General features: G+C 39.1%; 1 protein-coding gene and 3 pseudogenes across 4 annotated transcripts in view; all 4 read left to right on the forward strand.

Moving 5' to 3' along the window:
- LOC149145989 (uncharacterized) overlaps nt 1-3113 on the forward strand; it is a 3600-nt gene extending 487 nt beyond the window's left edge. The window contains exons 1-2 of the mRNA XM_089452622.1: nt 1-802; nt 1370-3113. The exon at nt 1-802 is cut by the window's left edge and continues 487 nt beyond it. Of these exons, the coding sequence (XP_089308748.1) occupies nt 1-802; nt 1370-3113 (2546 nt within the window). The remainder of the gene's footprint in view (nt 803-1369) is intronic.
- A 22700-nt stretch (nt 3114-25813) lies between these two features.
- Nucleotides 25814-75465, forward strand: LOC149145990 (pentatricopeptide repeat-containing protein ELI1, chloroplastic pseudogene; annotated as a pseudogene). 3 transcript variants are annotated; one of them, XR_016264581.1, is made up of 3 exons: nt 25814-28678; nt 74697-74747; nt 74860-75465. The product of XR_016264581.1 is annotated as a pentatricopeptide repeat-containing protein ELI1, chloroplastic pseudogene, transcript variant X3 (transcript). The 3 variants fall into 3 exon arrangements; XR_016264580.1 differs by having other exon boundaries at nt 75147-75464; XR_016264579.1 differs by having other exon boundaries at nt 74697-75465.
- Nucleotides 66809-67769, forward strand: LOC149145991 (small ribosomal subunit protein bS6c alpha-like; annotated as a pseudogene).
- A 19933-nt stretch (nt 75466-95398) lies between the features above and the next one.
- LOC149145992 (uncharacterized) lies at nt 95399-109637 on the forward strand (annotated as a pseudogene).
- The last annotated feature ends 34542 nt before the right edge of the window (nt 109638-144179 follow it).

Here is a 144179-nt window from a genome sequence, read left to right on the forward strand (position 1 = left end):
TAACATACCTTTCCACTTTCTCAACAGGCTACTCAAATATCCTCAATGTGTCGGCCTCTGATCACTATCCGATAACTCTAACTCTCCAAAGCCACTGCCCGCTAGGGCCCATACCCTTCAAATATAGCTCAATATGGAACCGGATACCAGCTGCAAAAGAAGTGGTGCAAGCGACATGGCTCCATCATGTAGAGGGGTCTCCAAGTTATATCTGGGAGACAAAGCTTAAACGAGTTAGGCAGGCTTTAAAGAGCTGGGCAAGGAGCAATTATCAAGAGCCCGAACTAAATAAACAGAAAATCAAACAAGAGTTAGAGGAGATACAACAGAGCATCGAAAGGCAGGGGCTATCTCAGCAGAATAAAGAACAGGAAGGTAAATTATATTCACAGCTGAGCCAAATCCTCAGGGACGAAGAAATAAAGTGGAGATTGAAATCAAGGCAACTTTGGTTGCAGGAAGGGGATAAAAACACAGCTTATTTTCATAAGCAAGCCACTGTGCGAAAACTTAGAAACACAGTGAGCACAATAACGGACAATGAGGGAAACCGATATAGTACTCAGGATTCTATAAAGGAAGCAGCCACCAGGCATTTTTGTCAACTTCTGACTGAAGACAAAGGTTCAGAAGATTACTCAGATATGCTCCAGTATTTGCCCAAAGGGGTCACTCAAGAAATGAACAATAATCTTACGAAAGAAGTGGAAGAAGAGGAAATTAAAGCAGCTATTTGGAGTTTGCATCCGGACAAGGCACCAGGACCGGATGGATTCCCCATCAGCTTCTATAGGGAATACTGGTCAATAATCAAAAAAGATCTCTTAAAGATGATTCGATGGGTGATGAGAAAAGGTAAAATGGGGGGATTCACCAACTCCACTTACCTTGCTTTAATACCAAAAGAAAATCGCCCTTCCTCCTTCTCGAGATTCCGGCCAATCTCATTATGCAACTCAGCTTACAAAATAATTTCGAAAATATTGGCAACCAGACTCAAACCTCTCCTTCCCTCCTTGATCTCTGAAAATCAAGGGGGTTTTCTCCCCAACAGGCACATTACTGATTCTATACTCCTTGTTCAAGAGGCCATCCACTCAAGCTTAACCAGGAAGGAAAGAGGATTTGTTCTAAAGCTGGATCTTGCAAATGCCTTCGATAGGGTAAGGCACTCCTATCTGTATGTTGTTCTTCATAAAATTGGGTTCGATTCTTCCTTCATCACTATGATTGCAACATGTATAACTGGACCTTGGATCTCCCCCTTAATAAATGGGAGACCATGTGCAGCCTTCCAATCATCCTGTGGTCTCAGACAAGGTTGCCCGCTTTCTCCCTATCTGTTCATCCTTATGGCTGAATCATTCAGTCAAGCCTTGGACTATAACATGAGAGTAGGATTAATCACTGGCATCAAGATCGAACATGGAGCAAAGAACATCAACCATTCTCAGTTTGCAGATGACACTCTGCTGATCGGAGGAGCATTCACTACAATAGCAAGGCGATTTAAAAAGCTCTTGGACCAATTCATGGATTACTCAGGAGGGAAAGTCGACCAGATAAAAAGTTGCATCTATGGATGGAATTCTGCAAATCATACCATCCACAGCATAGCAAGTATATTTGGATTCCCTTGCAGTCTAATCTGGAATCACTTCTCCTATTTAGGAATGCCAGTAAGTTTGGGACCTTTGAAAGCGGACACCTGGAATGAGATACTGGATAAAATAAAGAGGAAAGTGCAGCAATGGGGCACAATGTGGTTGAACCCAGCAGGAAGGCTAATTCTTCTAAAATCAGGTATTGCATCTCTCCCCATTTATCGTTTTTCTTTATATCATGCTCCAGCTGCTTTCCATCAGAAAATGGAAAAAGTACTCAGGCACTTTCTTTGGCAAGGAGGGAAAATGGATAAAAGCAAATTCAATCTAGTAAGCTGGAAGAACATAATCCAATCTCAGGAGAAAGGAGGATTGGCCATCAGGTCCCCAAAACTTCTCAATTTGGCCCTCGGAGCAAAAATTGTATGGAGACTGATCACAGGGCCTACAGTGTGGTGGAAGAAGGTTCTGGAGGTTAAATACCTAAACTGTACAAGGCAGCAGCTTCTGGAGTCTAATATTCCTAACAGAGATTGTACGAAAATCTGGCATCTTTGTAAGAAGGCAATTCCATTCATGTGTCAAAATATCTCTAAGGTTCCAGGCGGGGGAAACAGTATCAATTTCTCTATAGACAAAATCCTTGGGCAGCAGCCTATCGGTTCCAAAGCAGAGGCAATCCCAATCATAAACTGGCTCAATGATAAAGGACTCTTCCACCTGTCCCAAATATCAAAATGGGATACCCATACTCATGCCTGGATAGGCTGGAACTTTCCGGACCCACCCAATGTGTTGGATAACAGTCTCATCGCCCTAAAAGCGCTCCTCCACAGCAAAGCTCCGGTTCAAGAAGGTGCACTGGATGGGTATCGATGGGATCCATCTGGAACACAATACACAGTTAAAGCGGGACATCAATATCTTTGTGACAACACCTATCAACAGGAACCCTGGAACCACTGGAAAATAGTATGGAGAGCTGAGGCACCCCCCAAGGTTAAGTTCTTCATTTGGCTTCTTCTGAAAGGGAAAACATTAACAGCGGAAAATCTTAGAAAGAGAGGCATAATGGGCCCATCCAGGTGCCCAAACTGCTGCAGATCAGAGGAAACAATGCAGCACTTATTTATTGATTGCCCGGTTGCCGGAGAATGCTGGAAGGAAATGGCCTCAATTGGAGAATCACCATGGGAACCCCAGAACACAATTGCAGAAACGATCTATAAATGGAGGAAGAACTGCCCTTGGAAGGAGAAAAGAAGCCAACTGGCTCAAAGAGTATGGAACACCATACCACTCACACTTCTATGGCGCATTTGGCTAGCGCGAAATGGCAAGGTCTTCCAAGAAAAAGGATTCAGCACCAGGAAAATTTGCCATAAGGCCAAAATGTTGGCTCTCGAATCAATAACAAATCACACCAATGGAAAAATTAACGCAACAAGCTACAGTACAGAGGAGAGAACTTTTCTCAGCTACGTTCTGGAGAATATATCCAGTGCTTAGGAAACCAGCAGGAGAGGGACAAGGGTGAAGGAAGTAAACAACGCATGGAAACTGAGATTGAAGGAAGAGGAACTTTCTAACTGGATGAGTAACTGTAATAGATTCTGCCTATTCTTTGATGGAGCATCAAAGTCAAATCCGGGTTTGGCAGGTGCAGGGGGCCTTATTTGTAACGCAAATGGAGACTGCATCCTTCAATATGAATGGGGGCTAGGGGAGAACTCCAACAATAGGGCCGAAGGACTAGCCCTGTTTCAGGGACTCACCCAATTAATTAAACTTGGGATAAAGAAGGCAGCGGTGTTCGGGGATTCCTCAATAATCATTCGACTTATGGCTCACCGGCAGAGCACTCCAAACATACTCCTCCAGCAGATAAATCAGCGAAACCAAATCCTTCATGAAACAATGGAAGAGGTAAGTTATCACCACATCCTTCGCAGTTTGAACAAGGAAGCGGATAAGCATGCCAACAGTGCATGCGAAAGGCCCATTGGTAGTCTGTGCTGTAACTCCAGCGTGACATTCCAACCATTACCATGACCGTTTCATATCAAGTCAACAGCACGCGGTTCCCAGCTGACAGAACTAGTGGGATTGATCAGGTAATCCGTGCCGGCGATAGAATAGGACATGTGGGCAGGATTTTGCCCAGATATGCAATCAGGAACTCGTCTAAAAACGCGAGATGGCACAGGCTCTCAGGCGAGGATCGTCCTTTCAGATCGAACCTCCATGCTATGCAAGATTTGCACCTGACCGCTCTGCGGATCAGCAATAATCCCAAGACACCCAATTCGACACCTTCCCGCCTTCGAAGCAAGCAGTCTGATTCTATATATACAACAGAGAATAGAGCTCATCAACGCATTAAGCAAAGTGGTCCGGGTGAGCATTGGCACAGCAGTATTTGGCATAGTGCTCCATCCATCAAGCCTGCTCGAATCACAGTAGCTGCCTCGCCCAGCTACAATCGTGCTTCAGAGACTCGAGTTTCAGTGGCTGATATATCAAACAGGAAGTCGCCTGAGACAAGTATGAATCGATCAGAAGACTGTCTCCATTGTGCAGACCTTCAAGCAGAATTTGAGGAGTTAAGAGCGCAGCAGCGCATCATGGAGGACCAGGTCAAGAGTTTGGAGACAAGAATGGAGGACCAGTATAGGATTCTTAATGAGAAATACAGGGCAAAAATTAATCTTTTTCTGCACAGAGTGTCCTCTCTCTATGAACAGTTTAGAAACTTGGCAAATCGCTGTAGTCATGCAGAAGAGTCGATTGCAATCCTACAGTACATGATGGATAAAAAGAACAAGGCTGCCCCCAGCTCCTCCAGTGCAAAACAGGTGGATCCAGACCCAAATCCGGAAGAGTCCACGGCTAGGCAGATCAGTCATATTGAAATAGATTAATTATGATGTGTAGCTGTAAATTTTGGTCTTTGCAATATGTTAGGATTTATAGTAGTTTAGGAAGTTTCAGAGGCAGAACTACTAGAACAAGGATCAAGGAAGGGAACCTTTTTGTAATTCCTCTGATCCATGATATCCAGAAAGTATTGTATGTATGGAGAACTGACTCCTTTTTTCAGCTCATAATATAGCAACCGATATTTGTCTTAAAAAAAAAGAATATCATAGGAACTAAATGGATATTCAAAAACAAGCTGAACGAAAATGGAGAAGTTATTAGAAACAAGGCCAGACTTGTTTGTAAAAGATATGCTCAACAAGAAGGTATACATTTTGACGAAACTTTTGCACCTGTTGCTAGACTTGAAGGCATAAGGATGTTTCTTGCTCTTTCTATTTTTCAGAAATTCAAAGTATACCAAATGGATGTAAAATCTGCCTTCCTTAATGGCGACTTAGAATAAGAAGTCTATATTGAACAACCAGAAGGATTCATTCTTGGAAATGATGCAAAACTTGTATGCAGACTCAGAAATGCTCTTTATGGTCTAAAACAGGCTCTAAGGGCCTAGTATTACCGTCTTAACAAATATCTCCACCAACAGGGTTTTTCAAAGCGGTCAGCAGATAGCAATCTATATACAAAGATTGACACTGGTAAATTGCTAATAATTGTTGTTTATGTTGATGATATCATCTTTGGTAGCAATGAAGAATCCATGAGTCATAATTTTGCTTCAGTAATGCAGCAAGAATTTGAAATGTCCTTGCTTGGTGAGCTTACCTATTTTCTTGGTCTACAGGTTCAACAAAATAAAGATGGTATTTTTCTTTCACAAACCAAATATCTCAAACAGATCTTGAAAAAGTACGACATGGAAGATTCTAAACCAGTATGTACCCCAATGGTAACAGGATGCAGTCTTATCTCAAATGATGAATCAGCAGCAGTACGTCAACCAAATTACAGATCCATGATTGGCAGTTTGCTTTATCTAACAGGTACCTAACCTGACATCATGCATGCAGTAGGAATAATTGGAAGATTCCAAGAAAATCCAAAGGAATCACACCTTCAAGCAGTCAAAAGGATTTTCAAATATCTTCAAGGAACACAGAACTTTGGTTTATGGTATCCTAGAGATACAGATCTTACTCTTCATGCATATACAGATGCAGATTGGGCAGGAAGTGTTGATGACAGAAAAAGCACTAGTGGTGGTGCATTCTATATGGATTCCAGGTTAGTGTCTTGGTTCAACAAGAAAGAAAGTTCAATTGCATTATCTACAGTTGAAGTAGAATATGTGGCTGTTGCATCTTGCTGCACACAACTACTTTGGATGATGCAAACCTTGCAAGACATTCAGATCACATGTACTCCACCCATCTCCATCCTATGTGATAATACAAATGTTATCAGTATTTCAAAGAATCCAGTCATGCACTCTAAGACCAAGTACATACCCATCAAATATCATTTTCTAAGTGAACAAGTGCTTGAACAAAAGGTCAAATTCGAGTATGTTCCCTCCAAAGAACAGGTTGCTGATATATTCACTAAACCACTGCCCAAAGAGACATTTGAATATCTCAGACAAAAGCTAGGATTAGTTGCTGCATCATCCTGCTGTTAAAACCTATTTTTCAGAGAAAGGTTGTTATACGCGAGTTTCTATGGGCACAGTCGCGTATATGTGGGTTTGAGGAAAAGCAGTGGGCCAGACTCAAAAAAAAGGGGTCTGCTATGGTTCTGCCAATTATCTGCTCTGTTTGATGATGGTTACAATCTGCTGATAACATGTGGAAATATATTGGTCCTCATAAAGTTGTTGATAACTTGATGTATATCTGATTGATGATGATGTTTTGATATCTCTTTCTGACATATGCAATGATCAGATCTGACAGTGAACAGGTGGAACAGGTTCAGGGGGAGAACATGCTATGCTTCTAATAAAGCATTGTTGGCATTATGTTTAGAAGTCTTTGGTACCTAATCAATGATGATGAGTTCTTACTTTATGATGATAGGATGATACTCACATATGTTGATTATCATGGTTGATGATGTGGGATGTTCCCTAGTGATGATATAATGAAGGTTCTTGTGGAAAGATCATGCAGTTCTTGATAATGATGTCTATGGTGTTTTCACATACATATGATATGATGTGAATGATTTTGTGCTACCGCTTGGAGATATGACATATGCTTAGTTGATTCATGGAAGGTTATGATAAGGGAACGAAGCAAGTTGATCTTGATGAGATCAAGAGGATGAGTTGATATATGCCGACATACTTTGACACAGGTTGATGATATTTTGGGAACTAATGATGGACATATACAGGTTGCTGGTCTGGATGCTGTTGACAGATGCTGCTGATGGTGCAGATCATATGATAGTTGTTGATGACTATCATGGTCTTGTCTTAGATATTTGGTCTCTGTTATATATGTCATGCATATCATTTAATGTAAAGGTCATGAAACGACCTAATTTGTAACCCCACTATGTATGGGATGGATGATGTAATGTTTCTTGTTTTTGTCATGTATAAACAATTGGTATATCCCCACTTGGTTGGGTGGATGAGTCAAATTTGGTATATCCCCACTTGGTTGGGAGATGGATGTATGTATGAGTCATTGGTGACAGGAAGGTCTGTATAGAGTCATGTTATTCTTTAGAAAATCTTTTTGCAAACTTTGCTTGTGCTCAGGGGGAGCACGGACTCGATCATTGGAGCTCAATCAATACACTTCAGCATATCAGATAATTCAGCATGTACTCAGGGGGATCATGACCCTTTTCCCTTGATGTCAAAGGGGGAGAGTGACTTGGTGTTGTTGTTGCCATCAAGTCCAAAGGGGGAGATTGTTGGCATTATGATAAAGGTGTTGTCCTTGATGGCAACTCACTCAGATGAAAGATCACAATACAACAGGTTAACAACAAAGAATTGCAGATCAGACTACACAGAATGAAGAAAGAGAGGTATACACAGGTTCACCTTGACCAAGCTACATATACACGTAGGTTCACTGTATACAAGTCGTGTATACGTACACACGCACTTTCACAGAAGCAAAAGCACGTATATGTTGGAAAACTAAGCTTTTGGTCCGTGGTATTTGGTCCAAGGTATTTTGACCCATGGTTTTGGTCCAAGGTATTTGGTTCGAGGTATTGACCCTAGGTATTTGGTCCAAGGTATTGGTCCTAAGTGGTTTTGGTCCATGGTATTGAGAAAGGCCTAAAACTATAAAAGGAGGAGAAGATCATTAGGCCAAGGTGTGCAAGTATCGAATATTTGATGAAGTGTGAGATCTAGTATGCAAGTTATTGGGTTATGGTGCATTGTTGGATCTGAACCAAGGATGAACCTTAGCGGATGATGAGGGATTAGATCTAATGATGGATCGGGATCTTAAGGTGTAAAATGAACTATCATTATGTGTTTTTGCTCATGTATATTCTAGATCTGAATACTGACGCATATATTATTTTGTAAATGGTATGATCTGGGTATAATTGAAGTTTGGTATAGCTGTAAAATTATGAATTAACATTTACAGATGTATACGCTGGTTGGCTTTGACAAAAGCGCGTACACACGCTGGTTAGACACAGGGAAGTAGCGTATACCTTGTGAAGAATGTTTCAGTTGTTTTGTTTGTTGTTACAGAGATCTGGGTTCTATTCTGGTGACTGTATTTTGGTGACAGTATTCTGAATGATCAGATTCAGGAGTTTCAGTGATTGGTTTATGTACTTGATGATTGTATTGCAGCTATGATGTTGTTGATGGGTCCAGTATGAAAATTGGATGAAACATGGCCTTCAGATTATGGTGTTGTGTTCCAGGAGTATCCAGTCTGAAAATTTATGAAACATGGTCCCTGGTAGAAGAGTGGAGTTTCTTGTAGGGTGGCACCTACGTACTAGTAAACATATTGGCTAGTACAAGAGCTAGGGGGTTGTAGCTCCCTTCTAGTAGTAGTTGGAAAATGAGAGAAGGTTGCAGCCATCTGCAGGTAGAAGCCTGCATACTAGTATAAGTCTGCACCAGTACAAAATTGTAAACAGATTTTTCTTATTACTAAAAGAAGACAGAGACAACAACAGCATGTGGTTTTTACCAACAATGGGTTTCCACCTTATATCTTGGTGTTCATGTGTGATGCTTATGTGTAATGCTTTATTATGCTTTTACTACACTATCTAATTAATATCTGACATACTGGTTAAAGTTTAATGCATGATAAATTGGGTAAATCAAAAGTTATCTACATATACGTTGGTTGCTTTAATAACAGTCGCGTGTACACGCTGGTTCACTTAGCTAAAGTAGTGTATACAAATATGCTTATGGAAATGAAATTTTACTGATTTACAAAAATTGATTCACCCCCTCTCTCAGTATTATTTCCAACAATCTCCAACCACTCTGAAAGAGCTCCGCAGCTTTCTAGGCCTTGCCAACTTCTACCGCAGGTTCGTGTTGGGATTTTCTCATATCACTTGGCCCTTGTGTCAAGTCACCAAGGGAGGAGTGAAAGCAAAATTATTTTGTTCTGAATCTCAACAGAAGGCATTCACAGAGTTGAAAGATCGCCTCTGCTCGGCACCAATGCTCGCATTACTAGACTTGCAACAACCATTCGAGGTCGAGACAGATGCCTCTCACTATGCTATTGGGGTAGTCCTTACTCAACATGGGAATCCAGTGGCATATCATAGTGAGACACTTTCAGACACAGTCCGGAAGTATCCCACTTATGACAAAGAGATGTATTCCATTGTGCAAGCCTGCCGACAATGGAAGAATTTCATTTTGGGGAAGGAAACTGTCATCCACACAGACCACCGACCCCTTCAGTTCATACACACCCAAGGGAAATTGCAAAATGATCGCCATTAGAAGTGGTCCACATACCTGCAACAGTTCCATTTGAATATCAAGTATAAGAAGGGCAACACCAATAATGTTGCAGATTGCCTCAGTCGACCACCAATCATGGCGTTAACCACCATGCTCAACTCTTATGGGCAAGAGACTTTTGATTGGCCACTGCTCTACAAAAGCAACCCAAAATTCGGCCACACATACTAGACACTCTTGGAGGGTCAACATGTTCCAGATTTTCACCTCCAGGATGCCCTGTTATGCCACTTGGGTCACCTTTGTGTTCCTTCAAGAGAGTGTGCCAAGATGATTTGGGAAGCACACTACAGTCAGGCTGCTGGGCATTTTGGGGTCGAGAAAATGGTGGCAGTACTGCATAAGTATTTCTATTGGCTGAATCTTTGACGGGATGTTGGGAAGTACATCAGATCATGCACTGCTTACGCCATTTCCTAACCGACCATCAAGAAGAAAGGCCTCTATACCCCGCTGCCTACCCCTAGTTGACCTTGGGAATCCATCTCCATGGATTACATGTCAGCCTTCCTTCCACTAAGCATGGAAATGACTGTGTTTTTGTGGTCGTCGACAGGTTCTCGAAGATGGCCATTATGGCGGCCTGCAAGAAGAATATCATAGCCGAATCCACTGCTAAACTCTTCTTTGAACGAGTGTGGGTACACTTTGGGATCCCACAGTCTATCATCTCAAATCGAGACAGCAGGTTCCTCAGTACATTTTGGTCCAGTCTCTAGTCGATGCTGGACACCAAACTCACTAAGTCCACAGCCTTCCATCCTCAAACTAATGGCCAGATAGAGGTTGTCAACAGGATGATTGTACACTTCTGCGCATGTACAACTCAAAGCATCCACACACTTGGGACGAGAGCCTCCCCTATGTTCAGCACAGCTACAACCGGGCTCTCCATAGCTCGATTGGCCACAACCCTTTTCAGGTGGGCTTGGGATTCTAGCCACTATGTCCCATTGATGTGGTCATGCCATTTGCAGCTACTCACGCAAATTCGACTCATGTCTAGTCCGAAACAGATAAGGTAAACAACTTCATTGAGCACATCCAACATATTCGCCAACAGGTCCATGACATTCTGGAGAAATCAAATACCAAGTACAAGCAGCGACATGATCAACATCGGGTGCCACGCAAGTTTTAGGTGGGCGACAAAGTCTGGTTGCATTTGCAAAAGGAACACCTTATCGGAGCCTATCGGAAACTCAAACCACTCCGATATGGTCATCACACCATTACCAAGGCTGTGGGAGACAGTGCATTTGAGCTTAGCATTCCCCCATTCCTTGGCCTGCACTCAATGTTCAATGTGAACCGCCTTCAGCCATACTTTCCACCATTACTAGACACATCTGACATTGCCGAACAACTCACACCCACAGAGTTAAATCCAGATTTCATGGAACACGCTGCAACTGATCAAATCATGGACACACAGATCAAGCACACTCGCCAGTAGAATATCCAACTGTATCGAGTTGTCAAAGCAGGCCAACTCCTTCACCAGGGCAAGTGGCTCACCAGGAACCAAGTTCAGCAGAAGTTTCCTCATCTCATGGAGGAACTCAATGCAATGGGGACCATTGCTTCCTAAGTGGGGAGGAATGATCTAGGTGGATATTGGTGGCCACCTGCCAATTCCACTTGGACCCCCACCATTGCTTCTTTCAATTTTTCAGTTTCCTTAATTGTAGCACAGTTTACTATTTTTAGCAGTTTTTTGGGTCCTAAACTTTCGGAGCCGTTTTGAGGCCCTAAACGACGTTTTTTTGGAAATCTACCACTAATGATTTTTTGTTTAAAATTGTCTTTTTTGTCGTAGTCCTCGGAGAGATCTTTCCAATGGGCTATCATGCGCGTCAAACGGAGATAATATGACCAAGTCACGACCCCGGGAAGTTGGTTGTCCAACTCACCCCAACGGGGCCCATAAACTCTTGGTGTTACATCTCCTCGGGTTAGGGTTTTGGTTGTTTAGGGTTTTCTCTTATTGTTCAATAATAAAAAGGCCCTTGAGCCTCATTGTAGTTTAGTTCAGAGGCATGTAGCCGCCACATCTCTTCTCAGAGATAAGCTACCATCGCCCTAGCTGGTGTATTTCCATTTCTGTTTGTAAGCATATTTCAGTATTTTACATTAATGAAATGAAGTATTATTTCCGCTGCATATCTGTGTTTATGGTTATCTCTGTAATTTGTTGCGTTCTTGTTTAAAGCTGGATCACTCACTCCTTGCTACAAGGAAGCCCCCAAATACTTCATACCATCTCTTTTCATATCCCTTCGGATTTAGCAACTTCAGGAATCAAATAGAGCATATGAACTAGAGCCAAGGAAGAAAATCCCAAAGAGATGGGTTTGAATAAAACCCAAGAATACAAGATTGAATAAAGCCAATGAAGCATAGGTTTAACAAAGCTAAACCCCATAGACCAAGACAGAGAAACCATTCTCATGGAAAACCCTCATAAGTTTGTATGTTTCCAGTCAAGGATAACAAGGTTTGGGAAATGTACAAGAAAATCGAGGACAACTTCTGGACAGGTAATTAATTTTTATTTTTACATTACTTCTCGTGTTTGTGGCATCAATACAAATTTATATTTTAGGTGCTTTTATATTTGTAATTTCCCCCCCCAATGGGATGTGTTGAGTACGTCTTGTATCAAATTAGTTTATTTGAGTTCTGAGTCAATATTTCAGTAAGCAATAGGCCCTTTCTATATAATAACTGGGGAACAAGGAGGAATTTTTTTATCTATTCAATCTAGATTTTTTTTTAGTGGAGAAAGTTGACCTTCGACAAACTTATATCAATGAGTAAATGTCACCAAGAATGAAACGAGATTGCTCATTCTCTCCAAGCCGAGAGTACAAGTTGTTGGGATTTGAATATAATCTCCTTGTAGTTGGCAGGCTTCAAACCCATATGTGGCCAAAGCCAACAATAATTACAACAATGTGAAGAATTACTTCAACAAAAAAAGTATAGTAGAAACCCTCAAGTTTGGGATAGCCAACTGACCACCGTGATTAATCAAAGTTTGGTCATCTCACTTTTGTCATTTTCGGTACTCAAATTACATATATGAAAATGGAACTGGACATAACATATATAAAACTAGATCTTCACAACATCCTCTATATCAAACAAACACAAGGCTGAATGCTTAAACAATGTGAGTCAAGGCGTCTTGAACTTACAAGTGGGAAAATGAAGTCTCATTTGTTGAGAAAAAATGAAGTCTCCTTTGTTGAGAAAGAACAAACAGATAATGTACTTGGCCATGTTTTGAGAAAACCTGAGATTCATACATTGAGCTTGGTATAACCTGTAACTTGTAACTACCTCTTTCTATGTTCATACAACGACCCTACTTTTGCAACATGTAATTGATAACATCATGTTGCTTACCTATTAATCCAATTACATTGAATTTGAAAAACCTCTGGAACTGGTTGCCTATAAACGCAACAACAAGTTCTGATTCCAAGTTAACCAATAATAATAATGTTGTTCGTCTAATCCAACAACAAAATACCCACTAGCGGTGTTCATGCATGAAAAATATAGGAAACATGTCCTTTTACCAAATTACATTTAAAAACCCACCTTACATTTTTAGACACTTTAAATACTACAATTCGTTGATATACTTACTCCTTGGACTGCAATTAATGAGAAAAATAAACAAAAGTTGTGAATGGGTAGCACAATTTCATACTTGAGTGACAACCAGCTTTACCTTCCAATATGTGCAAAATCGGCCTCATGGTCTCAAATGATGCCTGCTCTGCTACCACAATATTGAACTTCACCTTCACCTTAACTTCGCAAATTTTCTAAAAGAAATGCACAAGTCGACACAAAACTACAAACAAAACCTCTCAATTTTCCACATTGACTCTTTTCGAATCACACTGCTCTATGTTTAACAAATCTATTCTTTCACAGAAAAATATGATGATGGAGAAGGCAGACAACTCCAAAACATATTCTATACTCCAAATGTATTCAAACCAACGATTACAAAGCTTCACACTGCAAATCTTGAGAATCTTGAGAAAAAAATCATCAACCATAGTTTGGTGTATTTGGGTGAGAAATGTGTAAAATCCATCGGGCCATCTTATTACCACATGTTTCAAAATGTAATAACCTGATATCTAGTTGGAGATGCCTGAGGTGACACACTATACCATAAAATTGACATTTTTCATTACATGTGAATTAGTTGAGACTTCAAACTTTGGAGCTTGACATTGAAACATGAAATGTGGGAAAATATATTTTTACCACTGTCTGACAAATATGACACATTATGATTTTATTTATGCATTTAGGTCAAGTTTACATATCAATTTTGATGTCATGATTAATGTTTTTAAAATTATGAAAAACAACAAATTTTGAAATTTAAGTTAAATAATCTTTGAAAGTTAGATAAAAAGGTGCAAACCAATTGCACAAAAAGTATATGCAACCTTAAGTACAAAATACAACACTACAAAATAATTGATGAAGTCATTGATATGTATTCGACTGGCGACCAATATCTCTGTCAAGTTTGTATTAAATAGAATGAACAAATAATTTTGATTATGTCAAGTTCTTAATTTTCCCCACCTAGTTAATCGATAATTTCTAAATATTTTAAACATAGATTGATTAATGTGGTTGTTATCAAGGTTGTACTCTCTGCCAAATTGAAGTAGAGGCAACTAACAATAAAAATAAAGGATCCAACGTATCATTTATACAAAGAAATGTGAAGCCCAAATTCGAATCTAAAAGATATTCCTAGGAGACTAGATGGTCAACACCATAACAATGACGAAAAATAAACTCTAATCTCACTATTCATAGCACAATGATCCAATGACTTTTAAATTACCTAGTTACAAGCTAAAATGTAAAGACTAGAAACTTTAAACCCATATAAACATATAATATGTTTGCACGTAGTTACAAGCTAAAACGTAAAGACGAGAAACTTTAAACCCATATAAACATATAATATGTTTATTGAAATCTTAGTTTAAAGAAGGCTAACAATATGTCTCTATAATTGTTAAAGTCAAGCATAAATAAATCCCTTCACATAAAATAATGTCTTATGCATTTGTAATGACATTTCCTCCTAAGGAGAAAAAAACCATTAAGGTTTGATATTAGAAACTCTTTATGAGAATATCTATGAAGTTTACAAATCACATAAAGGGTGTGCAAGCTTTTGAAACTAATCAAATCATCCATTTAACTTTTAGATTTAATTGGCATCTAATTATGAAATTTTTATTATATATTGAACAATAAAAATAAATGAATTGAATTACATATTGAATAGATTTATACTAATTTTATATTAACTAAATTGCCTATAAAATTATTTCCACATTTCAAATAATGTCATTCCTCATCATCAAATTCTAACTTTGCCCATAGAGAAACAAATTGCCTCAATTAAGGTAATTCCCTTACCCATGATGAAGGAGAATTGAATTAAATGTTTATCTCAACATGTAATGTTTGAATTACATCTTTGTCACATGCTTATTGCTAATTCTAACTTTGCCCATAGAGAAACAAATTGCCTCAATTAAGGTAATTCCCTTACCCATGATGAAGGAGAATTGAATTAAATGTTTATCTCAACATGTAATGTTTGAATTACATCTTTGTCACATGCTTATTGCTAATTAAGGTTGGGTAGTGGGTTTAATGGGGCATATGGGAAAAACTTAACAATTAGATATAGTCTTAATCTAAAATCTAAATAGACAATCTAATTCATAATAAGCTTACGATAATATGTTTGATAATTAACATTAATTTAATTTTGAATTCAATAAAGTAACATTAATTTAATTTTTATGGGGTGGTCCCAAACAGCAGCGGAAATGGCCGCTGGTATCATGGAAGAAGGTAAGTATGCGGAAAGAGGAAGGGGGTCTGGGTGTGCGAGACCCGGAAATTATCAATAACATCCTTGGCGCAAAACTCTGGTGGCGGTGGGTTCAAGGTGGAGACGATGTTTGGAAACGAATATGGCAATATAAGTATCGAATGCCTCAGCACCCTATGGAACGATTGCATGTACAGGACCACCCTAGGGGTTCACAGATTTGGGATTTTGCCAATCGAAATAAGGCTATAGTGCAGGACTATGCTTTTTGGGAAATCCGTGATGGAAACTCTGCCCGCTTTTGGGAGGATAGTTGGCAACAATGGAGCATTTTGAATAGATTACCATGTTTGCAAGATATACAAGATATAGCGCAAAGAAGAGGGATGTATTACGTTAAAGATTATTGGAAACATACGTACCAATCAGATCTATGGCGAGAATGGAGGCGACCGGATGAATGGATGGATACTCTTGGACAAGAGGCACGTCAATCTTTTGATCGGATAATAGAAATGAGGAAAATTAAAATTCGAGAAGGCACTGATATCCTGCGATGGGGTAAGGCAATGGTTGGAATGTTTACGGTTAAGGAAGCATATTATTTGGATACGAAGGAGGATAGACCGGCGGAACAGGTTGACTGGAAACAACTTTGGGGCTGTAAATGGTGGCCCAAGGTTACTTGCTTTGCTTGGTTGGTGTGTCGAGGGAGGATCCTCACCTGGGATCAAATGCAAAAAAGAGGTATGATAGGTCCATCCCACTGTCATCTCTGTAATGCAGCTTTCGAAACCCAGGAACATTTGCTGAATCACTGTATGTATACTTTAAGTCTTTGGGAGGAGATCCGAGTACTTTTCGGCAGGACAAGGAGGGATCCTGGTAGTATACGAAATACACTCTTTCATTGGGGCAAAGGGAATTTCCAAAGCCCTGTTGTTAGACGACTTTGGAACCTTGCTCCTGGTTTTCTCATTTGGGCAACCTGGAAAGAAAGGAATAGACGAATTTTTCGGGATACTTCTTGGCCGCCACAACAGCTTTGGGAGCAAATATGCTGCTCTTTGAAAGAAACGGTTTTGGCAGCAGCTTGGGATGAAGAGGACTGGCGTTTGACTCCGGAGGAACAGCGGATTATATTCCAACTCAATTTGGATTTCCAAATGCTTTATCCCAGGCCTGACCGCCAATTGAAGCGAGAAGTACTAAGTCCCAACCATTACCGAATGCCTGGTGAAAGAAGATTGAAGCTTAATTTCGATGGCGCGTCTAAGGGTAACCCGGGGCAAGCAGGCTTTGGGGGTCTGTTCAGGGATCATAATGGTCATACAAGATGGCTTTTTGCTGAAGATGGCGGAGAGATGACAAACAATGAAGCGGAACTCTGGGCGGTTTTTCATGGTCTCCGAATAGCAGTTCGACAGGGTTACATGGGTTTAGAGATAGAGGGCGATTCACTTATTACTGTTGATATGTTAAAGAAGTTACGAAATGGTAAGAGCTGGGCCTCTGTGTCAAAGAGTTGGCGGACAGCTGCGATTTTGCAGGATATTGAACTCCTCCTACGTCGGGTTGAATATCTTTTGATTACTCATGTGCTACGGGATGGCAACCGCGCAGCCGACCTATTGGCTAATTGGGGGGGTGGAGGGCCAAATAGACGAATGGATTGCAGCTGGGCATCGGTACAAAATGACCCCAGCTGGCATGACTTACATAACATCCTGCATCAAGATCATGCTGATGCGGTTGCCTGGCAGAGGCGCTCAACGCAATGATTTCACTCTCCATCGAATATGATGTTACAACGACCTCCCACAGGTGCCATCACACATACGGGCAGGTTAATTTGTAGACGGAAGGACAGAGCATTCAAGACAAGATCATATTATCCAGCCTTTCGATTTAATATGGTTAATGACAGTACTAAGGAGAGCATGCCACCAAGAGGGAGATTGTGATTCCCAAGCGGCCATTGGGTTAGGGTACCAAGACGACGTGCATATTATGACGGCGAAGTATCCCCATTATCCTTGTTTGATGGTGGTGTTTTAGGCAGAGCAATTAATGATTTAGATCGATCGTGGTGGGCTTGTTTAGCAAGGTGGCAGGATCTCGGGTCCTCTACCATTGCATGCAGTCTCTTTAACTTTCCTCTGCATTGTATAACTGATAGCCATTTCATAGTTCAATTCTATCAGCCCGGCGTCTTTAAGGTGATGGAGTATCAGGGGCGCGGAGGTAGGCTTACGCGTAGTCAAACGACCAACTTCATGGAGAAGGGCAAAAGCCCTGTGGGGGATACCATGAAGAAGGCGTTTATTGATATTCAGGGGGATTCGAATGAGGAATTGGAGAAGCCGAGGGTTTCTGCAGAGGCTGCTCCTCGCGGCGGAGGGAAAGGGAAAGTGGGTATTCGGAGGCCACCGATGTGTACTGTGGAGAATAGTGAGGATGACAGTCAAGAGTGGAGTGATGTTGAACGAGGGTGTCGTGGGGTAATGCGAGGAAGAGGGTCACAGCGAGGGAGAGGTCGCCCAGCAGGTCGTGGTGGTGGGGGACGTAGAAGCGCAACTCAGTTGGATGATCTTGGCGAGGGGGCTGCCACTGAGGGCCGACGATATAAACGGGGCAAGAAGGATATCAGGCATCGACTGCAGGAGGCAGAAGCTGCGTATGTCACAGATACTCATCCGGATATCCGCACGATGATTGAACAAATGGAAGATGAAGCTTTGCAGGGTTATTCAGAGCCTGAGATGGGCGATTGGGAACAATACTTACCTGATCCTGGGCATACCCGTGGCAGACGGTCACTTTACAAACAGTCGTTGCACGTGTACTGGGGGATGAAGAGGTTACTAGCTAAAGCCATGGAACAGGTGGCTCTTGAGATGGCGGAGTTGATTCAGGGCATTCCCACCATGAAGAAAGAGTTGAAAAATATTCAGATTATTCTTATGATGCAAGAAAAGAAAATGGATGACATTGTGGCGCTGTTACAGACGGGCGGTTTGGGGGTTAAGCTGGAGAAGGAGAGGTTGCCGACGAAGGAGCAAGAGGTTCCGTTGCAGTAGACCCAGTATTAACAGCCATGTTTGCAGTAGTGCAACAATTTTTTAATCTGGTTGGTTCTTTCCTGTTTTGTTTATATATATGCTGAAAGACAAGGACTCTGACTTAGTAGTAAGCTTAGCTGTTTATATCGCATGGATAGAAAGACTGATTATCTTTTGTTTTTGGATGGCTTTCAAACATTTCAGATGGTTAGCCTGGTTTCCCTTAAGGGCGGGCGATGACCTGTCCATATTATGTATTTGTCCAATGTTTTTATAGTAATGGAAATCGAGTACCGCACTAGCTTACAAAAAAAAAAAAACATTAATTTAATTTTGAATTCAATAAATTTTAATATTTTAAGTATTAAAAAAATAAAAGTATTATAATTATGTAGATACATAATTTTATTTGGAATAGAATTTTTAGAATTATAATCTAACTTATGTAGAAAAGTATGTTTAATTTAGAAGAGAGTTTTTATAATTTTAATTTAATTATCAATAATTATTAAGTGGATAGATTATGGTAGAGATTTAACCTTCATAGAAATTCTAGAATATTTATAGTAGTATGCACAAATCAAAAGTTAAACTTTATCTTCAAATAGTTATACTTTTTTTGCTCTTCTAATTAAATTGATTAATTAAACTAGTTTAGCCATATAAATTAAATGACTAGTACACTCTCATATGTATCAATTCATAATAAGTATCAAAGCACTTACTACAATACATCTCGTGTGGCTAATATATAAAAATAAGTTAAATAATAAAAATAATTAATACGTAAGGTAAATCTATATACATTTGAAAAAACATGGAACAATATTCTTAACTATGACGATTTATCCCCACTTTACCATCGATATTCTCAACTTGTAAATAAACATTTTTACAATACTCTGGGCAAATGCCATCATTTTTCAATACCACATGCCCATAAAACCATAACACACTTCATATGACACTTGTTCATATGACATTTTTTCAATTAATAAATTTAACTAAAAGAGAAAAAAGAGCATAACTACTTTGAATATAAATCTCAACCTTAGATTTGTGTATACTACTATAAATATTTTAGAATATTCCATGGAGGTTAAATCTCTACCATCCACCTAATAATTATTGATAATTAAATTACAATTCTAGAAGATTTATTCAAAAATAGACACACTTATGCTTAAAAAAATGTTATATGAACCAGTGTCATATGAAGTGAGTTATGTTTTTTTGGGCATGTGGTATTGATAAGCCATGGTATTGTAACAAATCCTATTTAAAAATTAAAAATCTTCGTAGTAGAATAAGGGTAAATCTCCATGGTTAAGAATCTTGCTCCATATTTTTTTAAATATGTTTAACTTATATATTAATTCTTTTTATAATTAATAATTTAAAATAAAATTATAATTTAGTTTTTTTTTTTATGTTTTTTTTTTAGCAATGTTGAATGTATAATGAAATAAGTGTTTCGATGTTTGTTATGTATTGATTTTTATCTCAGTTTTTAATCTATATAGTTGCGCTATTTTTTCACCATAATTAACTTTCTATTAAAGCTTAAACCATTAATCACAACCATTTCTAATTGACTATTCTATCAAAATCACCTCAACTTATACCTAACACCAATTTTTTGTTCATAGAAAAATAAACCTTAACAATGAGTTTAACGTGCCATTACCTTTTCACTCACTTTTCACTAACATGTCCATCGATTCAATTTTTTTAAGAACATAAACTTTATATTTAATATTAATATTCAAAGGTTAAATCAAACTATACAAAATTAACTTAAAATAGATATCAGTCTAGATCTACCAAGTGCCTTTAAGTATGAAATCTCCCGAGGTGCATATCTCTTTTAGAGTGAAAAAGATTTGATCCCTTTAGATGCTTGGTAGATCTGGAGTTAAAATGGATCTAGGCTAGTCTAATTATTAGTCTTTAAATATGCTACATTAGAGAAGAATACCATGGGAAAACCCCATTTAATTTAACTGCATCAAGAGGTGCGCTACAACCCAATATGGGGTAGATGTGTAGGTGTTATATGTTAGATGTGTAGGCATTAGATGTGAGATGTGTAGGAGTTAAATATTTGAATACATTTTAAATGTCGGGGTCATAAGTATACATATGTTATGTTAGTGCGTCGAGAGACGCTCTATAGCCTAGTATGCGGTAGATGTCAAGTGTAAATGTTTAGCATTTAACATTTAACAAATTTAATCTAATGTCAATGTGAGCTCAGTATTGGGTTAGATGTGTAGGTGTAAATGTTTAACATTTAACATAAAAATAAATATTTAACATTTATATGTAGGCTCAATTAAAAATAAATAAAACATTAAAAGTAATAAACAAAAAGTTAAAAGTAATAAATAAAAAGTTAGAAGTAATATAAATCCGGATTCTTAAAGTAAATAAAGTAACATTTTATAACAATATGACACGATTCTTAACCATGGATATTAACCCCCACTTTATTGTGGATATTATTAACATGTAATAGGCTTTCTTACAATACCGTGGCTTATCAATACCACATGCCCAAAAAACATTACTTATTTCACAATCAAAATATTTTATAAATATTGTATTTTAATTTAATTTTATAACATTTTTTGAAATTAAATATAATATAAAATAGTCCCCGATGGGGGTGATCATTTAGGGGGCTAGTTGGCGGTGCCTTGGATTGTGGAGCCAGAGGGGCCTCCACGTGCCACTCGTACGCAATGAATAGCCTTTGGAACCCGTACCCCGTTCCCCGTTCCTCGTGAGCTATGTTTAATACTGCACTGGGGCATGCAGGAGGTCATTCACAGGCGTTGGGCAATGAGGAGAGAGTGCCGAGAGAGAACAAGGTGTGGTTTGTTTGTGTCTTGGCTTAGGCTATGGCTTGGGGCAGCAGAACAGGACGAGATCGTCAAATGTGGTTGGGAGGGGAATTGGCACCTGCATCAAGTATGGCCATGGGATCCAGGGGAAAATTTCTTTGTTCGGCATGATGAATTGTTTGGTTTCGGGCCTGGGTTGCATGGGTCAGGAGAAAACACAATTTTTTCCGTAGTTCGGCTCTATATTTGGTTCGAGGAAGCTTCACTGGATCGTCATTTTGATGGCGAGATCGACTTCAAGTGCCATCTCTGGGGCTATATGAGTTCTACGGACCCTGGGACTTGTGGCGTGCCTTCCTACTTCTTTGTTTCCCATGGTTATGGTGCTGGTGCTCGGGACTTCAAGCTCTTTCCTAATTGGATAATGTTGTCCAACGACTTTGGTATAGTAAGTGGAGTTTTATTTCAGTATTGTCAATTCAGTATTTCGTGGTGTGTTTCTCTGGTCAGGCAGTACGCTTCCCATGGCAGTACGACCGATGGTGTTGGTGTTGGTTGTATGCCTCAATAGCGAGGGTGTGCCCGTAGGGGGAGTGTCAACCCACGTATGGATGAACGCCAATAAACATGGAGAGCCTAGCTCAGACTCTGAGTCGACAGAGAGCCGCCACTCTGCTGCGGATATGGCCCTGTTTCCAGCCCGCTCCTCGGGCCACATAGAAGCTCCGGTCACCTTGGAGTCCATCGCAACCCAACTAAATAACATACAACTCAACATTGATACACTGAGGGAGTAGAGGTACGAGGACAGGAACGAATTGGTTGCTTATATCAATGACCTCCAACATATGCAAAATGAGACCCTGGACTCTATGGAAGGTCTCTGATGTCAACACCGACGCACAAATGACCATCTCCGCGCCCTGGAGATTCGGGCGGAACACATTGATTACCATATGCATGAACGTGTTACTCTCTTTGCTGTGCCTCCCGCGTCTCCTCCCAATCCCCCTCCTTAATGTGTAATTCTGAGACATGTAATTTTTCTCTTTTTGTGTCGACAATAACCAAAGAAACCGATTGTCTTGGCTTCTCTTCAGGCTTCTTACTGTTTAGAGCAAGGCTTGTGCCAACTCTTAAGCCTATGACGCTGTATTTTGTTGCAGTGGTGATGTATTTTGTTGACACTTATGCTATGATAATATAATGTGTGTTTTTGACCGAAAAAAATATATGAAACAACTTATAATTACTTTTGAGATATATCTAAACCCTTTATCCTCATGACTATTACAAAGATTCCCATAGAAATTAAATCAAGGTTTTAATAAAATAAAGAATGAGAATACTTTTATATATAAAGGTGTGAAATAGCCCTAATGGGTAGCTCAGTTGGTCAAGTTCTCGTTGCTAAGTACCTCGCATATCATGGGGTCAAATCTCCTGAATGCTCTTGGGGTTAGGCCTTACTAGTTTGGTTGGCGGATAGTTCCCTTCGGGTTGATATACCTGGATTTTCTTGTGGATGTAGCGGTCACTCAGTGTCTATGAACCACATTAAAAAAAATGTGAAATTTATATAATATAAATAATATTATTAAGAATCAACATAGATCCATCTTAACTAAGGATCCAAGCGATGAGATCAAGCATATTGGCTAACAATAATAGAGGAAAGATAGTGCATGATTGTTTTATGTTTTTCATTATTGTATTTTCTTTGACATGATTGATCCAAAATATAGGTTTAATATTTTACAACCAATTGAGTTTTTTTAATTTATATACTTTCTTAAACACAATATAATGAGATCAAATTTAAGAAAGAGAGGGGGGGTAGGGGAGGGAGGGAGATAGTGACAAAGCTAGAGGGCGGAGAGAGAGAGAGAGAGAGATGGGGGTGGGAGAGACCGAGGGAGGTGGGAGAGAATGATAGAGAGAGAGAGAGGGAGGGAAGAAGAAAGACATATAGGGAGAAAGGTGGAGAGAGAGAGAGGGAGTGACAGTGGAGAGATGGAGAGAGAGTGAGGTAGATAGGAGAGTAAGAGGGAAGAGAGAGAGGGATAGAAGATCAAGAGAGAGAGAGAAGGGGAAGAAAGAGGGGGAGAGGAAGAGGGAGGGAGAGAGATAGATAGATATGGAGAGTGTGTGTGTATGTTTGGGGGGGTTAGATAGAGAGAGGGAATAAGAAAGGGACACATAAATACAAATATAAATATTATATAGTATTATATAACCAACATAGATCCATCTTAACCCCACATCTATCAAGCACTGGGAGGGATCAAATCTCCCAAGGTGCAAAACTCTTTTTTTAGTGCAAAACTTGAGGAAAGGTTTGCGCCTCAAGAGATTTGATCCCTCTTTACGCTTGATAGATCTGGGGTTAAGATGAATCTAGGCTAATATTATGTTATGTAACATTTTTACTTCGTCAAATTACATAAAATAAATAAAAAATAAAATTAATAATTAAAATAAAATTTAGATAAAATAGTAAATTCACCTGAAGTTTTTGGGCTCTAGGTTTTTTCAACCCATATTTTTTCACAAGGTATTCTTCTCTAATGGTCAAATTATATAAAAAAAAAATAAAAAAATTTTAATAATTAATAATTTTAATAAAATTGAGATAAAATAGTAAATTTATGGATGGAGGTTTTTGGGCTCCAGGTTTTTACAACCCATGGTTTTACTCATGGTATTCTTCTCTAATGGTCAAATTACATTTAAAAAATAAAATTTAACTAAATGAAAATAAAATAAAATAAAAAATTAATAGTTAATAATTAAAATAAAATTGAGATAAAATAGTAAATTTATAGATGGAGGTTTTTGGGCTCCAGGTTTTATCAACCCATGGTTTTTCCCGTGGTATTCTTCTCTAATGTAACCTATTTAAAGGTATTCTTCGCTAATGTGAGACATTCATTGCAATACAAGTTTTTAACTAGATCGAAATAAATCTTAATTTCTACAACAAATATCATAACCCTGAGCAATTATCATATTCAATTAGTTAAAGTAAACCACTCAATAAAGGCACATTACAAGATGACTTTATAGCTCTGTGGATGCATCTCTTCCAGGTAAAACATAGGAAAAACAACCTTTCTCACTTTGTTATATAGCCTTCAAAGGTTAGATTTTTCTAGGTTGTTTTGTATGTTATTCATTTTATTTTATATGTTTGAGATTTTACTCTTGAGCGTGAAGAGAAAAACGAGCACGAAAAAAATAAAATACGGTACATGCAGTTCTACATTTTGTTTATATTTTTTGGTTTGCATTAAAATTTATTGGAGTTGTTCAGTTTAGACTGTGTCATCCATTAGTTTTAACCTCCGCATGAAAATTCACTGAAATATGTCTCTCAAATATTCATAACAACTTAGTTTGGATACAATTGTTATTGAGTTTTATTTAGGAGATCTATTGATATCATCAAAAATAAATTAAACGAAGGATAGTTAATAACCTCGACTCCTGCAAAGACAGAGGTATATATTCTTATTAGGTTTTACAGTATAACAGAGGAGCTTATTAGGTTTTACAGTTTAACAACAATGCTTCAAGTAGATTGTCTTAATTACTAACCTAGATCCATCTTAACTCCAGATCTATTAAGCATCGAGAAGGACCAAATCTCTCGAGGTGCAAACATTTCCTCAAGTTTTGCACTCAAAACAGAGGTTTGCACCACGAGAGATTTGTTCCTTCTAGGTGCTTAATAGATCTTGAATTAAGACGATTTAATTTAATTTTGTTTTATATTGACCTAGTCAAAATGTTAAACATTACAACATCTCTACGACACTGGGTAGGAGAGCACCTCTTGGCGCATTCATACTAACTTTTCAAACTTAAAAAACAATGATCTTGATAAATTGTCTTAAGATTAAATATATTCCTATACTACACCATATACCATGTTCCGAGATTCTTTGAACTTGGTAGACTTTACACAAAAAAAAGGGTATATTTTCTTCAACATCTAACTTAAAGGCTATCAAAAAAAGCTACAATAATAACAAATTAACACATAAATAGGAAGTCGACAATGAAACATTGCATTAAAATACTAGCCTAGATCCATCTTAATTTTAGATCTACCAAGTGCCAAGAGAGATCAAATCTCTTTTTACTCTAAAAAAAGTTTCCATGTCAAAAGATTTGATCCCTCTCCACACTTGATAGATCTAGAATTAAGATGGATCTAGACTAATTTAATTCCCCTTTAAATAAACTATATTCCACATGAGTGATACTATAAATCATTTTTATTTTTATTATTATTTTATTTTTCTAAAATTATTTTTATTCTTAGGTAGGTGGCTCAAATATTTACATTACATTATATTACATCTCTATTATAATATTGAGAAAAACATTAAATAACCTCCCTAACTTTATTTTTATATAAACATTAAATAACCTCTATGTATTTATTTATTTATTTTAAATTAAATGTTGTTCAGCGTTCTATTTGAACATAACCGCCTTGTTAAAGTTAGCACAAGCATCAACATGATATGACGTTTTATACAAATCCAACTGACTCTCTGTAGCAGAGACAACTAAAAACCTCAAATAACAACTTACTAGAAAATCAGTAACAACTCAGTAGAAAATTTCCCTTGGATCGAGTTCCCAATCTGACTGTGAAGCAACTTAATGCCAATCCCACCTCAAAGCGTTTGACTTAAGCTAAATAACAGTCTACAGACTACAAGCATTGTCATGTCTGTAAAAAAACAATATTGCATAACCTATATAGCTTCTCTCCACAATATAGCATATCAACAAAAGCCAACTAAACCCATCCTTCTACTTACAGTGAAAAAAAACCCTTTCCTCAAACTAATTTGTCAAATTTTGAAATGATGATCATTTTTTCTGGAGCGGGGTGGCTTTTTGATCTAGAAGCCAATAATATCTTTCGGCAATTTTAATGTCTGTCTTAATTAAATAATTCAGCAAAAGATTTATTGTTTAATGTAAAGATCACAATGATCAAGCGCTTGCATATTCAACACTGTTGTAAAATCAGTACTATTGCTGTTAATCCACAGCACAGACGAAAACCGAATTCCCATCGCTATAAATTTGACATTGTAAACGTGGGATCTTGCAATGCAATGATTACAAAACACTCAAAGAATGGTAAAATTCAGGATGCACGCCAAGTGTTTGACAAGATGTCTGAACGAGACGTAGTGTCGTGGACTGCCATGGTTTCAGGATATGTTCAGAATGGTAGAATAGAGGATGCGCGTCAACTGTTTGACCAAATGCCCGAACGAAATGTGGTCTCATGGACTGCGATGTTGTCTGGGTATGTTCGCGGCGGACAAATTGAAGAAGCGCGCTGTTTGTTCGAGAAAATGCCGGAACGGAATATCATTTCGTGGAATATAATGTTGTCTGCGTATTTGCAGAAAGGGAGATTGGAGGATGCACATCGATTGTTTGACATAATGCCTGAACGAAATGTGGTCTCGTGGAATGCAATCGTTGCAGCGTATGCTCGGAAAGGGAGGATGGAGACCGCCTGTGCATTGTTTGATGAAATGTCTGAGCGAGATGTGTACTCGTGGACATCTATGGTTGCGGGGTATTGCCAGAGTGGGAGGCTTGAGGATGCGCGCCAGATGTTCGACAAAATGCCTGAGAGAAACGTGGTATCGTGGAATGCTATGCTTGCTGGTTATACGCAGAACTCCAGAATAGAAGATGCTCGACATCTGTTTGACAAAATGCCTGAACGGGATGTTGCATCATGGAATTCTATTATAACAGGCTATGCACAATGTGGGAGAGTAGAGGAAGCTCGGCAGTTGTTTGATATAATGCCAAGCCGAAACGTTGTTTCTTGGACTTCAATGATTACAGCATATGCACAGACTGAGCAGGGCGAGGATGCGTTGAAATTCTTCTCGCAAATGCTTCGGGACAGAGTCAAGCCAGATCCTACAACCTTCACGAGTCTTTTGAGGGCATGCACCGGCTTAGCTGCTCTGGAAGAGGGAAAGCAGTTACATGAGTATATGATAAAATTGGGGATACAGTTAGATAGCTTTGTGGGAAGTGCTCTTATTAGTATGTATGCTAAATGTGGATTGATAGAGGATGCTCGGTTGATGTTTGACATAATTTTGAACAGAGATGTGGTTTCTTGGAATGCCATGATTGCAGGATATGCTCAGCATGGATTTGGTAACGAGGCTCTTAAAATGTTTGAGGAATTGCAACGAACAGGTGTGAAACCTAATGAGGTGACCTTCATCGGGATCCTTTCTGCGTGCAGCCATGCTGGCCTAGTGGATGAAGGATTACGCTACTTTAATTGCATGTATGAAGATTACTGCATTGCACCAAGAGCAGAGCACTATGCTTGCATAATTGATCTTCTTGGTCGTGCTGGGCGCCTGGAAGAGGCCAAGGAGTTTGTCAACAAAGCAACTTGTGAACCAAATTCTAGTATGTGGGGAGCATTACTTGGTGCTTGTAGAATTCATGGAAACAGAGAGCTAGGTAAACTTGCAGCAGAGCAGCTTTTTAAGTTGGAACCAGAAAATTCTGGGAGATATACGCTTTTGTCAAATATTTATGCTGCGGAAGGCAGGTGGGAAGATGTAGCGAAAGTGAGATTGATGATGAAAGATAGGGGACTCAAAAAGTTGCCAGGTTGTAGCTGGACTGTAGTGAAAAGCAGGGTTCACGTTTTCCTTGTAGGGGACAGATCACATGCAGAATCCGAGAATATATATTCAGTATTAGAGAATTTAGAAGCACAGATGAAATGGGTGGGATACAAGCCTAACACTAACTTTGTGCTGCATGATGTAGAGGAGGAGCTAAAGCAACACATTCTCAGCCAACACAGTGAGAAGCTAGCAATTGCATTTGGTCTTATCAGTACTCCTTGTGGGGCAACTATAAGGATCTTCAAAAACCTCCGAGTATGTGATGATTGCCACACAGCCACAAAATTCATTTCAAAGATTGTTAAGCGGGAGATCATTGTGAGAGATGGCAGCCGCTTCCATCATTTTAAGGATGGGTTGTGTTCTTGTGGAGATTATTGGTGATATTAAGTGAAAAAATTACCAACAACTATAAGCCATCTGATTGTTGTGAGGGCTTTGTCTAGTGTCCATCTGCAGCAGAAAAGGCTGAGAGATGGGCAGAGGATGCAAGTGGAATATATCTCGACACAATATTTTCTCGGTTTAAGGCTAGTGCCTGCTGTGTACTCAAGTGTAATGGCTCCTCGGAGCTAGTCAACGATGCCTTGCAGAAGAAAGAGTCAGAGGAACCAAACCTGGTCGAGCCCATCCTCCAGTAACTGGCGATTTTTGTTAGAAGATAAATTGGAGAACCTCATATCACAGGTATTTCAGCCAAATATTTTATCACTTTATGTTCTTAAAGTTTCCTTTCCTGAGTTTGTTTTGTTGGTGTTTTTCCTTTTTGCTATTTCCTCATGAAGTAGTAGGAGAAACTTTCACAGCCTGCCACACTATGTAAGGTCTTCTGTTGCAAAGTAGATGAATTGTCAATGGTTAATAGAATTAAATAGATGGGGTAAATTTTAAGGGTGAAATTTTTCCAATGGTGAAAGTTCTCTAACTCGTCTTCATGCCTGCTTTTTATTTTCAATGGGGATTTTGTATCTCTATTTTTATTTTGTTTTATTGCCATTGCCTAGCTCTTAGTTCTTTTTTGCTTTTTGTTAGTTAGTGATAGGAACTGCTTTTGTACTCCTGCTATGTATTTGCCACTAGTTGAACTTCTGAGTCCCATTGACCTACTATTCTGGTCATTTGTTGGACATTAAAAGAATTATCTTATCTAAGGTACAAATATTGAGCAGGCAAAATTTCAATAAGTAAACCCTTCTTTACGCTTTAGCACAAAATAGTTCCTGTTGACCATTCAGTGTCAACTACCTTGTACCAGAGTACATATTTTCAGACATTTTTCATGGTTAGAGCAGTCAAACATCCCAAGTTCTTTATCATCATTCAACAAATTATGAGAATAGTGTAATCCAAATTCTGCAGCCCTGTGGGCCATTATGTAAAAATAATTCTAGTATGTTTATGAAGCCATTATGTAAGATTTTTTGCTAAAGAGTTTCACTCTAGGGAATTCTTTTTTCCTCAGCTAATTATTTGTGTTTTTTAACTATAGATAATTGGTTGAGTTTTTCTCCCAAACATACCCCAAAGCTAGAGTTGTGGTTCGATGGCGAAGTCTTAAGTGAGTCCTAGTGTATAGAGTTGATGTAAATTATCATACTAGATCATGTCTTGAGTCACGCAAAATTTGGTTGTGTCTAGGGGTCGGTTTTTAATTGTCAAATTTCCCTTTCTAAACGAGTTTTTTTATGTAATATTTGATGTAAAAGATGTAAAATGTGTTGTCTATAGAAGTTATAGGTGGTATGAGTAATCATAATTAGACCTCATCACCTAAAATTTCTATTTAGACACACTTTGAGGGTGGAAAATGTGTTTAAACTCTTCTAGAGTCATTATTTTTATTTTTCGGCAAAAAATGGCAAAATAATTAGCTGGAAATTGGTCAAAAAATAAAAATGAGAGAAAAATAAAATTCTCTCCAAGTGAAAAATATAAAAAACGGTTGTGCACTTTCCCGAGGAAGGAAAGGAAAAAGCTCAAGGAATCTCCCATAAAAAAATTCGATTTGGTCCAATAGGCATTTATTCCCAAGAAAAATCGATTTTTTTGAGAAAAATCGAATTTGTGGACCAAGTTGGTTAAGTGAATGGGGGATTTTTGATGAGAAAAATTCGAAAGAAATATTTTTTTGGACCGGAATCAAAGCCATCATCAAGAAATTCAAATTTTTTCTTCTAGATCAAGGGGCGAGATTATTTTGGCATGGATCAAGCATTCAAATGATCATTTCTTTCTGGGATCAAGTCAACTTTGTGCAACTAGTTGTTTTCACTTGGAGAGAGATCTAGATCTCTCATTTTTTCTATTTAAGGAAGCTTATGCTCCTCATTGTAATATCTATCAATCTTTTGATGTTGTACTTTGGCTTTTGGCTCTAGAAGCTCTATATTTTGGAATAATAAAACGCAAGTCTTTGGGGTGAAATATTGTGGCTCTTCTTCCATGGATATGGTAAAACTGATTCATTGAGCTTAATTTTCTACTGGTGATTATATTTGTTATTTCCATTTGCTTACGTAGAATTATTAGTGTATAGCTATCTTGCACTGGTAATTGGATTTGGAAAAATATTTTAGGATTGGACGTGACTAGTAGGTTTTGGTTAAGTTACTAGAACTTCCTTCCATTGTGTTTTTCCTATCTCATCTGGATCTAACAAAATTTTGTGAGTTATGTAGAAACTTTTTTATTGAATCAAATCTCAAGCATGAGGGGACGCTATCGGTTAAGTTAACCAAATGAAGTGGGAGAATCCGCTCTATTTCGTTTGAAAGATTTATCTAACGAATTTGTTGCAAGGTTTCTTGACCTTAGCTGGAGGAAAATTATTTATCTTAGCTATTTCTCTAAATTATTGTGCTTTAGTGAATAGATCAACTAATATAGAGCTTGTATTCTCATAGATTTGTATATATTGTGAATATTTTGTAAATATTTGCTAAACCTTGTATAGATCTAACCCTTGCAAACATAATTTTCTTCACCTTGTATATATTTTGGGTTCTCTCTTATTGTTTTCTTGCAGATTAGAGGAGAGGGTGAGGGTTTGGTTTTAAATCTCGGTCTAAAAATTGTTCTATAGATGGATCAATTTTTTTTTTCTCGGTAAAACTATACTAATATATTATATACAGAAGCCAAAAATTTACATCAGATCAAAACAAAAACAACCAGGCACCTGAGGTGTCAACCTGGAACAACTGAGACTGCAAGGTCCAAAGGACTAGACCATTCAAAAAGAGCCAGCCCTCGCAGGGGCCCCAACAGAAAATCCGATTGATCCCGCGCAGGGGAGACTGACACAACCCAGACCATCAACAAAGTTGCTTGAACCCCATTGCGAACACAAACAAAATGCATACATAATGAAACTAAGCAAAGACAAACAACGATAGAAGCCAAAAGACCAGACAGAAGAGCCACTTAGACCTTGAGCGAGGGCATCTCTATTCTTCCAGTTTCTCCTCCACTACCCGGCACCACCCGTAATCCTCCTCCTCCGCAGCAGTGGGGGCAGTGTCCATATGGATGTCTTCTGTTTTGCTGGTCCTCGCCTTCTGATCCAGAAGGCTTTTCGAGACATTCTCCAGGTCTGCAGCAGGATCCTTTGCTTCTTTCTCCGGGCTATCAGCATGCATCTTCCCACGATTGTCCAGAGAGTCATTGTCTTCCTGGGAAGCTTCAATGAACAGAACCGATACATGGGCACTGATCCGGGGGTTGTTCAAAGAACTGCTGAAGTTAAAAATGGCAGAGCCGAAGGCGGGCAAGGAAGCAGAGTTCGGAGCACCAACATCCATGAACTGACTAGATTGAAGGGGGTTAGCTCCAGTGGAGCGAATGCCATGGCAATGACAGCAGTGGGTAGAAGTATCATCAACAAGATTGTGCGAAGTTCCTCCCCTGGAGGTGCCTCGACGGCTGAGCATGCGCTGTCGGGGCCTTACCATACTTGCAGGGACCGAAGGGATGAGACGCAGCTCCAGAGTGTGATACAAATCCTTCCCGGGAGAAATGCAGACAGACAGCGGAATGACCCAGACAGACAGCGTAATGACCCAGACGGAGAGGCAGTTGCTTGGAGCTGCGCAGAGCACCTGAGGTTGCATAAACCTTCCTGAAGGAAAAACCAGAAACATACCCTGACCCGGCGCAGTGACATAGTTTTTAATCACAACGACCTCACCTCGGAACCCGTCCGCCATAACTGCAACCTCCAAGCGAGCCGAATAGCCGTGCAGGGCATTAACTCTCCTCTGTTGAATGACCTTATACCTGCTTCCACTCATACAGATACATGCTTGAGCCCAAATGTCTGCCCCGTGATGGCACATGGCTGGCATGTGGGCAGCGTAAAACTCCCGTCCCATTTGCACTATCACCCGCATCTGGGGTAGATGGATCAATTTGGAGATAAGGGGCAAAATCAATTTTTGAAGGTTCAAAACCCCCCTACAAAATTTATTGAAACACTCCATTGACTGCGCTAGGGTTTCTAGCCTTTTTCTTTAGATTTCATTGGGGTTTTTATCAATTTTTTGGGAGTTTTGGTGGATTGATTTTTCTTGCAGGAGCCGCATTGGTTTTTACTGGCCTCTTTCCCCTAATTGCAGGCTTGAAAGGCCTTTCCTTTCTCTGCATATTGGAGGCTAGACATATAGCTCTTCAGTGGGATTTTCTTGAGCATAAACACATTAAAATTTTGAAGAGAAATCCATCGAATTTATGGAGAAGCATTTTTTTTTGCTGAAGCAAGAGTTGGTCCTTCTATTCACTTAAATGTATAAAATATATTACATAAAATACATCGAACCCAAAGGAGAAGAGGGCCAAAGAATTTAGCTATCACTTTGAGCTTTGGGAAAAGAGCCAACGGCTTGAGAACCGGACCTAGGGCCCAAAAAACTGCTCGAACCGTCATCCAAGATCTAATGGTCGAGGATCAAAACGGCACGAAAACACGTGAACCTGAAAAAACTAAAAGCAGACCCAAAGAGGAAATAGAGACCATAGTATAAAGATTTCAGGTCCGCTAGGGAAGCCAGGAAGATACCCCGGACCCACCAACATGCACATTGAACCTAGGCCGTTGATCTGCAACTACTTGATCCAACGGCTGTGAGGAATATCGGGTTGAAAAGAAGCAGGAGGAATACCTGCTCGATGAAGGCGGTATTCTCTCTCCTCCTTGAGCCACGTGTTGAACGTTTAGTGGCATCGGGTTAATTTCTAGAAAACCACTTCGGGTTTTGAGGATGCCCGAAAACCCGAAAACCGCCTTAACTGTAGCATAACTCAAATTACCGCGGATTCGTTGCACCCACTGCCAACCATTCGGCTGAGAGACACATTTGTGCCATTGCCACGCAGCTTTGATCAGAATGCCGCAATTTTTCCTTACTGCACGCTCGCAAACCCAGCTCCCGTTCTGGGCTGATATTTCGGATATTCTATTCATAAATATCCCTGGATTGCTGCTTCATGAAGACTGTACATCAACTAATCCCAGAACTCTGCAATTTACTAGAATCCCCTATTCTGATATAGCTCTCGTTCCACATCCGCCTGTCTGAGACACTTATCCCTCAATCTTCCTTGGGGGACCTCTTTCCATCTATATTTATTGCTGCTTTTAACACAGAGAGCTCCTTCATTAGCTAAAATGTCCGCCAATTTGTTGGCTGACCGTCGCACATGCGTGAAACTTAGGGTTCTCATGTTCTGAAGGTGGGATTGGATCCTTTGATAAACCTGAAGAAGCCTCCAATGTCTCGAAACTTTTTCCAGAGCCGAGCCATAGCAGATTTTCTTGACCGAATTGATAATCAACTTAGAGTCTGCTTCAATTATGATGTTATGAAGATTTTTGTCCCTCAGGATTTCTAAGCATTGCTCAAGGGCCATGAGCTCCGCCATATTGTTTGTGGCTTTCCCCAAATTACAATGAAAAATGAATTGTATGCAACCCTTTTCATCCCTTATCACTCCCCCATAGCCAGCCATGCCCGGGTTTCCTTTTGAGGCCCCATCTATGTTGCATTTCATAAATCCCTGAGGGGGAGGGTGCCAGAAGTCTTTATCAGCAACAATTTGATTTGTATTTTTGTTATTGCCTTGAGGAATAAGCCCCTGCATACCCAACTGTAGTAGTATCTGCACATCAGCATCTGAAGGGTGATTCTCAGGTGGTTTTTGCATAAGAGTTCCTACCGTCTCCTTGAGCTGTCTTAAAATTTGTTCCATGATGCTCTGGGAAGAACCCTTTTTATTTTTGAAAATTCTGTTGTTGCATTCTTTCCAGACATCCCAGATTAGGAAGCTTGGAGCTAAAGCCCAAGCTTTGTTGACTGTTTCATAATCAGAGAAGTTTTTCCTCCAATTCTTTAGGGTGCTGGTGATGCTGCCCATGTCCCTATCTGTTTGTCTGAAAATTGAAGCAATCCCATTCCACAATGTGGAAGTAAATGTACAGAGGTTGAGAAGGTGATTCATGGTTTCTTCTTGTGATTCACATAGCTGGGATTTGGATGGGCCAGAAACCCCTCTTTTTCGGAGGTTTTCCCAGGTAAGAATTTTCTTAAGCTGCACTAACCACATGAACAGTTTAATTTTCATCCATCCTTGGTGCTGCCATAGATTCTTCCAAACCCAATCCGGGTTTGTCGAGTTAAGCCCAAGGGCGATGCGTTTTGCCTCTTTAAGGTTAAAGGTGCCTTCATTGTTATTGCCCCATCTCAGCTGGTTTGAATCAGCTGATATCAGGATCTTCCTTTGTTCCAAGATGGTTGTTAGAGCTTCAGCTTGTGCCTTCAAGGGGGCATTATCCCTATAATCCAGTTCCTTCCATATCCTCCATTTTCCTCCGTTATTTGCCTGATCCCAAAATTCATTTACTCTGAGTAACCCTTTGATGTCAGTATCATTCTTGAGATTTGCAAAGTCTTCTCTCAACAATTTAGGTTCCTGTTGCCACTTATCCTCCCAAAACCATGCAAGGTTTCCATCTCTAATTTCCCAGAAACTGTTTTTCTGAACAATGGCTCTGTTCTCCCAAGCTTTGTTCCAGATGTGGGAGCCTTTGATGATTCCAGACATTCTAATGTGATCCCTGTCTTGCCAATTGTTTGCATATTTCTGTTTCCAAATTTGTGCCCAAGGGGCAGCTGAATCTTTTAGCCATCTCCACCATAGTTTTGCCCCAAAACTTTGTTTAGCACCTCGGGATCATCCAGTCCCAAACCTCCATGTGTTTTAGGTTTACAGATCTTTTCCTAGGCTACCAAGGCCCACTTTTTTTTTTCTTCCCCTTTACCCCAAAGAAAATCTCTTTGGATATTTTTGCATAGTTGCATGACTCCTTTTGGAGCTGGAAGGGCTGAGAACATGAAGATGGGAACATATTGTAGGACAGCTTTTGTAAGCACAAGCCTACCTGCTAAGTTCAAAGACCTACTTGTCCATTTCCGTGTCTTGTCCTGTAGCTTATTAATCACAGGCTCCCAGATTGTCTTGCTCAGAGGTTTGTCTGTTAGCGGTACTCCCAAATATTTGGATGGTAGCATATCTCTTTGAAAGCCTAGAATTCTGGAAATATTTCTCTGAATAGCAATGTTAGTGTTAAAAAAGAAAATCTTTGATTTGGAGAGGCTTACCTTTGTGCCCGCAGCCATTGCAAAGTCTTTCAGGATTTGTTTGTAGGCTAGAGCTTCCTTGACCGTAGGTATGCCCTGTAGCATAGTGTCATCCACAAATTGTTGATGGGTCAAAGCATTTCCGTTCCCGGTTAGTTTGAGACCCTGGATCTTACCTTCTTTGGCAGACTTGATAGCTAGGCCTAGTCCTTCCATCATGAGAATAAAGAGGAAGGGGGAGAGAGGATCTCCTTGTCTGAGACCTCTCGAAGGATTAAAGGGCTTTGATGGAGAACCATTTACCAGGATAGAAAAACTAGAGGTAGTTACAAGGGCCATTACCCATCTCACCCAGTTATGGTCAAATCCATAAGCTAGAAGAACTTTCCTTATGTAGGCCCAATTTAACTTATCATATGCCTTTTCTAGGTCAAGTTGCATAATCATTCCTGCCTGCCTATTGCTTATAAGAGAGTGAACCACCTCATGAGCTTGAATGATATTGTTGAGAATTTGTCTGCCTTCCACATAACCAGTTTGCTCCACAGAAACCAGAGTTGGTAGAAGGGGTTTGAGCCTGTTGGCAATTATTTTGGAAATTATTTTATACACCACATTGCATAAAGCTATAGGTCTGAATCTGTCTGGTGTCATAGCATTATCCTGTTTTGGAATTAAGGAAATGAAAGATGTATTGAGCGCCTTCAAAACAGTTCTATTTTTCCTGGAGTCCTCCACCACATCAAGGATATCCTGCTTGACAATACCCCAACATGCTTTAAAGAAGTCGACATTAAAACCATTTGGGCTTGGCACCTTCCCATTTTGCATATCTTTGATGACTTCGCTGACCTCCTCTTCATTCACAGGCCTATTTAGATTATAATTATCTTCTCTTGTCACAAGCTTAGGAATGTGCTTTGTGAAGTCATTGATGTATTGTGATCTGTCTAAGAGAGGTTCCTCTGCTATGCCTTGGAAATGTTGAACCAGCATAGCTTCTATATCTTTGTGGGTGTTGAGTTGGTTTCCTCGAGAATCCTTGATTATTGAGATCCTGTTGTGAGACCTGTGATCCATGGTAGATTTGTGGAAAAACCTTGTGTTCCTATCTCCTTCTTTTAGCCATTGTACTCTTGATTTCTGTCTCCAGAATATTTCCTCTTGTTTGCATAATTCTTCCCATTCCTGTTGATGATTGTTAGCTTGTTCGTTTCTTCCCTCGTTGAAGCCATCGGTGATAAGGGTCTGATTAATTTCATGTATCTTCCTTTCAACAACTTTTTTGGCTTCAAAAATGTTGCCAAACTCATTCTTATTCCAATCTTTGAGCCTGATTTTGATATGTTTCAATCTTTTATGCAAGAGAAACATTCTCGTACCCTGAATCTGCATATCCTCTTTCCACCATTTTTCAATATTGCTGATAAAGTTTGGATGGGTGAGCCAGATATTTTCAAACCTAAAAGGTCTGTTTCTTGGAGTTCCTATACAGGACGCCTCAAGTTGAACAGGCCAATGGTCCGAGCCACCAAAAGGGAGTATCATCGCTGACATGTCAAGGCCTGTGAGTATAAGGTCCTCTGAGATAATGAATCTGTCTAGCTTTGAGGCTACTTGAGACTCTCCTCCCCTTTTATTATTCCAGGTAAAGAGGCCATTACTTGTCTTTGTGTCTACTAACTTCATATTGTTTATAAAATTCTGAAAAGCTATGGAGTCTCTGCCTAGTGATCTAGTTCCACCTTTTTTTTCCGACAAGGATCTGATCATGTTAAAGTCCCCTCCCAAAATCCATGGTATTCCTGAATGTCTGTCTCTTAGATCCTCCAGTGAAGTAAGCAGTCTGAGTTTGTCCTCAGGCTTCTGTGGACCATAAACATTTGTGATTAAATAAACTTCCCTGTCCCCCAAAGGTTGAATAACCACTGATAAGTAGTTCCTAGATGCTTCAGCATCCAAGATACCTAGTTTCTGGGGGTTCCAAAGTGTGAGAATACCTCCTGCTGTTTTGTCTGCTTTGACTTCTAGAAATTCATATCTAGTTAGCCATTTGCTGTGTATTTCTCTTATTTTTTCGACTGAACATTTAGTTTCCTGGATGAAAATCATATCTGGTTTTTCTTCTTTTATTCTATTGCTAAGATTCCTTTGTTTCCTTTTACTCCCTAGACCCCTAATATTCCATGTTGTGAGCTTCATTAAGAAAGATTTGTAAAAGAGTAACTAGTTAGGTCTTTCATCTTACCTGAATCTATCATCAGTTTTCCACATTCTATTAGCAGCTCGTTCTGTTTTTTCCTACCCCTTTTCCTGCCTGGGTTCCTAGGAGCAAGTCTCGATGTTGTCTTCATAGTTTTCACCCCTTCGTTGTCCTGACTATCGAGGTTTCTTTTGACTCTCGACCCTTTTGCCTGAGTTCTCCACAGAAACAACTGCTGCACTCTATTGAACTCCTCTTGTGGTAGTGAATCCATTCCTTTTGTGGTTCCCTGCTCCAGGAATTTTTCCAGATCTAGATGCTCCCTATCGAGAATATCCTGCAGTTCATGATCCTCCGTTTCCACCTCACTTGGGGTCATCTCTTGGTCCTTATCAAGTTCCATGGTACTCAGCAGATCCTCCTTTTGTTGGTTGTTGTCATGTGTGTCCTCCATATTTTCTTCCTTTTCCTTCTCCCCTGGGCTGTCCTCCAGAGTCTGATTTGCCTTATCTAGCTCCTCTTCTTCTTCTAGTACCTTGTACCTATTTTGGCTTGTCTGCTTTTCCTCGTTGATTTTTTTTTTGAAACTTTCTCCCTCCTTTACCTTTATTTCCCACTTTGTGAAAGCTATCAGTTTCTTTCCCTGAGGTAGCTTTAGTTCTGCTCTCTATTTTGTTTAGAGGGCAATCCCTGAATAGATGCCCATGTTCATGGCATTTGCGGCATCTGAAAGGAACATGCTCATAGTCCACCGCTTGTACCCATTCTTCATCAAAAACTTCCAGAATCACTTCATCCAGTAGAGCTCTAGAGAGATCCATCTCCACGCATATACGGGCAAAGGATGTGTACTTTCCCCGCCTAGTGGCCTCAGATATTTTTACAAAATGCCCTAGTTTATTTCCTATTGCTGTTAATGATTCTGGCTGCCAATAATCTAGTGGTAAGGAGTAGAGTCTTACCCAAACCGGGACCGAAGTGAATGTCTCTCGCTCCGGGACAAAATTCATCACCCAAGGCCGCATATAGAGGCCTGCAGCAGCATAGAAGTAGGGCCCTCCTTCAAACACCCTGTCTTTATCCTCAATGTTAGTGAATACTACAGTGAAGAAACCCTTTGACCCAAGGTGTAGGTCTATATCCCCTTTAGGTTTCCAGTGATTCTTTATCCATGCCTGTAAAGCCTTCTCCGTTGGCCATAACCCCATGAATTTACAAATGACTGCGTAAGTCGCCATGTTCCCTATGCGCCTGTAGCGCTGGATCACTCAACACCACTCTGGGTGTGATAGTTGTCCTAGGCTTACACGGTCCATTTTGTTTTCTGGTGTCTGCATTCTGATTTTCTTCCTCTATTCTTTTCTCTCTTTTGACGTCTTCCCGCCTATTCTCCTGCTCCTGTGTGTCTCTGTTGTCCTGTTTTCCTCCTCCTAAAATACCTGTTTCAGCCTCCAGCGATTTCTTGCCGCGACTGGAGACTGCCTGACTGTAGGAGGGAGTGGAACTCCCCCCCTTACGCCCCTCCATGGTGCCCAACGCTTAATTTCTTCTGCAAACCCTAGCTCTCCTCCACCGATTACAGCTGCATTGTATCTCTCGAAGCGAATTTATGGAGAAAAATTGATATCACCCTTAAAAAAAATTAAATTAATTTCTTGAGGCCACATTTGTCATCAACGTGAGGGTTTATCCCTCTCTTCATTACAGCTTGGTTTTTTAAGCCTTCTTGTGATGGTTTTATCATTTTGAGGAGAAATCACACTTGAAAGCTCTTACACATACATTGTGTTGGAAATATTCAGATTTAATTTTTGTGAGCGAGACAAATTTTGAAGGCTAATTCTCCATAAGCCGCAAGCCTAGAAAGGATTTTTCTTGCTCCTGGTACGAATCTCATTGGACGTCCATCTGTTTGAATAAAACCCTTGCAAGGAAAGTGAAATTTTTGCAGGATCAATTTCTGAAGGAGCCGTCTTCATATTTTGAGCCCATACAAAAAGAAAATTCACGTCTTGCAGCTTGAACAAAGGACATTTTGTGAAGAGGGCCTAATAATTTGAAGCTTTGATTTGTGGAAGCCATCTTCAAATTTGGGCATATTCTCCTTAGCCGCAAGTAATTTCAAGAGCGAGAGTTTCTTGAATATGTAGGCGAAAAATCTTTGTGAAATATTTTGGTTGATGAAGCTTGGAATTCAATATTTAATTTTTCCTAACTGCATAGTTCATCCTTAAACCCTAGCCTGGATGCCAATTTTTTTAGCGGATTTCATTTTGGGATGGTCATTTCCCTTTGGGAGAAATTCCCTCATTTCAAATTTTGTAAAATTAGTATATGAATTTTCTCTCATTTCTATCTTGGGGAGGGACTTTAGAATTTCATTTGTAATCCGCTTTGAGAAGTTTAAAACCCTCACATTTGTATAAAGGGTTTATCTTTGTAACTTTAATTAATTTTTTTTTTTTTGAGGGGACCCCCTTGGTATCCCTATCTCCTCTCTTGGAGGAGCCTCTCTTGTTTTGCACTAACCATTTTTCTTTCTTGCAATAGTTAGAGTAGTTCACTAACCTTTTAGATTTAGTTTCATTGTTAATCTAATTTGCATTGCATTAAGCACTGCATTTGATTATCATTTATTGATCTAAATAGCTTTTGTTTATATTAAATAACATTTATTTGGCTAATAGATCTAAGTTCATTTCTATTGGAGTTGCTTTTTTTCCCCTTGGAAAAATTGTAATTTTCATTAGTGTAGGAAAATTACATATTGTAGATGCGTTTCGCATATGCTGTATGTAAGGCTGAGTGCCTATCAAGTAAGAGTGTATCAAAATAGCTCAGTGCACTCCACGCAGGGAGGCTCTGTCTTCAGTATTGTTCATAATAAAGATAATCAAAAATCTCCACACAGGGAGTAAATATGTCTGTCATTTATATACATCTGATAATTTAAAAACATAATACTATAAACATGTGAAAAAAAAACAGGCTCCTGCTGAGCCAGTTAATCTATATAGTCCATGTATGGACGGTGGTAATACTGATAATGGGCACCGTCCCTCTGCTCCTGTATCAGCCATGTGCCACGAGGCCGGATCGCAGCTTCCTTGGATAATTGGTCGGCAGATTGGTTGCGTTCCCTGTAGATATGACGACAAACAAAGAGATCAAAATGTGTAATGAGTCTGTGTGCCTCGTCCAGTATAGGTCTCAGAGAGTAAGCAGAACAATTTGATGTTTTGTTAATCCAGTTGCAGACAATTTTTGAGTCCCCAAATATTTGAATATTCCTGCAATGTTTTTCCAAAGCAAATTGAATGAGATATTTAAGAGTGATCAGCTCTGCAAAGTTGTTGGTGCCCCTTCCCAAGCCCATTTGGATTTTGTAGTGGTGGGAATCAGATAGGTATAGAATTGCTCCGCCCCCACACCCAGTGTCCTGTGCTGAGCCATCAAAAAAAGCCCAGGGATGTTCTCGGTTGATGTCTTCAGGTACAATGTGCCTTGGGGGGGGGGTTATCATCATCTTCAGGAATGGAGTCATAGTCTGCCAGAAGACGGGCAGTGATTGAGGGCCAATGAGGTATGATGTCCTGAAAAATGCATCGGTTACGGGCAATCCAGATCACCCAGCAAATGAGGAGAGGGAGATTTCTAGCCTTGGTCGGGGTCGCGGAGGTCCACCATGTGGTCCAAGCTTCCATTACTGTCAAGCCCTGCCATGTGCAATGGGGAATGATTGTCGAAAGGATAGAGTTCCAGAGGTCCTTTATGACCGGGCAGGTAAGAAAGAGATGATCTATTGATTCAGAGCTGTTCTTGCAAATGCAGCACCAAGTGGGTCCATGTTGAGCTCGTTTGATTAGGTTGTCTCCTGTGGGAGCCTTATTTCTTAGTACTGTCCACATGAATAATCTAGATCTGGGTGGCGCCTTTAACTTCCACAGGTTTCTCCACCAAGATTCAATAGCCTGTGGTTTATGAACAGAAGCTAAGCAGAGATATCCCTCCTTAGGGGAGTATACCCCATTTTTAGCATGCGCCCAGATAATCTCATCGTCCCCTTCCACAATTCTGATGTGTGATTCTGTCAGTGCTGCTATATAGTCCTCCCAAAGTTGATGCCAGATCAGAGGGATGTGCAGGCTACGAGCAGATTTCCAAGCCTGATAAAATATGGTGGTGTGCTCCAGGTCTGCAATGTGACTGATATGAGTGATACTCGAATTATTAAGGTGTAGCATGAGATCTTGAGGCAATTTGTGGGCGTTACCACATCCTATCCAAGGGTCTAATCCGATGTGGACTGATGTGCTAGATTGAATTTTCCATGTGAGCCCTCCACGGATAATAGGCATGGAGTTTAAAACAACTTTCCAGATGATTGAGATCCCTGTTTTATTCCAGTTTGGCTGTCGGATCCAATCCATTAGATTTAGGGGGGATATGTATTTTGTATAAGCCACCTTTGTCCATAGGCTATTTGTAGTGATCAATTGCCAGCCTAGCTTGGCCACCAGTGCAGATGAAAAGTCCTCCAGCCTTTTAATTCCCCATCCTCCCCATTTCTTTGGGAGAGCAAGCGATTCCCATTTGGCCCAGGCAAAGATTCTCCCTGACTGATTGCCTTTCCAGAGGAATCTGCAACAGAGGTTTTGTATTCTGGAGAGGATACCATGGGGGATCCATGCCAATGACATCCAATATACAGGGGTGGCTTCAAGAACAACTTTGATGAGTACTAGTCTCCCTGCTCTGGAGAGGTACTTATGATACCAGATGTTGAGCCTTCTTTCTAGCTTGGAGATTAACCATGTCCAGTCTGCTATCTTGTAACCATGGGGTTTCAGTCTGTACCCCAGGTATCTAAGGCCATCCTCCATCTGCAGAAGAGTGAATGGAAATCTATGGAGAGCATACTGTATCTCATGAGGGGTGCATCCTGTGGTTGTAATGGTGGATTTAGTATTGTTGATGACCATGCCTGTAGTAGTTTGAAATAATGCTATGGTGTTCTGTAAGTTAGTCAGATCCCCAATACCACCATTGAGAAAAATCAACACATCATCCACGAAGAGTAAATGAGTCAGTATACATCTGTCTGTGATCCTGATACCCTTATCTTCCCCTGCTATGTTCTTCCTTAATAAGTTGGCTGAGCCCTTCCATGATGAGAAGAAATAATAATGGAGACAGAGGACAACCCTGCCTGAGTCCTCTTTCTGAGTGAAAGAAAGGTGTTGCCGATCCGTTTACAAGGACACTGAAAGATATATTTGTTATACAACACATGATCCATTTTATAAATTCAAAGGGAAAGCCTAGATGTGTTAGAAGCATTCTGATATATAACCAACTTGCCTGATCAAAGGCTTTTGAGAGGTCTACCTTGAGGATCATACCTTTCAGCTTCTTCGACTGTATAGAGTGCATCACTTCTTGTGCTATTCCCACAGCTTCATGTATCTATCGATCTTGGAGAAAGGCAAATTGTTCAGAGGATATGTGAGCGGATAGTATGGGACAGAGACGATTGGCTATGATTTTGGCAATGATTTTGTAGATACAATTGCATAGGGAGATGGGGCAGAAGTCATCAAAGGAGACGAGGTTGTCTGATTTGGGGATAAGGGCAATGAAGGTGGAATTGAATGCCTCATACATCTTTCCAGTGGTTCGGCAGTCTTCAATGACCTTCAGAAGATCTTCTCCAAGGATGTCGAAGAAAGCAGTGTAGAACTCAACCGACCAGCCATCTGGTCCTGGGCTTTTGTCTCGCTTGAACCATTTTAAGGTAGCCTCAAGTTCCCCCATTGTGACTTCCCTATTGAGATCCAAGGCGGTCTCCTGGTCCACAAACTGAGGAAAAAATTGTGCCACTCTGATGACTTTAGCAAGAGTGACATTGGGAGGTGCCTTGTAGATCTGCTTGAAGTGGGATGTGGCCAGGGAGGCTAATTGCTGGAAGGTATTCATTCTTATCCCCTGCTCATTTGTCAGTTGCCAAATGGAGTTGATAGCTTTTTGACCATTTGCATATTTGTGAAAGAATTTTGTGTTATCATCTCCCTCAAGCAACCATATCACTCTACTTCTCAGCCTCCAAGTTTCTTCCCGGTCCTTTAGAATTTTACTTCTCTTAGCTATTAAGGTAGTGAGCTTCTCCTTCTGTTCAGTAGTAGTAAAACCCCTCCCATGCTCATCTTCCAAGGCAACAATCTCTGCTTCAGTGTCCCTTAGGGTTTGATCATCCAGTTCTCTCTTGTTGTGTGCCCAGATTTTTGATAATCTCTTCAACTCCTTTAGGTTATGAGCAAAACCTTCTGCTATATTCCCACCAGCAGCAGGAGGGTGGGTCTTCCAGTAATCAGTTACCAATCGAATATAGGCTGCATCTTTCAACCATGTAGAGTTGAACTTGAAAGGGGCTTTGGGTTTGTTCAGTCCACCTCTTATTTCAAGGTATATCGGCAAATGATCTGATATACCCCTTGAACCAACCCACTGCCTGTAGTTATAGCCCATACCCAGCAGTCGCTCCTTGATGAGAAAGCGATCTAGCCTTCTAGTGAGGCTGTCCTCTCCAATTCTTCTGTTCCTCAAAGTAGGTTGCAATGTTACTTGGGAGCGGGAGCGGGAGCGGGGAGCGGGAGCGGAAGCGGGAGCGGGAGCGACCATTTTCAGAAGCTCCCGGTTTGGGAGCGAATCGGGGAGCGATTTTTTAAAAATATATATATTTTTTATATTTTTTAATTTTTGATACATATATGTCAACAAAAACATGTAGAATGATGAAATAGACATAAAAAACATAAAAAAACATAGATTGAACCATATAACAACAATCATCTAGAAGTTATAATCTTCATCAACCACGTCCGCAAGTTAGTAACATAGTAACATACAACATATTGAGTCTCATGATTCATCAATCTTAAAGTTTCAAGCTTTTAAAATTCAATATATAACATTTATCATCATTGATCACCAAAGTTGTACTTGTAAGCTAAGTGTAACCATTACAACAAATAATATCTAACATGAAATGAAATGTTATAAAATGAAATGAAATGAAACAACTTTCAACTTCCATGAAGCATCATATTCATAATTCATTACTAATGAGTTATAATTGCCAACTTCAAACTTAAATTGTCATATATTGTTTAAAAAAATATCATAATAAATATGAAAGAGTCAATAGTTATAAAAGCTACTAGAAACTAGAAAAGAGAAGTAAATCTATTATCTATTTCTTATGCTTGGGCCTCTTGCCACCACGAGAAATGTCTAATTTTTTAGTCTTGTTGCAAAATCAGGATCTTTGTCATTAATATCACCCTCCAAGCATTAATATCCAGAGGTATCTTTGTCATTACCTTTGTATCTGTATAGGGATCTTTGTCATTAATATCACCCTCTAAGCATTAACATAAGATAGAAAAAGCATAGCATGTCAAGTCAAGATTTTGTTTGAGTGATGCGTACATTTTTAGAAGGGTCATGATAGAGGAGTTCGACAACCAATGTCACTAACATCAAGGTACATAGAGGGATTGGTACTCTTGATTAAATATGAGTTCCATACCCTAATACATGACAAAATTCAATGGAAACATTGCAATCCCCCAATCCTGAAATCCTGAAAAACTGATAAGTCTGCTGGATTTTGAATGAAATCTAAAATTCTACTTTCTCCATATGAAATCCAATGAGGACGAAACCACTCTCAAACATCCTGAGTCATTTCATGGTAATGTTAAAAATTTAAGTAAAAGGATGAAAATGAAAATTAAAGAAAATGTCACTTTTACTTTAAGAATTTAACATTACCATGAATAGCATATCAATACTAGGGCCTAGACTTGATCATTAAGTTGCCCCACTCAAAAACTATTTGTTTCTTTCAAAAAAAATTGCATTTCGAACATTATTACAAAAAAAAAAAATGCAAAAAAGGCAAAACGCTCCCGAAAAGGCAGGGAGCGAATTTTTTTTTAGGGAGCGCGCTCCCGACCCGCTCCCGAGTCGCTCCCGCCCGGATCGGGAGCGGGAGCGGGAGCGAGGGGGGGGGGGGCGCTCCCCCGCAACACTGGTAGGTTGTATTTTTGTAGATGGAATATCTATAAGGCTGTGATTCTCCAGGATGTTCTCAAAGAAAGTAGATAGGGGGTCAATTTGGGCATGGTGTCCCCATGACTCCGAGAATCCAATAGAGAAATTTAAGTCTCCTCCAAGGATTATATTGTCCTTTTGTAGAAGGTTGGTGTTCAGTAAATGCTCCCAGAATACCCCACAATTTTGACATGGCCCATATACATTGATAAGTCTAATGTCGAAGCCAAGTTCAGATGAGAAGATGTCCACCCCGATGTGTCCAATGCCTCCCCATATGCTACATAGTTTGATAGTCCGATTGTTGAAACCCATTGCAATGCCTCTCGAGCGGCCATTGACATCAAGGGCTTGAAATGACCATCCAGGTAGCATGGATTCTAGCAGGTGAGATATGACTTCTGCAAGACCCAGGGTTTCTTGAAGGAATATGACATCAACCTGATCAGTCCTAAGAAGTCTACGGAAAGCTAGTTTTTTCTCAAGGCTAGCTAACCCTCTACAATTAAAGGATAGCAACTTCATGGGGGAGATGGCTCCAGGGTGTTTTGTGCTCTAAGAACCTGGTCAATAGCAAGTTGTCGGCCCGAAGCAATCTCCTCCCCTGCCTGCATCTTGGCTTTGGATAGGGAGGATGGTCGGCCTCTTGGTGGCTTTGGGGGGATGGAGGGAGATACTAATCCAATGCCAATAGAGTCGGGAGGCTGTGATCAAGAGAGGGATCGAAGCGGGTAGCTGTGGGATAGAGACCCTTGATCAAAGTCAGAGGATCTGGTAGATGGGGGCGCCTCCGGAAAGGATGGGGGGGTGCTAGAGAAAACTGGGGGGGGGGGGAAGCAGAGTGCAGGCCAAAGAAATGGGGGGCGAGGGCATGAATGCAGAGCACTGATGATCAACCGATGATGATACTACAATACAAGATGAAGAAGAGAAATGTACAGAGCAGGGGTTAGATGTGGACATACCCGAAGAAAGCGCAGCCGCCCTTGCCCTTGTCAGAGGAGGAGAGGGAGGCTGATATGGTGCTTTGCTGCGCTTCTTCGGAGTCTCCTTAGCTGGTGTTGTCGCTACTGCTTCAGAGGAGGGGTGGTTCTCAGGTTCCTTTGTAGCCTTGGTTGGAATTGTCTTCCCCTTTTCCGCTGCTCTTGCTTTTCCATTCAGGGGGTAGTCCCTGAATAAGTGTCCCACCTTATGGCATCTCCTGCATCTAAAAGGGACCCCCTCATAATCAAGGATTTGAGTCCGTGAGAAATTTCTCCAGAGCAATGTGATATGTTCCTGCAGCCCTTCCCTGGTGTCAAGATGGACCAGTATCCTTGCGTATGCCATGATGCCTGTAGTGAGGTATGATTTATCATACTCCAGAAATGTGCCCAGGGTGTTCCCAATGCGCCTGAAAATGTCCTCAGACCAGAAGTGGAGTGGCAGGCCTGGTAGACGTACCCATAGTGGTCCAGCACCTAGTTTCTCCCTCTCAGGGTCGAAAAGAGGGTTCCATCGTCGCAGGAGCACGAGGGCCTGTTCAATGTGCCAGAATGAAGATAGAACCCAATTTGTGTGCTCGGCTCTGGCAAAGCGAAGCACAAACCATCCTCGGACAAAGGTTTGTACAAAGGGTAGTTCAGCCAAATGTTGTCCCCAGATTTCAGCTGTCCATTGCTTAAGCTGTGCCGCAGAGTAGCTCCTCCCACGAACCCTACCTACCAATACTCTGTCGGTGGTATCCATGGTTTCTCCCCACTAGATATCTTCGCCCAAACGAATTGCAACGTCTTGTGTCCTGGATTTGACGCACTTTTGTTTTTTCCCCAGCCTGTGGCCCTTGTCGGTGAAGTCCTCCTGAGAGCCGCTGAGGTGAGGGTTCAGATGAGGGTTTGAAGGGTTTGGACCAGGCCCAGAAGGGTAAGCTTCCGAGATCGGTGGGATGCCAGTGAAGCTGCCGGAGAGGGGAGTTGATAACGGTGTCGAGAGAGGGGTAACCTGAGGGAATATCGAGGGTTCGCCGAGAGGGGTAGATGTAGGGATGTGTGATTCGGCGGATGGAGGGAATGGTGGATAACTCGAGGAGCTTGTGGTGAGGTCAGGACCTATACAATGAGCCATAAACTGTAGGGAGGTCGACGAAGGGGGTGGCGAAAACTGGCCAAGTGGGGGGATCCTCTGGTAGGGTAACAACTGGACATGAGGGCCCCGAGATCGAGGGCAACGGAGCGATAACTTCCAACAGGTCGCTACTGAAGGGGAGTAGGCCGTCCGTGTTCGAGGGGGGGATGTCTAGATGGAGACATCCGCGAACGGGTCTTCAGAATAATCAACCAAGTCCATCTCCATAATTGTTTTCCAAGTGCTACGCGCCAGCTGCCACCGAGAATGTCAAACCGTCGCTGTTGTTGTAACCGACTGCAGATAGGAGAACAGTGAGGAGCACGGTGGAATCACGGGGAGAATAATACGCAAAAGCAGCGACCGAGGAACGGGGGCAGGTGCAAACAGCATTAGAGGGATACGGAAACAAGGTAGAAATGGAGCTGTCGCAACGGAGGGGCAAGTTCTGCATATGCTCGAGGGCTGCAGTCAAACCCTAGCCCGTGTCAGGCACTGTTCGCGGAGGGTTACAGATCTCCATCATCTCCGTTCAACCTTCTTGGAGTTGCTTATATCTCTCATCTTTTAAATAACTACTTGTGCCTTGTAACTCATTACTTGCTTTTAAACATCTTGAAGGGTACATCATAAGTGAAGTGACATCTTAATCTAATCAATAACTCATTTCATATAAGAGCAGTTTCTAATCAAAAGCACTTGTGTTATTCCTCTAACTCACTTTGTTTCATTGAGTAATCTTTAATGCTTCATTTATAATTGTTTTATCATAATCTTGTGCTCAAAGCAATCTTAATCATAAGTAGATTGGTATTTCTTCCTTTGAAACATCTTGTTATAACTATATGTCATTGAAGCATTGCATTGAAATTTGCATTTTAGATTTAGGATTGCATCCTTAAAATCTACCTCCAAGCATAAGCTTGGTTGAATAGAAAGTTAGGACAACCTCCTCTGCTATTCAATTTAAGGAGCTTGACCCTTAAACCACAGTTAAAACATGTGACCTTGCAGTTCTCTTGTGGCTGATTCCCTTGTAGGAACGGAGGCACTTGGGTCGTTAGAAGTCCAGGGTAGGTATCGTTAATGAGGCCTTAGCCTCCTTCCCCAACACTTCTTTCTACAACCTTGTTCTAAGACAAGTTTTGACAATTGAAGGGAGGGCCTTTACCTTAGTCTATGCATATAACTAAAAGTAACCAAGACTTTTGCATCACACCTGGTCTAGTCTTTTATTTCATTTATCTAACATTATCCCTGTTGGCATATTATTGAATTGTGAGCATATCTTTACTTGTAAGCATTTCATTTACTTGTGCTTGTTCATTGCAACTATTATATCTTTTTGAAGTACAAGTTATATTCGTCTTTCAAGATCTATATTGTTGCTCATCTCTCAATATTGTGCCATCTCTTATACTAACATTCTTGCAACATTGCCTATTTGGTAACTTGAAGTATCATTATCTCTTTTGCAAGTGTTATAATTCATATTTGAGCATTGTTATAAGGCACTAGTCTATCATCTTATCTATCTCTTGTAAGTGTCATATTGACCTAATTGAATTTATCTGTAATATCCACATCACCCAATAATAATCTTGCTTGCTAATCAATTTTAAGTCAACTTACTTAGAGAGGTAATTGCCTTGCCCTTAGTCTCCTAGACTTGTTGTTGTCAACAAGTTTCCCTTTCAATAATCATCTTTAGGGACTACCCCCCATAGCTTGCCTAAGAGAGAGCTTAAACGAAGTGAGTAGGGAATAGGTGACAACCCCTGTTCTAAGTGTTGTGCCATAAAGATTATACCTTGTGGGGTTGGAAACTTTTCCCACATCTAGGTGTATATCTTAGGTGACAACAATTCCATAATTCTTTTATCTGCAATTCACAAATGTTATTTTAAAACATGGTACATAGAGGTGATATTTGTAGCATGATGGTTAGAGTGGAGCACAATATTGTTGATTTTTTTGAAGCATTGGGAGGTATTCCCACATGCCAAGAGGTCACCTAAGTTGGCCTAGAAGAATTGTGAAAATTAAAATATTTTTATTTTATTTTTTGGGCATCATGTAGGCTCAAAAAGGACAAGTCGGCCCCACCATGAAAGGGTGTGTCCCTTGGTCAAAATTCAACCCATTCGACTTGTATATATACATGATGTGACACTTCACTTTGATCATTCATTCATCACATCGTCTCTCTTCTAAGAGCAGCAACACGTGTGACAAAAGGAGGTCAAATTGACTTGACTTTGACCGATTTGAAGGAAGGGGGGTTGATCGCATTTGACCGAACTGCAAAACCCAAGTTTGACCGCAGTTGACCATATTGCAGGGGCTGAGTTTGACCTCAGTTGACTAGGCTGCAGGAGGCACAAGGCCGAATTTGACCATAGAGCTGACTGCAGGTCTGAGTTTGACCAGGCTGGTTTGACCACAAATTTTGGGTAGTTTGACTAGCGTTGACTTCTGATTATTTTGGGCAGTTTGACCAACCTTGACTTGTTGGAGTTTGACCATATTTGTCTGGTATTTTGACTTGGGTATTGGCACAAATTTCTAGACAAATTATTTATTTGTAAACCTTGCTAAAGAATAATTTCTCCTAAAGAAAAGTTGTTGGGTGTTCTTCCAAAATTGGGTTACAGAGGGTAAAATTTGTTCTCTCTTGTGCATGGCTATCTCTTTATGATCTTTACTATTTCCGCTTCATTTACTGTTGAGATTTTCCATGTATAATTGCTCAATGATATCAGTGACATGAGATAAATTGGTTGAAGATCATTAGGTAGTAATTATCAGATCCAGGGTTGCTTATGAGCGGGAGCGGGGAGCGATTTTTTATTAGTGTTATCGAGACTACACTGGATCAGTTGGTTTAGACCAGTTCGATTGTTTTGAAGCAAAAACTTGTTCGAACCGGTGACTTGAACCATTTTTGGCTGGTTCGGTACGGTAAAGCCGTGTAGAATGCAACAAGTGGGGCCTGTTTTGTTTTTTTTCTTTTAAATTTTGTCTTAGCTAGGCACTAGCCCACAATAGGTACCTAATATTCAAGCCTATGGCCCTAATATTGCTATGCAATTCATGGTAATGTTAATTTATTAAAGTGATCCTTTTACTTAAATTTTAAATATTACCTTGAAATGACTTAGGATGTTTGAGAGTGGTTCCAACCTCATTGGATTTCCTATGGAGAAATTAGAATTTTAGATCTCACTCAAAGTCTAACAAACTTAACAAATTTTCAGGATTTTAAGATTGGGGGGATTACAATGTTTCCAATGGATTTCATCATGTATGAGGGTATTGAACTAACATTTAATCAAGAGCACCAATCCCTCTATGTACCTTGATGTTAGTGGCATTGATTGTTGAACTCCTCTATCATGATCCTACTAAAAATGTACCCATCACTCAAACAAAATCTTGAATTGACATGCTAAGCATTTTTTATCTTATTTTAATGCTTAGAGGGTGATATTGATGATGAAGATCCCAATATAGGCAAAGATTTTGATGATATGTAGGTATTTGTTGTAGCATGATTTTTTTTGGATGCTAGAGGCCATCTAGGTCTTGTTTTTTGATGTATTTTTGGTTCAAAGATGGATTGCACTCGGTGTTATTTTGGTTATGTGCACCCTTACATGCTCAATAAATGAAATTTTTTTCTTATTTGTGTATAATTGGTTTGGATTAAGATGGATGCACATGAATATATGTGGTTTTCTTTAAAAATTAAATATTTTATTTGTTTTTGGTTTACCTGTTTTTTGGTCCGGTTCCTGGTCTGAGGGTATACCAGTTTGATGACTGGTCCTGTTTTGATAATATTGATTTTTATATAATATATATTTTTATATATTTTGATGCATATATGTCAACAAAATCATGTAGAATGATGAATTAAATATAAAAAGCATAAAAACATGGATTAACATCAATCATCTAGAAGTTATAATCTTCATCAACCACATGTCGACAAGTTAGTAACATACAACATATCGAGTCTCATGATTCATCAATCTTAAAGTTTAAAGCTTTCAAAATTCAATATAAAACATTTGTCATCATTGATCACTAAGTTGTACTTGTAACCATTACCATTACCAAGTAACCAAACTATAACAAAGAATATCTAACATGAAATGAAATGTTTCAACGTTCAATTTTCACGAAGCATCATGTTCATAATTTATTACCAACGAGTTATAATTGCCAACTTCAGAGTTCAAACTTAAATTGTCACATATTGTTTACAAAAAATACCATAATAAATATGAACGAGTCAACAGTTATAAAAATTACTAGAAATTAGAAAAGACAAGTAAATCTATTATCCACTGCTTGGGCCTCTTGCCATGAGAAATGTCTAATTTCTAAGAAGCTTGTGGTCTATTGGGAGTCTCCTCCTGCATAGTTGGACAACCATGTCCAAAACTAGAAGTAGAACTAGAAGGCACATGACCTCCACGTGAGGCTGTAGATGGAGGTGGCAGCAACAAAGCTTGTGGAACTCGAGCACTGCTATTGGATGATGGGGGTGGCATGGCTGTTGTTGTTGTTGTCGCTGCTTCATCATCATCTTTCAAAAGTTCTGCTTCCAATTCTTCTAAATGTATAGCTCCATCCTCCAAATTATCTTCCTCTAGGTTGTTGTCCCAAGTCATATATGATGTATCAGCATGAGCCCACTCACAATAATGTGTCAACAACCTCAAGTTGTAGTGCACAAAAACCAAGCTTTCTGCCCGGTTTTCATTGAGGTTGTTTCTTCTCACATTATGGATGAAGCTATAGGTGCTCCAACACCTCTCTGTAGAAGAAGTATTAACAACCTGTGAAAGCACTTTTATTGCCAATTTTGCCAAAGGTCCCCTGCCACCATACATGTCCCACCATGTGACAACATTCATTTTGTCCCTATCTTCCATTGCATGCAAAGAACCAAACACTCTAGTTTGAGTGAAGTATTTGCCTAATTCTCCACGCAATCTAGCACACTCCTCCCTGTCAGGGACTAGCTTGTCTAATGTTGTCATATACCCATTTTATACCTCTGGATTTGTATGGGGTTTGGTCCTAACCCCACCCCCAGGTGTAGGTTTGCCTAACCAAGATGGAGAGTATTATTTTGGCATAAAGGCATGTAGTGGAACATTAAGTTTATCCTACCGTGCACCCACAAAATTATAAATAATATCATACAAGTTGGGATTTTTTGGCTGAACAATATCTTTTATTTGCCCTAACATGTTATCCATCTGCTCATACACCTCCCCAATCTCTGGTGCATTTGTATCTGCAAAATGAATCATGTTATAATGGGTTTGGTGTATTGCAAAACATCCCTCACACGCCCCCAAAACAGCTTGTCAAGAGAAGTCTCCTCCACCTCTTCAAAACCTTCCCTGTCAAGTGCGGTTGGAGCCCTGTCCTTTAATACTTGCCAGTGTTGACTTGATACCATGCTAGCCAATGACTCTCTTTCCTTCAAAAGGCACCTGAAGGTCAAGTAATATGTAGCAAATCTAGTCTTTCCAAGCTTCAAAAGCTCCAATCTTGAGTGATTGCAGAAAAGCCCATGGGTATTGCTATGATTGGTAATAAATTTTAAATTCTCTTGCCTCTATTGTACAAATCACCAATTCATTTGTATTGAGGTTCCTTGTTCTTATAATATCATGCATCAAAAGGTTTATTGTGTGAACCAAACACCCTGACCAAAATATGTCGGGGTATTTATCCTCAATGATTGCTCCCACTGCCTTACAATTAAAAGCATTATCAGTGATGACTTAGATGACATTGTATGGCCCAATACTTTCAATTGTTTGAAGTAATGGTTCTGCAATGTTGATGGCAGTCTTGAACTTTTCTGAGTAATCATGTACTGAAAGGAAGATTACATTAGTAGTAGACACACCAAGAACACTTATCAATGTCTTGCCTTTTACATTTGTCCAGCCATCAGATACATTGTATACCCCATAATCATTCCAAGAATTTGTCAGTTTACCCAAAGTATGTGTTATTGGCTTTTTCATGCTCAAGTCCCATGGTTTTGGCTTTGTCATACCCAGGGATCTTGTATCCTTTAGGGGCATCATTGATGGCGTCAACCATTTCATGCCAATAAGGTGAGCAAAGAACACTGAATGACATCCCACATGCATAGAGAAACCGCTAAATTTTTGCATCCACATCATCCTTACACCCTTGATCAAGGAAATCTGATATGGTTCTACGTCTGATATAGAGTGGATCATTATATTGTCTGTCATCCATCTCAAAGCATTCATAGTGGAAAAACTGGAGGAATTAGCTCATAGGACTGTTTTTACCGGCAGGACCCAGTTTGGCAAAACGAGGGTCTGAAACCTTCTGAGAGCGTTTTGAGGCATCAATTGATGTTTTTTGGGGGTAAAACTTTGTTGCTTTAGCGCCACACCTTTTCATGCTATTCTACACACAAAGGTCTTTCCAACGGTGCAAGAAGCGCGTCGATTAGAGTATGTGTGCGAAAGTTACGCCACTCAGAAGTTGACTTTCCTATTTTCACCACCATGGTTCGAAAGGATGCCATGTTAACCCCCATTATTCATGGAAAAGGGGCTAGCCATGTGATTGTGATGTAAAAGACTCTAGAAGAGTCTATATTGTAACTCTGGTTAAGAGTTGAGGTAGTCAAACTTAACCACTAGTAGGCTATCGGGTTGTGTTATAACCAGGCCACTAGGAGGAAGAGGCATTCCATTCTTTCGAGTGCATTTGTTCCATAGCTAAGCAAAAATAGCCAAGAGGGATAGGAGGTAGAGCACACAGAGAGGATTTGTGCACTGTAGCAGCCCACGGGCCACAGACCATACTTCTTTGTACCTGCAACCATATTTCCAGATAGAGAAAGAGCGGAGCGACCTCACCTTCCAGCTGGATTTTCTCCCGAAAGGGTTTCCTAGAGCATATCTTGTGTCTTATGTGTGTGTGTGTGTGTGAGCTTTTATTTTGTTGTTCCATATTTTTTGCATAATTTCCATTCGCATGCATGCAATAATTACAGTTAAATCTACAGATCTAGAAATTTAATAAAATTGTAATAGTGTAGAATTTCAGATTTTTAATATAATATTATCAGATCTGTTGTGACAAGCTATCCAGTGGAATATCCACGACAGTTTACAGATGAACGCCTTAAAGGGATGTATGTGTATGTGTCTGTGCTGTATCCACTACCATGGGTGGATGTTGATGGAGTTTTTAGTCTATGTGATTGTGGGCTAGTGGTGTCATGTTCAAAGTCACCCTTTGATCTTTTAGATTTGTATTGGGCTTCCTCCTCTTCCCTTATATATTTGGCTCTTTGTTGTGTTGACACATTTCCACAAGTTTTGATTCCTATTTGCTTATTTCCATCCCATGCCATTTTCCCACAGAGATGTTTTTTGGCACGAGTGTATGAACCTGTGAAAGTGATTTTGCAATGGCGGAATGTAAATTTAGTGGTTCCACCCCCTTTCCCTCTTGAAAGCCTAGTAACATATTTCCACATGGGGGTTTGATCAACTTTGGTTTTCTTGCCATCATCATCTCCACTCTCATCATCCTTCTCCTCCTCTTCCTCTTAGTACTCCTCCTCTCCAGGGTTTCCAATCCACCACTACCCACGTCTTTATCATATATATCATTCCTCCTTCTGCTCCCTAACACCATCATAGCAAAAAAAGGAACCAACAAGAGAAAGGCAAGCCATATACCCATCATGTTTGGTGGAGTTATAGTTTCTTGCCTGCAATAAAATGGAGGAGGAATGTGAATGGGAAAGAGAGAAGAGAACATTTTTCATTCAACAATGAACGTATAAAAAACACAAATGCTACATGGAAAAATAAAAATAATGGGATTATGATGCAGGAGCCTCTGGACTTGGCCAACAATGTGATTGTATGTTCACATGTGGCTAACAAGAGATGAATTTCATTGACCGGAGTGGTCAAAATCCATTCTTAGTAGAGAGGGTTGGATCTCTCAAAAATTATCTTTACTCCAATTATTGTAATAATTAGAATATTGTATTATTTTTATAATAGGAGATAAGTTGTTATTATAGGTGTGTATCAGAGCTTGAGAATAGGGATTTAATGGTTGAGTTGACAAAAATAGAGATTGAGTTGTCAATGCAGTTCGGATAGGATTTGATTCATAAAAGAGGAAATAATGTAATGATAGAGAGATGAGATGATCGAGAATAGAGTAAGTAAGCGAGAGGTGTGTGAGAGATAGGGTTGGAGAGTGAACAGAGGTCAGACAAACTGTTGTAATTGAGCCGAGAGGGCCAAGACTATGTAATTTCCATTTTGTTGAATAATTGATTGAAGTGTGGTGTGGATGCACTGTTCTAGTGCAGAAATTCATTTGTATCTGTGTTTCGGCGTTTTGGACCCTAATCAGGTATTTTTCTCTGTTTAAACATTTTAATTATAAATCACAGTCAATTAGTATTAAGAGTTAATATTGAGCTTAAGCACTAAATCTTTCCTTAAGCGTCTTTCTTAAAAGTATGAATTAAGCACGTGGGTAGTATTCGGAAAGTGGTAAGCAGTATCTCGCGCGGACAAAAACTGGTAAATGGTATTTCTCAATTTCACGCGATTAACCTTAGCGGGCGACACGTAGCACGAGAAAACTACTTTTCTCGCACGCTCTCAACCTGATATCGGTCATGCAAGAATCTGCGCGAGATTGCGCGATAGCTGTTCGATTGGACGGGTCACATCGACGGTGGAGATCGTCCGGGCTAGTTGGCGAGCGGACGACGCGATATCTGTTGGATCTGAAGGAGTGAAATCGACGACGTGGATTGAAGCGCTTGACAAAAGGAAAAGTCAAAGAAGGACCGACGGTGATTGGTCAGGAAGGTGAGACCCTCAGGAGGAAATACACGTACAGAATTTGATTAAAGCACCGCTGATTGGTTCTAAAGTTAACCAGTAGTCTAATTCCAGACTACCACCTCATTTTCGTCAACCTCCTACATCATTTTGGTATCAGAGCAAGGATTAAGTTTTGCTATAGTAAACATGCCACCTAGGAGAGGAGCTGGCATAGGTCGGGGAAGACCTATAGCGAATGCAGTTCTGCTAGATGAGATCCGAAATCTGCGTACAAGGATGGAGACAATGGAGACTGCTCAAAGCACCTGATGAAGGAGATGCCAGTGCTGCAGAAGAATCTTCTGAGGAAGAAGAAGAGGATGAAAGTGAAGCTGCCAAAGTTCTCAAGATATTGACCAAAGCAAGTGGAAGACCAAAGGTGGAAATACCTTTGTATGACGGGAATCTCAATGTAGAAGAATTGATGGACTGGATCAGTTCATTAGACAAGTATTTTGACTATGAGGAGGTTGATGATAAAAAGAAGGTGAAATTTGTAGTTACCAGATTGAAGGGTCATGCAGCTATCTGGTGGGATGAATTACAAACATCCAGAGGGAGAAAGGGAAAGCCCAAGATCAAACAATGGGATAAAATGGTAAGTAGATTGAAAGCCAAATTTATGCCAAAAGATTATCAGTTAAATCTTTTCAGACAGTTACAAAATTTGAGGCAAAAAGGAATGACTGTCAAAGAATACACAGAAGAGTTTTATAAGCTGAGCATTAGAGCAGGACATGCAGAGGATGATGTAGAAAAGGTAGCCAGATACATAAATGGGTTGAGATATGACATACAGGATGAAATCAGCTTGCTGAGTCTGAAGACAATTGAAGATGCCTATCAAGCAGCTTTGAAGGTAGAAGAGAAGATGTTGAGGAAGCAAAATCAGAGGAATAGAGGAAAAAGTTCAGCAAGAGGTAGAGGAACTACTAGATCAAGATTTTAGCACCCTTAGGGTGAAGCAGGAGGTTCAAGTAGTAGACCAACATAGAGAGGAGAATTTAGTAGAGGAAGATTTGCACCCAGAGGAAGAGGCCGAGGAAGAGAAATTTGGTGTTACACATGTGGAGAATGGGGACATGGATCATGGGACTGTCCTCATAATAAAGCAACAAGTCAGTGGAATGTGAATGTGGCTGAGGCAAAGGAAGAAAAACCTCAAATTGCAACCAAGGAAGAATCACTTGAAGTAGGAGAATCCTTGTTGTTGAAAAGGGTATTTCTTAAGGCAGAGAAAGAGACAAGAGAACCAACTCAGAGAAAGAGTTTATTCAGAACTACATGCAAGTCCAAAGGAAAATGCTGTAAAGTGATAATTGATAGTGGAAGCACTAATAACCTTGTTTCTACAGAAATGGTGGACAAGTTAGGACTAGTGAAAACAATACACCCTACTCCTTACAAAGTATCATGGCTACAAAAAGGACATCAACTTATTGTGACAAAACAATGCAAGGTAGAGATACAAATTGGTACTTATAAGGATGTGATATTGTGTGATGTAATGCCAATGGATGTATGCCATGTGTTGCTAGGAAGACCTTGGCAGTTTGATCGGAAAGCTATTCATGATGGGAGAAGAAATACTTACACTCTAGAGAAGGATGGAAATAAACACACACTGCTGCCATTGAAGGATGAAGTAGGCAAAGAAGTGCCTAGAAACAGTGTTATGCTGATGAGTGGGAAAGAATTGCTGCAAGAAGTCAAGAAGGATGAACAGATGCATTTCGTTGTCATAAGGAGACCTAAGGTAATTTTAACTTCCACAAACTTGGATGATTTATTTGAAGAAATCAAAACTCTGTTGAATAATTTTGTTGATATTATTGTGGATGAGTTGCCAAATGCATTACCACCCATCAGGAGTATTAGTCATCATATTGATCTAATACATGGAGCAAGTTTGCCAAATAAAGCAACATACAGGTTAACTCCTCAAGAAAATGCAGAAGTTGGAAGACAAGTACAGGAACTGATGGATAAGGGATTAATCAGAGAGAGTCTTAGTCCATGTGTTGTACCAACAGTACTCAGTCCAAAGAAAGGTGGTGAATGGTGTATGTGTACAGATTCCAGAGCCATAAACAAGATTACTATCAGGTATAGATTTCCTTTACCACGCATGGATGATTTGATGGATTGTTTAAGTGGGTCAAAGTATTTTTCTAAAATAGATCTGAAGAGTGGATATCATCAAATAAGGATTAGAGAAGGAGATGAATGGAAGACTGCATTTAAAACAAATAGTGGGTTGTATGAATGGTTAGTGATGCCTTTTGGACTCACTAATGCACCTAGCACATTCATGAGATTAATGAATGAAGTCTTGAAGGAATATGCAGGCAAGTTTGTCATTGTTTATCTTGATGATATTCTAGTTTTCAGTAAAAGCAAAGAAGAACATCTGGAGCATCTTAAGTTGGTTTTAAGAACTCTGCAAAAAGAGAAACTGCTGATAAATCTAAAGAAATGTAGTTTCATGAAAGAAGAATTAATCTATTTGGGATTTGTAGTTTCTAAAGAAGGTTTGAAAATGGATCCAGAGAAAGTCCAAGCAATTTGGAACTGGCCTACTCCAAGAAACATATTTGAGGTAAGAAGCTTTCATGGTCTTGCAAGTTTTTATAGAAAATTTATCAGAAGTTTTAGTCAGATTTGTGCACCAATTATTGAAACAATCAAAGAGACTAATCAACCATTCAAGTGGACAAAAGCAGCAGACCGAAATTTTAAGTCGCTGAAGAAGAAAATTATAGAGAAACCAATTTTAGGTTTACCTGATTTTGGGAAAGTTTTCCAAGTTGAAACTGATGCTAGTGGAGTTGCAATTGGAGCAGTTTTGAGTTAGGAACAAAGACCAATAGCCTACTTTAGTGAGAAACTAAATGAAGCTAAGAAGAAGTATTCTTCTTATGATAAAGAATTTTATGCTATTGTGCAAGCTTTAAAAAAATGGAGACATTATTTGCTACCAAAGGAGTTTGTATTATATTCTGACAATCATGCATTACAGTTCATAAACAACCAGCCAAAATTGAACCAGAAACATGCCAAGTGGGTAGAGTTTTTACAGAGTTTTACTTTTGTGATAAAACACACAAGTGGTAAGTTGAACAAAGTTGCTGATGCTTTGAGCAGGGTAAATTTCATTGTACAAGAATTAAGAGTTGGTGTTGTAGGATTTGAAGAAATGGTTGATATGTATAAAGATGATGCAAAATTCAAAGATATTTATGCAGTTGTACAAAATCCAATAGTTCATAATAGAAGTCAGTGGTTAGATTATCTTATCCAAGGAGGTTTACTGTTTAAAGGTAACAAATTGTGCATTCCCAAATGTTCTATGAGGGAAAACATAATTAAGGAGAAACACAGTGGAGGATTATCTGGTCACTTTGGACAAGACAAAACCTTTGCTCAGGTAAATGCTTTTTACTATTGGCCAAAGATGCAAACTGATGTTAAGAAATTTGTTGAGAAGTGCAGAATCTGTCAGCATGCTAAAGGGAGAAGCCAAAATACAGGATTGTACCAGCCATTGCCAATACCAGACCGACCATGGGATGCAATTAGTATGGACTTTGTTTTGGGGTTACCTAGAACTCAAAGAGGGAATGATTCCATTTATGTTGTGGTAGATAGATTTTCCAAAATGGCACATTTCATTGCATGTAAAAAGACTAGTGATGCAACACATATTGCTAATTTGTTTTTTTTAGAGGTTGTAAAGTTACATGGATTGCTTGTAAGTATTGTGTCTGATAGGGATACAAAGTTTGTTGGGCATTTCTAGAGAACTCTTTGGAAGAAACTAGGTGCCAACCTTAGTTTCAGTTCAACATATCATCCTCAAACAGATGGACAGACCGAAGTGGTAAACAAAAGCTTGGGAAACATATTGAGAAGTTTAGTGTATAACAATCCTAAGCAGTGGGATTTAGCACTTGCTCAAGCTGAGTTTGCTTATAATGACACTCCAAACCGAAGTACTGGGATGAGTCCATTTCAGATTGTTTTTGGAATGAATCCAAGAGGTGTGTATGAACTCAGAAATTTGGGTAAACAGGAGACAAGAAGTGCAAAAGCTGAAGAGTTTGCAGAGCAGATGCAGAGACTACAAGAAGATGTCAAAGACAGATTGCAGGAAAGCAGTGGAAAATACAAATAGAGAGCTGATATGAGGAGGAGAGAAAAAGAATTCCAAGTGGGAGATCTAGTGATGGTATACTTGAGAAAAGAAAGATTTCATGTTGGGACTTACAATAAACTAAAGATGAAAAAGATAGGGCCATGCAAAATTGTGAGGAAGTTTTCAACTAATGCTTATGAAATTGAATTGCTAGAAGGGATTGGAATATCACCTATCTTCAATGTTGCAGATTTGTATCCATACAAGGAGACAGAGTTAGAGCTACAGAAGGAACCTGCAGGAGATGAAGTTCAAACTTTAAATTGGGAAGAACAAATGCCAAAGACAATCAAGAAAGAGGTGGAAGCTATTTTGGAGAAAAGAGTATCCAAAAGAACTAGAGGACAGGTTTATTTTCAATATTTAGTCAAATGGAGGGGACAACCAATGGAGGATGCCAGTTGGATAACAACGGCAGAATTACAAAAGTATGGAGTCAATCCTGAAAGTTTGACGAAGGATTCTTTTCTTCCCCGGGAGTCTGATGCAGGAGCATCCAGACTTAGCCAACAATGTGATTGTATGTTCACATGTTGTGGCTAACAAGAGATGAATTTCATTGACCTGAGTGGTCAAAATCAATTCTTAGTAGAGAGGGTTGGATCTCTCAAAAATTATCTTTACTCCAATTATTGTAATAATTAGAATATTGTATTATTTTTAGAATAGGAGATAAGTTGTTAGTATAGGTGTGTATCAGAGCTTGAGAATAGGGATTTAATGGTTGAGTTGATAAAAATAGAGATTGAGTTGTCAATGCAGTTAGGATAGGATTTGATTCATAAAAGAGGAAAGAATGTAATGATAGAGAGATGAGATGATCGAGAATAGAGTAAGTAAGCGAGAGGTGTGTGAGAGATAGGGTTGGAGAGTGAACAGAGGTCAGACAAACTGTTGTAATCGAGCTGAGAGGGCCAAGACTTTGTAATTTCCATTTTGTTGAATAATTGATTGAAGTGTGGTGTGGACGCACTGTTCTAGTGCAGAAATTCATTTGTATCTGTGTTTCGACGTTTTGGACCTTAATCGGGTATTTTTCTCTATTTAAACATTTTAATTATAAATCATAGTCAATTAGTATTAAGAGATAATATTGAGCTTAAGCGCTAAATCTTTCCTTAAGTGTCTTTCTTAAAATTATGAATTAAGCACATGGGTAGTATTCTGAAAGTGGTAAGCAGTATCTCGCGCAGACAAAAACTGGTAAATTGTATTTCTCAATTTCACGCGATTAACCTTAGTGGGCGACACGTAGCACGAGAAAACTACTTTTCTCGCGTGCTCACGACCTGATATTGGTCATGCAAGAATCTGCGCGAGATTGCGCGATAGCCGTTCGATTGGACGGGTCACATCGACGGTGGAGATCGTCTGGGCTAGTTGGCGAGCGGACGACACGATATCCGTTGGATTTGAAGGAGTGAAATCTACGGCGTGGATTGAAGCGCCTGACCAAAGGAAAAGTCAAAGAAGGACCGATTGTGTGGATTGAAGCGTCTGACAAAAGGAAAAGTCAAAGAAGGACTGACAGTGATTGGTCAGGAAGGTGGGACCCTCAGGAGGAAATACACATACGGAATTTGATTAAAGCACAACTGATTGGTTCTAAAGTTAACCAATAGTCCAATTCCAGACTACCACCCCATTTTCGTCAACCTCCTAAATTATATTATACCCTACCTCTTTGGCTCTCCAGTGGTGCCTTCAATCCCAAGCTCCAATCCCCCTTGCAAGCTCCTCAAGCAACCCTCTCAATCTTCCAAGCTCCAATCTCCCTTGCAAGCTCCTCAAGCAACCCTCTCAATCTTCCAAGCTCCAAAATCTCTCTCTTGCTCTCTAAATATGCAAATGATGCATTGTGGGAGGGGGAGGAGGCCTTTTATTTCTTTGGATCCTCTCCTCCCTCCATCACAAAAAAATTGTGTGCGCACTCTTTACTACGGGGAGCGAATTTTTACAAGGGGGAGCGGTCAGGAGCGATCGCTTCTCGACCACTCCTACTTTTGCTCTCGGAAAGGCAGGGAGCAATTTTTTTTTAGGGAGTGCGCTCACGAGGTCGCCCTAGATCCGCTCTCGAGTAGAGCGCGCTTCAGGAGTAGATTCAGGGGGGGTGCTCCCCCACATCCCTTATCAGATCAGAAGATTGGTTTCTATTGTGCATCTTGTAGAAAATTCATCATGGTATCAAAGTGTTATTAAAAGAGCAAACATTGAAGTCAGTCTAAGAGATAAGTGTTCAACAACTTGAATAGGTTGTTAGATCTGTTACAAATTGGTGCCAAGTCTCAGAATGGAAGACAATGTTACAAATCTTTAGAAAGAAGCTAGTCCGAAGCCAGAGGGAGCTGAGGAAAAAGTCTTTGTTTCCGCTCTTTCAGGCACTATTACGAGTAATAGTAATATCTGGTTGGTGGAAAGTGATGCTTATAGGCACATGATTGGTTTTCAAAATTCTCTCTCAGATTTGACAGAGAGGGATTCGACATGGCAAGTGGAACTTGGAGACAATGTCATGTACGCTGCAAAAGGAGTTGGAACAACTTCAGTTCAATTAAAGTCTGGAGATTTTATACATATGAGTGATGTATTGTTTGTTTTAGGTTTGAAGAAGAAACTACTCTCTATTTCAGAATTGGAGAATAAAGGCTACAAAGTTGCATTTGTAGATGGACAGGTTCTTGTATGGCCTAAAGGCTCGAGCATAGACTCAACAAGAGTGATTGGTGTTCGAGAGGGAGGACTATACAAATTATTAGGACAACCAGCCCAGGCATTGGTGCCCAAGGAGAAGAAGGATATGACAAAGGTCAAGTGCTTCATTTGTCATGATTTTGGACACTGCCTCCCAATGTCCTGAGAAGAAAAGGAAGAGAAAGCAGCATGCATCAACAATCAATGTTGATGATGATGATGATGAGCATCCACCACAGAAGAAGACAAAGGAATCTAAGCATGATGAGATTGCAGATGGACTTCAATGATTTCTGCAAGGAGGCAAGGATCAAGAGGGAGTTGACAGTTCCCTACAAGCCTCAACAAATTTCTTCCTTGATCAAGAGATAAGTACTTTATATTTTTATTCTCCCTTGATTATCATTATTATTTTATTCTTTGGTCAACCTCTTGTCCTTGTATTTGGCTTGGTTATGATTTTTCCTTCCATGGCCTCCTGAATGGAGTTTACAGAAAGGAAAAATAGATCCATTGTGGAGATTTCCAAGGCAATGATTCACACAGCAGATGGCAACATAGAAGCAAGTTTTGAGACAAGAGGATTCTCTCAGAAAAAGGGAGTGGACTACAAGAATATTTTTGCTTCAGTTGTCGGATGGTCAGATTCTTGGGCTTGAACAAATTGTAAGGACATCCACGACCATGCTAGATGATTGGAATCGCTTCCAGCAGACAGTTAGGCAAAGTGGAAGGAGCAACCTTCCAAGAGGATGTCATGAGTTGAGATTGTCAGACTAGATGCTCAGAGATAGGAGGTCTCTAGGAGCAGTATGCCTTCTATGAAGGGACCATGTTAGACAACAAAGTATGCTTCAGTGATAGAGGAAGCAGTAGTGGCAGAAGGACTTGCCTACGTGACAAAGGAAGTAGTAGTGGAAGAAGGACTTGCTTACATGACAAAGAGAGTAACAATGGTAGGAGGGCTTAATTCTATGATAGAGGGAGCAACCTGGATTACCATAGGAAGACATGCTTCAGTGTCAGAGAGAGTTGGCCTTGAAATTTGAGATGAAGGATCTTGGCCCGATGCACTATTTTTCTTGGGATTAAAGGTGTGGCAGAGACCTGATGAGATCTTCCTTAGACAAGGGAAGTATATTGTTCAGATTTTGAGGAGATTTAGTATGATGGACTACAAGTCCATGGCTACACTTATGATGACCAATTTGAAGAAGTTGAGTGATTCCCCTTCAAATTCAGTTTTGGTGGATCCCACAATGTACAAGTAGTTGATTGGATCCTTGACGTACCTGGTTAACACCAAGCCTGATATTTTCTTTATCTGAACACCTTGAGCTAGTATATGGTTGAGTCGAGGCAGATACATTGGGTTGCAGCAAAGCATGTGTTGGAGTACCTGCGTGGTACAGTTGGATATGGCTTGAGATATGTCTTAGGTGGTGAAGTGAGGTTGCAGGGATATACTAATTCAGGATGGGCTGAGAATGTAGAGGACATAGAAAGCACATTTGGGTGTTGCTTTAGCTTGGGATCAACGTGACAAAGGAAGTAGCAGTGGAAGAAGGACTTGCTTACATGACAAAGAGAGTAACAATGGTATGAGGATTTAATTCTGTGATAGAGGGAGAATCCTGGATTACCATAGGAAGACATGCTTCAATGTCAGAGAGAGTTGGCCTTGAAATTTGAGATGAAGGATCTTGGCCCAATGCACTATTTTTCTTGGGATTAAAGGTGTGGTAGAGACCTGATGAGATCTTCTTCAGAAAAGGGAAGTATATTGTTCAGATTTTGAGGAGATTTAGTATGATGGACTGCAAGTCCATGCCTACACCTATGATGACCAATTTGAAGAAGTTGTGTGATTCTGCGTCAAATTCAGATTTGGTGGATCCCACAATGTACATGTAGTTGATTGGATCCTTGACGTACCTGGTTAACACCAGGCTTGATATTTGCTTTATGTGAACACCCTAAGCTAGTATATGGTTGAGCCGAGGCAGATACATTGGGTTGTAGCAAAGCATGTGTTGGGGTACCTGCGTGGTACAATTGGATATGGCTTGAGATATGTCTTAGGTGGTGAAGTGAGGTTGCAGGGATATACTAATTCAGGTTGGGCTGAGAATGTAGAGGACATAAAAAGCACACTTGGGTGTTGCTTCAGCTTGGGATCAAGTATGATATCCTGGCTTAGCAAGAAACAAACTTCTGTCGTACTCAGTACATTAAAGGCGAAGCATATCGTAGCTAGTGTTGCAAGTTGTGAAGCAGTGTGGCTTTGGAACCTTCTTGCAGGACTATTTGATCAGGTCATTACATCCGAGACATGGGAGCAGCGAAGCTCTAGTACATATCCACAGATAAGCAGATTGCGAGCATTCTCACCAAGCCTCTGTATAGGGTAAAGTTTGTATACTTCAGAGACAAGCTCGGCGTGATGTAGAATGTCTCCCTTATTGAGAGGGAGTGTTGATGTCTTTGTAGGATCAGGCAGACTATCTCTTGAAATGCCAAAGCACTTGGTTGGGTCATGCTAATTTGACCAGGGGAGATGGATATTGTTGTAGCAAAATTTTGCAAAGCTAAAATGTTGAAGATTTTCTCAAGCAAAATCCAGCAAGGAACCAAAATCAAAGGTCTGCCAAAGCTTTTGCTATAAAGAGGAGATTTGCTCTTCTGATTACTTGTGCAAAGCCTGTATTTGTTGTATTATATCAGAGGGCTTGGTACTGTGTTGAAGTTGAATTCTCCATCTGTCTTCAGTCAAACAATCCACTTCCTGAAAATGCCAATCAATTCTTAATCAACGATATAAAATTTGGATTAGGAGCAACGCTATAGTTTCAATGAGCCTTGCTTACAATCATACGTCTTCCAAAGTTTCCTAAAGACAGTCATGATCACCAGCACTGTTATGATAGTCTTTTCATCGTAATGATATTTGTATTAAATTCTCCTATTGCACAAAGACAACAATTTCGTGGCGTGACAATTCGCAAAATATGCAGAACTGAGAAATTGATGTCCAGATATCCAATTCCTACTGTGCGTGCCATGTCTCTGTTTCTGGATTTTAAAGGTGTGTTTTTTTAAGGCGACAAGGGAGATAATAATGGCCTAGGGTCTGCACCTCTGGAGAATTTGGGGAAGAGAAGTCATGCGAATGCCCTCCAGATCTGCATGACTATGAGACCGTGGTTGTGCTGAGACCTGACATCTCATAAGAGAAACGCCTCACCCTCACTCATAAATACGAGGAGGTTTCTTTTTGCTTGGTATTTTTGACCTTTTTATTTTCAAATATCTCAATATACTTCATTTTGTGTGTCACACATCTTGGTCATTAAGTTTTAAAAGAATTGGAGGAGCTAGGTCTGAGGAATATTGGAGGGTGTAAATTGCAATATGATTGGCACAAGAAGCAGGTCGGGTGTGTACAGTGTAAGAAGTGTCCCACTTCTTGATATGTGGTAGATGCTCCTCACTGCAGTATGAAGGAAACATTTAAGAAAAAACAAAAAAATGTGATAGGGTTCAACCTATCTCAACGCTTTCCATGTTTGTTTCTTTGATGAAGTACAAACTTATTTTCACGGGGCCAAATATTATATCTCTAAGTCTGCCAAATATAAAATATCTTCACGCCACAAAGATTTAGGATAATTGTTGCTGGTGGTGGCATGTGTGTTGAGGTATTCAATCGAGGTATGATTCCACTAGCATATGCTATAAAGAGAAGAATCTGTCAGGTGAATCAAACACATATTTGTATGGGATCTACCTCCTATTCACATACTTCACAAAACTAGAGTCCATACCAGAGCTTGAAAGGAAGCTCAAAATAGATGATGATGTAATCCGTTCATCGACTCTCAAGGTGAACGAAAGGAAATAAAAATTTGTGTCTTCTCGTATCTGTAATTAGTTTCCTTTTGTATATGTTCCATGTGGCTTCTAGTTCTATCGTGGCACCAGTAAGGATAGTATCAATGTTGTGTTTCAACTTAGAAGGGATCACATTGCCTTGGTGTATTACATGAGTGAGGATATCAGTCGGTTTCATGCTGGATACATAGCATGATTATGCTACTGTAATCTGGCTGTATGGGTTACCAATGACCTTCTAGATTTTTGGGCTAAAGCACATTCCAATTTCATATACATAATTAATGAACAATGAAACAAACAGAATAGCTCTGATTGATTCTTCCCCTTCAGTGCTGTTCTAGAATTGACGAATGTAAGAATAATGTTGGAGGTTTCACAGACAACAAAGTATGAACTTTGATTTGGTTTTGGATGTGGGATTCTGGAGGAGAGCAGATAAAAATGGAATTGAAATTAATGGACAAGTGGACGAGGATGGGATTCTCAGTGGTTCAGGTGTTAGAGAAGCCAATGTACTTTGCTATAAATAAAAACAAAGAACGAGGTTGTTTTCCAAAAAATAAGATATTGAGTCAGGAAGCTTAATGCAGAGAGGCAACCAAGTTTCTGCATTAGTGATGGGACAATTTTACATGAATAGGAAGCACTTTCCTGAATTTGGACAGCCATTAATGCAGAGATTTTTCTAAAAATTGGCCACAAGCTTGAAGCTAAGGATGCCACCAAAGTAGTATTAAAATTACCGTGATAGTCATTGGGCTGCAAATATGAGATAGTTGCTAAAATTGCAAGTTGGGTTTTATTTGATTCGGCAAGACGATAACACAGAGGTAATGGTCCTGGCTAGGGAGGAGATAATCAATGTAAAACTCAAAGCAGAGGTGAGTTGGATTGGACGCCATGGCTGGAAACATATGCGTGCTACATGGAAAAACTAGAGGGACTGGTTCATATGGAGTGCGGGCAGACACAGATTCGGGTTCATGCCTCCTACAAGTGCTGTGAAGTTTAGATTCATTTTGGTGGAGCAATCAACGTCTCACAATGGTATATGCTCAGGACCGGCCAGATTGATGGTATGAGAGGCCCCCTTCCCCATCGAAGTTTATTGGAGGGGGGGGGCGCTCAAAGGGATCTGTGCCTACCTTTTTACTGGATCAATGTCGGAGATTTGTTGAGAGACCCCCTTGCCCGATTTTCAAAACCGGGGAGAGGGGGGTTCTCAAACCACCAAGTGGTTTTACTGCCGGGGCCACATGTCCTTCCATTCAAATTTGAATTTTTATTACATATATATTTGACGGGTCAAAAACCCCAAAATATGTATTATTATAGTGGGTTTTTTTAGTGGAACTTCACTTAATGAAAAAAGGGTAGTTTAATATTATATAGAATTTTAAAAGTGTAAATATTTTGTATTAATAATGAGTCATCGATACTTTAAAAGACTCATTATTATTCTTTTATAAACCCTTAAAAAAAGCAGTTTTTAAACTGTTAAAAAATCAGTTTCGTAACTGACTTAGAAAGTTAGGTTTTAGGGGGGAAATAAAAGTCAGAAAAGAAAACCAAATGGGGGTTTGGAAGTTGCGGAAGCTGGGAGCAAAAGTCTGTAAATTTCTTGAAGTTTGATAATGGGGGTTCGGAAGTTGTGGTTCTGGAGACTTTTCATAGATGATTCTTGCTACAATTCATTACAACAAGTTTTCTTTCCATGTATTGTTTCTTTTTCATGCTCTGTTCTTCATATGCATTCTGGGTTTTCAAACTAACTTATTGCAATCAGAAATATGTGTAAACTTTAAAGTATCTTTGGTTCTAAAATCTGTTTGATTAGTTAAGCATGGGAGATTAATGTAGAAGCTGTTAGTTTTGGGCATTCCTCCAAGATTTCAGTAACATTAATGCAGTTCAGATTTGGATGCTCAAAGAATGTATATTTTGTTGAGACCCCTGAATCTGAATGCTCAGGGCATCTTCATTCTGAAATCTAAGCTTTCTGAATTCATTGTCTATTTATTGACCACGTGCTCAGACAGTTAGACTTCATTTTCCCTTTTATCTTCTGTCATTTCTGATTGATATTTGGAAGCTGTGATGATTGAGGGTTTGGCCTGAGTGAGAGGTCAAAGGATAAATGTTTTACAGTCAAGAGGAATAGAGACATTCTCCTCCCAGCCATTAATTTTTCGAATCATTTCTAAAAGTTTTGAGTGATGTCTTGGGCACTGACTCGTCACAGCCGAGAGTTGTCTTCAGGGTTACAACATATACATTCACCTGAGAAGCTAGAAGGACTTGGCTGGGTCATTTGACCAGAGGTGAATGGCCCAGGGCACTTGCAGATTGGACAGATCTTCTCCTGAGAAGCCATAAAGGACTTTGGTTGGGTCATGCTGATTTGACCAGAGGATATTGATGTAATTCACTTGAGAAGCCATAAAGGACTTTGGCTGGGCCACGCTGATTTGGCCAAGGGTGAATGGTCCAAGGCTGAAGCTAGGACTTGGCTGGGTCATGCTGATTTGACTAGAGGATATTGGTGAAATTCATGTGAGAAGCCAAAAGGACTTGGTTGGGCCATGTTGATTCGGCCAGGAGTGAATGGCTCAGGATACATTGCCTACTTCAGGATGGAGTAATCTATAGACATGCATGTGAGTAGTTACATTGCCTACAGTTACTGAGTGTCAATGCTGATATGTGTTATGACACAAATGGTTCATAAAACAAGTATGCATCGCAAAAGAATACAAAAACCCATAAACATTATTTCAAAAGGAAAAGAATAAATACTATGATTGATGTGAATGTGATGATACGATTGAACAATTTGATCTTTTTATGTTCCTAGATAAAGTTAAACAAGTCATGATGAAAGGTATTATGCTGGAGTGGCTAGTATTTTTATTGCTGGAAATAATCTCTTTTAAAGGCAAGTCTTTGCACATGAGAAGGGACTAAGTGTGAAGTTCTCAACCCTTTTTAGCCCTTGATGTAATTTTGGATATTGGGAAGTTTTCTACTGTAATAAAATATTTGATATTAGCACATGTAAATGGCACATTCAATACTATGAGGCTGTCACTGATGTGACTTGTTGCTTGGTTTCCATTCCTTTGAAGTCTGTCTTTCTTGGTGCCTTTCTTTAAAATTTCGTGTTATGGTTCTTCCTTCAATTATTGAGTTGCACATTTTCTTTTGGTTTCTTATTGGTTGTGATGGTGCATCTGTTAGAACCCTCACTCATTCTCATGTACCCTAAAATCCATTTGGATTAGTTATGGCACACTAGTGTATGGCTTGACTACATCTTCTCCATATCACTGTAAGCACTCTTTGTTTGTAACTTTGTATTCCTTGACTCAATAACCATTGGATTGGAAGTGGTCTTAGCAAACCACAATCCACTCAGTTCTAAAGTTAATCATACATCTTCTAGGGATATCCACCTTGTGCCAAAGGAGAGGCAGCCTAACAAGAGTGAGTGAGTTGTGGTGATAATGGACAAGCCCTCTTAATTCCCCTAGAGCTGCATTTGTGTTTTAGGGCTTTACCACTTAAAGTGCAGGTTTAGGAGGTCTTAACCAATTTTCCTGAAAAAAATCATTCAGTGAGCAGGGGATCAAATAACTATGGCCTAAAGTGCCCCACTATCTTGTGCAGCATTACAACTAATGAACCAGCAGGTCCAGAAACTTGTTTGATTACGGTGATTCATTAGATGTATATTTTCCCTGTAAATTGCATGCAATGCTGTAAGCAGCCCACAACTGCCTACCAAGAAAATTTGGGGGAAGAAGAGAGCTTGGCAGTCAAATTGTTTTGGTATTAAGGACACACTCCATGATATTCCTTTATAAGATTTGAAGTTACTAGAGAAAAAAAGTTAATATTCAATCTATCAAAGTTGATAGGCATATATAATGATAAGATTAGAATATTCACACTCTTTTTCCAGTGTCATAGCATGCAAGTAAATAGAACTGTGATGGAACACAGTGACAAATAAATCAATCAATCCACAACTTTCTTCTTGATTTTGACTCTAGGCTCTTCCTTATTCACTTTAATTTGTGTATTTAAACCTTCAACATGTACTTGTTCTGTTTTTTATTTCGTTGGTCAATAATATTTCATCAGTAGCAATACTTTGACTTTTCACTTTGATTGATTTTAAAAAGGTCTCTTGTTCCATAGTTTGCATTTCCACTTCCAAGAACATTCTTGATTGAACTTGGTTGGTAGATGTCTCCTTGTTAACTTTTGGAATGCTTAATCTGGGAGAGTGATTTTCATATCCACCTTTAGTATAAACATTTTGCACTTTTGCAATGTCTGGACTGCCTAAAGATTTTTAACAAATTTTCAAGTATATTATTCTAAATTTCTAATATTTGGTCAATAGTTTCTGCGACATTTACTAGCCTTTCATTTCCATTTGAGTGATTCCAATCATGCCTGTCACCATATTCACATATGTAAGAGTGGGTTCTAAATGTGAGGTCAGTACTACATCCCATATTCTACATATTACTGATTAAAATCTGTGGCATTAGTCTCATTATCGCCAAGAGTACCCAATGTCATCTTACAGTACATATTAGAAAGTGAACTACCTCATGTTCTAGAGTCTAATGATGCAACATTTGCATCCCAGTGTGCAAATGACTTGCTTTCTGGGGCTGCCCTTTTGACCAAAAACTTGTTTGATTTTTCTATGAAACTTTCCAATGCCAAGGATGCAATTTTTGTTAAATATATGTAATCCCCTGTAAAGGAAGCATTTCTGTGATCAATGAAATAAATACTTTTTGTTCATGGACATTCAAGTCTATAAGGAGCAGATTGAAAAGCTTCTTGACCACAATAACATATGTTACGCTATCCTATAAAGCTCCATTCCCATCAAAAGCACTCCTGGATGTCCAGTTGGTTCAGTTACAACATCAGCAAGTTTGCTTCCTATCATTTTTGTGGGTAACATCCTTCTCTGTCTAGTATCCAGAAAATCCATAATGTTGATAGTGCCTTAACCAATTTTCCTGAAAAAATGCAGTCAGTGAGCAGGGGCTCCAATAACTATGATCTAAAGTGTTTCACTATCTTGTGCCAGCATCACAACTAATAAACCAACAGGTCCAGAACCTTGTGTGAGTAAATCATCCATTAGAGATATATTTGCCCTGAATTGCATATGATGCTCTAAGAAGCCCAAAACCACCCGCCATTAAAACTTGTGGAGGAAGAGAGCTTGGCAGTCAAGTTGTTTTAACAACACTCCATCATATTTCTTTATAAGATTTAAAGTTACTAGAGATAAAAATTTAATGTTCATTGCTCAGTCTATCAAAGTTGATAGGCATATACATTAATGAGATTAATCATAAGACTATTCACACTTTTCCAATGTCATAGCATGTAAGTAAATAGAACTATGTTGGGACATGGTGTAACAAAAATGGTAAATAAAAGAAAGAGAACATGATCAGCTATATGTTCAGGAACGTTGTATTTCTTCCACATCAATCACTAGAATTTTGTAATCAATAAACCATTCATTATGGAAGGTAAAGAATAAAATGCATAGTTTCAACAGTAGCATGGTCACAATGGTTGAACATTGGTGTGTTGTATCTACCTTGAAAAAAAAAATTCATTGCCATGATAGTGCTCAACCCTTTGCCTTTAGATATACATGTACTGGTCTTAACCCATTTTCCGTGTCCATTTATATACAGCTTTTGTTTGAACTTCCCTGCTATATCCAACTATATTTATAACCATGGCATCTACATAGATACTTGATGTGCATAGCATGATCACAATGGTTAATCACTACCTTGAAAATTTTTTATTGCCACAATAGGGCTCCACATTCTCTATTTAGACATACATGTGCTGCTTTTAATTCTCACTTGCCATGTCCATTTGCAGACAACTTTTGTTTGAGCTCTCCTGCTGCATTCAACTACATTTTCATTTTAACTATGCCCCTACTAAGATATTCGCTATTGTTAATGTGAATGGGCTTTATATCATAAGTACTTAGAATTAAATATTATCAGTAGTGGTCACGAGTTCTATTTGGGGCTTGTACTCTAGTTTTGGTTTAAATTTGCATTGTAGCAGATCATGCATTTTCAAAAGAAGCTCAATTCATTTTCTATAAAAATTATTTAGGCAATATTATATCTTTAATGGAAGTGGACTTGAAACATAAGTTTTTCCACTAGCACAACCAAAATTTCTGTTGTAAATTCTTCTATTATGTTAACCTAAGTGAAATCAGGGTTTTACAGGATTTATTTGATTTATATTGATGAATTTTTGCGATAAATTCTACCATCTAACTTATATTAGGTTTTGTAATTTTTCTAGATAATATAGTCATGCTTTATGTTGGAGTGAAAACAAGGCTTCAAAAATGTCAAAACTTTAAAAGGATGAACCAAGTTTATGACATATGCATATCAAATTTCCATAGCAATTCCTATATTAAAGATTTTAGACTCTTATCATTCGCTAGTTCAACATTTAAATTGAATATTACTTCGTCTGTGTTTCTTGAGATGTATTTTCTACATATCTTCCTTGATGAAACAACAAATCTGAGTGAACAGCACTAGCACACTCATAAATTTGAGTGAAAGTGAAGATGTTTTATTTGATTCAAATTTTGAATCAATGGGGAAGAATGAGTCAGATAGAGGAGCCCTCTTTAGATTATAATGTTGAGGAGCCTAGTCAAATTGATGGCATCCATTCTCTATTAATTCAAAATTGCATGAAGTGTGGCTCCTTATCCCTATGCTGCTGCAAAGTTTGATGATGAGCCAAATATCTCTTATCCCGTTGTTTTGTATCGAGTGCCTCTTTAAAGTTATATTTTCCTCCTTTAATTTAATTTCAACTAATTTTTCTTTTATTACAGGTCTTGCTGGATGGCCTTCGCTGGGACCCTTTGTGATGCAGATATTAACATGTAAGAAATGTTGAGCAATTCTGTTCTTTGTTTAACCATTGGAGGCACATATAGACACATCATTATCTTCTGGATAGTACAAAGGTTGCTAACATAAATTTTTTTTGAACAGTTAATGCTGCATATCCCCGATTTGTCTTGATTGACTACCATAGAGCTGTAATTTCATTTTTCATGTTCTTTGACATTGGCCTATGAAAATAGCTTGGCATCATATGTTGGTTTTCTATATTGGAAGCTCACTGTACATCTGCTTGTCTAACCCTTAACGTTTCATAGGACTTCCTAAATGGGAGCACCAATGTGAGAGCATAGTGGGATGAATTTATCTTAGATTTTTTAGGACCTATGCTGACTGTACAGAAATTGATGCTAAGCTTGCTTATGGGGTGATTTCAGGATTCTCACAATGTTGAATCTGTAGAACTTGCCATGCGTTTAATTACAGGAGAAAATCCCTTCACACATAAAGAAACAAAACCAAGGCATTGCTTTTGTCCAAGGTGCATCAAATGTGGCAAGAGCAGGGCTACAACATTTTATGGTAAATACTGAAGATAAGAACAGTATAATGGTTGTTGATTACAGTGCCTCTTGGAACAATAGTACATATGAATATAAGGTTGCTGGTAATTTTGAAATTTTCCTTGAAACTTAATATTGGAAAACATGAAACAAATTATGTATACATCCATGCTTGGGTTTTTAATGCTTGTTTGATACGTGTTTATAAATATGTGGTTAACGTATTGACTTCCCTATGGCTGGGTAGTTATTGGTGACATATTTCATCGGTTGATATGTCTTATCATTCTCTTTTCAGTCTTCCTTCGAAAATTTTTTTCTTCCTCTCATCTGCATTTGTCTATCGAGTCTAGGTGGTGGAACCTTTATTAGCATGTGTGTCATTTGTCATCTTCCATTGCAATCTTAGCTCGCGTTGACATTTCGTTTATCTTTTTGGCATGGTTGTCTGTGTCCAAAGTAATTTGAATCCTGCTTGAGAACATGTTAATTTGGCATGATCTAATAGAATTCCAAACATGCTTAAGACTGATTTTAAGATTTAATTCAACTTATTTCTATGCGAACTGTAATAAAACTCGTCTAAGTCTAATATTTATCTATTTTAAATGAACTTGATAGAAGATAAGAAAAGAATACATTAAGTCTGCGATCTACAGAAATGTAAATGATCTGATCCACATATTAGATCCTGTGTAAATTGCAAAAATGGCTGAGAGTAAATAGTTTCATTATGTTGTAACTTATAGACAATAGTTCAAATGGATGTAAGTGTAGAAGCTTCATCCCAATGTAGTCGTGCTGTGAATTTCTCAAGGTTTATGAGGACATAATGTCCATCATAAGAATGTACTGTTTTATCCATAATATTAAAACAGACGGTTTTTTCCTGCTGAAAAAAGGAAGAAGATAAGATTGTAAGCATGTCTTTTGGATTAATCACATCAGTATTATTTGGCCGATGTTTCGAACCAGCTAATGTGGTTCATCCTCAGGACAAAGGTTCGAAACATGTTTACTTGCATTGGCTGATCTTTGTATAAAGGGTGTTTTGATTTTATGTCAACCCAAACTCATTGACAACATTCATGAAAAAGGTTCATAAAAATGAATCATCAAATGATTTATTTTAAATATTTCATTACTAATTGGCTCAAGAGTACGATACCGAATTATAAAATGCTAGTGCCAAGTACGTATATCATAATAGAGAGTCAATAAAGACATCCTTACAACATTTATATACTAAATGGAAAATATCTCATAAGTATAGAATGTGACTGAAAGGATGCTAAAATCGGCCAACCAATGATACCTCCACCCTTGCGATTACTATAAGGTTTATCTACCCTCCTGCCATTGCCACTACTAGAAGCAGATTCAAAGTTTATCTTACCCCACCCTTGCTACTAGTAGAAGCAGATTAAAAGTTTATGTTCCTCTTTCTTCCAGCGAAGGTTTATCTTGTCTAAATGGACTGTCAGAAAGGGGAATGCACTAGACACTGCAAACAAACAAATAAAATTTTCATTCAATTTTAACACATGACAAACCCAAAATACAAGTTACTACTAAAAACAACACAATCTCAGTGTAGAAGAGATGGATTGTCTTGTAGAAACGATTCTCATTGCATCCCTCTTCTCATATGCAGATTGCAATTTTTTATAAACAAAAACGTAATCATCATTTATTAGTGTACAATAAATTGAATTTTTGAAATACAATATTGCCTTTGATCAACACGTTTCCATTGCGAAAATTTGCTAGGGGAACAAAGATCAAGCTTCTTAGCTAGGTCTTAGGGTTGTCTATATAACATCTTGTTAATACAATTGTCTTAAGCAAAGTAGTTGCATATAAAAAGTGAACTGATATAAACTTATTATTTTACTTTCATGAGAATTACTCATTCTTTGGGTTGATCTCATCATTGCTATTTAATGAGTTATTCCTTTGCAATGGTAAGAGGCAACCAACTATATATGAGACTCTTATTGCCCTGACATAGGAATCTATCCAATGATGTGTTGTATACACATACATCAAATGATTGTTATTGAATGACTATTCTTTTGCAATGGTAGAGGCAATAAAGTACATATAAGACTTTTGTTGTGGTGGCAAAAGAATCTCTCTAGTGATGGGTTGTAAACACACGCATACTAAGCCGGCTAGATTTATATTAGACAAGTGAAAAATGTCGCATACAAGAACAAGTTATTGACTTTAACTTTTCAATAAACATGTTGAACATCATTCCTAATAGGAACACTTGGACTAAGCAAAAAGGACAATCAAACTACAAATAAACAATTCAAAAATTGTTAGCAGTTTGTGACAATGTCATAAAGACAATTATTCCTCAAATAAATAATCAACCACTAGCTATTTGAGTATTAGATATCTTGAAAAGACTTGCAATGTCAAAAACTAAGCCAACATCACTTGGCACAAGGGAATTTTATAAGATGGAGTATTTGCACATAGCAAATAAACATTTGAAACAATTTAGTACATAGATGATTAGAACATTTAATGTATATAAATTTTATAATGTTCATTTTTTTGCAAGGAAATTTCATAGGGAAGCCCAAGGGATACTTCCCTAAATTCGTGGATGGCATCCCTATTAGGCCCCACTAAGATAGACTAGCATGCCTCACAAAAGGGTATTCAAATCGAACTCCTATTAGTATGGAACTAGCAATCTTACCAACAACATTGGGGACAACTAATTGAACTAATGCCTCAAGCTATCTATACATTGGCTTTATGTATCAAAATAAATTATTTAAAACAATTTATTTGGAGATTGTATAAATTATGCACAACTAAACATGTGAAACAATTTATTAATTGGTAATTAAAACAATTAAATATATGCTACTTATACATACTAAAGAAAATTATATATATATATATATATATATATATATATATAGATTGAAGAAATCCATTTAACACAAACATCCACAATGAATTTGTTTGCAACTCATACATGGATGAGGACATGAAACACAATTACATGCCTTAGCCTCCTCGCCCCAAGATACCTATCACTCACCTCCACAACAATGCTATGATGCACCATGGTTTGTATCAAGGTGAATAATAGAATACATGTATAAAAGAATTAGGTATGACAAAAAGTTATGAAGGGTGATTAAGTCTACACCTAGGAGTGATCTATGGCTTGTATTGAAATACCTTTCATTTCATCAATGTTGTCACACATTTGAACCTACTCCTTACAACCTTTTATGTCAAAATAGTTTACGTGACTACTTAACACAAACTTGACCTAAAGTTGTATAATTGAAGATAACAAAACCACCCTGTTATTATGAGGAGGTAAGTCAAACACCATATATCATAATTTGTTAATTACAAACACACACACACATATATTGCATCCTCTCCCCTAGCATCACCTGCTCTTGTAGGAAGGTTGTGATGTCAAAAGGTAGATTAGGAAATCAAGTGCTGCGTTATATTGTTAACATGCTTAGCGCTTAACATACATGAGAACCTACCTCCTTCTGGAACATGAAAACCTACTTGGATAATTTCCTTCTTGGTCATAAGCCCTAATTTGCCTTGCTCCTAGTCACCTCAACCCTCTCTGTGCAAAATCATACCTACTAAACATGGACTTTTTTTTTTATTGGTTGGGGTGGGGTGTCACAATGGTGGTGTTCCTTCCCCACCTCTTCTATATGAGGCTACAACCTTCAAGACTTGGTCTCTTCAGTTTGGTAATTGTTTAAGCCCAAGTTTGCTTTGTCTTGATTTATCAAAAAAGCTTCTAAAATTATAACGAGAAAGATTCTTCTTGTGACGTTTGGTCTCAAGGCCTTGGATTTTGCTAATCATGGTCTCATTGGGTGATTTATAGGGTTATAACACTCTCTTGGGTCTATGTATTTATGGATCTTGAATAATTGGAAGGTAATGATCCAAGGTAACCTCCCATAATACTTATGTGGTTATGGATTCTATGCCTTTATTTTTGAAGGAAAGGAAGATAGAGATATAATATTCTAGAATGTAACCTATTTCATGGGTACGAGGGGTATGTAATGGAATCAATGGATGCTAGATTTCAATCCAAAGGTGGATGTGCCCTTAATTCCACTCTAAGTTCATCTACCTCATTTTCCCTTGCACTACTAGAGTGATGATGCCTTGGCTACTACAGACAATATTCAATGAAGATACATTAATAAATAATAGGCAAAGTCAAGAATGTTTGTTTGTGCCAAGATCTATGTTGAAGTGAACTTAGAGAAAGGACTTCTTGAAACCATCACTTTATCTCTTGATAAAATGAATTGGACCCATACACACAAACTAAATTATGAGTAGTTTCCATTTAAATGCAAGGTATGCCATGAATATGGGCATTTTGTGAAAGACTGCGAGCTTGTAGCTCCAGTTTTGACCCCTCTAGAAAAGGATGATCAATGGCATCAAGTTAAAGAGCCTTTGAAGTCCAAGCCCATTGGTCCCTCTTCCTTTAATGTTGTCTTTGCCTTGTAGTTCCTTTTATATTCTTATTTCTATCCCAATACATGTTAGTTCCAACTCCCTTTTCTTGCGCCCAAGCTCAACCTCAAAATCTTGTCACTAACTGTTATGAATAAAATATAGATATAAATAATGTAAATATAAATAATAATAACACATTATAAATAATGATGAATTAGTAATTAGTTAGTGAAGAGGTATGTCCCTAAGGACATAATCATTCATAAAGGGACACCTACCTAGGTGATCCGAATTGGATCTTAAACACTCTCTAAGTTTTCATAAACTTGTTCAAATTATGCCAAACAGACTCAAGTATTAGAAAGATCAATCTATTAGAAGGAATCCTCGTAATAGTTGCAATTATGATCAGCACGGAGAAACGAGGACCCTCGGTCAAGCGCGCAGACCGTTGGCCCATGGTAATGCGCGCTGGTGCAAATTGGCAAAACTAGAGGCTAATTCAAGAAACGGGGGTGGTTTCTGATACGCGATTAGCCCCGAAGTGTCGGACCCGAAATGGCTATGAAATGACCGTTGGCCCATGGTAATGCGCGCTGGTGCAAATTGGCAAAACTAGAGGCTAATTCAAGAAACGGGGGTGGTTTCTGATACGCGATTAGCCCCGAAGTGTCGGACCCGAAATGGCTATGAAATGCAGAAAAGTAATAAATTCGGTTCCGTGGATTCCACAAAACTGGCAGGATATCGGAAGGCCTCGAGGCGGTAAGCAGTTTTGACCAAGTCCCGCCTAATGCCACACACTGAGTGACATGCATCCGGCGGAAGAGAGAGAAAACCGCTCACATCGGATGGGTAAACGTCATGCTACTTACCCGCTCGATATGAACGACAACCGTAGGATCTGGGGGGCCCAGATCAACGGCAGAGGCGCGTCCCGATAAATGACCAGATTTGACAAGGTTGTAAAGCAAGATTACATGGGATTTGAAGTCCGACGTGGACGATGAGTTGGCAGAAGATTTGTGTTTCGCGGGCATCTTGGAGCAAACGGAAATAACGGTCGTTCAAATGTGTCCAAGGAACCTGACACACTCACCCGTTGCAGAATAGGTGGCCACCTCCCTGTGAAGCGTTACATAGTGATGATGACGCAGAACAAGGGAGTTCAAATGGACAGAGGAAGGAAAACCAGAACGTCGGGAAGCGGAAACGAACCGACAGAAAGTAGATTGGCTTTAAAGCCATGAACTGACAGAAGCAGACACACACAGAAAGAGGAGTTAGTTGGACGCAGAAGCTAAGAGCAGAGAACAGAGAGAAGAAGCCGAGATGACCTGAGGGCAGCATCGAGCCAGACAGAGCCAGAGAGAGTCAGAGAGTCTGTGCACTCCAGAGAAAGCTTGAGAGGTTCAAGCGAGCTCCTCGGCATAGGCCTGTCATGTATGAGTTTCAGATTGGGCTCATACTACTGTGACCAGTAGAGGTCAAGTACCAGTAAGGAGAGTCTGTGTACTCAAATCCTACTGATTCATATCTGTTGAGTGAGACTCAAATTGAGCTCACTGTTGTAAAGAAACTCTGCTTTGAAAACATAATAGAGAGGCCACCACTGAAAGCTGGACTAGGAGACGTAGCCCAGGAGTATTGGGTGAACTCCTTATTAAACTTCTTGTGTTTACATGTTTTCCTGTTATGTTTTCTCTAATTGCCTCAGTGTCTATGTATTACGCAATCTTATCGATCCATTGCATAAAGTAACATAGGCACATCCATGCACGAGTCTGTAATACCTTTAATTCTTTGTCCTGTATAAATTCCAGATCAAGTGGTATCAGAGCTCTAGGTTACTAAGGTTAGACAAGTTTGTGCTGGATTTTGTTGTTGAATGCTAACCAGATCAAAGCTTAAATTAGGAGAATAAGAGTTGGTTGAAACTAACCGTAAAATTGGAAGAGTCTATCCTAAGAGGAAAATGTCAAAAGAAAATCCCTTGGAATCAGACCCTCAGTAAATGGATAGTTTCATGACCATGAGAGCCATGGTAGAGGAAATGTATAGAGAATTTAAGAAAGGTAGAGAGGAAGATGCATCAAACTCCAAAAGAGATAAAGGAGTAGAAGAATCTCTCCTTCATGACCACTCTAAAGGCAAGGGGAAAGAAGAAAAACTTCCCACACCTCTTAGTAGCCCCGAAAACAAAAAGAAAACATCTTTGATTAAATTAGATGTTAAATTTGATTTACCGATATATGATGGAGAGTTGAATGCAAAGAAACTGGATAATTGGATTAGACAGATTGATGTTTATTGCAGAGTGCAGAGCATCGATTCAGACAAGAGTAAGATTCAGCTGGCTAGCCTATGCCTTGGAGGCACTGCCTTGGTATGGTGGGAAGGCAGGACACAAGCTGACATGAAGAAACATGGTAAAATTCTTTCTGTCTGGAGTGAATTTGTTTCTGCAATTAAAAAGCAATTCTATCCACTAGCTTATATGCAACAAGCCATGATGAGCTGGCAAACTCTTCGACAATTGAAAGGGAAAAGTGTACAAAGTTACACTCAAGAATTTAGAAAAAGAGCTTTGATTCTAGGAATTTATTTAGACTCACCTGAAACTCTACTGAAGTATATAGGTGGTCTACACAGCTACTTAAGACACACAATTCTCATGTTTAATCCCACTAGCATAGATGAGGTATCTGTTCAAGCTACACATCTAGAGGCTAGAGGAAAGAATGTGAACCCAGAAGTTGGGGGATCATCAAAACCCACTGCAAGCAAGAATAAGGAGAAAAGAAAATAGAAATGGAAAGAGAGGAAGACAAATACTGTACAAAAGACCAAATCTTCATGCACTCACTGTAAAAAGGATGGGCATGATGATGAACACTGTTGGATTCTGCATCCGGAGCTGAAACCCAAGAAGTATGAGGGCAAGAAGAAGAAGATTGTTGCAGCTATTCAAAAGGATTTGGGGTCAGACTCAGGAGATGAAACAACAATTGCAACCACAGGTATAAAAGGTAAAAATTCTGAAGCATCTACTAGTAATTCTGCACAATCTACTGATAATGAAGAAAATGAGAGGAAAAGACATGAGCTTCTTCATATTAGAGTTGTTTCCAAGCATAAAAAAATTGACACTTTGTTTGATAGTGGCTCACAAGTAAATTTAATTTCTGAAGCAATTGTAAAGAAGTTGGGATTACTAACCACACCTCACAAAAAGCCATATCCATTAGGTTGGTTATGTGATAAAGCACAGCTACAAGTGACTAGACAATGTAAACTTAGGTTTTCTTTTGGGTCAGCATTTGTAGATGAGGTTGAGTTAGATATAGTTCCTTTGGATATATGTGGAATTGTTTTAAGAAGTCCTTACTTGTATGATAGAAAAACTATTTTCTATGGAGCTGAGAACAAGTATCAACTCGTTAAAGATGGAATCGAATATATTGTAAGAGCTCATAAACTCAAGAATAATTACACTCTCATAAACTCAGGGCAGATGAAAAGAATTGTAAATTCATGCAAACAATTTTTATTGATGGTTGTAAAGGAAAAGAAACCTGATAAAACCAATGTATTTGAGGGCTGTGATGCTAAACAACAAGCTGATTTAGAAAAAGTTGTTTCAGAATATGATATATTGTTTCAAGAACCTAAAGGTCTGCCACCCAAAAAGGAAATAGTACATGATATTAATTTGCAGCAAGATGCTCCATTGCCTAACATCGGAATGTACAGGTTGTCCGCTATAGGGAATGGAGAATACAAGAAGCAGGTACATGAGCTGCTTGAGAAGGGGTTCATCAGACCTAGCACATCACCATGTGGGTCTCCAATTGTCTTGGTGAGAAAGAAAGATGGCTCATGGAGAATGTGCATTGATTACCGAGCACTGAATAAGATAACGATAAAAAATCGTTATCCCCTTCCTCGCATAGATGATCTATTGGATCAATTAAAAGAAGTTGTTTATTTTTCCAAGTTGGACTTGCATAGTGGCTATCATCAGGTCAGAGTTGCAGAGCAAGATGCATGGAAGACTGCTTTCAAAACAAAGCAGGGATTGTATGAGTGGTTGGTTATGCCTTTTGGCTTAACTAATGCTCCTGCTACTTTCATGAGAGTAATGAATGATGTACTCAGACCTTTTCTTGATGATTTTGTCATTGTATATTTGGATGACATTCTTATATTCAGTAAAACATGGGAAGAACATTTAAAACATGTTAAGCATACTCTAGATGTTTTGAAAAAAGAAAATCCTTATGTTAAGCTCTCAAAATGTGAATTTGGCAAAACATCTTTGAATTATTTGGGTCATTGTAGGCGGTGGTGAATTGAAGATAGATCCCTCTAAGGTTGCAGTCATTGTAAATTGGGCTAAACCCAAATTTGCTACCGAAGTTAGAAGCTTTGTAGGAGCAGCACAGTGTTGGAGAAAGTTTATTTCTAACTTTTCCTTAATTGCAGCTCCCTTACATGCTTTAACATGATTGAACAAGGTGTTTCAGTGGGGAGGCAAACAACAAAAAGCCTTTGACACCTTGAAAGAAAAGATTAGTACAACACCAGTACTAGCACTACTCGATGTTCAAAGACCATTTGAGATTGAAACGGATGCCAGTGATTATGCCATGGGAGCAGTGTTGATGCAGCACAATAAACCCATATGTTATGATTTTGAGACATTTAATTCTGTAGTAGTTAATTATCCCACATATGATAAAGAATTGTATGCATTAGTATAGAGTGTGAAAAAGTGGAAACATTATTTAATGGGCAAAGAGACAGTTATACATACTGACCATCAACCACTTCAATATTTGCACTCACAAACTAAGTTGCAACAATCAAGACACTATAGGTGGATGGGTTTTCTACAACAGTTTCATCTTGTCATCAGATATAAAAAGGGCATACACAATAAAGTTGTAGATATGTTGTCTAGACCAATCATAAATGCATCCACTATACTTAAGCATAATTCAATATTGCATGAAAGCTACATTAAACAGTATGTTCAAGATATACATTTTAAAGATGTATATGCAACTTTAAGTCATGACAAACAAGTAGAAGAATTGGATTATCATGTTAAGGACCAGCTCTTGTATCATTTTGGGAAGCTATGCATTCTACAAACCGAAAGAGTAAAGATAATTCGAGAGGCACACACTTCTCTAATATTAGGTCACTTTGGTGTAGGTAAAACAGTTGCACAGCTGCAAAGATTTTGTTATTGGCAAAAAATGAATGAGACAGTTTCTAGATATGTAAGAGAGTGTACCATGTGTGCTAAAAGCAAGCCCAACAATAGAAAACTAGGCTTGTACACTCCACTCCCAGTTCCTTCTCATCCTTGGGAAAGTGTTTCCATGGACTTTGTTGGAGGGCTGCCTAAATCTAGAAAAGGTCATGACTACTTATATGTTGTTGTGGATAGGTTCAACGAATGTGTATTTTAATACCTTGTAACAAACAAATTACAGCGGAACAAACTGCAAAGTTGTTCTTTCAGCATGTATGGGTTCATTTTGGATTACCCACTTCCATTATATCTGATCGAGATACCCAATTTGTTGGGAAATTTTGGTCAAGTTTGTGGGAATTGATGGACACCAGGCTGAAGAAGAGCACAACTTTTCATCTGCAAACAGAGGGCCAAATAGTGATCCAATTGCTCAGAGGCTATTGCAGCAAGCATCCCAGGCTTTGGGATGAACATTTATGTTATGTACAACATGCTTACAACTGAGCTAAACATTATTCTACATAGAGATCTCCTTTTGAAACCTGTTTTGGTTTCACACCAAGGTCTCCCTTGCATTTTGTCTTTGGTAAAGACATAGCGGTTGATGGACACAGTGATGTGGACAAGGCAACCAAGTTCATCGAACAAATCCAAGAGATTCACCAGGCAATACAGGAATAGCCGGAAAATATTCAAGCCAAGTACAAGGCAAGGCATGACAAGCATCAGATGGAGCATAGTTTCCAAGTTGGTGATCAAGTCTGGCTGTATATCAGCAAAGACCGAATGCAAGGTGAAGGTAAGAAGTTGAAGCCAATAAGGTATGGACCTTTCAAGATACTTGAGAAAATTGGTGAGAATGTTTTTCGCCTTGATTTACCAGCTTACATGCACATCTACTCAGTTGTTAATGCAGACAGCTTGAGACTATTTGAACCTTCATTAATTGAAGATCTCGAAGAGCAGAGTCAATTGCCTTCTATTGATGATCTGTTACCTGAATATCTCAATGAATTGCAGGAAGATACAGTTCTGGACAGGAAGGTGAGAACTACGCGCAGAGGGAATGTCGAGTACCTGAGGGTTGGACTCAAAGGTTCAAATCCAAGTAGTGCGAAATGGATAGAAATTGGGCAAGTGAGGAATCAGTGCCCTCACTTGAATGATGTTTAAAAATAAACTTTTAGTGGTCCAAAAGCTTTTTTAGTAGGAAGGCCATGATCCGAATTGGATCCTAAACACTCTCTAAGTTTTCATAAACTCGTTCAAATTATGCCAAACAGATTCAAGTCTTAGAAAGATCAAGCTATCAGAAGGAATCCTTGTGACAGTTGCAATTGTGATCAGCGCGGAGCAACGAGGACCCTCGGTCGAGCACGCAGACCGTTGGCCCATGGTAACGCGCGCTGGCGCAAATTGGCAAAACCAGAGGCTAATTCAAGAAACGGGGGTGGTTTCTGATACGCGATTAGCGCTAAAGTGCTAATCACGTATCGCAAGGCATCCCCCTCAGTGAAGGAAAGCCCCGAAGTGCTGGACCCGAAATGGCTATGAAATGCGGAAAAGTAATAAATTTGGTTCCGTGGATTCCACAAAACTGGTAGGATATCGGAAGGCCTCGAGGCGGTAAGCAGTTTTGACCAAGTCCCGCCCAATGACATACACTAAGTGACATGCGTTCGGCAGAAGAGAGAGAAAACCGCTCACATCGGATGGGTAAACGTCATGCTACTTACCCGCCCGATATGAACGACGACTGTAGGATCTGGGGGGCCCAGATCAACGGCGAAGGCGCGTCCCGATAAATGACCAGATTTGACAAGGTTGTAAAGAAAGATTACATGGGATTTGAAGTCCGACGTGGACGATGAGTTGGCAGAAGATTCGTGTTTCACGAGCATCTTGGAGAAAACGGAAATAACGGCCATTCAAATGTGTCCAAGGAACCTGACACACTCACCCGTTTCAGCATAGGTGGCCACCTCCCTGTGAAGCGTTACATAGTGAATGATGACGCAGGACAAGGGAGTTCGAACGAACAGCGGTAGGAAAACTAGAACGCTGGGAAGCAAAAACGAACCGACAGAAAGCAGACTGGCTTTAAAGCCATGAATTGACAGAAGCAGACACACACACAAACAGGAGTTAGTTAGACGCAGAAGCTAAGAGCAGAGAACAGAGAGAAGAAGCTGAGCTGACCTGAGGGTAGCATCGAGCCAGACAGAGCCAGAGAGAGTCAGAGAGTCTGTGCACTCCAGAGAAAGCTTGAGAGGTTCAAGCGAGCTCCTCGACATAGGCCTGTCATGTATGAGTTTCAGATTGGGCTCATACCATTGTGACCAGTAGAGGTCAAGTACCGGTAAGGAAAGTCTGTGTACTCAAATCCTACTGATTCATATCTGTTGAGTGAGACTCAAATTGAGCTCATTGTTGTAAAGAAACTCTGCTTTGAAAACATAATAGAGAGGCCACCACTGAAAGTTGGACCAGGAGACGTAGCCCAGGGGTATTGGGTGAACTCCTTATTAAACTTCTTGTGTTTACATGTTTCCCTGTTATGTTTTCTCTAACTGCCTCAGTGTCTATGTAGTTCGCAATCTTATCGATCCATTGCATAAAGTAACATAGGCACATCCATGCACATGAGTGTGTAATACCTTTAATTCTTTGTCCTGGATAAATTCCAGATCACTAGGGTATATAAGTAGACCCTCATCTTCATTGTAATCTCACATCAATTCTTTTATACAATATTCAATATACATTACTTGTCCTACAATGGATGTTTATGTCTTCCAAGTATTTTGAAGATTACTCCACTGCGTATACGAACCTTGTTCGTTACATTGGTATCAGAGCATTCCTCTGAGTATACGAACCTTGTTCGTTACATTGGTATTAGAGCATTCCTCTGAGTATATGAACTTTGTTCATTACACTAAACCTTGCCTTCCCCCCTAAAAAATAGAATTAATGTCAATTCCCACAAACCCGTATTCCCTTGAATTCTTATAGTCCTATTCTTAGGTTATTTTAATCCCCTTTGTGATGGGAAAATATCCCCCTCTACAGGTCATTCTATCTTCAAGTGGAATTGTTTGATGCGAGAGCATGACCCTAGGAAAATTATTTTTTTTAAGGCCTAAATGAGCCATGTATATTTTAGAAGAAGACTTTCATTTCGTTGTGTATAAATAAGAGATTAGGAGATTATAGTGAGGAATTTGGGTTGTTAGTATAACCATGTGGCTTATTGTAAAAATGTCAGTTAGTAGGCTGAGTTGTTAGGTTGTTTTAATGGCTGGCCAAGTGGGCCTTTACCAATGTAACAAGTGTAGAATTAGGGATCTGACAATTTTGGTTTGTTGGACAGATGTCCAATTTCTCTTTGTCTGTAGAGATATTTTCTGAGTAGTGTAGTGTACATAAAGTTGTGTGTGTAGGATAGGAGGGGCAACTCCCTAGTGTATTCCAAGAAAGGTAGGTTTCTCACAAGAGCCTCTTAAGACTCATTGCATATCATTATTGTTAAGGAATGAATATGGCCTTTTTCTTTTCTGCTATGTGCATTATTTCTTTGCATAGTTCTGAATTATGTCAGTTCGGATGTTTAGATGAGGGAATCCCTTGACTTGCTTAACAAATATGCTTGGTGCAAGGAAACAAGTGGGGAATTGAGCATAAGTGAACCTCGTTCGATCTCTATGAATAATCACCATTCAACCAAGAAGGTTGAGCCCGACACAAAGTTCCAGCGATCATCATTTTATGAGTTTAAGGTCGACTCTGGAAAGGGGACCGAGTGTAGTTACACATGTGAGTTCGCATTGAATCGTAAAGAAGCCAATAAGAGCTAGAAAGGCTCCTGAAAAATTCTCCACGGTCTTTGTTGAAAAGCGTTGAGAGAGGAGTCAAGAGGGTAAGCCTTTTTTCCATAAATTTTCCATGCCCGCAAATTAATGACATAAAAGAGGAAATCGAGCCTCTGACAACTTTTAAGTTTACAACCAAAAGGAGGCCGACCCTCGACCTCACATATCCTCTTGACCTTGGAGCAGTCGAGATTTTGGGCGAGCTCAACGAAAAATAAATAAAAATTGAAATGGACGGATTAGCCGACCCCAACCAGTCGGAGGTTGGGCCTTGGGTTCATTTTACAATGCTCGGAGGGAGAACACCTCCGACACCCTGACCAATCAACGCAAGAAATGGGCTTCAAGTGGCATGGTTCGAGTGGAACTCGATAGTTTAGATTTGTTCTATGTTTATATGAAATAAAATGAAATGATATTTTAATGTCCACAAGACTAAAATAGTCTATGGGACTATTAGTTCCCTATTTTTCATCTTTTTCAATTTAATCCTTTTCTTGTTCAAATTGATGATGAGCTGACCCAACTTTCCAACAATCCCCTCACTGAAAAGACAATGCCAAGAAACCGATGCTAGCATATTCCCATAACTTTCTCTGATGTCTTTGAATGCATCACATTCCAAAATGAAATGTTTTTCCGATTCCACTGCCCCAAATGTGCAAAATGTACACACCCGTTCTTCCCAAGCTTCTTTAGGCCTTTTCCACCGTCCTGTTTCACATCGAAGTTGATGCGAGTTGGTTCTTAATTGAGCAATAAGAACCTTTTCCCTCCATGGAATGCTAGCTCCAATGAACTCTTTTTGTTGTAGATCACACGTAGGGTTGAATTCCTCAATGTAGTACTTCTTCTTTCTACCCAACTCTTTTCCCCATACCCATTTACGAAACTTCTCCATAAAAAAATCATTTAGCTCCTTGCTATTTGTGGGATAGGCATTGAGGTATATATTCCATTTTTGCATCCATATGTAGTTTTGTTTCATCCATGTTTTCTTTCTTTCACTCATGCCTTCATTGAAGATAACATTAGGCCATCTACCTACTCCCATTTGCTCAATTCTTTTTAGATATCTTATGAGCCGCACCATAGCAATTGCTTTGATGGGAGTTGCTCCTATTTCACTCAACATTATCTCATAAGATATTGATTTTTTTTATTTTGAACTTGCTCATGATCAAGCGTTTTTGGATTTTCTCAATTTGTTTCCATTTTGAGACGGGGGTGTTTCTAGCCCACAATTCACGCCCATATAGCATCACTGGACAAACTAGGAGTCCAAAAAGCGTTTTAGTCATTTTCCAATCCCATAACTCTGCCTCTCTACATCTGTTTTGAAGAGCATATAATGCTTTCCACCCTCCTAAAATTCTCTTCTTTCTACAGTCCTCCCAATTAAGTTTGTTGTTGAAATCAATCCTGAGGTACTTGTACTCATTTACTTCTTCAAGAATGTTGCCTTCAAAGAAGAACGTATGTTGGCTCTGCTTCCTTTTATTAGAGAAAATCATTATTTTGGTCTTGTTAGTATTGACTTGCATCCCCATTTCTCTACAAAAATGCTCAAGGCCATATAGGTGCATTTGCAATCCATGGGACGATTTAGAAATCAATACAAGATCATCCGCATATAAAAGAAGCTTTATCACAAACTCCCCCAACCGAACACCATCTCCACCTTGCAGATTTATCCACTCTTCCAGTTTATCAATATATAAGCCAAAAAGAGTAGGAGATAGAGGGCAACCTTGCTTGACTCCAATGTCACTTCTAAAGCTTTTTGAAATACTTGCCGAGGTTCTAATTTTGACTTTCACTTCTTCATAAAGTCTATGGACAATGACTCTATAATGCAAAGGAATTTCAAGTTCTTCCATTCTACGCCACAACTTATCTCTAAGGACTGTGTCAAATGCCTTTTGAAGTCAACAAAGCAGCGTAATGCTTCTTCTTTGTCCTCCCAAACCTTTTCAACAATGTGTCTCAACGTGATACCATGATCCACTGTAGAATGCTTCGGCCTAAAACCCGCTTGTCCTCTTTCCCTCTTTTCTTTTACTTCTACCCACTTACTAATTCTATTTTCTACCATGCTGCCAAAAAGATTTGCAAACAAAGGATTGATCATAATGGTTCTATAATTGGAAGGATTATTAATGTCTCCACTTTTAAAAAGGGGTATTGCTAGGCTAGTTGTCCAGTCCCTTGGGAATCCTTGCTGAATGATGTTGTTAAATATTTCCATGATGTGCGGTGCAAGAGTGTTCATTCCCCATTTTAGATACTCTGCTTGAAGCTCAACCAAGTCCTTTTCCTTTCTTGTTTTCAGCTTCTTAATTCCAATCTCCACCTCCTGTAACATGAAGAGCTTTGTAGTTGTGTTAATCCTGGAGGGAGGCTCCGCCTCTGATTATTTCTCATAGAGTTGCTTTGCATATTCAAACCATTGTTGGGTTGTAATATTATTTTTGATTTGCTTCTTCCTTGGTTGAAGTTCCTGCCATAAAAGCTTTGGGTTATTCTTGCTTAGATATATTAACTCTTCTCACCTTGTTTGCATGAACTCATCTTTTTTCCTTTTTAGTATTTTCTTATATAACTTTACATCCATCTTCTCCTTGCCAGCGTTTTTCAAGGTTCTCCTTGCCATTTTGCATTCCTCATCAAGCCAAGCATTTACAGGAAAACAATTTGATTATGATTTCCTATTTTTTGCTCTTTTGCACTTCTTAAGTGCACTTTGGATTATATTTGTTAACTAATGACTGTTGAAACTTTTGAAACCAGTTTTATCCTTCTGAATTAATCTCTCTAACATTGTCTTATAGATAGTACAATTTTACTGTGTTAGAAGAATTTTGCCCCTTGATAGTGATTGCCGAGAGCATTTGGTTTTTCTCCCATTTTGTCTTTCTTCTAACCATGATAACTTTATATAAATCGGGTTATGGTCTGATTTTAAGTCCCAAATATGCTCTCCAATCTTAACTTCATCTATCTTTTCTATCAAGTTTTGTGAACACATCACATAGTCAACGACACTTGCCCCATTGTATGTGTTGCAAGTGAAGTTCCAAGACCTTTTCCATCTATCTAGACCATTGCAAATAATTAAGTTGAAATCCCCACACAATGTAAGCAAATCCTCTCCAAAATGATTGCTAACTTTGTCATCTTTTGAACACCTCACCCATTGGGGATTCTCCTCTTTAGTGAGCCAAATAGGATTGTGACCCTCTTTACAACAAAAATACTAGCTTGATGATTTTATGTTCTAGCATTGGAATCTCCCACTAAAAGAACTTCTCCCCGCTGAGAGTAGATGGAAATATCTTGCTTTAAAGCTGCATATGAATCCATGACTATTTAAATCTATTAGTTATATAATATCAAAAGAGGTTTGAAATTTATAATAAACCAAAAGGAGGTCACGATGTTTTCAGTTAAAAGTGGGAGCTTGCGCCATAATTAACTGTGTAGTGTGAGAAGAATTGAAACCTTGGAGTTTTATTGTTTAAAGAATGTGAATAAGGCATGTCCACCAGGAGGAAAGGAAAAGTCATCGATGCACAAAAGGAAAGAATCTTGGGAAATAGAGTAAGCCATTGGAGGGGCCTGCTATCATGTGGTATCAAAGCTGCTGCAAACAAAGAAGACTGCAATAGCAAGGTGATATCAGTGGAGGTTTTGTGGACAAAGGAATGAGCTAGTGGGTCTTGTAGTTAGTGAAGAGGAAAAGGCATTGGACCAGAGAGGTAATGATTGCTCTCTTTATTTGAATGATAAATGACAGTTTGGTTGTTTTGTAAAAGACAGGGTTGAGAAAACAAGGCACAAAGGAAAAGGCAAAGGATACCAGAGTATAAGATATTTTGAAAGGGGCATGAGATATCATAGGCAAGAGAAACTCTGACAAAGGATTGCAGAAGGCTTATGAGAATTCCAACCAATCACAAAGCTAGAAATAGACAAAAGAATACCATTCAGAGGCAGAACTGGGAGAACTAAGATATTAAAATCTCAAAAGGAGGAGAAGTAGACATGTATAACTGGTTTTTATATTTTATGTTTGGCAAAGGAATTTGTGAGTGTAGGTAGTAGCATATACATCGAGATATGTTGTGCAAAGCAAGGTGAGCATGAGAATATTTTCTCACAAAAAGGAGATGATATAGGTTGAGGCGAGAACCAAAGACTGTGGCAAAAGAAAACCCTTGCAGCAGAGAAGCTGCAAACATAGTGAAACATTTCAACTGAGGTTGGAAGGAAGAGGGGGACAAAGGGAGTCCTAAAGGAGAAGAGAATGCGAGAATTTCTCAGGAGGTGAGCAGAGGAGAAAAAACTAGAGAGGAGCAAGGAGTGCTCAAGAGGTTCTAGAGGAGGAACCAAGAGGGACACCAATAACTAAGTAGAGGTGAGGTGTTTGGGTAACAAGTGAGGTGAGGCTTGTTATAGGGCTAGGTTGCAACTCACAATGAAGATGGAGGAGGATATGCAGAGAAGGAAGAAGGTGACCATTGCTTGTCATGATGAAGGGTTGAGTAAAATCCACAACATAGGGGAGAAGGATGTTAAGAATAATGGCATGAGGAAACTAAGCTAGGAAGAGTTTGAAAGGGAGATGGTTGAGTTGAAGGTACAACTTAATGTATTAACGCAGTTGCTACAAGCGGGGGAAGAAGGCTAGAAATGAAACCTGAGGAAGAGGTTCAAATTATTTGTTAAACAAAATATTTTTAAGAGGAAATCCCCAAAATCCAGAGAGATAGGGAAGCAGAGGATGAAGCCATTGATAAAAGCCTAGATGGAAGAAGAAAAACTCAGAGCAGCCGAGCCTATGGAAGGAGCAGTTCATTTTTGTAAACCACTTCTTGAAGACAAAGAGAGGAGATTGGAGGAAAGTCTCATGGGATGTGAAAAGAGTCCAAACAATAGGAGTTGTTGATAGAGGAAGAGGTTAAATATCCTTGTGTTTTTAAAACTAACAAATTATGTGTGAATGCAGACTTTACAAACAAGGACGATGAGCAACCATTGAAGGCTCTTGTACATTGAATACATGGAAAGATTGTCCAAGGGGAGAACAAGAAGATAAACTTGCTCCAAGAAACCTAGAGATATGGTTGGATACTGAAAAGAAGGAAGAAAATGAAGTGGCCTATTTTGAAAATGAAGCCGAAGCACAACATGAATTCTTCGTTAGTGAAAGAAGAACTCAGGTTTGGTAAGTATGGAGGAGTGGAAGTTCACTTCTGTGAACTAGATCAAGGACAAGTCCTAGGAGAGGATGATGTGGGTGATGAATAATGATGTGCTTAGTTCAACAAAAGAAAAACAATGTCAAAAATATCAGATGACAAGGAAGAAATAAATACATTTCTAGCTAATTGCTTGCATGAGTTTGAATTTGCAGGTACTGAGTACCATGGAGCTGAACATGTGCCAAAGATTATGGAGGAAGTTCTAACTCCAGAAGAAATGAGTTATGTTGACGAGGAACAAGAGGAAGTTGATTCAGAAGGTGGACAACCTCAAGGAATTGTCACAGAGGAAGGAGATGCAAAGTTATCTCATGAAGACAATGTGGATGAAGACCATGGAGAAGCTTAGGCTAACACTCTCCAAGTTAATGAGAGGAAGAGTAACCTCAAAGGTATAATTGATTAGTTATGTCTTCTCTTATTGAGTGTTTATTGGATCATTTTTAATTTTTTTTGTCATGGGTTGAAGACCAATGGAAATCGGGAAAAGAGAAGAAACCACATGTTTTGCAGATTTGTGGATTGGTTTAGTATGAAGATGATGGAGGGAGAGCTGGTGATAAGCCCTCAGTACAATACAATCTACTAATCCAAAGGAGGTCAAAAGAGCCCAAGGAAAAGAAGACAACCAATAGTTTGTTATTTACAAAGAGGAGACACCACTTTCTCATGCAATTAGGGAGAGAAAAAGGTTGGATTATGAGGATAGTTATGAGGCAAGGTAGATGGAGCTACCTCAAGGAGGAGCAAACTGAGACATAGATGAGAATGCTTATGCAGAGAAAGCCATGATTCTATGGAGCAATGACAAGAGTGTCATCCAAGAAGTTGTAGGAAATGGTGAAAGGGCTCAAGGAGGAACTAATTTTCCTAATGAGACAGAGACCACTGCAAAGTTAAGATAGAGAAAATGTTTTCCATAACATGTTTGTTGTGTGTGCAGGTGCGAACAGGATTCCAAATTTTGGGAATAGAAACAAACAACCTTTCATAAGGCTAACATAGAATTTTACATGACAACCATGTACTGTGGAGATGAATAAAGAAAAGTGGGAGTTGAATCTTGCAATTCCTGTGCAGAATATTGTTGAGATAAAGGCAGACTGCGTAGAATGTGACGCTGCAGTATGCAAATAATTTTTTTCACAAGAAGTCAAAATTATGCAGGTCATCCAAAAAAGAAAGAAGCAAATAATTTGGCTCCAAGCAGAAGAGAACCTAACTAATTGGGGAATGCACTTAATCATTGAATCAAAAGAAAGTTGTGGGAAGAATGCATTGAAGGGAGTTGAGGTGCTTAAAGCCTCAAAGGATTTGTGTGGAAAGCAGACTGTGGAAGGCATAGTCGAAGATGCAAAGGAAGGACAACATATGTTGTCAAAAGAAGAAAGCAAGGAGGAGCACGGGACAAAACTGTCTCATGGAAATTCATTTCAATTGCAAATAAAGAGTATGGGACAAGATTTTTCCATGATGTATTTTGTTGAAGGCAACAACGGGGAAGATATTTATCGTTATAGGTACATTAAATATATAGGAGATCTATTCTATGACAAAGAGCATAAGAAGATGGAGAATGAAATCATACCTTCTTGGGAAATCTTCTTGAGGATTGTTGGAGAATGCAATAGAGAAACTATTAATTCAATTTCTCCTTAGCCGTAATAATTGCTTGTGAACATTATTTATCTTATGTTTCTTTATTAGATATTATTCATCAAACAATTATCAAGTGCAAAAACAATAAAGACAATGGACACAGAAATTAGGCTCCAAGCCAGGGCAATACCCCTCTAAGGGGAAAACCTAGAAAATCTCTTCTCTTCTTATAGAATCTGTTCCAAATGAGAAAAACAAGACCAAAACCTTAAGACCAAAGCCTCCTCCAACACCAAGTCATCCCTCCAAGAAGCCCTTCCAATTAGGTCAAAGTCCAACCAAGTCAACAAGAGTCAAACCCTTCTAGAACTCTCAGAATTTTGGGCCCCAACTTCAATATTTCGAATTGTAGTAGGTCTGTACCTTCGACCCCTACAACAACTTAGAATCTTCACACATGTGAGAGAAAACTAGTGCAAACCTTGACCAAAAACTCAATTTTCCTTCATTCTTGCTTCGACTTCTTTTCTCTTTTCCTTTCTTGACTTTGTTCTTGAATTTCACACCTTAGATTGAACTTCTTGATTTCATATTGAATTGGTTGTCAAATGAGGTCAATCAACTTCTATTTATACTCATCTATGGAGGTCAAGTAACCCTCTTTGGGCTAACTTGTCTTTGGCAGGGTCGACTTGTGCTAGGAGGCTTATTTTGATTGTCTTGACTCAAAATAAATTCTTTTACATGGTACATCTTGCCCATATGGGTCTTATATACATGCCATTGACTCACTTGACTCAGGACAATAAATCTTATGACATAACAAACCCTAGAAGCATGAAGAGCATACTTTCCCTAGAAGACCAATCAAAAGAAGCATGGAACCCATGCTTTAAAATAATAAATTTTCTTTCTTCTTTTGCTTATTACATAAGATATACATATTGACATGAGTACAATGACAATGATGAAGATCGAAACTAGTGACCATTTCCAACAAGGATGACTAGTAGCAATAATTTGAACCAACAAGGAAGAAGCAACATGTACCAACAAGAAGGAAGATTGTACATGGAGGTTGAGGAAATAATGATGTTAATAAAGGGAGTACCTGAGGTATGGTACAATGGCAAGGAAAGAGTGATCAGTTTCAACACTTGGATGACTGTAGGGAACTACATCAACATGACAGAGGTGAGGCAACTACAAGGTAGAATATGGGATCAAGGAAGGAAGAGGACAACCAACATCAAGTTCACCGTGCAATATTGCCTCAACAGAGCATGTGGCATATTGCAGAATCAAGTACGGGATCTTGGAGGATTGAAGTCCGGGCCGAAACAACAACATGATCAAATATGGGGATAACAACAACATTTTGTTTGGGATCATTAGGGGAATTTTGAGGTCTAAAATAGACCTCAGAAGAAAAATGTACAACCAAAATAAACTTTATAAGAACCAATAGGATTCAATATGATGATGTCAACCATGGGGATGATTAACCATTTTTTGAGTAAAAAAGTAAAGATATTAAAATTATAAAACTATTTTTCAACTCATATTTTCAATTTATCTCCCTAAGTTTTTACTCAAATTTCGAGCAAGAGTACACGTTGGATGCAAAATTTAATTCCTCATTTAAGGAGTATCCATTTTTCATACTTTTGACGAACCCTGCTACACGAAAAATGAGAAATACATGATTGCAATCACGTTTTTCGTGTATTTCTCATTTTTCATGTAGCAGAGTCCATCAAAAGTATGCAACATTTGTACTCTTTGGATTAGGAATCAAATTCTGCATCTAATGAGTATTGTCGCTTGAAATTTGAGTAAACTCATAGGGAGATAAGTTGAAAATACGAATTGAAAAAATAGTTTTTTCTTTTTTTCCCTCTAAAATTTGATGATGTAATCTAATCTTATTTTATTATTTCCACTATTATTTTATAATTTCTTTAGGAGGCCCATTATAGACCTCAAAATTCCCCTAATGCCTGGAGGTTTTGCAGATTAAAGGCATTCAACCAAGATGTCAAACTTCTTTTCACCTGGGGATTTTGATGTAGGAGCATCAACCTAGGCAAATTATTTTGTTTAAGGCCCAAATGGAACCATGTAGATTCTAAAAGAATATTTTTTATTTTTTTTTGTGTATAAATAAGAAATTAGGAAATTATAGTGAGGAATCTGGGTTGTTAGTATAACCATGTGACTCATTGTAATAATGTCAATAGTAGGCTGAGTTGTTAGGTTGTTTTAGTTGTTGTTCAAGTGGGCCTTTACCAATTACCAATATAACAAGTGTAGAATTAAGAATTTAGTAGTTTTGGTTTGCTAGACAATGTCCAATTTATCTTTGTCTGTAGAGATGTTTTCTTAGCAGTGTTAGTGTACATAAAGTTGTGCGTAGGACAGTGGGGCAGCCCCAAAAGGTTTCAGATAGGAGCCTCTTAAGACTCGTTGTATATAATTTTTGTTAAGGAACGGATATGGCCTTTTTCTTTTCTGCTCTGGGCATTATTTCTCTGCGTAGTTTTGAATTCTGTCAGTTTGTATGTTTAGATGAGGTAATCCATTGACTTTCTTGGCAAATATGCTTGGAGCAAGGAAACTAGTGGGGAATCGAGCATAAGTGAACCTCGTTCAATCTTTGTGAATAATCACCATTCAACCAAGAAGGTTGAGCTTAGTATAAAGTTCCAACGATCATCATTTTATGAGTTTAAGGATGACTCTAGAAAGGGGACCGAGTGTAGTTACGCATATGAGTTCACATTGAATCGTGAAGAAGCCAATAAGAGCGAGAAAGGCTCCCAAAAAATTCTCCGTCATCCATGTCGAAAAGTTCTGAGAGAGGAGTCGAGAGGGTAAGTCTTTTATTTTTTTCCAAAAATTTTCCATGTCTGCAAGTTAACAAAGAAAAGAACTTCGTAAAATAGGAAATCGGGCCTCCGAAAATTTTCAAGTTCACAACCAAAATGAGGCCGACCCCAACCTCACATATCCTCCTGACCTTGAAGCAGTCAGGCTTTTGGGTGAGCTCAACATTTTTTATGGGGGAATGGATCGACTAGTGCACCTTGACTAGTCAGAGGTAGAGCCCTGGGTTCATTTGATAATGCTCCGAAGGATAGTCAGAGGTAGAGCCCTGGGTTCATTTGATAATGCTCCGAAGGAGAACACCTCTGACACCCCCTCGACCAATCGACGCAAGCAATCAACTTCAGGCGGTATGGTTCGAGTGGAACCCATTAGTTTAGGTTTGTACAAAAGGTAAAAGGAGATCGGTGTGGTGTAGTGGTTTGACTCTTAAATCTAGCAAGGCATACATACTCTACCTTTCTAGTTTTGAATCTGTGATCTTTTAAGAGGAAACACATACTCTTAACCATTAAGGCCACTCAAACTAGGCCTATTTAAAATTTATAATAAACCAAAAAAAGTTCACGATGTTTTTGATTAAAATGATGTATCCCATGTCATAATTAACCGTGTAGTATGAGAAGAATTGATACCTTGGACTTTTATTGTTCAAAGAATGTGAATAAGGGATGTCTGCCGGGAGGAAAGGAAAAGTCATTGGCCCAAAAGAGGAAAGAATCCGGGAAAATAAAGCAGGCAGCCCCTAGGGGCTGCTATCATTGTTACTCAGGAAAAGGCTTAACAACAATTTGGTGAAGATGAGGAAGATCGTGAGGAAGATTGTCTCTTAAAGGAGCTAGGGAGGAACTTGTTAGACACCTTAATCCTTCGGGATTGTGGTAACAAAGTAATTAAGTTTGAAATTAGGTCTAGTAACGGATGGTTGGACAAACTAACAACTAACACAGATTTTCCATGTAATAAATACATTTCATTTTAATGAATTACAATGGGAGCTTTCCACATATCTTCACTCTGACATGGTATCAGAGTTGACTGCTCCTTGTCCTTCTCCTGCTTCTGCCCTCCTTCCATTTTGCTGCTTGGATCTGAACGTATCCGTTTTCGAGGATCCCCATGCTGGTATTGCAAAGCGTGTTGAGAATATTTTGCCGTGATATCGCACACAGCCCACACATGCAATGGGTTGTGTGCATTCTAATGTAAGCCAAGCTCCATTATATTAATAAAGAACATGCTACAACGAGCTTTTTTTATAGCAATTTTTAATTACATGAATATGTGTACTTTGACTGGAGTTTTGGCGTACATTCATATCATTGTGTGTTGAGCACGTAGACAGAGCCAAGATCTCATGGCTCTATGATCATCCCAATCGCTTCCACCTTTCATTTCTCTGCCACAGTAATTGTGTCGAGTGCCTGGTGGCTAAGTTTGCTTGGAATCTGGCATTCCCTCACCCGAATCCGATATTTGTGTCCGTCGTAAGCCCCGCTGTGAAATTCAGTGGCCATTCTCTCATCCATTCTTCACTATTAAAACCGATTTAGTAGAAACAGAAAGGCCCCTGGTCATCGGTTCCATAACAGTCCATTTTGGCTTATTATTTTAATCCTTCAATCAAAGATTTTCCACCCAGAAGTATGTGTCTAGCCATTTTTCCACTGCAGAAGTATGTGTCTGCATGTGAAGTAGTAGGCAACATTGTTTTGTAAAACAAAATGTTGCGGCGTCTGTGATCTTTGATAGAATGATCATCACATTACTTGGTTCTACACTGATGTAAACTAGAACACTGGTTGTATGAGACCTAGAAGGCCCAAGTAGTTGAACGTGTGCGATTGATACTTCTATTGATACAACCCAACGTGAGTCTGTTTCTCCACATATCAACCATGTTGTAAGGCACAGGTTGTTCACATGTTCGAATTTCTGCACATTCAATTGGTGGTTGCACATATACGGTATGAGTGTGGCCTTTGACTTTGACTTTTTTTCTGCATTAATTATTGTAGAAGAAATTTTCATAAAATATTCACAATTCTTTTGCTCAAGCCAGACGTTTCGTGTGGTTCAAAACTTGATACATTTTGCATCATTCAGAGTCATAAAGATCAAAGTTTTTCTTTTGGAATCTTTTTATTCAAAAGATCAAAGCCGTAAAGATTATAAAGTCATAAATTTTATTTTTGAAGGTCATATTTTTAAAGGAGGTTTTAAAGAAATAATGCCAATGAATTGATTAAAATCTCAAATTTCCTCGAGTAATATTAGATGCAAAATGCATTTTCTGAATTCTATGGTTGGCCTAGTTTTGATCGGTAAGGAGAACTAAACAAAGTGGTTCAGAAAGATAAAGAGCATACTCATTTTTAATGATTTTTGGGATGGAGTTTGCGAAGGAGAAATTGCAGAATAGGATGATGACGACGAATCATAAGTGAAGCCGAAGAGGAAGCACCAGTCAAGCTCACGTCTCTCAGGGAACTTTCGTTTGGAAGAGAAGGACAAGAAAGTTTTTTCCCTCATCAATGCTACAATAAGCGAGGAGGTAAGCAAGCACATTGTCTCAGTTACTGATTCGTATGGTGCTCTTAAGAAGTTAAAAGATTTATATGATTCTCATTCAAAATTAGAACTCATACAGTTGCTTGTGAAGCTTTTTAATCTTGAATTGAAAGATGATGATCCCATGGCACTAGCCTCAGAAATCAAAGCTATAATGCATGACATTGATGCCATTGGAGTAAAGATTGATCTGCCTCTCACAGCCTTCATAAAGGCCCTCTATCCTACCTACTCTTGCTACCTTGAATCTCTGCAAGCAAGTGTCCAGATGAAAAGCATAAAATTTGACACACTGTTTGCAGAAAGAGAAAAAGCCTTTTAAAAGAAGAAACAAGCATCACAGTCCATTGAAGAAATTGTATGCGTTGCTCAGAAAGGAAAATCAGATTTTTCCATAGGAGACAATAGCAAAAGAGGGCGTGGAAAAAAAGAACTTCAGACAAAGGGGAGTAGACAAAATTAAACAGAAAGAGTTGATCTTCAATATGTCCATTGTGGAAGAAAAGGACATGAAGCCAAAACATGCAAAATTCCATGGGAGAAGATCAAAGAACAAGAAGAAAAAGACAAAGCTCCAGAACAAGCAAAAGGTAATGCACCAGAATTTGCTCATTATGTTGTTGCTCACTGTAATATTGGTTTGCATGAGGATGTATTTAACATTGCATCTGCTTCTTGGAGAGACACATGGCTACTTGACACAGGTGCCACTTGCCACATGACCTTTCAAAAATAAACTTTTGAACAATTATTGTGGAAGAAAAGGACATGAAGCCAAAACATGCAGGATTCCATGGGAGAATATTAAAGAACAAGAAGAAAAAGACAAAGCTCCATAACAAGCAAAAGGTAATGCACCAGAATTTACTCATTATGTTGTTTCTCACTGTAATATTGGTTTGCATGAGGATGTATTTAACATGGCATATGCTTCTTGGAGAAACACATTGCTGCTTGACACAGGTGCCACTTGCCACATGACGTTTTAGAAAGAAACTTTTGAACAATTAGATGAAAACATAGATGGTGTAGTATACTTTGTTGACAGGTCTAGTCTCAAGCATTCAGGGATTGGAACAATAAGACTCAAGCTACCTGGAATTTCAATTATTTTCCTACATGATGTTCTCTATCTTCCTCTGTTGCAGAGGAACCTATTATCCCTTGTGCATGTTCAACAACATGGACACTCCATTTATATTTTTGAATGAAAGGTTGAGATAAGGAGGTATTCCAACAACAAGGTCGTGATGATTGGAGAGGAAGAAGACAAGTCGCTGAAGATAAAGGGGACATCCATATCTTCTGCACATCATTTTCTTATGTTTCTCAACATGATGAAGTTACAATGTCTTCAAGTCTTCTATGGCATGCTAGATTTGGACATATTAATTATGATACTCTGTGTTTGATGAAGAAGAATGGTGTTTCTGGTCTTCCAACTATTCCTAAAAACTTAAAGAAATTTTTTCCCTGCATTCTTAGAAAACATAGCAAACAACCATCCCATGACTCCAATTCTAGAGCATGTAGAAAACTTGGTTTGATTCATTCATATTTGTGTGGTCCTATGCATATACCTTCTGCAAATGGAAATAAATATATCATGACATTTATTGATGACTACACCAAAATGTGTTGGGTATCTTTGTTAAAAGACAAGTCTAAATTATTTGAAGCATTTAAAAACTTTCATGTATGGATTGAAAATGAAGCACAAACTAAGATTGGTATCCTTCATACTGATAATGGAAAAGAATATACTAGTAATGATTTTGAATCCTATCTTCGACAACATGGGATACAACATCAAATAGTGGCTCCATAAATCCTCAACAAAATGGTGTAGCTGAGAGGATGAATAGAACATTGTTGAATATGGTTTGTTCCATGATGTTCTTTAAAAATGTAAAACTGATGTTTTTCGTTGAAGTTGTTTCTTGTGCGGTGTATGTAAAGAACGTATGTCCATCACATGCTATTAAAAGAAAGACTCCTTACGAAATGTGGTAAGTCCACATCCCCCCCATCGGGCATCTTAGGGTTTTTGGTTCCACCTACTATGCCTCGATTCCAAAACAACTGAAAAAGAAGCTTGATGTAAGGAGTTGTAAATGTAACTTCTTGGGGTACTCAGATACCACAAAGGAACATCGTATTTACGATGAGGAAAACAACAAATTCATGCTTTCTAGAGATGTCATATTCCTTGAGTCCATTAAAAGTGATGACTCTATTGAAAGACAACTTCATCGTCTAGAAATAATTTCTCCAATGAAGAATTATCATGAATTCGACAATGACATTCGAAACGTTGAAGGGGGAAACCCAATTTTGGATCAATCTTTGGAATCTCCCTTTACAGAACCAAAACCAACCCCTCCTTCCTCATGAGGAAGTTCCAGAAACCTCATCAAATTTGGATGATGTTATAAGCAGAATTAAGAAGTTGAACATTGATGATGCTACACCCTCAGAGGATCGGCCAACTTGAATGCAGAAGTATTGTCGACAAGTAAAGGAGTTGAGTTCACTTGTTTCTCCTGCAAATATTCAAGTATTTTCCTGAGCCACACAATTTCCTTTGTCGCCTCTCTGGTCACCACATATTCTGCCTTTGTTGTCGAATTTGCTAGAACTGATTGTTTGTGTAACGTCCATGAGACAGTTGTTGATCCTAGACTCATGATATATCCTGAAGTTGACACTCCATTTTCCTTGTCATGGTCGAAGTTTGAATCAGAATGTGCAATAAGACTGAAGTCATCCACCTTGGTGTACTTAAGTCCATAATCTTGAGTTCCCTTTAAGTGTCTCGAGACTCTTTTTCGCAGCAGACCAATGTCCCTCACATGGTTTATGCATAAATATGGAAAGGATGCTCACAACATATGAGATATCTGGTCTGGTCATGGTTAGGTAGTTGAGACTTCCTACAAGTTGTTTGTACTTGGTTGCATCCTCAAATTCATTCCCTTCTTTTGATGTAAGCTTCAAGTTTTGATCCATTGGAGTGGAGAGAGGGTTGCAATCTGTCATGCCAATTTGTTCAGTAGTCCTCCAACGTACTTCTTTTGGGAAATGCATATGTATTTTGGATTTTGATTGACTTCAATGCCTAAGTAGTAATGAAGATGTCCCAAATCTGTCATTTCAAAACCTTTCTTCAAATATTTCTTCACGGATGCAATATAAGTTTCATTGTTTCCTATTATGTTATTAACAAATCATCTACATATACTACAAGATACACAATTGTTTTGCCAAAAAAATTGACAAACAAAGTTGCATCATCAAGATTTTAATGTTTGAAATTTAGCTTCAGAAGATGCTTGATTAGCTTTTCATACCATGATCATGGTGCTTGTTTTAGACCATACAAATATTTGATGAGATTGACGCCTTTTATTCTTGTCCATTTACAACAAAACCTTCAGGTTGAGACATCATTTTTTTTAATTTCAAATCCCCATTCAAGAAAGTTTTCTTCACGTCCATCTGATGGATTTTCCATCCTTTTTGTGTTGCCAAAGAGAATATGGTCCAGATCATCACCAATTTTTCTGTGGGGGGCGAAGGTTTCCTCATACTCAAAACCTTTTTTTTGTGCAAATCATTTTTCCATGAGCCTTGTTTTGTGGTTGTTAAGTGAGTCATTTGCTTTACACTTTTTTTGAAGACCCACTTACAGTCAAATGGTTTGGTTTTGTATGGAGGGTCCACCAACTTCCAAGTCCCATTTTTTATGAGTGCATCATAATCCTTTTGCATGTGGTCTTTCCATTCATCATGAGAAGTAGCTTCTTCGAAGGAAGTAGGTTCAAAGTCAATAGAAAAATTCAGTTCACAATTATACAAAGTATTTAAGTCATCTATATCACCTGAATTTGCACCTCCATTGTCATCTCTTGTAGAAATTTTGGTCCTAGTCTTTCCGATCTCATTAGGATGGACACTTCCAAGTGTCTTGATCAACCAATTTGGTTGTTTTAGAGAAGGACTAAAGAATCCCAGATTCCATGATTGAACCAAGCACATCAACACAGAGTATCATTTGATTCGATACCATGTAGAGGCCAAAACTATTCATCTAATACATTGTCCCCCGACTGAGAAAATTGCAGACATCTTCACCAAAGCACTTGGAAGAGAAAATTTTGAAAAGTTTAGAATGATGCTTGGGCTCACAAAAACCACTTCAGATTAATTGGGGGAATGTTAGAAACCTTAATCCTTCAGGATTATGGTAAACAAGTAATTAAGTTTGAAATTAGGTGTAGTATCAGATAGTTGGTTGGGAAAACTGACAACCCACACATATTCTCCATGTAATAAATTCATTTCATTTTAATGAACGATCATTGGAGCTTTTCACACGATCCTCAGTTTGACAAAAACTATCAAAATTGATAATGGAGGAAATAACCTTGAAGGAAAAAAAATTTAAGACTCCAAGAATTCATCGAATGCTCATTTGATCTTGAAGCCAAAATCCTCTTCATCAAAATCCAAAAGTCATTAGACTGGAATGGTGGTGGCTCTAATCCTTAATTAGTGAAATACTGTAAGTATTTTCTTCAAACTATAGGGGACTAGGCGATTAATTCAAGATATAATCTCTAAAGGATCTAATAAGAATGGAAAACCCTATAGTCGTCATCTAAGAGACCTAGTTGGAAGAAAAATAAATGGTAAAAGTATGCAACAAGCAATGAAAGGCAAGTCAGAGAAATGTAGTAAGTACTCAAGGGGCATTTGGGGATTATGTATCCAATGGGATTCAAACATGTTTGAGCTATTGCACCATCAATATATCAACACTAGAAATATTTCATAATGATTTAGGAAATCAAATCTAGATCTTTAATGTATATGCCCCAATACAATATAGTGAGAAATTATTTATTTTTGGCAGTCTTTGTTAGAAATGAGGGAGTTTGACCATGATAAATACCACATTGTACCTATAGATTTAAACTTGGTTTTATCTAACAAGGAGAAAAGTGGTGGTAGTATATTGAGGGACCCATTCAAAGAAAGGATGGAGCACTTGATTTCTTATTGGGGTTTCGTAGATGTTGTCCCTACAAAAAGGAAATTCAATTGGTCCAATCATTGAGTGGGGTTGGGGCATATAGTAGCAAGGCTAGATTGCTTTCTAATCCACATATTAGGTTATTTTCAAGAATATTTTTCAATATATTCACATGTTATCTCTTCTAGTTTTTTTTTTTTTTTTTGCAATCATATATCCTTTAGTCTTTTAAACTCTGGAAGATATAGGGCCAATATCCTTTCGTTTTAACACTCTTTGGCTTCGAGATTATAAAGTTTTAAATATCATTAAGGTGGTGTGGAGCATTTTAGTTCAGGGTTTCCCTTCCTGTATGAGGGAATCCAAGCTTTGCATGGTTAAATCTAAGTTGAAAGACATGGCAAATATCCTCATATCAATCTCCCATTATGGGAAAAAAGGATATTCAAGAGTAATTGCCTAGGTTGCAAGCATAAATGGAAGTGGAAGAAGTCACTCATCAAAGCATCCTAGAGGAAAGGAATCTAACTGGCAAGCTCCATCGAGCAACTTTAAAAGAGGAAGAATATTGGAGGGTGAAATTTTTTAGAAGTTTGTTGATACAATCTAAAAATAAGAATGCTTCTTTCCTTCATAAACAAGCAAAGGAAAGGATTACACAAGAATATTGTAAAAGAAATTGTTCAAGATGTTGGAGAGTGATTGCATGCTTTTGATTTTATAAAGGAAGAAGAGGTTGAACCAAGCTCCATAAAAGATATGCTTCAAGAGGTCCCTTGTATAGTCTCTATGGAGAATTGTTAACTAGGAAAAGAATAGAGGTAGCGGTTATTGAACTAATTTGGGGAGTGGAGCCTCATGAAGCTCTAGGCCCAAATGGATTTTTTACACATTTCCTTCATTCTTACAAAGGCATCATTAGGTATGTTTTCCATCAAATGCTAAATTGGTCCAAAAATAAGCCCATATTTAGAGGAAGTATGAACTCATCCTTCATTGCTCTAATTCTTAAAGAAATTTGACCCTTGCCTTTTTTCAAGGATTAGGTCCATCTCTCTTTGCAACATTGGCTACAATATTCTAAATAAAATTCTAGCAAATCACATCAAAATATTCTCCCAAATCTTCTCTAAAAATCATAGAGTTTTCATGCAAAAGAGGGAAGTAATTGATGATATTTTGCTTGTGTAGGAGGAAAGAAATACAAGAAAGTAGAACAAGAAAAATGAATCATTATGAAAATGGGAATGGCTATGCATTTGAAAGAACATGCCCCTCATTTGACGTTCTATGCAAGTTTTGTTTTGTTGATCACAATATTTACTGAATTATAGATTGTATAGGAAGTCTTTGAATCACCCCTTTAGTAAATGGTAGGTCAACTACTTTTTTCAAGGCAAAAAGGGACTTTGTCACGGTTTCCCCCTATCGTGACTCTTTTATATATCATAATGGACAAATCGTTAACGCAACGGATTGAGAAAATAAGGACAACTAAGAAAATTGAAGGGATTCTTATAGTCAAGGGAGTCAAGGGAATCAATCACTTAGTTTACTAACACCACTTCGCTATGGGGGGAGCCTTGTATATAATTGTTGAGTGGTTTAAGAGGATTTTGAATTGATTCTTGAATGTGTCAAGTGGAAAGGTAAACAAAGCTAAAAGCCACAAGTATGGATAGAACTTTGCCCCTCTTTTGATGCAATCCATATCTAGAATTCTTGAATTTCCCTATGTTTCAAATTGGACCTTTTTTCAAAGATTTGGGTATATGCATATTTCATTGGGGTATCTCAAAGATTTAGGCTAGCTTCATGTTTTCCAAAAACTAAAGAACAAAATGTAGCAATGGGGTTCCTAATGTCTAAAAAAGACAAATAAGATCATTACATATCATTTTTTAGAGTATTTGCATTAGGTAGGTCATTAATCTATAACCCATATCCATGAATATTAATTGCAATTGACTAACTTCTCTCGATTTTGAATAGCCACTTAGCACTCAGAAAAATGGATAATGTTCATAGGGGAAAATTAATGTGATTATAAAAAAGAATTACAAAGCATCAATCATCACCTCTGGGGCTTATACTTGATAAATGAGGCATATTAGGAGGTCACCCACCCTGAGATTCCTCTAGTTCAAGTGTACTTAACTGTGGACTTTTCACACAATCAAGCCCACTTAACTTGTCGTCCCATTTGAAAAACCTTAGCAAGTTATGTGCCTTATGAAGTATTCAAGTATAGCTCCCACGACTCTTATATTTTAAGTATTGAGGGCATTAGACACCTAATCCATAATGGTTATGGTGAGGAATGTGAACTATCATTAAGAGTCTAAGAGATTGGAATATGAATCCAATGAACATAAATGTATTTATATGTGCATCATTTTTATGGTAATGCAATAAAAGCTTATCTTTTATTGTAGATCGTAATGTAACAGTGGTATCAAAGTTGGGTGCTCTCCAGAGCCTATTAGATTTGCACCCTACTCAGGTATGGGATTCCCACTTAAACCTATCCACTTTTCCATTTTTTGCATTAATATTCTTCTTCTTCTTCTCTGGTTTGACAAACCTTGTGCCAAATCCATGCCCATTTGTTTGCTTTGCACTCTTGCATGCTCTAGAAACTCTAGTTGCACTTGCATTTTGTTATTGGCCAACATTGTGTGGTTATTTTGGTATTTGGTGGCATTGTCAATGGCCTAGGAAATGAAGTCACTATTAGCAATATTGGTTTTGTTTTGAAGGCATGTGGCCTTCATGTGACCTCCATCAAAATATACCATTATCTCAATATATATGTAGGAACCATGTTCCATTTGAGCATGGAGAAATGTTTGTTCTAGACAACAATGGCGAGGTTGACTTGGATCTTGGAAACTATGAAAGATTTCTAGATGTGAAACTAACTTGAGATAACAATGTCACCATTGGAAAATGTACAAGTCAGTCAATGACAAAGAACAAAGGGGATGCTTCTTGGTAATCACTGTCTAGGTAGTTATGTATATCACATATGCCACTCAAGAGGGGTTTGAACATGTTTTGATTATTTATGTGGATGGAAGTGAAGAACCTAATGATATATGTATAATTGAGTTGGGGGGAATAGTAAGAGATATTTGAAGCAATGATGTTTATTGAGGATTTGCATCAACTCTTTGATTATGTTGGCCCAAGAATTTTTTGTCTGTTTCATGTGAAACTTGTACCTATTTTAAGTGTTGTTGGTCAATAGAAAACCAATCAACACAACATAGTGTCTGAGAACTTTGAGGATTAGGTTTGACCCCCAATATTCTAGCATGTTGCAATGCTCAGGCCTTGGAAGAGAATATTAAAAGTTATCATAATTTTTCCATGTTATAGTTGTTGAATGGTGTTATCATTGATTCCAACATCAATGTTTGAATGCTCTTAATATTTGGCTATGGATTGCATTGATTGGAAGCTCCAATGGTTAAGAAGCCTAAAAGGATGAGAAGCTCATGCGGTGTCATCATGATGCCCCGCTTTTGATGAGGGATTTAGATGAGAAGATTAATGATATTTCAAGTGAGACCATCATCAATTGATAGAGCTTGTCATGTTTATTCCAACAGTAGGTGGAACACGTCATAAATCCTCAAAGTTGAGAAGATATGTCTTGTCAAAGTTGAAGCCCCATGTGAGTATCTTTGGACCAGGTTTTACCTTCAACACTGGATGATTTTTGTTCATTAGACTTGTCTTTTATCTATAATGAAACTCTAAGCTGGTTATTTTCATAAATGATTTGGTTGATTCGATGTTCCAGACAAGGGGTTGTGGGCATATACTACTACTTACAATACATATTTGTGATAAAATCATCCAAATGGGGTTTACCTGAAGAAGAATCATCACAATTGGTAGTGTTGTCATGACCACGAGGAGCACCTTGCAAGCAGGGCTTGTTTCTTTTCAGTGATGGCTCATAATTAGTTTCCAGGTCAACCAAGGAAACAATCTCAAGGGGACTTTTATGCTCGATTCTTCAGGCTCTATCAAATTTCCTTTGCAGTTTTTTTTTTGTCTGTAAAGACTAAATATATTAAAGGGAAATGAAAATAAAATTACAAGGAGGTCGAAACCTCAGAAGAGAAGAACTGCATGCTTTCAGCCTAACAAAACTGTCCCGTGATTGGGAGGACCAGTTACAGTTTACCGAGAACCATACATAGAACCCTGAATACAGTGATAAACCCAAAATGAGAGTCAACCCCTATGAATCTGTCACAACCAACAACAAAAGACAAAGATTCTGTCCAAATCAGCAGTAGAGCCCCAAACTGCCAGACCACAAGGGCAGAGAACTGGACAACTAGGCTACAAAGACAAAACTAGATCCACAAAACCCGAATCATTTGAACTTGATAGAGTGAGCCAAAATAGAAATCAGGAAGGACACACAAGGGAGCCAAGTGGTGTCACATGACCATGTCCTGGTCCAGCTGCTCCTCAAAAACAGGACACTCATTGCCATACCAGATATCGTCGCCCTTCGCCTCGTCACCAACCCCGTTACCACCTGGATGATCCGACGATGGAAGCATACCGCATGAACTTCCTTCTACGGCAACAGAGACAGAGGCCCCATGGGGGCTGCCACTTGGTGGCAAAGTGACGCTAGGAGCCTGCTCTTCGACATGCAGTTTGCCATGCCTGTTGGCCTTACCTTCATCTGCCAGATTCTGCTCGATGCCATGGCTGCCCGCTATTCTGTGACCACCCTGAGATGACTCAGCCATGGTGCGCACTGTAGCTTGAGGCTGAGCCTCCTCCTCAGAGAAAATAATGGTAATATTTGCAGTGATAATAGGCCTGTTAAGACTGCTCTGGAACTTAAAATGAGTAGTCTGGAAAGCATTATGCGGGAAAGGTCTGTGGGAAGGGCTAGACGGAGGCGAATTTGCTTGAGAGGAAGGCTAAGAGGCAGGGGACATAGACTGATCATCAGAGTGAGCAGGCTGAGAACACCCGCGACCACCACGACTCCCGCCATGATGGCTCCGCATTCTGTGATGGACCATTGCTAGGCTGCAAGAGGAAAATTTAGCAGAATAGATAACAGTGGAGGGGAGACGAGACAGCTAGAGGAGAAACCGAGTGAGAATCAGAGAACAGGGCTGAGCAGGGGATAAGGAGAGCTGAATTCCAACATCCAAAGCGACCAAGAGCCAGACGCTAATGGCTGAGATAATTCTACCACAAAGAAACTTCAAATGGAACGGACAAAGGCAGGAGGCCAAGGAGCGAATAGTGGAAAGAAAGGTCGAATGAGTCATGAATAAAACCGCATGGGCCTTGTGTCGTTCGAGGTGATCCATTAATTCGACCTGCAGGTGGACTTGCAATCGCATTATGTGAACCAGCTTAAGTCTAGCGCCAGCTTGGAGAAGAGCGCTAAGCAGCATCTGGCAGGACCACGCGCCAGCTTCATTAAATGAATCCATTAATTGACATTTGATTCACCCGCATCTGGGTTCCTTTGAAGTTTTTTTACCTTATCCATGTCCTTTTTTTTTGTTCAGGTTGAACAGATTGAGGTTTAGGTTGAGTAGATTTAGTAAAGGGATTCCAATTGTGAGATTTTGTTGCACTCCTAGTAACTCAGAGAAAGGTCATATTTTTTTAAACTTTAACCTCACTATCCTCTGAAGAAGGTGACCCTGGTGCTTGGATAGATTCCTCACACTCATCTTGTCATGAATTCTCAGCCAATGATGGAGTTGAATCAACAAGAGAGTGTAGAAATGAGGTTGTATATTTGCAACTTCTCTTGAAGTTTTAATCAAAATCACAAGACACAAACCTACTCTGCTGCTCTAAAGACATTAATTCACAATTTAGAACAAAAATCTCAGGCATGCAAGAAGAAATAACACACGTGCAACAAGTAATTTTATATGGGGAAAGAAATATGCTAAAAACCCTAATGCCTGCTTGCATTAATCACATGAATATAGATGTATTACAATTGCTTTGATCAACTGAGCACACCTTGCAAGTGCATAACCTATCTCTCTACTCACTGAAGGTCGTTGACCCAGACTTAGTCAAACTTTGCCTCTACTTGAGATCCTATTTCCTTGCATTGTTCCTTGAAGAATTAGGCCTTTATTATTTATAAAATTCCTCAAATTGAATTACGCAATTCCTTAGGTTGATCGTCAGATTTCATGCAACACCTGTACACTTAAGACTAGTCTACAACTAATGTTACACTGCCTTGGAATCTCCACCAAGCCTGGGGAACTCAAATTCTCTGCATGCACTAGCTATTTTGGGTTGATTGATCAGTTAACTGGATGATCACTGAGTTTGATTGAAGTCCCACTGCACAACTTGACCCTCCACTAGCTCCTCCAATAGTTGGAACTAGTTTAACTAAAAACAACCTTAGATAAATGACCTTGGTTGCTACAAATTAGCAATCACAAATTCTTAATTGAACTCTAACTCCTCCAACTCGAATTTACTGATTAAACTGGGTGACACAAGCTATGCCACACAAGTTAACATCATGTCTGCTGATGTGGAAATTCAAATTTTCTCATTTTAATCAAGGCAAAATCAAATTGAGAATTTCTTGCTTCATTTTTCAACACTCCCTACAAGAAATGGATTATCAACCACCCTTATCCTGCACCTGTGGAATTTGAACTTCCCTCTTGACAAGGCCTTTTTCAAAATGTCAACATCTTGTTCCTCTGTCAGAATGTACTGCAACAACATTATCCACCTTTGCACACAATCACGCAAATGGTGATACCGGATATATATATGCTTAGATTGATCGTGAAGAACATGATTTTCATAGAGCTTGATGCAACTCTGATTGTCATAGTATATCATAGTTGGATCCATCATCTGACCAAACAATCCAATAAGTATCTTTCTCATCTAGATCGCCTCACATGCTACTTGATTGGTAACCATGTATTCTACTTCTCCCAAGCTGAGTGCCACAGATCTTTGCTTCCTACTGTACCAAGAAACCGTTGTGGAACCAACACTGAAAATTCCACCTGATGTACTATTTCGATCTGATGGATCCCTGCCCAATCTACATCGATGAAGCCAAATAGCTTCACTCCCTCTATCCATTTGTACCATAGTCTAAAATGGGTAGTGCCTCTGAGGTATTGTAGGACATGCTTAATTTCCTTCCAAAATAATTTGGTTGGCCTAACCATACCTTGGCTCAGCTAGTTGACTGCATAGCATATATCTGGTCGTGTGTTCATAAGATACATTAGTGAACCCACCAACTACCAGTAAATAGTAGCATCCACTTCCTCACCGTAAGTAGCATCCTCTTTCTTCTAGTTGGTCACTAGAGGTGTCTCCATGGGTTTGAAACTATCGATGTGGAACCTATGAAGTATCCCATTGGCATACTTTCCCTGAGAGACAAACAATTCCCCATCACCTTTTCATACTTCCAATTTGAGGAAGTAGTGCATGAGACCCATGTCCTTCATTTCAAACTCTCTTGCAAGGTCCTCCTTACAAGATTTGATTAAATGCTCATCACCAGTTAAAATCAAATCACCAACATATAAGACAATAATCGACAATTTACCTTCTACCAAGATATGATATAGGTTTGCATCCGCTTCACTTTTGGTGAAGCCGAAATTAGTGAGATAACTATCGATCCTGGTGTACCAAGCACATGGTGCTTGCTTGAGACCGTATAATGCTCTCTTGAGTCTGCACACATGGGACTCCAGATCAAAAGTATCAAAGCCTTTTGGTTTCTCGATATACACCTCCTCCTCAATAAATCCATTGAGGAATGTTGTTTTCACATCCATATAGTGGATCTTACACCCCATCTATGCAGCTAGATCAAGAATTGATTTAATGGATGAGTATCTTGCTACAGGAGAAAATGTCTCCTAATAGTTAATCCCCTCAACTTGAGAGTACCCCTTGGCCAAAAATCTATTTGTGTACTTTTCTATGCTTATGTCTTCTACTTGCTTTACCTTGAAGATCCATCTTGAACCCACAACTTATTTTTTTGCTGGGCTTGGGACCACTTCCCAAACACTATTCTTTACAATGGATTCATATTCCTCCACCATTGAATCAACCCATACAGGTTGCTCTATTGCTTCCTCAAAAGCGGATGGCTCAGTCTCTACAAGCTCAGTAATTAGAGCCATGTAGCCAGTGTACCGATATAGTGACCTTATCTACCTGCACTAATTTGAAGGAGCACCCACATTCTCCCTCACATTCTGCACAAGTCTCTCAGCTTCCCTGGTCCTTTTCTTGCCTTCTCTGGATGGTTTTGCTTGAGTGGCTATCTCCACTCTTTGATCCTCAATTTGCGGTTGTCTCCACCCTCTTCTCCTCAATTTGTGGTTTCTCCACAACTTCTTGAGGCTCCTCCTTTGGAGTTAAAATTTCCTCTTTTGGTGGGATCTGAAGCTCCCTCTCAAGAGTTCACCACATCACTTTATTTTCATCAATTTTTACATCCCTTCACACAACTGTCGTTCCGAGGGATGACAAGTACACATGATAGTTGTGGGGAGTTTCTGTGTAACCCACAGATACCCCCAATTCTGTTGTCGTCTCTAGCTTCTTCCTTGATTCTTTGGGGACATGGAAGTAAACAGAGGCTCCAAAAATCCTGTCGGTGTGACACATCCAAATTTCTCCCCAAGAAAGCCTCCTCCATGTAATCATGCCCAAAATCTGATGAGGACTCCATTTTTTCAAGTAGACTGTTGTGTTGCATGCCTTGGCCCACAAATGTAGAGGTAGGCCTTGATCATGCAACATCACCCTCACTTCTCCCACAATGTTGTGATGTGGGTTATGGGGTGTTTTCAACTCTCGTCGAATGCCTTCTTTTGCACATGAATTTTTTAAATTCATTTGACACATACTCACCTCCATTATCGCTCCTGAGATCCTTCACCTTCTTTTCTGTTTCTTTCTCAACCAGTGCCTTGAATTCTATGAACTTCGAGAACGTTTTAGCCTTCTTCCACGTGAATAAGATCCAACACTTTTCTGAGAAGTCATCAATAAAAATAACAAAATATTTGTGCCTAGTAGTGGAGGCTGTCGATAAAGGTCCACAAACATCAAAGTGGATTCTTTTAAGGACTGCATGTGCTTTGTTGTCCTGATCATGGAATGTGGATTTTTTATACTTCCCCAAAGTACATCCTTTGCATACATCCTACTTCTCAAGCGCTCCTTTGGGGAGGCTTGCGGTTATTTGCTACATGATCTTCAAAGTGACATGATGCAAATTCCCAAGTCTTCTATGCCAAAGTTCATTGACATCACAACTCTGCACCTTCTCTGCATTTGTGCTCAATGCAGTAGAATCCTCCACATCTAGCTTGTACATGTTCTTCATATGAATCTCGGTCTACTTCACCTGTACCATGGCTATGTGTCTCAGGAATTCCTTTCCTTTGTTGAAGATCACATCATAACCATGGTCTTCCAAAACTGCAATAGAGATGAGATTTTTCTTTAAGCTCAGAACGAACATGACATCCTTGAGCCTAAGGGGGGAGCCCAACTCCCTATGAAAGGTGACTCTACCAACCTCGGTCGTGCTATAAATTATGTCGTCCCCCATCTCGATGTGCATATAAAAATGTTTCTCCTCTAGATCACTGAAAAATTCTCTACACCGTGTCATGTGGAATGATGCACGTGAGTCCAAGTACCACACGCTCCCTGATGAGCTTAGGTATTGTAGCAATAATCCTGAACCTCCCAAGGCTACCAACTTTACTTATCAACCCGGGGTTTGTACAAACTTGAAGGTGACAGTGCTATATGCACAAGTAGAAGTGAAGGTATTGCCTGTTGTCACTGCTCATCTGGCAAGAGACCCCAGGGGTTCCAAGCTAGACTTCTATAGGGTCAGAAGAAGCTTGATTTTGATGGAAGAAGAGAAAATCTATTCTAAGGGAGAGCTACTCTACTGCAGTAATGAAGAAAACAATCATGTAATGCTAAACTCACACCAGACCCTAGCTAACCAATTAAACAACTATGCTAAGCAAAATTACTAGATCAATCACTAATCTAATGCTAATTCTCTAAGTTACAGAAGTAAAAGCATCAAAACTAGACTAAGGGGTAAGCAAAGGAAACTAAGCTAAGTCTGTGTTTAAGCGAAAGAGCAGTCGGAGATCAAAATTGGTCAAAAGAGGACGTAATGAGCAACAGTGCATAAGAACCGTTGGATTAGGCGGGTGAAAGGTAAATGAACGGCTGAGATTGGATCGCAGGAGGGTATGTAGATAGATGGGTGAACAAGGTTAACTAACAGGATGAACGGTGGAGATTATGTTGCAGCGATTGAGTGAATAGATGAAAGAACAGGGTTAATAGGAGATGGACGGCTGAGATTAGATCGCGGGCAAAAGAAACGTGCGGAAATGGAACCGGGTTTGCAGAGGTGGTAAGATGTATTTTGCGTTCCCTCAAAACCATAAGCTGTATTTTGAGATTTCACGTGATTAGCCTTACCGAGCGGCACGTAGCATGAGAAAACCACTTTTCTCGCATGCTCTCGGTTGGATAATGGCCGTGCAAGTGTCCACGTGAGATTGCGCGACAACTGTTGGATCAGGCGGGGTTGATCAACGATGGAGATTGGCCAAGCTAGTTGGCGATCGGGTGAAGTGACAGCCGTTGGATCAAGAGACAGATTGATGGTGGAGATTAAAGCGGGAGAAGAAAACGTGCAGAAATGACGGAGCGGGTTTAGAGGGCAGTAAGTTGTTTATCGCGCGCCCTCAAAGTTGTAAGCAATTTTCTAAAATTTTACGCGATTAGCCTCCCCGAGCGACACGTAGCATAGGGAAATTACTCTTATCGTGTGCCCTCGGGCGGATAATGATCGGACAGAAATCCACGCGATATCGCGTGATCGGCGTCGGATCTGGCGAGGCAGATCAACGGTGGAGATTTGACCAAGCTAGTTGGCAAGCAGGTGCGCGATAGTCGTCGGATCAGACAAGGCAGATCAACAGTGGGGATTTAAAGTGCATAAATTCAACATTGAAAATGAATTTGGCGGTGATTGGTTTGGTTTTGCTGTGTAAGGTAATTTACTGGTAAAAACCATTTACAACGTGAATTAACAGCTTCTGCTTAGGCGTTTCATGCTGAAGGAGAATGAAAGGGATATGAGGGAGATCAAATGACAGGAAGAGAGTGAAGGAGCAGATGATCATGAAAGGAATAGAGTAACAATGTAATGAACCCAGTGACTGTGTTAAACAACAAACTCCCTGTGAAAACCAAAACCCTGTGTTTTTGGGGTTGTTGCAGGGTTTCTTCCTCACGTCATGGTCCCAGAGGGAGGAGGTGAGGCCGAGACACCTGTGGGCAACCTTGTGGATCTTTTCTTTGCTAACCTACTAATTGAATGAAAGCATAAATGAAGCAAACTGAAACACAACTAATCTACTCTACACTACTGTAATGAGACTGCAACTACTTAAGAAAATGAACAGTTAAACAATAAACCTTTGTAATGGAAATGAACTATTGAAGTAAATGAACAATCAAACCATGAATCTATGCTACTGCTGTAATGGAAATGAACTACTTAAGAAAATGAACAGGAAAACATGAATCTGTACTACTGTTGTAATGAACATGCATCTAATTAAGCAAATGAACAGAAAACAGGAATCTATGCTAGCATAACAATACAATAAAGAGGAGCTTCAACTGCTAGGGTTGCCCTAACCCAAGAGCTTCAGCCCTATGAGTTAACTCAGTGCTGGCTCAAAACAAAACTCATCTTCATTATAAATAAAAAACTGTTACAAGACTTACAGCTTGAAAACAAAGTGGAGTTCTACAGTGAAAAGTCCAAATTCTTGTTAACTCCTCGTAACTATTGGTAACTAAAAAAACTGAGGTCCTAAGCCTCTCTAATTATACATCTGAAGTCTCCAATGACTTCCTTCAAAATTAGGGAGGTACAGCTCCCAATTCAATGATAAACTCGTGCTATCCCTTTCACTAGCTCGACTGCCTTCTAGTAGGGAAGCTTGGCTCCCAACTTAAGATAAACTCATACTTTCACTTGCTTGGTTGTCTTCTAGTACACATGATTTGGCTTGTTTTTCACTTCACTTGGTTGGCTGCCTTCTAGTACTCCTGATTTGGTTGTTTTCACCTTCACTTGCTTAGCTTCCTTCTAGAAGGGGGGTTGTTTGTACTTTTAGTTGATGGAGGGATACTCGAATGGAGGGGCAGTGAATGAGGAGGATTTACCTCCTGTAATTCCTCTCCCTTGTCCCATTCAAGTTTTTACCAAGGTCTTTACCATAGTTCCTTGCTTTTATCTTTTATCCTTGCATTTTCCTTGCTTTTATCCTTTATTCCTGCATTACATGCACATTAGACCACAAAGAAAAATATCCAACTCTACTCATCTCATAAACAAAATATAATCAAAAGTATGCAATAAGTTGTGAGAATAGTTGGTTTGACTAAGCTAGGAGGTGAATTAAGGTCAATTAAGGCCCATATAATTACTCAATGATGAGGCTCATCATCACCCCCTACTGAAAGTGTTGCTCATCCTCTGAGCAACTTAGTGGCTTTGGTAGCCTCTCTAACATCTCATGCTTCTGTTGTGGTCTCTAGAAGCCTGCTTTCCTTTCTACTTCTTCCCACTGATATTCTCTGATCTTCAAGCTATGTGGCAATGTTTTCCATCTCCTTATGCAAGCATGTATATTATCATTTCTTGGCAGCCTAAACATGTCCTCAAAATGTGAAATTGCTTGCCCTTGAGCAGCAAGATATCGAGGTGCCAGCTGAGGATTATTTACAATTAGATTATGGGTGCTGATTAGGGCCATGGGATTTGATTGTTCAGCTGCTTCTCTGTCCCTGAAGCCACTTAGCTCTTTTGTTTCTTGCTGCTCTTTCTTGTTCTGAAATGTAGAGGGGTTTGCCTCCTTCTTTTCCTTTTTGCTTGATTGGTGTGCTGAGAGCAGTGATGGCAGTTGTTGCCTTCTACTCAGGGACCTCTGGAGACACCCTAGGTGAATCCTCCTTTTGTTCTTCCCCTTCTATTTCAATGCCTTCTTCCTCTCTGTTTTTTTTTTCTCATCTCTGCTAGTTTCTTGCTTTGTCTCCTCCTATGTTTCAATGCCTTCTTTCTCTTTTGTTTCAGCATCATCCTCTGTATTAGTTCCTTCTTCATCCATCTCATCCCCGTCTAGCTCTATATCTTCTTCTTCTTGTTTTTCCTCCGCCTTACTGACAAAAGGACTAACATCATAGATAAGGATTTTGATGTTATCCTCTGCTAGTAAGTCTTGGAAGACTGACCATGTTATAGGGATCTTGAGGTTTTGGAGGGCATCCTCAATGAGGATTTTGGTCAACCCATGGTGAACTAACTGTTGGGAATTTCTTGTCTTTTCTTTGCTGCTGGAGTCCAGGAGTGATTGCATCAGAAAATAGGGTATGCTGAGTCTTTGGTGAACTGGTGTTTCTACCCCAAATCTTAATTCTTCAAGCTCTCTAAAATGGTAGCCATAAACAACATTGTATCTACCCTCACATGAGATATACTTGATGAGCATCTTGCTTGTGAGGCTTGAGGAGGAAATAAGAAAATTCTTTGAAAAAACAGAGTTTCCTGTGTATGTAATCCACTAGCTTTCTAGAGGAAACTGGCCACCTTTTTACTTACAAACCAACTACCTCTTAACCTTTACAAATTTTGATCAAATGATGCATATGAGTGAGTGAGTAGGATACTTACCTGTGGCCTTAATGCCACGTTGCATTTTTCAAAGATCAAAGGTGCTGCTGATGGTAATTATTCTTCCTCCTTTGTTGTCTGCTGATGGTTTCTTGACTGTAGATTTGATGTTGTTGCTGCTACTGTATGGTCATCTTTCTTCCTCCTCTGTTGTCTGTTGATGGTGTCTGTGACTGCAGATCTGATGCTTCTGAATGGACAGAGGGAGTAGGAGTGTGTGTGGATGCAGGGATGATGGTAATGGATGAGGTGAGGGGTTAGATCATGTCTAGAATGAATTTTGGGGATCTAACCAATCTACCAGTCAAGGGATCCTGTAGAAAACACAATTTTCACCTGAATTGGAGAAATGAAGTGAAAAACAATGGAATTTATGGAGGGATGCATGGTAAGGAGTGGAGGAGATGAACATATGTGAGGCAGGACCCCCTTTGGGTCTTCTCTTTGCTCCCTGATTTTCTGTCTCATCCTCCTGCAAATAACAATTATGTTTTTTTTTCTCTTATTATTATTATATATGAAAAACACCTAGGCTGCGTCAGAGAGGTTTTCACCATTATTATTAGTATATATATATATATATATATATATATATATTAAAAACACCTAGGCTGCCTCAGAGAGGTTTTCACCCTAGATATTTGCCCTGGGCGCCTCAAGGAAGGTTTTCACCCAAGGATCTTCTTTTTCTTTCCATTTTTCTCATCCTTGGGCCACCTCATGGAGGTTTTCAACCCAAAGATGGGACTTAGGCGCCTCATGGAGGTTTTCACCTGAATCCTTATTCTATTTTCTTTATTTTTCAGTGACCTGATGAGGGAGGAGCTAAAACTTGCTCCACCATCATCACTGTCTTATTGATATTGTCAATGAATTTTTGTTTAGATAAAGGTCTCTTGTACATTTTCAATCTGTGTCCATTAACTAGTAATGAAATGGCTTCTTCATCTATAGTTCTGATCTACATTGAACCATTGTCATGCCATTTTTCCACCACATAATGTCTGAGCCATCTTGTCCTTAGCTTGCCCTTGAAGTCTTTATACCCGGAGTCATATAACAATGCCCAGTCTCCTTCTTGAAATTGCTTCTCCTTAATATGCTTGTCATGCCATATTTTCCACTGAAGCTTAACTATCTCTGTATGGAGGAGGGCTTGTATTCTAAATTCATTTAAGCCATTCAAATGGAACAGTCTTTCTTTCTGTGCATGAATGAGATCCAAATCTAGTTGGGTTTCCATCCTCAATGTATTATATTCAAATTCAATGGACAACAAAGCCTTTTTCCCATAGACCAACTCATAGGGTGTAAATCCAGTGGTGGTCTTCCATGTCGTATTATAGGCCCAGGTGGCCTCAACTAGTCTTTCTGCCCAATCCTTTATGTTGTTGTTCACTACCTTGGTTAGGATGTTCTCCAATGCTCTGTTGGTCACCTCCACTTGCCCATTAGCTTGTGGATGATAAGGAGTGGAGGTACTACGCTTTATTTTGTGATGCTTGAGCAGTTCTTCAATCATGCTAGAGGTAAAATGGTTGCCTTGGTCTATGACTAGCTCTCTAGGGTACCCAAATTTGTAGAATATATTCTCCCTTAGGAACTCAACCACCTTCTCTTCTGTTGCTGCCTTAATTGCCTTGGTTTCAGCCCACTTAGTCAAGTAATCAGTGCACACAATAATGTGTTGTTTTTGCTTTGAAGGAGGATTGATAGGCCCAATGAAGTCCATGCCCCACTTGTCAAATGGCTCGAAAGTCACTTGAGGTTGTAGGGGCATTTCATCTCTTGGAGTAGGCTTTCCCATCCTCTAGCACCGATCACACTGACTAATGTACTTTTTCACATCCTGATGAAGAGTAGGCCAATAATAGCCTGCTTGCAACACTTTGAATGCTGTCCTCTTTGCTGCAAAGTGACCTCCACAAGGCCCATCATGACAGGTCATAAGGATGTCAAAAACTTCCTCTTCCCTAACACACCTTCTCAAGATCTGATCTGGGCCAAGTTTGAACAGATTGCCCCCAATCCAGGTGAAGGGGGCACTTTTCCTGATTATCTTTCTCTTTTCTCTGGAGGGCAGGTTTGGTGGGAACTATGCTGATACCAAATAGTTTGCTATATCAGCAAACCATGGGGAGAGCACTGAAATAGCAAACAAATGCTCGTCTGGTAACTGATCATCCACCATTCCTTCTTCACCTGCAGGCAGATTCATCCTAGATAGAAAGTCAGCAACAACATTCTCCTTACCAGGCTTATCAACAATAGTTAGATCAAACTGCTGTAATAAAAGTAACCATCTTATGATTCTAGCATTTACATATGGTTTGTTCATTAAATATTTAATTGCAGCATGATCAGTATGCACAAATGTCTGATAGCCTGTAATGTAATGCCTAAACTTGTTCAATGAATGCACAACATCCAAGAGTTCTTTTTCAGTCACAGTATAATTTAACTCAACCTTTGACAGGTTTTTACTGGTAAAATAGATGGCGTAGGGAAATTTCTCCTCTACTTGACCTAAGGCTGCTCCTATGGCTTTGTGTGAGGCATCAGCATGAATATGAAAAGGGAGGGCCCAGTTTGGGCCTCTGAGAATTGGTGTAGTGGTTAGCTTCCCCTTTAGAATGTCTAAGGCCTCTTGACAGCTCTTTGACCATATAAATTCAGAATCTTTTGCCAACAAACCAAACAAAGGAGAGGCCAACTTGTTGAAGTCCTTTATGAACCATCTGTAGTATTCAGCTAACCCTAAGAAACTCATGATATCTCTCTGCTTTTGTGGAAGTGGGACCCTTTGGATGATGGCTATTTTGTTTGGGTCCACCTGCAGTCCTTGCTGAGATATGGAATGACCTAGCATAGTCCCTTCAATCAATAAGAATTCACATTTTTCTGGATTGAGAGACAAGTTCATTTCAATTCATTTGCATAATACTTTTCCTAGGTTATTTAGGGATTATCGAAAATCACAGCCATAAGGTGTAAAATCATCCATATAGATCTCTACAACATCATGTACTAATTCAACAAAAATACTCAAGACTTCTCTCTGGAAAGTGGTAGGAGCATTGCATAACCCAAAAGGAAGGACCCTATAGGAAAAAGTACCCCAAGGACAGGTGAATGTGGTTTTATCCTGGTCTTCTGGGCAGATTTGGATTTGGTTGTACCCACTGAATCCATCTAGGAAAGAAAAGAACTTCTTCCCTGCCAGGCCATCTAGCACTTGGTCAATGAAGGGTAGGGGAAAATGATCCTTCTTTGTGGCTTTGTTCAACTCCCTATAATCGGTACAAATCGTCTACTTACCATTCTTCTTGGGAACTAACACTAAAGGAGAGACCCACTCACTGTCAGAGATAGGGTAAATGAACCCTGCATCTAACAGTTTTTGCAATTCTTCTTTGACTATGTCTTTAAGGGTTGGATTCATTCTCCTTTGTGGTTGCCTAACTAGCTTGTAACCTTCCTTGATGTATATGTGGTGAGTACACACTGAGGGGTGTACTCCCTTCATTTCCTTATAGCTCTAAGCGAAGGCTTCTAGGTTTTCTTTCAACATATTGCATAGCTTTTCCTCTTCAAGAGAAAACAGAGATGGGTTGATTTTCAAAGTTTTCTCTAGGCCAAATTCTATGGTTTTGACTCGAAGTGGGTTGGAATTGGCCAAGCATAAGTCAATTTGATGATTGTTCAGTGTTTCCTTTACTTCTTCTTCTAATGGTAATGAACTAGGAGTTGGACTTTGGAGCAGGTGTTAAATTAAGTCATCCTCATCTTGTTGTCCTCCTCCTATGATTGCTTCCAAAGCATAAAGTTGGGCACAATAAAGCTCATCTTCTTCCTCCTCCTCCAACCATAAAGGTAAATCATGTTCTAGGGAGGGTTGAGCAGGAGGGTATAAGACTAACTGCTTGGACATATGCCCATTCTTGATGGTCATATTCTGAACTCTGTAGCTAATGTAGACATCAATTGTGGCCAACCATGGCCTCCCAAGGATGAGAGGGTAACCAGTAAGCTTAGCCTTAGGCTGGAGAACTAGGAAATCTGCAGGGTACTCCCCGGAGTCAATGGAGACCGTCACATCCTCCACAATTCCCTCAGGGGTCACTGTGGAATGGTCTATAAGTTGCAGAACTGTTGTGGTCTTCCTTAATGACCCTTGGAGGTTAAGCTTGAGCATGGTGTCCTTGGTCATCACATTAATGGCAGCCCCAAGATCAATTAGAGTGTGTGGGACAATGGTGCCATTGATGTGCACATCTACTACAGGGCTTCCAGGTTCTAAGTATTTTGGACATATTACCCGCCCTAGCATTAAGTCAAATAACTACCCAATGAAATTAATGGTAGGGGCATTCCTTTTTCTTCTTCCTGGATGCTTGAAGCACTTCTCCTTAATCAACTTATTATAGATAGGAACATCTTTGATTGCCTGGAGAAGGGGGATCTTTATACACAAATTCTTCAATTCTCCCAAAAGTTCAATTTCTTCTCGGGTAGGCTGGAGTGGTTGGGCTAATCTTTCAGGAAAGGGTGGATTTGCAAAAAGGTTTCTTTCCTCTCTTTCTTCCTCAACCTCCCTATGTGGAGAGGGAGGTTGGTTATCTGGGAGAATTCTCCCAGATCTTAGGTTGATCTCTTGGATTTCTACAACATAAGCTAGGTATGATGTCTCTCCACTGTATCCTTGTTGAGCCTACCTATTATTTGGGTTTGGATTTGGCTGGGTAGGCATCTGGGGTTGGTTAGGTGGAGCAGAATGCAGGAGTTGTGGTTGGGCAGGTGGTGGAGGTAATAGGGTTGGAACATTGTTGAATTGGGGCCTCCACCCTTGGGGTGGGGTATTTCACTAATGTTGTGGCTAAATGTAAGGTTGAAATGATTGGCTGACTGGCTGGGAATGATACTGAGGTGCATAGGACCAAGGAGGGGGTGTAGACCAGGAAGGATGAGCAAGGGGTCCCCAAGAAGGTATAGTTGTGGTTTGGTTGGGTCTGTAATATGCATGGGATGATCCTTGCATACCTGCTGGTATGGTCTAGGCCTAGGAGGTCTCCTTTGGTTGATGTAGCAAAGCTGCTCAGTGACCCCTTCAGCTCCTTGATATACAGCTTTGAGTCCAGGTAAAGAAGGGCACTTGTCTATGGAGTGGTTTTCTTCACAAACTAAGCAAATCTCAATATAGTTCAAAGGGAATTCATTCCTAGGATGCCTCCTGGTGCATCTAGGACAAAATATGGCCAAGGCTCTCTCTTCTTCCTATTTCTTCCTTTTGATATTCATGGTCTCCAATTGCAAGGCAAGGGTTCGCAGCATCTCACTTTTGAAGTCCTCCAACATATTTCCAATTTCACCCTTGATGGACGAGTTGGAAGATGATGTACTGGCCATAGGTTGGCTACTCCTACCCTTTTTCCTGGTTTCCCTAGAATGGTTTCTAAAGATAGTCTTGATATCCTCATAGGGTAGTTGGTAGTTATCTCCTCCTGCTAACAAATGCAAGGTATCTAGGATATCCTCTCTTACTCCTCTAAGCAGGACCAACTTCAGTGACTCAGGGTCAAGTGTGCACCTGGCCCTTTTGTAACTGAGCTGGAATCTTTCTTCATGGTATTCTAAAGATTCATCCTAGCCTATAGTCATCCTAAAATTCTCTTCTTTAGTGTCCTTTGACCTACAGTAGTCCCTATATTTGTTGTTAAATGCCTGTTGCATTTGAGCCCAAGTTATGATGTTATCTCCAAGTAAACCCATGAACCAGTGCAATGCTACATCCTTGAGGGTAGATGGAAATAGTTTTAAATTTTGCTCATCCTATGTATAGTCATAGGTTCGGAATATAACATCAAACTCAAATAGGAAAGTGTTAGGGTCCTTTGTGGTCAAGCCATGGAAATGAGGTAGAGCAGAGGGGCTTATATTCTTCATTTTAGTGTCCCCATTGGTTTCCCTAATGGGGAAGGCACCCTCAATTCTCTCTCTATCTCCTCTGTCATCTTGGTTTTCAGCCATTGGTTATGTAGGAATGGGTTCTTCCTCTTCTTCCCCTATAGGTTCTTCAAATATGTCAGGTTGCTCACCTAAAGGTTCTTCCAATTCACAGTCACCGAAGAAGAGAGAAGGTTGACTGTTGGATGTAGTGGGGGTATTTGGCAAGAATTTTCCTGAATTATCCCTATTCCTATGAGGCATGAAAGGAAATTCTTTTGGGTTGGTTTTTGTAAGATTTTCTTTAAATATGGAAAGTACTCTGCAGAAAGGAAATTGTTGATTAAATGAAAAACTACTAACAGAATGGAAACTACTTGCAGAATGAAATTGTTGATTGAATGGAAAGACTTCTGACAGAAAGAAAACTACTTGCAGAAGAAGCTTGATTTTGATGGAAGAAGAGAAAATCTATTCTAAGGGAGAGCTACTCTACTGCAGTAATGAAGAAAACAATCACGTAATGCTAAACTCACACCAGACCCTAGCTAACCAATTAAACAACTATGCTAAGTAGAATTACTAGATCAATCACTAATCTAATGCTAATTCTCTAAGTTACAAAAGTAAAAGCATCAAAACTAGACTAAGGGGTAAGCAAAGGAAACAAAGCTAAGTCTGTGTTTAAGCGGAAGAGAAGTCGGAGATCAAAATTGGTCAAAAGAGGACAAAATGAGCAACAATGCATAAGAATCGTTGGATCAGGCGAGTGAAAGGTAAATGAACGGCTGAGATTGGATAGTAGGAGGGCACATAGATATATGGGCGAACATGGTTAACTGATAGGATGAACGATGGAGATTATGTCACGGTGGTTGAGTGAATAGATGAACGAAAAGGGTTAACAGGAGATGGACGGCTGAGATTAGATCGCAGGCAAAAGAAACGTGCGGAAATGGTAGCAGGTTTGCGGAGGTGGTAAGTTGTATTTCACGTGCCCTCAAAACCATAAGCTGTATTTTGATATTTCACACGATTAGCCTTACCGAGCGACACGTAGCATAAGAAAACCACTTTTCTCGCATGCTCTCGGCCGGATAACGGTCGTGCAAGTGTCTGCGCGAGATTTCACGACAGCCGTTGGATCAGGCGGGGCTGATCAATAGTGGAGATTGGCCAAGCTAGTTGGCGATTGGGTGAAGCGACAACCATCGGATCAAGAGACATATCGATGGTGGAGATTAAAGCGGGAGAAGAAAATGTGTGGAAATGATGGAGCGGGTTTAGAGGGCGGTAAGCTGTTTATCGCACACCCTCAAAGCTGTAAGCAGTTTTCTAAAATTTTACGCGATTAGCCTCCCCGAGCAACACATAGCACTGGTGAACCACTCTTATCACGTACCCTTGGGCGGATAATGATCAGATAGAAATCCACGCGATATCGTGCGATAGCCGTTGGATCTGGCGAGGCAGATCAATGGTGGAGATTTGACCAAGCTATTTGGCAAGCAGGTGCGCAATAGCCGTCAGATCAGACAAGGTAGATCGATGGTAGGGATTTAAAGTGCATAAAGTCAGCGTTGAAAATGAATTGGGCGGTGATTGGTCAGGTTTTGCTGTGTAAGGTAATCTACTAGTAAAAACCGTTTACAACGTGAATTAACAGCTTCTGCTCAGGCATTTCATGCTGAAGGAGAATGAAAGGGATATGAGGGAGATCAAATGACAGGTTTAGAGTGAAGGAGCAGATGATCATGAAAGGAACAGAGTAACAATGTAATGAACCCAGTGACTGCATTAAACAAAAAACTCCCTGTGAAAACCAAAGCCCTATGTTTTTGGGGTTGCTGCGGGGTTTCTTCCTCATGTCAGGGTCCTAGAGGGAGGAGTTGGGGCCGAGACACCTGTGGGCAACCTTATGGATCTTTTCTTTGCTAACCTACTAATTGAATGAAAGCATAAATGAAGCAAACTGAAATACAACTAATCTACTCTAGGCTATTGTAATGAGACTGCAACTACTTAAGCAAATGAACAGTTAAACAATAAACCTCTGTAATGGAAATGAACTATTGAAGTAAATGAACAATCAAACCATGAATCTATGCTACTGCTGTAATGGAAATGAACTACTTAAGAAAATGAACAGGAAACCATGAATCTGTACTACTGTTGTAATGAAAATGCATCTAATTAAGCAAATGAATAGAAAACAGGAATCTATGCTAGCATAACAATACAATAAAGAGGAGCTTTGGCTGCTAGGGTTGGGCCCTAACCCAAGAGCTTCAGCCCTCTGAGTTAACTCAATGCTGGCTCAAAACAAAACTCATCTTCATTATAAATAAAAAACTGTTACAAGACTTGCAGCTTGAAAACAAAGTGGAGTTCTACAGTGAGAAGTCCAAATTCTTGCTAACTCCTGGTAACTATTGGTAACTAAAAAAACTGAGGTCCTAAGCCTCTCTACTTATACATTTGAAGTATCCAATGACTTCCTTCAAAATTAGGGAGGTACAACTCCCAATTCAATGATAAACTCGTGTTGTCCCTTTCACTAGCTCGGTTGCCTTCTAGTAGGGAGGCTTGGCTCCCAACTCAAGATAAACTTGTACTTTCACTTGCTTGGATGTCTTCTAGTACACATGATTTGGCTTGTTTTGCACCTTCACTTGCTTGGTTGCCTTCTAGTACTCCTGATTTGGCTGTTTTCACCTTCACTTGCTTGGCTGCCTTCTAGAAGGGGGGTTGTTTGTACTTTCAGCTGATGGAGGGATACTCGAATGGAGGGGCAGTAAATGAGGAGGATTTACCTCCTGTAATTCCTCTCCCTTGTCCCATTCGAGTTTTTACCAAGGTATTTACCATAGTTCCTTGCGTTTATCCTTTATTCCTGCATTACATGCACATTAGACCACAAAGCAAAATATCCAACTCTACTCATCTCATAAACAAAATATAATCAAAAGTATGCAATAAGTTGTGAGAATAGTTAGTTTGACTAAGCTAGGAGGTGAATTAAGTTCAATGAAGGCCTATATAATTACTCAATGATGAGGCTCATCACTCCCCATCACTGTGCTGACCATGCATGCAATGAGGGTAAAGTTAAGCTCGAACTATGAAGCTAAAGCGTAACGTGCCACTCCTCTTGAGGTATTCTTTCTTGTCTTCTTATGTGGTGTTAGGGTCCTATAATATAGGTAATATGTTTGTGCAATTATCTATTTTGGCAATGTGCCGGTAAAATTTAGCCTATGAATCACTAGTTGTCATAACCTAAACGTTTGCTTGTCCAAGGAGCCATTTAGTTCTTGAATTCAGGTGGCCAAGACAAAGTATGGATGTTTGAGAGATTTTTTGCATATAAAGTCCAGGTCAGATCATGTTGTAGGTGTTTTCAGGTAAAAATGCTCAGGAGCAGCTTTCCAACGATATATATGGTGCTTCAAACCGACATCCAGATCAAAAGGTAGAGCAGGATGAAGTCTGCTCCTCAAAACCACAAGAAAAGAAGAAGGCCTAAGTGAGAAATTATTTATTTGAATTATAAAAATTCAAAAATAATAAAAATCCAAACTCTAAAGCATTAGAACCACATTTGTTTATCATACTTCAGTCATAAATCCAAAAGTCAAAGCCTATGGCCTACTCCACACTTAACTATTAATTTCCCAAATGTAAAATCCTTGAGATTAGTGAATACATACATCTACGGTTAGTGGCATGTTTGTGTTTCAACCCCAGTCCCTCCGACATTCAACCAAAGAGGGGGTCCAAAAAGTTGTTTTCATTCTTACCGGGTTTTACAACCCTCCTGTTAAATTGGACCCTCCTCCTCCTAAACCACTTCCTACGTACCCCTTTTCATTCTTACTGGGCTTTACAACTATCACCCTCCTAAAAATGAATTCACAAGTGCAATAAAAGGAATTTACAAGAGAAAATAAAGGGAGGATTTTACGATGATATGTTTATGAAACTAATGTACAAGTGAGAAAAAATGAGCTTCATGTAAATGATTTTTATGGATAGGAGGATAAGTAAAACAAGACTTACATGTAAAAATAATTTTTAGGTACATGTGAATTTGAATTTACAGTGGTAGGTGAAAATCGAAAGGAAGGCCTAGAAACAACACATGGTTTTGGAAATCCATCCAAATATTCTACAGGGGTAAAAGGCAAAATAAAAATACTTTACTAGCCATGGATTTACCAAACAACAAATGGTTTTTCAAAATCCATGGGAAGAGAAAACAAGCCATGGATCTAGAAAACAAGCCATGGATTTTTGAAACAGTACATGGATTTTAAAACATGATGGATTTATAAATAATTCTAATAAATACTTTGAAATTTGAAATATGAATTTCATCAAAATATTTGGAATATTATTTAAAATATATTATTTTTTCTTCTTTTTTTTTCCAAATATTTTGTGACAAAACAAAGTATTCAAAAGATGATGAAAAGCAAAAACGACAAAAATAGAACTCACAGGCATTGCAATCAGATTAAAGAGGGCAATTAGCTGATTTTGTGAATACAATTTTAACCTTTCTCCAGTTTTCAAGGACATGAAGATTAGTCTAAGACACCTAGTAGCAGAAGGTCAACAGATTGAGCATTATTTTGCGAATTTCCAGTATTCAGAAAACCAATTCGAGAGTTCAATGTACAGTTCAATATTTCGAGCAGATAATTTGGAGATATTATGTTATTTTTAGTTTATTATTTAGATTTTTCCATAAATTGTTAGAGAATATTTTGTAACCAGATCCATTTTTGGAATATGAAGATAGTTTAGTAGAAATTCTATAATATATTGTAATAGGAATTAAAGTGTGTTAGGACTTGTACTAAGAAAGATCACCATTAACTATAAGTTGATCACTAAGATTGAGTGACCAATTTTAAGTAATACAGAAAGATTTTTCAAGATTCCTGCGTCAGACTTATTGGTGAAGTTATTTTCTCATGTTAATGTGTTCTTCTTTGTGAATTCATATGTTTCTCTTATTCATTTTGTTCAAAGAAAAATAAGAATCTGAATTTGTTTAAGTACACTCAATTCTTTCTTTTGAACAATTTCAATGTTTTCAACTAAAATTAAACACTGGAATTCTTAATTGCTCTATGTTTAATGGATCCTTAAACTTTCCATATTTTCTATCTCACAAAAATCTAAATATCTAATAAGTCTACCTACCTTGCCCTATTAAACTCATATGTCACTACTGTAATTGATCAACTTGAAACTTACTTGATTCCATTGCCCAATGGCTTTCCCTTGATGTTCCAACCAAACCATCTCAAAAACTAAACACTGAATTTAACATGTAGCCGAATATCTAAATATAAAAAAAATCCAAATAAGAGAGATCCCTCTCTGGGTTTAGGAGGGCTAGCTCCTAGACTTAAAAGCGGTTCTTTGGTTACCTTTGCAATTTATTTCACAGCCTTAAGAAATTACAGAGTGCTAACATTCTGGTGACCATACTGGGGAAGAATGGTTTCATTTTCCCCGGAAAACTATTAAGCTCAGATTTGACTGTTGATGGCGGACAATAGTCAGACACAGAAAGGTATAATCTTTAACCTGGCGACTCCATGTTCAAGAATCCAGAGCCCAAATCTTTCATGGCAACTCCATTGTAAAAAAATCTAGATTGTAGAACACTCATGGTGACTCCACTATGTGAAGGTTTGTAATTTCATCAATTATTGTTGATTTTTTTCAAGATGAGTTCAAGAATAGAATGCAGGTATGCTCCTATGGACAAAGCTAGTATGCCTGGCTCTCGACATCGCATGCCTTGCATAGATTGGAAATCATATTTGCTAAAGTTCAAAGATGAGAAAGGTAATAATGTTGCTTTACATCTTATCAAATTCCATATGCATTTACAGAGGCTTCAGGTTGAATGGCATGAAGATTGTCTTATGAAGATGTTCATGCTTACTTTGGAAGAAAATGTCAAGTCTTGATATGAAAATTTTCCATATGCTAGTATATGTTCTTTAAAGCATTTTCATACAATATATTTTTGAGAAATACAAAGAAGATTATCCATCTTTGTTGCCGGTTCAAAAGTGTTCTGATCAATTTGAAAGTTTTATTCAATACCTGGTAGGTTACTATGAAGATGATCAATTTATGGATGATAAGATTATAGAGGCTATTCATGAGAGACCTTTCAACCATGAAGAAGTTGAAGAAGTTGGTTGCTATGACACTCAAGAAAATTTTCAGCAAGTAGTTATTTCTCCCATGATTGAAAATAAAGCAAAACTGCATTTCAATTACTTAATTTCACATGAACTTGTCGATGGCATTTCATAGCCTCTATACATTTCAGAAGAACAAGAGAACAAGAAACCCAATTGTAATGAAGAAAAAAAGCTTACAGATGATAGTTTACAACAACCTTCTTAGATTTTCAGAAATGCAAATGATCATTCTAGTTTCCTTGCATTCCCTTCTCCTGAGTTTTTAGTCCCGGAAAATTTTTCTAAAAATCAGAATTATGATTTTGCTAGCATAGAAACTCAAGAAAGGCACGATCCGTCCATTATTTTCAGCAATAATATGCAGCAAGTTTGTTCCTTTAAACTTAATGCATAAATTTTTGAAGAGAAGATTGTTTTAGACCCTGTGGGTGTAAACCTTTTTGTTATTCAAGATGTGGCTACTTTAATTGAAAATCTGCCTCCAGTTTCAGATAATGAAGATTTTGCTAAACAAGAATACGTTGTCCCACAACCTGTGGATGTTATTGTTGTGGATGAATTGGTTGTTTCAAATGAAGATAGTAAGATTGATGAAAACATTACTCCCTTTCCCTTAGAACACAGTCCTTTTGCAGATCATAAAAATGTAACTTTCCATGTTTTTCAAGATCCTCTAGCCAATCTATTGCGATCAAGGAAAATGGTTGTTCTTATTTTTGTAAATTATGGTCAACAGTTTTAGTTCTTATTTTCTGCCTTCTCATGAGAAGTATGAGTATAATTTCGCTAAGTATTCATTTGCTTGATTGGTTGCATTGGAAATTTGTTATTACTTGATATTGCAGTTATTTCAGTAGATAAGAGTGAGTAGGTGTGATGAATAAGCTCCACTCCTCAAGCATTACTTTCAGTTTCAATTTGAATTAGATTTTTTAGTTTTAAGTATACAGTTCATATTTCATTTTAAAGAATGGATTTGATTCCGTTTGAGGATTAGAACAGATTATCAATTGGTTTTCAGTTGTAGTGGTTTCATGGTAGAGCATGTTGCAGGCTTAGGTCCAGCCGAATGGATAAGGCTACTAGTCTACGATGTTCTTTGGCACCTCACTGGGAGGATGTCATCCCCATTGGAACTACTGTTAGGGTCCTATAATATTGGTAATTTTTTTGTGTAGTTATCTATTTTGGGAATTTGCTGGTAAATTTTAGCTTATGAATCACTAGTTGTCATAACCTTATGGCCAAGACAAAGTATGGATGTTTGGGAGATTTTTTGTGTATAAAGTCCAAGTTAGATCATGTTGCAGGTGTTTTCATGACAAAGTGCTTAGGAGCAGCTTTCCAACGGTATATTTGGTGCTTCAAACCGACATCTGGATCAAAAGGTAGAGGAGGATGAAGCTTTCTCCTCAAAACCACAAGAAAAGAAGAAGGCCTAAGTGAGAAATTATTTATTTGAATCATCAAAATTCAAAAATAATAAAAATCCAAACTCTAAAGCATTAGAACCAAATTTATTTATCATAAGTCAGTCATAAATCCAAAAGTCAAATCCTATGGCCCACCCCGCACTTAAATATTAAATTTCCCAAATGACATTTAACCAAGGGGGTCTGAAAAGTTGTTTTCATTCTTACCAGGTTTTACAGTTGTCACCCTCCTCTCATATGTTATGAAATATGTTTACGAATGAAGGAGGATGAGTAAAATGTGACTGAGGGAAAATGATTTCACGATGAGTAAAATGTGACTGAGGGAAAATGATTTCACAGGTGAAAGAAAAGGAATTTACAAGAGAAAATAAAAGGAGGATTCTTTATGTAAATCAATTTTATGGATAGGAGGATAAGTAAAACAATAATTACGGATGTAAAAATAATTTATAGGTACATGTGAGCAGGTGAAAATTAAAAGGAAGGCCAGTAGAAACAAGACATGGTTTTGGAAATCCATCCAAATATCCTATATGGGTCAAAAGACAAAATAAAATACTTTACTAGCCATGGATTTACCAAACAACACATGGTTTTTCAAAATCACATGTACCTATAAATTATTTTTACTCATGGATTTTAAAACATGATGAATTTATAAATCATTATAATAAATACTTTCAAATTTGAATTATGAATTTCATCAATATATATATATATATATATATATATATATCCAAATATTTTGTGACAAAATAAGTATTCAAAAGATGATGAAAAGAAAAAACGACAGAAATAGAACTCAAAGGCAGAGCAATTAGATTAAAGAGGGTAGTTAGCTGATTTTGTGAAGACAGTTTCAACCTTTTTCCAGATTTCAAGGGCATGAAGATCAGTCTAAGACACCTAGCAACAAAAGATCAACAGATTGAGGACCATTTTGCAGATTTCCAGCATTCAAAAAACCAATTCCAGAGTTTAATGAACAGTTCAATATTTCCAGCAGATAATTTGGAGATATTATGTTATTTTTAGTTTATTATTTAGATTTTTCCAGAAATTGTTAGAGAATATTTTGTAATCAGTTCTTTTTTTGGAATCTAAAGATAGTTTAGTAGAAATTATATAAATATGTTGTAATAGGACTTAGAGTGTGTTGGGACTTATACTGAGAAAGATTACCATTGAATGTAAGCTAATCATTGAGTTTGAGTGACCAATTTTAAGTAATACAGAAATATTTTTCATGATTCCCATGTCAGAATTATTGGTGAAGTTATCTTAAGTTGCTAATGTCTTCGCCTTTGTAAATTTGTATGTTTCTCTTATTCATTTTGTTCAAAGAAAGATAAGAATTTGAATTTGTTTAAGTACACTCAATTATGTTTTTTGAACAATTTCAATGTTTTCAGCTAAAATTAAACACTAGAATTCTTAATTGCTCTATGTTTAATGGATCCTTAAACTTTCCATCTTTTCCATCTCACAAAACTCTTAAGATCTAATAAGTCTGCCTACCTTTCCCTGTTAAACTCATCTGTCACTGCTGTAATTGATCAACTTTAAACTTAATTGACTCCATTTCCAAATGTCTTTCCCTTGTTGTTCCAACCAAACCATCTCAAAAACCAAACCCTGAATTTAGCATCTATCCTAATATCTCAATATAAACAAATCCAAATCTGAAAGAGAGATCCCTCTCTGAGTTTTGGAGGGCTAGCTCCTAGACTTAAAAGCGGTTTTGTGGTTACCTTTGCAATTTCTTTCACAGCTTTAAGAAATTACAAAGTGCTAACATTCTGGAAACTGTTAGCGCTTGAAATTTCACCTCAGGCTGAGAAAGGTAAACCTCAAGGCAACATCAAACCATTTAGCCTCGTAGCTAGCCCTACGGGGCAGGAGAAGGCTCTCTCCGGTCTATCTCATAAAATCTTCAATAGAATGAGGTGACCAATAGGGTAACACTGATTTTAGGCTAGTAAATTGATCAAAGAGTTTGGTTTTGGTTTTTTGGGGTTTTTGGTGGCAAATTGAGGGGATGGCAATTTTGGGTGTGGGGATTGGACACAGTTTCTGCAGGGGGTTCCTTGGGGCGAGGTAGGAGACAGCGTTGATGCCTTTAACTGAGGTGAATGGTCAGGAATGAAAGATGAGGAGCTAAAGAGAGCAAACAATCACTTTGAATTCTCTTTAGACAGAAGAAAACATTGAAATCAAACAAACTTAAAAGCAGAGCATGGCAAGCATGAATTCTTACTTTAACACTTCATTTGTTTAATGTGCAGAAGTAAAAGAAAGGAAATGAATCACATAACAAGCTTACAAGAACATTGAGAAACACACCATCAACACATGAGTCCACAAGAATCCCAAAGAGGACTGCAAAACCTTGGTCTTCCTTAGCCAAAAATTGCAGAGATACAGTGAAATAATGCAATGATAGCTTCTCCCTCAAGAGTCCAACCATGAAAATGAGCAAGAAAGTACATAATATAGATGATCTAACCTCTTTCCCTGCCTCCATGGGTCGAGCTCACTATCCTAGGAGCTATTTCAACCACTTCTAAACTAAGCACTACAAACTAGGCAGTCAAAACAACTTGCCTCTATAAGCTAGGAAACCAATTCATTCATTTAATATTTACCCTTTTTCATGAATGAATCTTCTAGAAGAGGTACATAAGAGTAAAAGTGTCAATAAAGTACAATAATTACATCAAATAAGATAATAATCCACCCCAAAAAGTCAAACAAGGTCAAACTGCGTTTTTCTGAGCTGTACAGTGCATTTTGGAAAAATCTGTCTGACGGGTCGCGCGCCCCTGCCTGACGGGTCGCGCGCCTTTGGAGCCACTTTTGGGGCACTTTCAGGTGTCCACATTGAGCAAGAGTAGGCTTTTTGGAAAGTTCTGTGAGTCTAATTTCCAACCCAACTGGAATTTGTGAATTTGGAGTTCATTTGCCCTGTCAAAAATCAAATCTCCCAAGACTGCTTTCTGCAGTTCAAAAAAGTGGCAGAAAGTCATTTTTTGCTAGTTTTTTTACTTTCTGGAGGCCCAAAACTTCACCAAATGTCAAGTCCATCCATGAGCATGTGTAAATTTGCATGAAAAATCTGGAAATGCTGAGTTTTTGCCAAATGGAGTTGCCATGATGAAGGGTCGCGTGGGGGGTGAGACCCGTTAATGGGAAAAACCTGCAAATTGCACAAAAAATTCACAAATGACAAAATTTTCTCAAAATTTCTTGAAATTTGGGCTGGGAGTCCCCAGTAAAGTACCATGCTCATTCAAAGAGGCTTTGGCCAAAATTTGGAGTGGATCGGGCCTTTTCCGTCGTTTTAGTGCCTTGGCTAACCTCCTTGGATCCGGCGATTGTAATTTTGACATTTCTCTAAAACCATGACACCTGTGCAAAAAGTGAAGGAGGTTTTTCTTCTTTGGAATATTATGGACAAAAACATCTCTCAGTTTTCCAAAATTCATCTTTTATTGCTCTGGAACATCATTTGAGTGCGACTTGTCCCGATGTGTGAAACAAGGAATTTTGTCGAAATGGAGCGAAATGAAGGGGATAAGAGGCTTCTAAATTCTTGGGGAAATTTTTGGGAGTGGGGAGGGATGTTAGGAAGCAGGGGAAAGTGGAATCTCAGAGATTGAGTGAGGGGAAGGGGTTCAAAAGGGCAAAACACAGGCCCAACCTAGAAAATTGCCAGGTTGTAGCTAGAAACTAGGGTTTGTGCAAAAATGAGGAATTTGGCGGATCTAAGGGATGGGAAGCGTTTGGTAAGGTACTTTAAGGATAGGGGAAGGTGTATGAACATCAGGATATGAGTTTTGCCGATGATTTGGCCGCCCAAGAGAAATTGCCTTCAAAACCCTAGGAGAGGGAAATGACCTTGCCTAGGCGCAACTGAAGCATGAATAAGCTGTAGAATGACCCTATGGAACTTGACATGATGATGAAAACCCTCTGAATGATGATAGACTCAGCTAAATGGTGACATGAATTGGCATTTTGACAACTTTAAGCCCAAAAGCACAATGGAGACTTTTACTTGCAAATGAAGACCTTTAAAAATACAATCATGATCTTCTTGAACTGTAGCAAGCAATAATTTTTCATGATGGAGGGCCTACCTTGCAAAATTTGGCAATTTGTGGCTCCTTGGTGAATTTTCAGGTGGTTTTACAAAGAGGGCGCTGACGGGTCGCGCGCCTCACCCAACGGGTCGCGCGCCTCTGACGGGTCGCGCCCGTTATAATTTTGCACTGGCGGAGGGTGCCTGACGGGTCGCGCGCCTGGTCTGACGGGTCGCGCGCCTGTCAAGCTCACAAATTTCACTCAAACTGTCTTGCAATCAGTTGCTCTATCACTTGGATGCATAATGAGGCTTGATAGAGGGAGATTAGAGCTTTTATAGCCTTGTTTGAATTAATTTCATGTCACAACCCACATGGTTTCCTTTTATCCTGAAATTGGTTGATTTGATGCTTTTCTTTGATAATTTTTGCAGGGACAGCATCTGAGGGATCTTGACAAGGGAGCCAGGGTTATATGTTGTCCTTTGAATCATTTTGAATTTTTTACAATTTTTACAAAATTTTGAGAAATGACCTTGGCTTTAAAAACAGGGTTTTTAAATCCAAGGTGAAAATTAGCTGCACAAGATAGAATCTTTCGAAGAAACACTTTGAAAATCATCCCTCTGGCTTGCTGGGCACTTATTGACCTTCAGAGACATGACCTTGAAGACAAATTTGACCAAAAACCCTAGACCTAAAAATTTGATCTCAAGACAATAAACAAGTAACCATGACAAAGTTTAATGACTGAAACAAGCTGATCCAGCAGTGCCAAGAGGGGGACAAAGACACCAGCTCCTCCATCAGGGTTATGGCATGCCTAATGGAATGCAAGACACTGATGAGACACCTACTTATGCAAATGCAAAGAGCTTTGATCGCTGATGGAGGGCTACTAGACCGACTCTAACATTGGCTCCAATGGGGATGGTAGCTCCTTGGAGGTACCAAGAACCTTAGACCTCTGGGAGAGCAGACCAGTGCTTTATAATCATTGGGCAATGGAGTCAAAAACTCAAACTACAATGCATGACTGAAAACCGACACAAACTAACTTAACAACAAGACTGAAAATTGACTCACAAAGGACTCATGACTCAACTAACAACTGACTCGATACTTAAACACAATCGACCAATTGAAAATGATGCTCAAAGGGGAGCTTATTCATCAAAACCTACTCTAACAGTTTCATTCATCACCTGATCAAGTGAAATGAAACAACCAATGCAACCAAGTAAGTATTATGTCTGCTGGTTGAATTCTCCACAAGTTCTCGCTTATGAATAACAAGAGAGAACTACTGAAAGGAAACTCCCATGACAACTTAGAAACAGATCCGTTGAAAGATATGAATTCTCTATCCACCTCCAAAAACACTGCATAAGGATCTTGAAATTCAAGCACACTGGAACTTAGCTCAGCACATGTTTCAAGCTCACATGTAGTCAATGGAGAAAGACTTTGACTGCAAACCTCATCCAAAACATCAGCTATTGGATCATGAAAAACTTGAAAAGACTGCTGCAATGTATTCACTGAAAATGTATGACATCCTTCTAGCTGTTCATCTTTTTCTTGAGAGATTTTACGAAGATTCTGCCTTATAAACTGAAATGCTTCGAAACAAAAGGGTATAGAATCTTCCTGCATCATCAAATCATGTATTTCATCTTCCACAGCTTCATCTGTAATCTGCCCTTCAATTTCATTTGGTGGCTGCAAATCTGATGCTACAGGCTGCTCAAGAATTTTGTTATCTGTCTCATCCTCAACATTAACACTGAGAAATTGCTGATTTGTTATAGGCTGTTCATTTGAAGATTTATGATGCAATCTACCCTTCAAAAACTGAAATGATTCAAAACAAAATGGTGCAGAGTCACCTTGAATCATTAAATCATGTGTGTGCACTTCCAAGTCTTCGTCTGCAACTTGGCAATCAATGGCTTTCAGGGGTTGCAAATCTGAATATGAGAAGTCTTGAACAAGGTTCTCATTGCTCTTTACATGATTCAAATCAAGACTTGTTGACATTTGATTTCTGATTGCATGGTAGTTATCTCTGATGAACTGAAACGAATCAAAACAAAAAGGCAAAGATCCTTCACTTACTTCAAACTTTGATGCACTTTCCTCATCAATATCATAGCTGATATGTGATGGCTGAACATTGTATTCAAGCTGCTGAAAATGAACTTTTTCCTCCCACAAACTAGCTGCTGATTTGTCTGCAAGATTAGCTTCTGTTTGGAGAACATAATCGTCATCATACTGATCATACTGAGGCAAATCATCGGTATAAAACACATCATCAAGCATGCATGTCATATCAACACTTCTTTCTTCGCCAAGGTGATCTACAAAACAATCATTATCAGATCTATGACAACTAGGATAAGAAACAAAATGCTTTGGATCAGCAACTTGTTCTTCTTCAATCAGCGAGTCATGAGCTTGAACATCATAATCATTTCTCACGTTGATCTTGTCAATCATCTTTTCCACTGCACTTACCAAAATATCAAGCTTCACCTCTAGAGATGTCGATTCTTCCGGATCTATGTTTTTCATCTTTTCTTCCTTCAACCTTGCCCGTCGGATCAGCAGATGCGCCTCTACATTTACTGCACTGTTTTGCATCTCATGAAGCGTTGCAATATCCCTTTCTCTCAGCTGAAACTCCATCTCCGGATCAAAGGCACCCGGATAGTGCAAGAGAGCAGATCTAGGAGAAGGTCTTATATCAACTGGCATCGAATAATAAACTTGGTTAAATCTGGCTGAAAACTGTTGTACTGTCTCCCCTGGCAATCTTTTCAGCTGGTTATACTCTTCTATAATCAAGAAAAGGTTCTGCCCGATCATCCACCTGTCGAGAAAAACTTTGATGAACTGCTGGAAATCTGAAATGCTTGCATCAGGCAGGGTTTTGAACCAACTCTTCACTTTGGCTTGCAAAGAAAGAGCAAAAAGCCTAATACTAACATCTTCTGCATCAACTTCAAAAAGATCTAGAAAATTCTCAAAATTCTCTACATGTTGCTCAGCGTTGACATTCTTACATTCACCATCAAACCTCGGCAAGTATAGATCATAATTTTTGGGGAAAGCATGGAGAACAGAAGGTAAAACAAGAGGTTTATACCGATCTAGAATTTTACAAGGTGTAGGGCTAGGTACAGCAGGTATAGAATTAGTCTTGGTTGCTTGAGATTCATCAATCTGAAGATGGTCATCACAAAATTCGAAAAAAGGATCTTGATCAAGCTCAAAGGCAGGTAAATCTTTGGTATTCACAATCTTCAAAGGGAAAGAATCAACTGCAGGCCTGGGATCTTTTCTCAAATACAATATACTTTGCAAAGCCTTCTTGACATTCGTGGGAAAAGAGAAGAAATAATTTATGACAAAGAACAAAATGTCTTGGATGAAATTCCAACTTGAGTACCTGATCTTGCCATATTCTCCTTTCATGTTTTTGCTGGTCGGGATCATCCTCCAGTGGAGTCTTTGGATCTGATCTCGAAAATGATTTAGAGTCGCTAAGTGAATGATTTCAGCCTTTCAAGTGCCTGATCATTGTCCACCATCAACAATCAGATCTGAACTTGATACATGTACTGGGGAAAAATGCAAATGAAGTGTTGTATTCACAAGCTCACGGAGATTGACTGAAGCAGCGTTTATCTACTTCCGCTTATGCAAAGCAAAAGCGTTTCGAAGGCTACCTGGCATAACTTCAGGCTCCGTCTAAGACTTATAAAACGAACACATCAATCCACAAACAAGTTTGTTCTCCCCAGTATGGTCGCCAGTATGTTAGCGCTTGAAATTTCACCTCAGGCTGAGAAAGGTAAACCTCAAGGCAACATCAAACCATTTAGCCTCGTAGCTAGCCCTACGGGGCAGGAGAAGGCTCTCTCCGGTCTATCTCGTAAAATCTTCAATAGAATGAGGTGACTAATAGGGTAACACTGATTTTAGGCTAGTAAACTGATCAAAGAGTTTGGTTTTGGTTTTTTGGGGTTTTTGGTGGCAAATTGAGGGGATGGCAATTTTGGGTGCGGGTATTGGACACAGTTTCTGCAGGGGGTTCCTTGGGGCGAGGTAGGAGACAGCGTTGATGCCTTTAACTGAGGTGAATGGTCAGGAATGAAAGATGAGGAGCTAAAGAGAGCAAACAATCACTTTGAATTCTCTTTAGACAGAAGAAAACATTGAAATCAAACAAACTTAAAAGCAGAGCATGGCAAGCATGAATTCTTACTTTAACACTTCATTTGTTTAATGTGCAGAAGTAAAAGAAAGGAAATGAATCACATAACAAGCTTACAAGAACATTGAGAAACACACCATCAACACATGAGTCCACAAGAATCCCAAAGAGGACTGCAAAACCCTGGTCTTCCTTAGCCAAAAATTGCAGAGATACAGTGAAATAATACAATGATAGCTTCTCCCTCAAGAGTCCAACCATGAAAATGAGCAAGAAAGTACATAATATAGATGATCTAACCTCTTTCCCTGCCTCCATGGGTCGAGATCACTATCCTAGGAGCTGTTTCAACCACTTCTAAACTAAGCACTACAAACTAGGCAGTCAAAACAACTTGCCTCTATAAGCTAGGAAACCAATTCATTCATTTAATATTTACCCTTTTTCATGAATGAATCTTCTAGAAGAGGTACATAAGAGTAAAAGTGTCAATAAAGTACAATAATTACATCAAATAAGATAATAATCCACCCCAAAAAGTCAAACAAGGTCAAACTGCGTTTTTCTGAGCTGTACAGTGCATTTTGGAAAAATCTGCCTGATGGGTCGTGCGCCTTTGGAGCCACTTTTGGGGCACTTTCAGGTGTCCAAATTGGGAAAGCGTAGGCTTGTTGGAAAGTTCTGTGAGTCTACTTTCTAAACCAACTAGAATTTTTGAATTTGGAGTTCATTTTCCCTGTCAAAAATCAAATCTCCCAAGACTGCTTTCTGCAGTTCAAAAAAGTGGCAGAAAGTCATTTTTTGCTAGTTTTTTGACTTTCTGGAGGCCCAAAACTTCACCAAATGTCAATTCCATCCATGATCATGTGTAACTTTGCATGAAAAATCTGGAAATGCTGAGTTTTTTCCAAATGGAGTTGCCATGATGAAGGGTCGCGCGGGGGGTGATACCCGTTAATGGGAAAAACCTGCAAATTGCACAAAAAATTCACAAATGACAAAATTTTCTCAAAATTTCTTGAAATTTGGGCTGGGAGTCCCCAATAAAGTACCATGCTCAGTCAAAGAGGCTTTGGCCAAAATTTGGAGTGGATCGGGCCTTTTCCGTCGTTTTAGTGCCTTGGCCAACCTCCTTGGATCCGGCGATTGTAATTTTGACATTTCTATAAAACCATGACACCTGTGCAAAAAGTGAAGGAGGTTTTTATTCTTTGGCATATTATGGACAAAAACCTCTCTCAGTTTTCCAAAATTCATCTTTGATTTCTCTGGAACATCATTTGAGTGTGGCTTGTCCCGATGTGTGAAACAAGGAATTTTGTCGAAATGGAGCGAAATGAAGGGGATAAGAGGCTTCTAAATTCTTGGGGAAATTTTTGGGAGTGGGGAGGGATGTTAGGAAGCAGGGGAAAGTGGAATCTCAGAGATTGAGTGAGGGGAAGGGGTCCAAAAGGGCAAAACACAGGCCCAACCTAGAAAATTGCCAGGTTATAGCTAGAAACTAGGGTTTGTGCAAAAATGAGGAATTTGGCGGATCTAAGGGATGGGAAGCGTTTGGTAAGGTACTTTAAGGATAGGGGAAGGTGTATGAACATCAGGATATGATTTTTGCCGATGATTTGGCCGCCCAAGAGAAATTGCCTTCAAAACCCTAGGAGAGGGAAATGACCTTGCCTAGGCACAACTGAAGCATGAATAAGCTGTAGAATGACCCTATGGAACTTGACATGATGATGACAACCCTCTGAATGATTATAGACTCAGCTAAATGGTGACATGAATTGGCATTTTGACAACTTTAAGCCCAAAAGCACAATGGAGACTTTTACTTGCAAATGAAGACCTTTAAAAATACAATCATGATCTTCTTGAACTGTAGCAAGCAATAATTTTTCATGATGGAGGGCCTACCTTGCAAAATTTGGCAATTTGTGGCTCCTTGGTGAATTTTCAGGCGGTTTTACAAAGAGGGCGCTGACGGGTCACGCGCCTCACCCAACGGGTCGCGCGCCTCTGACGGGTCGCGCCCGTTATAATTTTGCACTGGCGGAGGGTGCCTGACGGGTCGCGCGCCTCTGACGGGTCGCGCGCCTGGTCTGACGGGTCGCGCGCCTGTCAAGCTCACAAATTTCACTCAAACTGTCTTGCAATCAGTTGCTCTATCACTTGGATGCATAATGAGGCT

This window comes from Pinus tabuliformis, chromosome X, assembly GCF_031772625.1.
Source record: "Pinus tabuliformis cultivar Carrire ecotype Pingquan chromosome X, CPIR1, whole genome shotgun sequence".
Lineage (NCBI taxonomy): Eukaryota > Viridiplantae > Streptophyta > Pinopsida > Pinales > Pinaceae > Pinus > Pinus tabuliformis.